This window comes from Drosophila miranda, chromosome 4 (assembly GCF_003369915.1).
Source record: "Drosophila miranda strain MSH22 chromosome 4, D.miranda_PacBio2.1, whole genome shotgun sequence".
Taxonomy (NCBI): domain Eukaryota; kingdom Metazoa; phylum Arthropoda; class Insecta; order Diptera; family Drosophilidae; genus Drosophila; species Drosophila miranda.
This window is the reverse complement of record NC_046677.1, coordinates 32,132,936-32,244,872: the sequence shown is the minus strand read 5'-3', so window position 1 is coordinate 32,244,872 and position 111,937 is coordinate 32,132,936. Positions and strand designations below refer to the sequence as shown.

At 49.4% G+C, this 111,937-nt stretch overlaps 4 protein-coding genes across 16 annotated transcripts; 3 read left to right on the top strand and 1 right to left on the bottom strand.

Moving 5' to 3' along the window:
- Positions 1-12,618: 12,618 nt before the first annotated feature.
- Positions 12,619-14,102, bottom strand: LOC108161455 (protein arginine N-methyltransferase 1). Its single transcript, XM_017295717.2, has 3 exons — positions 13,844-14,102; positions 13,548-13,777; positions 12,619-13,481 (listed from the first exon to the last, which is right to left on the bottom strand). Exons 1-3 carry the CDS (start codon positions 14,063-14,065, stop codon positions 12,833-12,835), a joined length of 1,101 nt encoding a protein of 366 aa, XP_017151206.1. The 5' UTR covers positions 14,066-14,102; the 3' UTR covers positions 12,619-12,832.
- Positions 14,103-17,848: 3,746 nt separating this feature from the next.
- LOC108162722 (protein turtle) lies at positions 17,849-61,054 on the top strand. Of its 11 annotated transcripts, none has more exons than XM_033394195.1 (14): positions 17,849-17,972; positions 19,841-20,380; positions 31,710-32,215; positions 35,743-35,864; positions 40,829-41,111; positions 42,146-42,387; positions 42,654-42,728; positions 44,656-44,926; positions 45,001-45,864; positions 49,540-49,623; positions 52,113-52,526; positions 56,707-56,836; positions 57,028-57,098; positions 57,289-57,419. In XM_033394195.1, the coding sequence occupies exons 3-14, from the start codon at positions 31,780-31,782 to the stop codon at positions 57,315-57,317; spliced, it is 3,021 nt and encodes a 1,006-aa protein (XP_033250086.1). In that variant the 5' UTR covers positions 17,849-17,972; positions 19,841-20,380; positions 31,710-31,779; the 3' UTR covers positions 57,318-57,419. The 11 variants fall into 11 exon arrangements, with proteins under 11 accessions (XP_033250086.1, XP_033250084.1, XP_033250087.1 ...); XM_033394193.1 differs by lacking the exon at positions 49,540-49,623 and adding an exon at positions 46,353-46,436; XM_033394196.1 differs by lacking the exon at positions 49,540-49,623 and adding an exon at positions 46,353-46,436 and having other exon boundaries at positions 57,069-57,098; positions 57,289-57,381.
- A 2,159-nt stretch (positions 61,055-63,213) lies between these two features.
- Positions 63,214-69,963, top strand: LOC108164100 (protein borderless). 2 transcript variants are annotated; one of them, XM_017299690.2, is made up of 6 exons: positions 63,214-63,868; positions 67,297-67,804; positions 67,926-68,335; positions 68,556-68,784; positions 68,844-69,056; positions 69,122-69,963. In XM_017299690.2, the coding sequence occupies exons 1-6, from the start codon at positions 63,647-63,649 to the stop codon at positions 69,694-69,696; spliced, it is 2,157 nt and encodes a 718-aa protein (XP_017155179.1). In that variant the 5' UTR covers positions 63,214-63,646; the 3' UTR covers positions 69,697-69,963. The 2 variants fall into 2 exon arrangements, with proteins under 2 accessions (XP_017155179.1, XP_017155180.1); XM_017299691.2 differs by having other exon boundaries at positions 63,216-63,868; positions 68,850-69,056; positions 69,122-69,962.
- A 1,950-nt stretch (positions 69,964-71,913) lies between these two features.
- On the top strand, positions 71,914-82,870 carry LOC108163669 (ATP-binding cassette sub-family G member 4). Of its 2 annotated transcripts, XM_017299093.2 has the most exons (7): positions 71,914-72,365; positions 74,105-74,743; positions 79,817-80,119; positions 80,190-81,454; positions 81,539-81,639; positions 81,713-82,001; positions 82,066-82,870. In XM_017299093.2, the coding sequence occupies exons 2-7, from the start codon at positions 74,427-74,429 to the stop codon at positions 82,275-82,277; spliced, it is 2,487 nt and encodes an 828-aa protein (XP_017154582.1). In that variant the 5' UTR covers positions 71,914-72,365; positions 74,105-74,426; the 3' UTR covers positions 82,278-82,870. The 2 variants fall into 2 exon arrangements, with proteins under 2 accessions (XP_017154582.1, XP_017154581.2); XM_017299092.2 differs by lacking the exons at positions 71,914-72,365; positions 74,105-74,743 and adding an exon at positions 76,997-79,738.
- The last annotated feature ends 29,067 nt before the right edge of the window (positions 82,871-111,937 follow it).

Here is a 111,937-nt window from a genome sequence, read left to right as displayed (position 1 = left end):
CAAGGAAAGGAGACACCCGACAGCCCGTCGCACTTCGCAGTTCTGCGTGTGTTTGTGAGTGTGCGTCCGGGTCGTGTTGCCGCTTGATTGTGGGGCATTTCGTGAAGCTTAGCTGCCATTTTACTTCTTGGCTTATCGACTTTTATTTGCGCATTATTTCAGAATTAATAATTCAATTTCGAGATGCCGAAAAGTGGAGCAGCAGCACCAGACAGGAGGCCCTGCGCTCGAAAGTTTTCAATTTGGGTTTGGAGCAATCCCCCACTCCATCGCTTCCTCACTCGTAGCGTCTGCTCCATAGACTGTGACCCGCATTTCAGAAGCCAAATTTCAAATTCCGATTGATTCATTTGTGTGTCAACTGCACTACAGAACGACCATTTGCTAGTTCTCATTGTGGACGTTGTAAATCTTTTGTTGCACTTGCGTCGCCCTCGCTCGATTCGCTCTCTTTGCTTGCCTCGTGCCTCGAGTGAGTGCTGGTGCTGGTGCTGCTGTGTGTTCTCTCACTTTGTATTAACAATTCCGGGCAAAGTGCTCCTCCAGCTCTGCCCACTTTCATCTATTTTAATAAAGTTAAAAGCCACCCGAAAGACCCGACAAGAGCTCTGGCCGGGCTGCCGGGCTGCCATGCTGCTTGACACATTGCCAGACGCCACTGTTGCTGGAAGGATTCAAAAATTTAAAACAGTTTTCGTTTGTATGTATTTATCAGTTTAGTATATTAGTGACCCGCTTGGGTCTGCCTTTGCCTCTGCTTTTGCTTGTGCTCGTGCTGCTCATTTCGCTGCCCAAAATCGTTGCTTAAAGCGAGAGAAAGGGAAAGCACACTCACACACACACACCACACACACACACAGACAGACTCAGACATATACACTCATTCATAAACATGCGCGGTCCTGCATCCTTCTGCTTTGTCAGCCAGTTCAGTTTTCAGTTTTTCCAGTTGCACTTTTCCCTGGCTCTAGTTCACACTCCCCCCTCCCCATTGTAAACTGCGACCATCCCCCACTTCGTTGCCAACACATCGGTCTGGCAAGTGGAAAGTGCTTACATTTTTCTGGCAGCGGAAATGCATATTGCTTCCGGCCTTTTATTCATTTCCCCTTTGCATTTTTTGCCTCTGCCGCTGCCTCTGCCTGGCGTTGGCCAACTATTCCTTTTGCAAAGCCTTGCGATCCTGGAGTTCTGTTTCGGGAATCAGATTGGGCTTGGCTTCTGGTCTGGTGTTTTCTGTTCAGGTTGGGAGCTAGCATCAGCCCCCCGCGTCGAGGGGCTCTTTACAAATTTTATGCTGCGGTCATGCCAAAATGCATTGTAAATGGAAGAAATGCGAGCGAGTATGCGAGTGTGTCTGGCTCTCAGTGTAAATAAGTTTTGAGTTTGTCTTTCGCATACGCCACTCTACCCTTTACCCTTTACGCCCTTCATTCCACTATCTTCACTTCTCTGCCCTCTCTCTACTCTAGGGGGCAGTGCAAAGAATCAGCAGCAAAAACTGCAGATTGTTATGGCTGTCAAGGCCCTCCACACTGAGGAAAAAGCAACCAAAAAACCCACTCTTACATCAGACCTTAGGCTCCTCGACTTTCTTTAAGCTTTCAGTCATCAGTATTTTCTGTATTTCAGTGGAAGATTTAAACGGAAAATCAGACTCCAGAAGCCACCCGAAATGATGAATACATTTCGCTTGTGGATTCAGATAGCTTTTTCCAGTGCAAGAGCTGGTTCGGTGCCAAATTTCACACACAGATACTGAACGGTTTCTCTCCTTTTCTTCCTTTTTTTTTTTTCGAATTCTCTTTTTATTTTTCCCTTTCCCCGACTGCTGCTGCTGCTGATGATGTTTTTGTCGTTACGCTTTGTGTGTCCTTGTCGTTGCTACGTTGCTACGATGCTTGTGCTGGTGCTGGTCCTGGAGCTGGTGGCGGTGTTGCTGCTGCTGGATCTGATGTGTTTTTGCAGGATGAGGCGGATGATGGCTGATGGTGGATGGTCGATGGTGGCAAAGGGTCAGCCGAGTCGAGCAGCTGCAAGAGGGTATCGCTGGCTCGTAGCTAGTGCTCGTCCTGTGGCCATCATCGAGAGTGCTACACTAGAATTAATCTTTGTCAAATGGCGTTGCTTTTGAGTTGCTCTTGCCAGAGACAGAACCGACAGAGGGCCACAGCCAGAGCCAGAGCCAGAGCCAGAGCCAGAGCATACAACATACAACATACCAATTGAGATACATTGACTGTGGGGCTGCGTGCGAATCGAACAACCAATACGAGAGGAGTACGTGCACTATCTGCGATCAGGTTGGACAAGCCTAAGCCGGCAGTTTCGTATGGGCCTGCTAAGAGTACGTATACAATGAGTAGGCCAAAGGCTTGTCCATGGCCCATGGCCCTGTGGCCCTGTGGTCCTGTGTGCTCCCCTCATATGCATAACGTTCTCTCTGAAATTCGCCCTTGCAGGCCCGGCAAACAAATTTGCAAGCAAAGTGCTCCGCCTCGTGCCCATTGGCACATTTTTAATACACTGGCGCCCCAGCGGCATGGCATCCTGGTCTGATGTGGTCTGTTCTGGTCTGGCATTTCCTTTCTTTCCTTTCCTTTCCCTGCCCTTCCTTTCCTCTCTTTTCATTTCGCCATCAGAATGTGAGTGTATGGGCGTGAGGCATGCCCTAAACTCTAATCTCGTTCTTCACACAGACTCGCTCGCTCGCTCGCAGTGGCAGTGCCAGTGGCAGTAGCCCTCGCAGTAACACGTGTCTGGTAGTTTTCAAGTGCTTGCAGCTTGATTTGATGTAATTTATTGAAAATTTATACAAATTTGTGCTTGTCTTTGCACAATAGCGTCCCGTCCCGTCCCTATCCTGCGTCTCAGCTTCAGCCCCTACTTCGTTTCTCGGCCCACTGGCCGATGGCCCATGGCTCTGCTCCGACTTCGTCTGCACTCGTTTGTACTCTTTTATTGGCAAAAACTCAGAGTCTTCTACATGTGGGTCACGTAGCCATGTGACTTATACGAAATGCAAATGAAATAGTATATTCACAGAGCAGAAGGAGAGTCAGAGGGTCCCAGAGTCAGAGACTGAGGAGAGGGTGGATCCTGTGTATCACGGATAGAAGTGGCAAACTGCCCATATTCGTTGTGTTTCTGCCCCCTGCCCTCGGTCCACATCCGTGTCCGTGTCCGTGTCCGGGTCCGTGTCGCTGTCCGTGTCCGTGGACACTTTGTGTGCCATGGCCATAGAATTCCAAATCCATGCCAGCAGCTGTAATAGAATTGGTTTTGTTCCCTCCTCTCTCTGGCAAGTATTCTGCTCCTTGCATAAGATAAATGTGCGAATTTGCGCCAAGTGAAAGTGTTTTTGATAAATGTGCAAAAGATTCCAGTCGTAAATCGTGGAATCGAAGGCCATTGGCCATCCACATCCACAGCCCCGACATGCTGTGATCTTCGGTTAATTCCACAACATGGAGCCTTTCAAGGGGAGCAGCCTTTAGGAATAACCTGCCATCAACTGAAGAATATAAAAAAACTATGAGTGTTTCCTGCGATAGCTGCTGCTGATTCCATGAGGCTACAACGGACCAGCGACTTTCCATTGTTCAGTAGTGCGGCGGGCGGCGTTTGATATTTCTGCCACATCCACATTTGTTCATCGGTCGGTCCGTCCGTCCGTCCAGCATCTTCGAACGCCGGACTTTGGACTATGGAGTACTCGCCTGCCTGCCTGGCTGCCTGGCTGCCTGCCTGCTTTATGATTTCATTTGATTGTTTTGTTGTTGGTGTTACTTTGTTGACCGCCCAGCCCTTCTCCGGACTGTCTGCAACTTTGCTGATTTCATTGCTTGATTTCCTTTTCTTTTCCTACCGCGATACCCTTCCAAGGGCCACAGTCGCTACGGCTGCCAGGCATTTCGGAGCAGCATCCAGCACCAAAAATGCACTTGCAAGAGTATTCGAGCAGGGACTCTCCTTCGAGATTTTCGTGGCTTTTTCTTTCTTTATTTTCCATTTCAATTTCGTTAAGTTTTCGCTTCTGGTGTCTGTCTTGGCTTTTTCTTCGCGCTTCGCCCTCTTCTATGGCAGAGATACGTGTGGGTTTACGTTTGGACTCCATAATAGAATTATTTGTATCAAATTGTGGCGCAACCAAAAAATGAAATGAAATGAAAGTGGAGCAGAGGCAAGTGGACTGCCAGCCCCTCTAAGACCAACACCAACGCAATCGCGAACACTAACACAATTGCAAAACTTGCACAAAGGCATTTTTATTTTCATTCGCCTATGCCGCCCAGAAAGCGCTCCAAATTGAATTAAAAGTTGGATATTTTTTGCCGTCTTTTCCCGGTTTCCCCACTTCCTGGCGCTTGCTGGTGCAGTGCCGCCTGTGCTGCTGCTTCTGCTTCCTTGTTGCTCGCTTTCAGAGCCGGAGCTTATCTGGGCCGCAAACATTTCGGCTTTCATTGGTAAAAAGTGTTGAGCTGTGAAAGTTTGTTCTTTGCCAGAGCGAAAGTAATTTCTGCAGACTGCAAACCTTGGGAGGAGTACTGCAGCCATGACAAATGAAATGAACCCGTCTCCTCCTTCATGGCGAGCGCTGGGTCACCGGTCTCACAAATCCATATCTGGAGCATAACGAAGCTCCCATTCGACTATTCGACGATTCGATTTTGGCATGCGAATGCAATCAGAATCTGGCCGCATTTCGTTGTTGCTGCTGCTGTTGATGCTGCTGCCTCCGTTATGACACGAGCTTTTGTGATCAATATGTTTTCGAGAGCACCTGCCTCGCCTTGCAATTTGTTAGCATCATCGATGCCCCCTGCTCCACCTGTCTGTCCTACTGATACTGCTGACAGTTGGGGGAGCCTCTAGTGACTGTGTATATGTGTGTGTGAGTGGAGCTGCTGACAAAGACGAATGAGAGAAGTGCGACGTTCGCGCAATCAGCGGAGGGGCATAATCAAAAATGAAAATAAGCATTGCATACTTTGGTGGAACAGAACCCCCAACCGAAGGGAAACCCAAAGACTGAAGACCGGAGATATTTTTGCCACTTGCCACCCACTCCGACGTCTCCTCCCCACTCCATCCCACGCCTTCCCGATTGATTTATTGAGAGATTAATGCCAACGATTTCTTTTTACTGCTGGCGCTGTTAGTTTTTTACACTGCCATATTGGGGCCATGAAAGCGCTGTCATTTCAATGCGAGGCTCGGAGTCTTTGCCTCTGTGGCCCGGCCCTGCCTGTGCCAGTGCTTGTGCGTCTGGTTTGCGCTGCTCTGGTTTGCCCCCGAGGCGTGCACATGAGTTATTGGCTCCTCGATAGTGCAAACACTTACATATGCGGGTCTCCCGACTACCGACTACCGACTCTTGACTCTGCTTTGTATTGCAGTTTGAAACATTCATAACTTTTAGTCACCGGAGGAGGGACGGAGGGCTGCTTAATCAGCTCTGGGGCTCTTCGGGTTCGCATATAACGAAGTTATGCAAATTTCATCCCACTGTCGGCTTGAATCTCAATTTAGTGTGGCGGAGGAGGAGGTCCTCTGCTGCTCTGCTCCTTTGCTCGTTTGATGTTTGCTCAATTAACATGGGCGAGAGAGCGATGCACTCCCTCCTGGCACCATCTGAGCCTGCAAGTTCCTGTAACACTTAAGCGGATTATGAATGCGCCGTTTCGCCCTCGCACTCGCACCCGTAAGTTGTGATTTTTTAATAACTAAACTTTGGCAGCATCGCGCATCGAGCGCCTAGAGCCAAGATGTATCCCAGATCCTGACTGATTCGTTGGCTGCCAGCAGCTGCTCGACAATGGATCCGGCTCAGACAGTGGCAGGCAATGTCTCTGTCTGTCTCCATGCTGCAGCCTCGCAGCCGTATCTGAACACTCTGCCCGCACCATAAACTTTTGTAGTTCTGTAGTTAGTGCTTTTCAAAAGTTTCCCCAACTGCAGCCACAGACACACACTACACTTCGCGAAAGGAGACTGAGCTGTGGATTACGAATAAATTCAAGTGCCTGAGCCCACCGCACCGCCCCGTACCTTTGCTCACCTCAGCAGAGAAAGAGTCCTTGTCTCACCGAACCGAACCACACACTTGGAAATGCTTAATTTGCTACCAAATATACATATATTCCCGCCTTCCATGCAGAAGCGTCTTTGCCACTAACCAGAAATGAGCTTCGATGAGCCCAAATAGTTTCGTCTTTCACTTGAACTGTCGACAATCGGCTGTCGCTGCTCCTGCTTCGATGGAAGCTCCTGTCGTGCGGCTCCTGGCGCCTGGCGCCTGGCGCCCTTCACTCGCTTGCTCGCTCGCTCGCAAAGTGCACTCTCAAGTGATGCTCCAATATGGTAACGCCACCGCAACGATGCCGCGTAACTTCATTAACGCTCCGCTCTGCTCTGCCTATCTGTCGATGCTACTCGACCTCGGCCTCGACCTCTTCCTCTCCATCCGCTCCTCATTTCGGGTGTTGCATTTCAGGCTCCGGCGCTAAATGCATTTCGGGAGGAGGTTCTAAGGATGCCTACGGGTAATACCCTTCGCCTTCCCTGCGCTACCTAGCTCCCTGCCAGGCAAAGCAAAGTTTAATTAATTTTCCTGTGGCTTTTGGCTTTGGCTTCGGTTCTTAAGTGGTTCCTCTCTAGCTCTGGCCGCAAGTTTTATGTCTTTTGTCAAAATACTTGGGCTCGAATTTTCCAATTTTCCCACTTTCCTGCCCTGCTCATCTATCAGTGTGCCTGTCTGTGAAATGAGCTATGGAATGGACTGTGGTATGCTGTGGTGTCAAAAGTACTTTCAATTTTGTCGAGCTGTCATGGAGTGAAGAATCGGTAGTTCATTAACTGCTTTCCAGCCATGGGAGCGCGTGTTAATTGACCGCGTTGCGTTTATCGGAGCTATTTTCGTGATTGTGCAGGAGTACCTACCACAAAATTACACAAATCAAACGCACAATCCGTACATTAATGCCCGAAAAAGATCAAATGTAGTGACATCATTTGTTTTTAGATTTGTGAACCGCAATGCAATCAATTGCAGTCGTAGCATCACAGCCATGCAGCAGATGACAGAGGGTCAGACGAGAGACAGCAGACCCCCCGACCTCCTCCGGTTGGTAGGTGGTAGATGGCAGATGTGAGGGGATGGGTGACAATGACCACAATAAAGCATGTAAGTGGATTAAACTCAACCACTCATTAAATTACGAGTGAATGTGCTGCTATGAACTGTGGACCACAGACAACAACCGCAAAACATCCTTTGACTGACTGGAGAGACAGAGTACGAGTACGAGTATTGATATATCCTAATAACATAAATTGTCAAACCGTTCAATGGAGAGCGACGTGGCATGGCATGGCATGGCATGGCATGGCATGGCATGGCATGGCAGCGGGAATGAAAGCCTGCCAAAGCGAATGAAGCTTACTGCGACCGAGAGAAAAGTCCCCTGATGCATGCCCCACGAGTGCGGACTGTACTGTTGTGTGAAAAATCAGCAAGTGAGTGGCTCGAACCACGGCAGTTCAGAAGAGCGTTCCAATAGACTGAATGGACATCTCGGCCATTAAGGCGATTGTAGCGTGGCCTGAAAAACTACAGAGTCAAGCATCAAGCAGCTTAAAGAACTAAAGAGCTAAAGAAAACAGAAAACAGAAAAGAGAATAGATTGGGGCCCAAGTATCCGTCGTCGCCTGATGTCAATGGAAAGAGAGATATCAGTTAACGGCGCACCGCAAGAAAGAATCGGCAATAAGAGTGGCTATCAGAAAAACCCACAAGCGCACAGCGGACTGCCATGGGGGGTTGGTGGAGGGGGCTGGAGTCCACATTTAGGACTGCACCGCGGGTGGCATATCGATTTTAGTTTGCTCTGGTGGCCTCCTCGCTCCTGCCCATGTTGTTTACCTTGGCTATTTGCTTTGACCTGTTGTGCTTCGACGCTCGCTCCATGAATACACTGTTCTTCGTTCCCCTCGCTCCAATGAGTAGGAGCGGGCGGAAACTCGTCTCTTAGGGGCAGGGGTACCTCCAGAGCTTGTCGCTTCAATTAAAAGTGGAAATACAAATTCCAGACACTCCGATACTTGGCCAGTGTGCAGGATATCTGCGTTATACAACTGCAAAGGGCAGGACATATGTACATATGTACATAGGTTGTACATAGGAGTGCATGCAAAGAAGCAGCCAAATTAATTATCAGAGCTCCCTAATTGCCCCGTTGTTCGCTGCACCAAAAGCCGCAGCACCAGCAACGTAATAAAAACTATCTACGACCACCAGCTCGTGGCTAAGTAGGAAGCGCGGCGAACCTATTGCAGCTTCCAGGTCAGGTCCTGGGAAAAGGCTGTGTGTGTGGAATACAGGATGGGGGTATACTCAGGTTAAGGCCGTGCGAGCATGGCCCATGCCCGGCGCTGCAGTAGAGCTGACACGGTGACCTGAAGGCGACAACAGCCGCATGCAGAACGAGGAAGAAGAGGCAGAAGAGGCAGAAGAGGCAGGGGCACAGCCCCAACGACGACACAATGAAAACCAACAAACAACACACAGAAATTGTGAGCTTTATGCCATTCGCTGCTGCTTCTGAAAAAGTAGGAGCCCGAGAAGCCGTGCTAATAAACAATGGGCGACCGCAGCGGAGAAACGGGTTCGGCTGGGGGCTGGTCAGGTTATGGAGCGGCACAGGGAATGAAGGGAGCTGAAGTGGCAAGTGGCAGACGCATCTGAGACTGCTGCTGCTGCTGCTGCTACTAGATGTTTTTAGCTGTTTTACGCTTTTAGGGCAATTTGGGGACAACGTGTCGTATGCGTATGCGTATGCGTGAGCGTGTCCGTGTCCGTGCCGGTAGCTGTGTCTGTGTCCGTGTCCACGATGCTTTTGCAGGTGTCAAGTGCCAAGTGTGTAGTTTACCGCAAAGTGCTGCCCTCCATGAGCATGTGTGCGTGTGTATCGTCCATGTTTTTTAGTTTTCATAACCAAAAGCAGTAAAGAAAAAAACGACAAAGAATATTTTCCATTCGAAAGCCACTGCGGCAGCCATAATGGCAGCTAGCTACCATATACAGACGCAAAGAGAGAGAGAGAGAGAAAGAGAGAGGGAGAGTGTACGCGGCCTTAAATTGTTCAATTCTAAGGCTTCGCAGCAGCATTTACGAGCGACAACAAACAACGGAGGAGCTGCCGGCACAAAAGAGGTCGTTAAATGCCGCTCCCTCCATATATTGTTTGCCTTTGCCCGCACCAAAGAAGGCTCTCCCTTCCTCCGAGAAGACCTCCTTCGAACTTCAGAAATGAGAGAAAGGGGCTGACACAGGGGCAGCGGCAGAGCAGAGGCGCATCTTTTAAAGCAGACCTAGAGTCCCCTCTGGCTTTAACTTCGAAATAGTAATCTGCGCTAAATAGACTTCCTTCCTTCCGTCTGACTGTCGGTCTGTGGGAGAAGGCTCTCTTGCTCGTAAGCCAACAAATTAATTAGTTTTCAACACTCGAGTTACTTTAAATGGCAATTCGTGTAATTAATTTCGCACACATTGACAGCCGGCACAAGCCTTGTGCATGCACAAGGACGAACGCAAGTGCAAAGCAAATCTAAATCATCAGAAGAAGCAGCAGAAACAGCAGCAGCAGCCCTCAAGTAATCGGAAGTGTTCGTTTGGTATGTTAAAACCAAAAGACCTGTGCAGGTCAGGGGCCATAGCCATAGACACAGCTACAGCCACATATTCAGGACACAGGATACAGACGGAGATGGAGACGGAGACCCGTCCAAAGGAAGCAATTTTCTTGGTGAATGCGTTTGCACAAAGCGAAGATATTGCAAATACGACAGATACGACGAGTGTATAGTACGAGTGCACAACTTCAAGTGTGGCTGAGGAGAGGGGATGGATATATTGGAGGGACAAAGGAGCATATCCTGTGGCCAGTCAACCAGGACTCTCTCTCTCTCTGTCTCTGTCTCTGTCTCTCGCTCTCCAGATCTTCGCTCGTACAATCACTCCAACTGCAAAGAAATCAACTGCCAAAGTCATAAATTTTCGGTTTGCAAACTGCAAATTATTTCAGCATCAAGCAGCAGCCTCCTCTACGAGTAGCTCCTGCCGCCTGCCTCCTCACGGCACTCGTCTCTCGAGTAAAAGTTAAATAATGCAACGATGGCAAAACATGTGAGGATAGAAACGTTGCCCATGGGCAGGGGCAGGCACCAGGAGCCACGACGAATGGGGCAGACAGCCACTTTGACCGGCGGCGGAGGGAGCAGTGAAAAATTGTGCAGAAATATTTAAACTGCAATTTCAAAGCGATTTGTTTTATGGCCGAAAAGCTAGAGAATTGTTTCGCTGGCACCATGGTGCAGCATTTCCAGATCTCTCTCTTTCTCTCTCTATAGCTCGGGCTCCGCATCCGCTTCCGGCATTCGCTCAGCTGCACCCGACAGCGCGGAAAACTTAACTCGGATTTGATGTGGCCAAGCAGCTGTTAATGCTGCATGATTTATACCGAGAGGAGGAGCAGGAGAAGCACTAGGCTCCTGCCCCGCCAGGCAGCTCATTATATGCCACTAAATCAGGAGTTTGGATTTTCAGATGTGTGCCGAGGAGCACTGCATCTGCATCTGCAACTACATCACTCTGTCATTCAGTATTTTTTGGCAGTGAAACAGTGCACAGTCCGGACTGGACTCCGGAGCAGCGCTGTGGCAGTGAGAGGCAGTGGTCAGTGCACTTCCACTTCCACTTCCACATCCGCTTCCGCCTGGTGGTCGTAAATTCTCCGCTCTGGCCGCTTTGCATGTCGTCCAGTTTATTATTTTATCGGGCCAGCCTCTGCGGTACATTCCCCATGCAACATTCTGCATAGCTGCCAATTGTCATCGCTGTGGCCTCCAAGTCCACCGCGTTCGTCGCATCTGTCCTGTCCTGTCCTGCCTACTGATAGACGCTTGTAATGCGAGGAGACCCTGGCATGAGCATTGCATCCCCCTTCCTTGTTGCACCGCCGCCTGCTGTCGTGCTGGCTGGCTGGCGTGTGGAAAATGATTTGTTTGCCCGCCGACTGCAGTGGGCCTCTGTTTTTCTTTTGCGATAAATCAACACTCAAACATGGCCGCCGCAGACACACCCTCGACCCGCGTGTGATCTATTTCGGGGCTCGGCACCCACTAAGCCTCAACTATCTGCCGATTACTATGTGCCCTCGTGCATTAGTGCGAAATTAGAACTATTATATTTATAGCGCAAATAGTCCGCACATCATTCCGCAGCGGGAGGGAATAGGTAAGAGCCGGTAAGGTAAAAGGCGAATGGTACGAGTAAAAGCCAAAAGGGGAGCCAAAAGGCCTATATCCACAGAGCCATTAGACACGCCTGGCAGTCGCCTCAGCCGTAGCCCTAGCCGTAGTCGTCGCTGTCTCTGTCTCTGGCTTTCAGATGTAATAAAAACATAAAATGTTGCACATTATGCAAACAAAAACACACAAGCACACACTCCCCCATCACACACACAAGCACATGGACTAACCAGAACTAACACACATTTAAATATACACCAAAGGAAAAGGAAGGAAGGACTCGGGAGCCGCCGCAGTGATGGAAGCGATGGAAGATTTCAGCTTTGACGGTGGCGCCGCATGTCTAACGTTCCGTTCGCCGTTTACATACACACACAAGGACACAGACAGGACACACAGATACTCGTATTCGTATTCGTTTTCGTTCCTTCTGTTCGGTGCAAGCTAAACCCACCAAAGTCTGGCACTAGGCGCTCTGCAGCTCTGGCTCTGGCTTTGGCTCTGCCCCTGGCTGTGTGTGTGCGGAGAGAACATTAAATTTATTTGAAATTATTATTATGCGCATTTACCTAACATTTGCATAACCGTCGACGCGTCGGTATGTGAGGCACGGCAGTGTGCGGTGCCACAGTGAGTACACGCCAAGTGAGCCAGCGCTCTGTGGGCCAATTTGTGAGTGAAATGCGGCCAGCGAGAGGAACTGGGCCAACAGCTTATAATTTGATTGAAAACTCCGCGCGAGGAGCTGGATCCAGGGATCCAGAGATGCACCAGCCAGACCCAGAGATGATACGCCCTTGGGGCATCCTTCACCCACTACTGACAACTGGCTGCCAGAGAGCGTTTTTTACAGTTCGAAAAGCATTTATCACGCCGCGGGGCAGTCGAGTGTTGTCGAACGTTCCAAATATTTTGTCAATTTTATGGGCAAACGATATTAAGCATTCGCTTAATGCCTTAGTTTATGGCTTTAGTTGACCAACAAACATAAATAAACTGTGGCGAAAAAATGAGAAATGGAAACAACAGAAACCAGAAACCAAAAAAAAATTTGGAAAATGAAAACATGGCGCATAAATTACGGGTCGTGTATGAAATGCGCACTAGCATTCCCACCACACACAAAGATGCACACACATCGCAAAATTGTTTTAAATAATTAAATGCTGGCTCTGCACTTATTTACACCATTTACCAAAAACAGAGTCCGGGCTCTGTGTGTGTGTGCAGGAAAAACGATAGTTTGACTCATTTACCTAGACTTTCGCACTTTCTAATACCCTACCGACTATTCTTTGTTCCAGAAGTACAGTGTTGGGTGGTCGCTCTGGCCGATACTCTTTGAGCAATGAAGTGTACGTATATTTGCAACACTGTGTGTGGGATATACGAGTATGCCTACACACAGAGTAAAATCATATAAACATTGCTCTCAAAATGTGGTTTTGCTGCTGGTCTGCTGGTCTTTCTTGTTTCATTGTGGCTGCAGGATAGAGCCAGTGTCGGTCCAGCCTAGGCCTCTCTAGGATAGTCCTTGCGGGAGAAAGTAGTCCAGAAAGAAGGATTGCTTGGCTCGTATGGACTTTTCCTTGCCCTTGTGCTCAAAATTAATGTCAAACTCCAATCCGTAAATGTTCTTCAAGCTTGGCTTGATACTGAACATTCCCCTGATGGTCTCCTCCGGGCCGACGGTCAGTGGAGACTTCATATGGAAGACGGTCTGGTTCCAGTGGGTCCAGGGGGCTTGCGGCGACGTGCTGAGGCATACGCGATTTGGCGATTTCCCGAAACCCACATCGAAATAGGCGAAAAAGGCGTGGACCTGTCCGCTGCGCGTGACCTTCAGCTCGTAGTGGCAGCGAGTGAAGCAGGAGTGGCGGGGGGCGGTGTACAGGTCCAGCGACTTCACCAGGACGACCTTGCTCATCATCTGGCGTGCATCGACGTGCGCCACCACGGCAGTGCCCTCGCAGCTGCGACGAATGGCCCCCATGTCGATGTCGTACAAATCGTTCCACTGGTCGAGGTCCTGGCCAACCTCACCCTCTTGACCCGAGATGGCGCCCAGGTACAGCTGTGCGGAATCCGGGAATATTAGTCCCCCAGGTGCCAGCCACTTGTCCCGGGCAAATATCAGCGATTCTATCATGTTTTCGGAGAAAAGGCAGTGACTGCGGATGCCACGGAACGTGAGGTTGGTAAGTGGGAAAAGGAAATACTTTTCGGGAACCACTTACCCCATCCAGTCGCAGAGTATGATGTCGACCTTCTCGATGCCCTCGGGCAGCTCTATCTCCTCCACCTTGCCTCTGATCACCGTGATGACGGCCGCGTATGAATTGTCCAGCACTATGCTGCGAGTATATTCCGCTATGCTTGCCGCTTCCACAGCTATCACCCTGTGTGCCCCTGACTCGGCAGCAAACAGCGAAAGCGTGCCCAGGCCGCATCCCACGTCCAGAACCGTCTTGAGGGGGATTTGGGTCTAATAAGTCGGCTCCAGATCTCATCCGAGTCTCGCACCCGCACTCACCTTGTCTTTGAAGGCCGCTGCATTGCAACGAATGGCCGAGCGGTAGGCCCTGTTCCGTGCGGAGTCCTTTAGCAGCCACTCCTGCACCTCCAGGCGGGCGTACATCTTGAAGTAGAGGGCCTCCTGTAGGCGATAATCGCGCACGCAGTCACCATCTGCCATCTCTTCATTATCTCCCATTTCCTGCGAATCAAATATTTTTCCTGTCGAAGTTGCCCCCATCCTAATTTTTCTACAACTGAACCGAATATATTTTTTCGCAACGTCAAACCTTATTTTGACGTAAAAGGCAGAGGTATCATTTCTGGGGAAGTCTTGACTTTCATAATTAATTCCTTAAATGGCGGGCGTTTCCCCTTCCCCGTTGCAGCCCCTCTCCCACCCGCACGTGCATTAACTAATTAAAAATCTCATTAGCGTGCATAAATCAGCGTTATGCAGAACATAAATTGTATTATGATGAGTACATCCAGATCCAGGCAGACAGAGCGGAGGAGAGAGGCAGACCATCGCCCTGACCTACTGCCACGGACAATGGACAGTGGACAATGGGGACTGCGCCGGGAACGAATGATGATGAGATGGCGAAAGATTGCACGAAACGGGGTCGCGGCAAACAGGGCTTGGCAGGGGCCGGGATATCGTTCACAACATCATCCGCCTGCTATCCCTTCGAAAACAATGTCTTCGTCTAGTCTTTGCTCGCAATTATGGCCGCCGCACTGCTTCCGGACATTCCCCAATTCGATTGTGGGAAAGAAAGTGAAAAGTGAAAGAAGCCACTGCCCTGCCTCCGCCCGCCCCCTCTGACTGGTGACTGCTGGGAGCAATCGCACTCAGAGAATGTTGGTTTCTTGACTTAAGCAGGGCACAGCAAAGCGTGAAAACATCATAAAGATGAAAAATTATTATCTCCTTCTTCTGTTCCGTCCGTCCTGGTCATGGTGTGGCGGTGTGGCGGTGGAGCGGGGTTACTCTCCAGCATTTAGCTGCTCTGTTAGCAGCCCTGAATGAAATATCACATCCTGCAGAGGAATAAAAATCAGCGTCGGTAAAAATACACATAAGAAATAAGCAGGAAGCAGCCAGAGCTCGAACAGGAAAAGATACACACACACACACTAAGAGTGGGTAAGAGAGAGAGAGAGAGAGAGAGGCCGATAAACGCTCGCAGCGTCAAAAGACAATGACGAGGCAGGGTCCGGGGATGGGTCCGGGACAGGGACTGGATCCGAGACTAGGGACAACATCTGGGGGTTGGGGAATATTAAGCCGAGAGCAAATACAAAATACGAAAAAAAATAAAAATAAAAATATATATATATAAAGCTGGCTGGCTGTCGGTTGGGTGGGTGTGTCCTGGTCCTGGTCCGACCAGGCATCAAAAGTGACGAAAAATTGTAAAAATAAAATATAATGGCAACGCAGTCTTTAGGCCAGAGTCTCTTTTGGAGACCGAGGCAGCGTCCTGGACTTGGGCGATAATTTTTTATTTGTATGCCAGCCGTAAGCTAGGGGGAGCCCCAGTCAAAAAGGAGGCTTCAACGGGGTATGGGCAGAGGCAAACACAGATGCAGGAAACCGGGGTACAGGAGACCCACGGCTACACAGAAGCAAACACAAACACTTTGCGGCCATTGCCGTCAAGCTGCGCGTTATCCTTTGTGTAATTTCTGGTTTAATGAGGCGACATTGGAATGGACTTGCCTCCGCCTGCGCCTCTGCCTGTGCTTGTGCTTGTGCCTGTGCCACGGTGCCAGGATGCCATAGGTAACCATTTTTACACTCATACATTTTTACGAGCCGAGCATTAAGTTAAAATTTGTGTTAAATATTTTATTGTTTTTATGGCCACATGAACACCTTGCAGCACCGCCACGAGCCACGAGCAAATTATGAGATTCCCGCAGGAAGAGAAGAAGATCAGAGACAATAGTTCAAGCTCTGCCATGGCTGCCAGGACACTTCTTGGCCAGGCAGAACACGTCCTTGGATTCCCTCCGGACAGGGAATAGTAGCCCGTATCCCACTCTATGTCCCAGTCTCCTTCTTCGTCTCCGTCTCTGTCTCTGTCTGTCCGCGTGCGTGTGGTCATTAATAGTTGTGCAACTGTCTCCCAGATTGGTGGCACAGAACAAGGCAATCTTCTCAGTGCTTTGTTAGAAGCAAAATTGTGATTTTGGCGATTATGAAATTGCCAATTAGTTTCCTTCGCATCGGTCCCAGCTCCCAGCTCCCAGGCCCCAGGTCTCAGGTGTGTCGGCTGTATCGGAGTGACAGCTGCAGAAGCTTGAGTCATCCCTTGACAGGTATAACATATGGCATTACTCCTTTAACCTTTCAGGAGCGAACACTTCACAGCAACGAACATCACATGAACATCAACATCAACTTGTAGACGAATACAACGTTCGGCTGGCGGCTCCTTCGATCCTTTGCCAGCGAGCCTGGGACAAATTAGACGATGCATTAAGGAAGGAACTTTATTCCAGACCTATTACGGGGGGTCCCCAGTGAATTATGATTACGGATGAGGGCGGATGGGTTTATGGCAGTATTTGCAGATTTATTGCAGCTAAAAATCAGCGCTAATATAATGCATAAATCAGGCTGCTTAAGTCAACATATACTGCTGCCTGAATTGGGCATAAATACTGCACCAAGTTCCCGCCTCTACCTCTGCCTCCGCCTCCATCCTTGGGCTCCTTGGGCCCGTGTCTGCGACGACTAGATACGACCTGGGTTCCTGTGTTCGGGCTGGCCTGTGAACCAAGTCAAATTCAACGAAAACGAAATATTTTGGCAACGTCGGAGGTCTTCGTTGATGCGGTAGGTGGGGGTATGCCTTTGGGGCGGCATCACGTCTCCGCCTTGCTGTGGCAGGGAGCGAGAGAGAGAGAGAGAGAGAGAGAGAGCAAGAACCCCAAGAGAGCCGTGTAGCCCAGCGCAGGCGCTTTGGCACTCCGCCTTCCAGTTGCTCCGCTCTGAAATGGAGTCCAGAGTCCGCTCTCCGTCCACGTCTGCAAGGGAAATATTGGAGTCGAAAACAGGGAAACTTCTTCGAAACACTCACAGCAGATGTTCGCTAATTTAAATATTGCATCGTAGGTCAAGTCGTGAGAACTTTATGACTTGCCAAAATATCGTACAAAAGGTCCATCATCATCATCCGCAGCAGCAGCAGCAGCAGTGCATGGCTTGAGGCTGGTGCAACGGAGAGCCCTGAACTGCAGGTAGTGCAGGCAGCACTCGTAGGCTCTACTCTGCCACAGATGCTGGACAGCATTCCCATAGCGGGGCCATAATTAAAAACCCATTTATCAGAGGGAGAGGGGGTGCGAGAGGCCAGCAATCGCTCCTCAAATTATCCAATTATCTGCCTCGACAGGGGACTGTTACGGTTCTACGGCTACTCAAATAGAAATACTCCGAGTGGTGGTGTTTGGCGTTTAACACATTTCCACATGGCTGAAGAGGTGGCCCCTCAGAAGAGGCCGCTACTTTGAGCTGGGCTTTTCAACGGGTTGCGCATGCGCCTGCCGCGTTTTCTGTGCGCCCAAAGCAAAGCGGGAAACGAGTTGGCCAGAACCAAACCAAACAGAACTGAAAACTGAAACTGGTTTTTGGGTCACTGCGAAAGGGCCGGCCGCCCCGAACAGGTAAACTCGAGATAATTATTCAATGGATGGCGAGTCGAGGCCCTCTCGGTTCTCAGGCCCGCATTCAGGCGCTCCAGAAAGGGCATAGCCAAAGGGTTAACGCGAGAGAGAGAGAGAGAGAGACGGAGACAGAGAGAACCGAACCGAACCACGAACCCGACTGTCCAGACAGGTTAGTCGTCCGCGGCGAAAGGTGAGCCCAGCATCAGAGTATAAGAGATGCCGCCTGCCTGCTCTTTGCGCACGTTCTCTCTCTGTCACAGTCTCTCTCCTGTTCTCTCTCTCTCTCTCTCTCTCTCCGGAAGTTATGGTGGCTGCAATGCTGCCGTCGCGACGCGGCCATAGGCGCTTTATTCCTCAATTGTTGTTCTGCGGCGTCGTACGTGAGCGCGGACTGAAGCATCGCCGAATCTCAATTTCAATCCGTATCTGAATCTGAATCGCAGCGTTTAGTGTCTCTGTCGGTTGTTGTAAGTGCTGTTTGTTGTCTCTGTTTATGTGTGCCCCCGTCTCGCTCTCTCTCTCTCTTCACCCGTCCCTGTGTCTGTGTGTGTGTGTGTGACTGTGCTTGAATCGGAAAATTGTACAAAATATGGATACGAAATGGATTAATAAAATCCGCTGAGGAAAGCGGTTACGGAGCGGCAATCAAGCGGAACGTAGTAGCATCCGTAGCAACCCCCCGCCCTGCCCAGGGCCAAAGGGGTGGGAACACCCCTCGGGAGTGAGTGTGCGTGAGTGAGTGTACATATGTGCCCGTGCCACTCGATTGTAACTGTAAAAAAAGCGAAAATTTCATGGATATTTGAGTGTGTTTTTGGCAGTTCTTACGCTCCTCGTCAAGAAACAGAACCAGAATCAGAACCAGAACCAGCGGCAGAGCCAGAGCTAGAGCCAAAGCCAGGACCACACCCGCGCGGGTGCACAGGCTGAAAAAAGGAAAAAACTACAGCCGCTGTAGCAGAAGAGCCAAGAAAAACAGCAAAAACAGCAGAGCAGAGGTCTGTAGAAGAAAAATTCCAGTTTCGTAAGGATCGCAAAACGAGAGAGCGGCAGAGCGGGAGAGAGCAAGAGCACTGTGCCCCAAGAGAGCGAGAGACAGAGAGTTCGAGAGTTGCCTGAAAGTTCTCCCACAGAAAAAGGGGAGGGAGCTGTGGCAAGGATTTTCGCGACAGTTGCGCAAGTGGGAAAATTCCCGTTATTATGGAATTTTCGCTAAACGAAAACCGTTACGCATCAGCTGTTGGCTTTTCCGAAATGGAATGACATTGAAAGAAGTCTGCGTAAATCTGAGAAAATTCTCCATCAAAGGATATCCGAAATTCGTTGTGGCTTGCGAAATGAGCATCTATTTCGTGCAGCCCCAAAAAAAGTGAAAGAATTTGACCAGGGAAGGGAATGCCAAAATAATACCCAATATTTTGCTGGTCTTTGTCCCCCTGGAAAACTGGTACTTGACTGTCTCTGCCTTTGCCCCTCACTCTGTCTGTCTCTGTCTCTGCCTCTGCCTGTGATTCTCGCGCTCACTCTGGCTCTGGCTCTTGCTCTGGCTCTGTGCAGCACTTTTCCAACGCTGAGAGTAAGCAGCACGAGGAGCTGTTTGTGTGCCTCGACAGCCAAACAGTCGCGAGTCTCGACAACGGCAATTGGTGTGGCGGTGCGACGTGTGGTACAGCTGTGAGGAGGAGCTGCTACTGTGATTTTCTGGGGGACCGTGCTTTAGAGTAAAGGGAAAACCCAAGAACAAAGGCAAGCAGCAGGCGTCAGTCCTCTCGAAGGGAGCAGGCTAATAAAGTGTCCTAATGCCATAATTATATAATGTACGTACTCGATGATGTGGCGGCAGAAATTACAAAGATAAAGGCGTGACCCTCGCGCCCCAATGCCGCCGCATGAGTCACGTGCGTACAAGTGTGAGTGTGTGAGTGTGACAGTCTCTGTGTGTGGTTCGGAGTGCCAAAGGACCTTCTTCGAATAGGACATCAAAAGTGCCAGACAATCGAAAACAATCGAGGCGTCGAGAGCCCTTTTGTTGACCAAAAAGCCCAGACCTCAGACCCTAGACGTCGGACCAGACGCGATTACAACATCAAAAGCGAATACTCGTATATTTTCTTATTTTTACGCCATATTGATTTTCTTTTTGTTGTGCATAAAAGCCGCGCCTCTCCACAGCCGCCTCTGCGTCTCTCTGTGCGTGGTGTGTGTTTGTGTGTTTATGCCCCGTGTTATGTCTTATGTTTTCCCTTTGCTCTCCCTTTTCTCCCCATCCTGCCTCCCTCCTGGCCTCCAATCAACCAAAGAATAACATAAAAATGGTCCTTCCTTTGTGCTGCAGCCCACGTAAAAAGTCAACGGCCACGACTACGGCATCGGTTTCAAAGTCCTTCGTCCTTCATCCTTCATCCTTCATCAAACGCATATCCAAGTGAATGCTTGAATGCTTGAAGGGAAAGTGTCATAAAGCGTGCGATTATCCTGTAAACAAAGTGTAAAACGCACACAGAGCAACAACAGACCAACATCCCCCGCATCAAGAACAACATCCACATCCACATCCAGGAGTTCCAGCGCCAGGTCCTGCTCCAAATAAAACCCCATTTACCATTTGGACTGCATGAAAAGCGGGAAAGCGGGAAAGCGGAAAGAACAAAAGCAAACAGCGAACGGAAAACGGAATCATAACAGGGGAACGGGAACTGGAACGGGAACCCCTGTCGGATTCAGGATTTTTACGACCTGAGCAATCAATTCTGCTGAGTTGTGCGTTTCTGCTGGTCAAGGGACCTCCCTTCCGCCTAGTATCCGCCCCCACCCTCGAGAACAGCACTATTGGAATCTGGATCTGAACACATCGTATAATGGTTGCCCAAGTGAGGTGAGTCACACTCGGAACAGCGCATAAACATGCTGTCAATTTTCAATATTCGTCCAGTCCTGCCCGGGGGAAAACGAGACTAAAACGATGCACAAATTTGAGGCCAGAAGAAAAACTATGTTCTACTCCGCAGGGGAAACAAAAGCTAGACACAGGGGTGGAAATTTGGGGGGAAGAACAAAGCATATACTGCCAATACTCGGGCGGACGGACGAGCTGAACAAGGCAATCAAATATTCCCGAGGTCCGGAGGCTAAAATTTAATTAAAATTTATGAAATTTTCAATTACATTGGCAAGTGTAAATAAGTGCAAATGCGAGCATTATGGCACAATTCAATTACAAAATATATTTGAGACCAAAAAAACACACGAACACGCACATTCGCACTCACCGAAAAACTGGGCCAGAAAACAAACGTCAGGGAAAATACCGGACGGCCAGCCCGTACTCTCCGAGTACTCTGTTGGCTGCCCCAGCCAGCCGGGGATTGGTACTCTGTTTGTCCGAATGCAACATGTTTGGCCGCCGGACAGTGAGAGGCAATGGAAAGGAAAGGGAGCTTGATTGGTTTTGTGGCTTTGAGGGGACGTCCTCCTCAGTCTTCAAGCCCGGGGAATGATATTGAGACAGAGACTGAGAGACAGAGAAACTGAAGACTGATGGGACAGATGGTCAGTGCAATTGGAAATACTCGTAACGAAGCAACAAACATGTGTAACCGATGATGGCGACGACGACGACTAGAACGACAAAGGGCCAGAGTTATTAGTAGCATCTGTGGATGTGGATGCGGACTGTGGCCCAGAGATGGGCCCAGGAAATTGAAATTCCCATAAACGGAGCCACAGCACGGAGCAAAGGGGAAACTGAGATACAACTATGTTTTTCGCTTCACTAAACTCTCTGTCTCTGTTCTGTCGGTTCTTTCGATTCTTTCGGTTCTGTGTGTGTGTTTCTGGGATTTCTGCAATCATTTATTCGAATTTCCACTTTCCGTCGGCGGCCCCAGGCCTCATTTCCGAGCACAAGCTGTATGGATTTGTATTTCAAAGCTCGGCGGGTCTTCACATGGCTAATAATGATAAATGAAGGCGTCTCGCTCCGATCGATGATTCGCCTCAAAGAAGGAAAGAAAGGATTATTCCCCAGACATTTCCACTCTCTCACATGAGTGAAAGATTTATTGTATGGGCTGCTGCTGAGTAGCGGAGTCGCATGACAGCGGCAGCAATCATCACCAAATCGATTTCTCATTACATACGGAGTTGTATCCCCACCCCCATGCCCATCCAACTTTACATACGACTTCAGGCTGTAGGAGTGGGCGGCTTGCGTGACTGCCAGCTAAGGTCATATGCAGAGCAGAGCCAGATCCAGAGTCAGAGTCCAATAAAAAACCAAAGCCTAAGCCCCATTCAAACGGGTTATGGCTTATGATGACGTCGCTTGGCTACACAGCCAGCCCTATAATGATAACGATATTTTCTCACGAATGCAGCCAAATCGGTGGAACAAAACATAAACAATGCGAGAAAACTCTAAACAAAACTTCGGATCGTAGCAGCACGGGGGATCGCTGGTCGCTGGTCGCTGGTCACTCGTCAGTCGTCAGTCGTCAGTCAGAGAGTCTGCCTTAGCGCTCAAGTATGTCTACGATTCGTGGTTCATTGGAATTTTGTTCGTAGATGGAGGGAGGATGGAGGCCTGGTCTGGTCTGGAGCATCGTTTGTTATCCAATAACCAGAGCAAACCAGAGCGCGGACGCTCGAGCGATCGTATTATGCGCGGAAGTCTGAGAACCGCAGAGAGCTTTGGGTACGAGTGTACACACACTCTGTTGGATCCAAAGTTGGCGCCCAAAAAACTGGCGCACATAATGAGGAGAGGCCTGAGCCTCAGGTGAGCGGTCGGGGTCGCAGTCGGGGAGAGCTGAAACTTGAGTCCAAAACAAAAGCCAGAGACGTAGAAGGCGTAGATGTGTATGGAGGGAGAAGTTCAAGTCTTGGAGATCGGCTTACACTGGAGTTATGTATCTCTATGTCTTATGTATCGCATCTGTATCAGTGTGTGTGGGCCTATATACAGCATCGTCGAACTTCAGTTTCGTATAAGAGAGCGCGGGCTCAAGTCAACTCTACTTGACTCGAACTTGTTTTTCTTTTTCAATGCGACTCCCGACTCAAGAGTCCGATAGATACACAGAATTTCCTGCAGCAGTCGCTCACTCTTCCTCGATGCGTGTGTATGTGTGTGTGTGTGTGTGTGTGTGTGTGTGTGTGTGTGTGTGTGTGTATCTATGTTGAGCTCTGGATGAAAACAGAAAATGCAATTTGCTGTCGACGATCTTGGTGAAGCAGCAGCGACATCCACACATCAGCAGACAGGTAGCCAGGGAAACCATTTCACAGATGTAGGGCTTCGACTGATGGTGGAAGTTGGAAGGTGCAGGCTGCACCATCCATGGCACACTCTCGAGTCGAGTCGGGTCGAGTAGTGCACCCACAACACATCAGGAAGGTAGTGGCAGGGGCATGGCTTCGCTTTTGTTGTGTTTTTACACTCCATTGGCAGTGAAGCGTTAAAATTGACCCAGTTGTTGATTTATTTTTACAGCTCTGCGAAAAGGGAGCCTTCGGAGGTACGTGGTAAGGGGGAAGAGTGATGGTGTCGTGGCATTTCTTCTTATTTTCGCCTGCAACTGCAACATGAAAAACAATACCGAATTTTCGTTTTCAATTTCCATTTATATGCATGAATTTTGGATTTCTGAATATTTGAGCGAGCGGGCTGCACGATTTGTGACTCGTTTCGCTTTAAGGTCCGCAGCCTGCCACAACACAGCTGCGGCGGCCGTGCACGAATGCATTTTCAATTTGCTGGCGAAATTCCGGCCTGGAATCGAGGGAATGGAATGGAATGGCAGGAGGAGGCAGCAGGGAGCTGGGGCATAGAGCGGGGGCAGGGGGGATGCAGCAACTTTGTAGTTAAAGTTGAAAATTGTTTGCATTTTTTCGCTTGCGATAAAAATAAGTACGAGAGTTGCCCCAAGAGGACGCAGCAAAGTACTGTCAGAGACAACTTTGCCCCTGCTCCCTGCCCCTCTTCCCAGTGTATGTCTCTCTTTTTGTAGCTTGCCTCTCTTTTAATAACTATGCGGGTTCTTCTTTTGTTTTCCTACGGCCCAAACTTCTGGCGTGGCCAAAGAGAGAGGGCGAGCAACAGCGGAATGTGAAAATGTTTAAGTGGAAAGTCAGGGAAATTAAAATATTTCCATACTGCAAAAATGCACGGACTTTAAGGACTTTCGAGACTACGATTTCATACAAAAAAAAGGGCAACAGAAAAGGAGTCACTGGGTCCGGCCATAAGGGTTAACCTCTACCAAAAGCGGCCGCAAATGGGAATCCAGACCCACACTGCACCACGACATCCAGCACCGCCCACCACCACCCCACCCAGTCGGCCGTCTAGAGCGGACTCTGTGTTGTAAAGTGTTCGGTGTTCATTATTTCGTAGTGGCCATTAAAGTAATTTGCCACACTTGTCGCCGGCCATTAGGCCCCATTAAAGCGCAATCAGAAATCTTGTTCCCCGCCCACGTTCTCAAAGGCCTCTCCTTGACCAGAAGGTCCTTCCCCCTGCTACCCCGATACTCGAGTATACTCGAGTATCAATTTGAACAACGAAAAAGTTGCCAAAGTTTCCGATGCACGAACCCTTTTTATTAGTTTTGAGATATCGACAGGACTCCCCAGCCAGCCAGCCCCAGCTAGCCAGCCAGCCAGAGTAAGAGGAGAGGCAGCAAGGGAGCGAGGACCAGCTTTTAATAAGGACATTCAGGCCACAACAGCAAATAGTTCAATGGACTCGTCAAATGCTCTGGCTCCTGCTCCTGCTCCTGCTCCTGGTATTGTTGTTGGTGGGAGAGAGAGAGCTCCGCCCGAGTGTGCCTTTTTTCGCTTGCTTTTGTATGAAATATAAGACGCAGCTTAGTCCCAGACCCAGTCCCAGTTACAGTCCCAGTCGCGCTGAAAAATCAATAACCTGCCAAAGTGCTGCTCTCTCTCTCTCGCTCGCTCGCTCTCTGGTGAAAAAAAGAAGTATCCGTGCCAGTGGCCCGCTACCTACACACACAAACAGAACATCTGCATCTGGCCTAATAAAAGGAACGGAACGCCGCCGATTGGCGAAACTGTTTACAGAACTTGGCCAAGTTTCGCAAGGCATCGCAGGCAGCGTCGTGTCGTCTATGGCCTGCTCTTGGGCATCGTTGTGTTGTTTACTTATTCAATTTGGAGCTGTTTGAACGGCGCTGATATGCCCATTATAAGGTACAGCACATGACATATACGTAATTACGTTTGTCGCTGGCACGCCACTCCACTCCACTCCGCGGCACTTCGTGGCACCCCCCATCCATCCCATCCCGTCCGATTGCCACTTTAAAGCATGGAAATTTATTTATTGCATAATGGGAAAAGTTTTGCACTTCAGTCATGATTTGCCTCTCCTCTCCCTTCTACTCGCTGCGGTCCTCCTGCTCGTCCTTGCTCTTGTTCTTGTGCTCCTCCTCCTCCTCCTTTCCCTCCTTTTCCTTCTTTCATTTCAGCATTTCAGTATTTGATGCAGCGGCCAAAAGACGTGCGTAAACAGGGTGCCGTGGAGCTGCCTCGAACGGAGCAAAGTCGACTCTCGAGTGCTAAACTTTTTTCCCCGAATCCCGTTTGCCTCTTTCCTTCTCTCCTTCCCTCCCTCCTCCACCGCTGCTGCTCGAAATCAACTTTATGCGAGAGGAGAGGCAGGCGCAAAAGAGCCAAGCAACGCAGCAAAGTTTATGGTCATGTCCGCTCTCAAGGAGTCGAGCGGTCGATGGAGTGCGACTTGGGGGTAGCTCTTCTCTCGGTGCTCTGAATGCTGCCTGAACGGATGGATGGTTGAAAGGTTGGATGGTTGGGTGGCGTGGCGTGGCCGTTCATTAGCGTTGCCATTACATTTATTTATTTTTCTTCATTCCGTTCTGTGTTTTGCCCTCTGCAGGATGTCTTCTGATAGCGGGGCCTCCCCCCACAGTGCGTCCGAGAAGTCAGTGGAAGTTAGAGCCGCTGCTGACTAAAGACTAAAGCCCCCTTTAGTTAGTGTGAGAGCTTAAGTTTGAACAAGTTTTAAAAAAGTTAAATGAGACACACCAAACTTCACATAATAGTGAAGAGGCCAAGATGATGCAACTGTTAGAAAGGAGAAATGGTGGGGTGGTGGGGTGGTGTGGTGGCCTGGCAGAGGGGCAGTAATGAGGAGGGGGATGCCAGATTCAAAGGAAAATTCTCTGTTGCACGCATGTCTGCAGTTATTAGACCTCATCTTCAGTTGCTTTCAAATTGTGGTGGAAAACTTTTCTGAAGCACTTTACGGGATTTATGTGAAAGAGACAGAGTCGTCGCCCCTGTCCCAGCCGCCTCTGGCCTTGCCACGCCCCCGCCTGACCAAGACTTTGTAGAAAAGTAAAGAAAATGAAAATGAATACAGCTACAGCGGGAAAAACGAAGACAAACCAAAAGATGGAAAAGTTTGCTTGGACGGAGGACGGAGGCTAAATTTTCACATCCGCCGTCCATGGCGTCCCTTCCGCTTTGCCGTTTCGCTTCCCCATGCCCCCATGCCCCCTGCCACCTACCCCTGTCTTTGATATTTCACTCGTCTTGGGCCTGGCACTCCGGCTGCATAAATAATAACACAAACTTTTATTATTAATTTTGCTTAATCGAAATGCCGCAATTAAGCATGAAGCATAAAACTTTTCCTCGTTTTGCTCTTTGTCCAGCCTTTCCTTTTGCTCCGACGCGCAGCCGAACCCTTGATACAGGACTGCCTCCCTGCGTCTCTGCGTTCCATCGGATCTGCTGTTACTTTAGTTTCTGAAATAATTCTGCACTTTTACTTCTCCGAACGAGCCCAAGTGCGGGAGCGAGGGCGAGTGCGAGTTTACGAGCAAAATATTTTCTTAGAAAAACTTTCCGAAGCTGCAGCGGCCACAAAAAACAGAGAGCAAACTTTTCTGCAGTTTTGTTTCCGAAATATTATTAAGAATTTAATTGCTTCAAAGCTGAAGTTTTCGCCATGCCACGCCCGTCTGCAGCAGCATCAAGCATAATTGCTGGAAATTGTAAAGCGAATAAGTGAGAATCATTTGAAATAAGAAATTGCGGACGGACCGACCTACCGCTTTGTGCCCCGTCACGACTCTGTGGCGCTGTTGCTGTCATTGTACTCTCGGGGGGAGACTCTTCTGGCCTGGCCCCGCCCCGCCTGGCCTGGCCTGGCCAATACACAATGAATGACCAATAAATAAGTCTGCCGCAAAACGCTCACACATGGCCCGTCGTCAAGTGAAACAATCCATTATGGAACCGTTGAGCCCCAACAAAGGCGAGATGCTGTGACTCTGTCCCCGGCTGCACGGCTCCCGGTAATGAATGAATGAGTGAATGAATGAAAATTTGTTGCGTAATGGGGCAAGCCGATAAGAAAGTGAAAACTAAATGAGACAGAAGCACACAAATATATTGTAAAAAGTATAAACGTATCCCCTGGCCCCGGACGGACGAATGGACGGAGGGGCACAAAGCAATGCTCGTCTCATTTCCTGCCCTGTCTCCAGCCCCCAACCACCCAGTCCCCGGCACAGCCACAGCCACAGCCACAGCCACAGCCACAGCCCTCGAGTGAAATTACGATTTCAAAAGCCTAGTCCGAGGGCCTGGCCAGCCCATAGGTTGTGGCCATTATGGCCCTGTTCTCGGGTCTCGTCTGGGCCCCAGACTGGACAGGAACCCGCAAACATCCTGTTGATGTCAGCAAATTTTATTTATTTGTGGTTCGTGTTGTATTACAGCATTTTAGAGCAATTAAAATTGTACAATGGCCGAATGCTCGGGTCCGATCCGATCCGGTCCGGTCTGGTCTGGTCCGCTTTTGGCCGTTTTGCATGGCCCCAACACGAACCCAAATACAGGCCCAGTGCACGGGTCTATTTGGCCGCATTTTTTAGATCATTTAACGCTAAAGTGCCTAATGATATATTGACTTTGCCGGCCAAAGCCTCCTACGCTCCACCGCTCCTCCGCTCCAGTGCCAAATGTTATGTTTCAAACTTTTACGTTTACGTTCCCTCCTAATGGCCCAAAGTTTTCGGCGGGGCAGAGATAGAGAGCGAGCATGGAATGGAATGGAATGGAATGGACTCTACGTTCGCCACGTAATTGCTCGCTGGAACTGTGGAAGTCGGAAGGTGGAAGGTGGAGAACTCATTAGATTAAGTGATAGCATTCCGCTTTATGGCCATATCTTGCCGCCGAACATCATTGGAAATTAGTTGGCCCCAAAAGATGCTCAGGCGAGGAAGAGCAGGAGGCTGCGTTTTAAAATAATTGGCGAGGTCTCAGGACTTAGGCGAGGACCGGGCCATATCTTGTCGAATGGGATAGGCTAGGCGTTGTCAATGCAAAGCTGCCCTGGTCCAGGTCCATTGTTCTGCAGTTGGCCTACATAGGACTTCCCTTCTGCTGTCGCTGCCCTTATGCTCCTCTGTAGGGTCCGGTGGCATTGTTGCTGTTGTTGCTGCTTCGCTAACAAGCTTACTGCCAGATGGCTTACGGGCTCATTCCCCAAATGCTAGCTAGAGAGAAAAGCCAGTGGGGGAGAGAGAGAGAGAGAGAGAGAGAGAGAGAGAGAGAGAGAGAGAAAGAGAATGGAAAGGGGCGTTTCATTTCATTAAAGTTTCAAGGCGTACAGCGCGGCGTATGAGTGATACTAAAATGAAGAAGAAACAGCAATCCCACGGATGCTTGGGAAATGGGACACATTCTGGGCACTCGACGACCCGACGAGTCGACTTCTGCCCCAGGCCACATATGGACTGTAGCAGTAGCAGTAGCCGTTGCCGGGGCACAATGTGCAAAAGTTGTAAAATTTGTTAAAGAAACACATACACAAGCACCCACACACACACACACACACATGTACTACAGAAGGACCTGTCGAAATGTCTTGGGGTGTGGCAGCCGCGACAAGTACGTTGGTCGAGTGGTTCTGAGGCAGGCACTCGCAGTTATTGGAGAGCAATGGGCTGTAGCTCTGTAGTACTGCAGGAGGACTCCTCGGAGCGAGGCCTTGGCAAGATTCGGGCATTCTGGCCCGCAAGTTGTGGCGCACAACATGCTTAATTAGTTTCTGAATCCAGGCGGGAGCCCTGGCCATCCCGCGTGTGGGATGGGAGGGACGGAAGGGAAAATAATTTGTGGCTTTCAGTTTCGGTTGCGGAATGGCGATGAAGTTAGGGTTGGCCCAAACGGAGGATTTTTAATTAAAAGTGCCTGCCTTTTTGCCCTGTCCCCTGCCCCGTGCCTCGTTCCCCTTTCCGTAGTAATGCAAATGAGCGCCAAGTAGCTGCCGCGTGGAAGATCATGCGGTGAATCCTGTGCGCCGTGTGTGAAGTCAACCAAAAAGCCTCCTCCACTGCCACTCAGTCCGTGACACCGTCAGTCTGTTAGTCCGTCAGTCCAACAGAGGCAGCAGCGGAAGCGGATGCCATAAAGTGCTGCCACCGCACCACCGGCAGACAGCAGAGCCGGAAAATAAAATGGACGCTCATGTGGATCTGCATCAGAACGAATGCCGAGTGCTGCTGCTGGATGGATGGATGGATGGATGGATGGATGGATGGATGTGTGATACACACACACAAACACTCACACACATTTTAATGACAACGACGTGGACGACAATTCAGTTATGGGTCTCATGGCACAGCCATTCCCCCCACCCGCCACCTCTTCCATACACAAAAACCCGAGGAACAAACAAAGGGCGGCATTGTGGCAGGAGGCAGGGAGCTCTGGCAAACCAATCAACTGATTTAGTGCACGGCATCCACATCTCGATGGGCATCTCTTTCGTCCTCGCCCTCGTCCTCGTCCTAGTCGCTGTCCTCGCCCTGCTTTGCATTGGGTTGTTGTGGGGTCTACGTGTATCAGCAAATGCAATTCGTTTGCTGATTTGTCATTGTTTGCTGTCCGCCTACCGCCCTATCCCCACCAGCAACCCCTATCGGTGTATCGGTGGATGTGGTGCTGCTGCTGCTGCCGGTGGGACGGGGTAGGGTGGAGAGAGGCACATTATGCGATGGGCGAGTCTCAACTTGAGCTGATTTACAAATGAAATCATACGCCATGGCGGGCATTTCGGTAATGAAAATTCAGCCATAAGGGAAATCATTTTTCCGGCTTTTGTTCTATTTTAGTTAGCTCTGTGCCTGTGCCTGTGCCTCTCCTTTTGCCTGTGTGCCCCCAGCATCCTTCCTGGGTTTGGACAGGACGAGCAGACACCGCCGCACACTTAATGCGATTTTTGCTGCTTGCTTGTTGGATGCCTGACTGGTTGGATGGCTGCCTCTCTGGTGCCCTCTCTGGCTGCTGCCTCGCTGGATGGTGGGCTTTTAGTTTTGATGTGGTTCTGTGTCAGATACCAAAAGGGAGAAGGGAGCAGGCAGCAGGGAGCAGGGAGTCGGGAGTCTATGACTGGGGTACCTCCGCTGAGGGATTCGAGTACGCTCTATAAATAAATTTCGTTTTAATAAACTTGTCATAATGCTGCAGCGCAAAAAAGTTTTAATAACGCTCCACAAAACCTTGACGTTATTAAAATTTTACATGTCATGCCAAAAAGGATTAAATTCACGGGACGCACAAAGCACAAGGCAGAGGCAAGAGGAGGAGGAGAAGGAGGAAGAGCCATGCCACACGCATGCACGCACACCCACATACACACACATTCTGTTGTGGCTGTTGCTGCTTGTCTTCTTTTGTTCTGTGCAGTGTGCTCCCCGATAGCTCTTTCTCTCTCTCTCTCTCTCTCGCACTCTCCCGCTCTCCCTCTCTCTCAAGCAGGATGTATTAAGTTGTGCATTAAAATGGCACTAATGACGTTTATACAGCTCTGTCAGCCACGGAAATGTAACTTTTCACCGCAGAAGCCACCCAAAGGAGGCTCCTGTGCCGCCTGTGCCGCCAGTATCCTTTTTCTCAAGTTACTTAATTGCAGTGACAACACGACAGCGAAAGCTTTTCCCTCTCTCTCCCGCTCTATGAAATGTGTAAAATCGCTACAAAATGCTATGCTTGCCATTAAAAAAACACAGACGCACAGATCCCCGTCTGTCTGTCTATGGGCTCGCCCCTCCTGCCCTGCCCTGCTGCCTTCAGCAAATTCTCATTTTGTACAAATTAAGCGAATTCCGCTTAAAGCATCGCATTCCCGAATAATTTAATTAAAAGCACATTTTTGGCCTTGTTCTCGTCTCGTTTTCTACCTTAATTATTTTCCCCTCCCCCGTCCGCACGAGGGCCACGCGGATACGTACATACTTGTGGCCAAGTCATAAAACACGCTCGCCTCGCAGCGGGCGCCGGTGGATGCCACAATTCAATTAACAATGCAACAGTACAGCAACTCCGATCCGGCAGAACCCCGAACCCCGAATCCCGAAACAGAACCAGACACAGACCCAGATCCAGATCCAGATCCGTAGAAATCTACCAGCTGAAAACTATCTTTTAACAATGGGTCCTTGTCTCTGTCTGTGTCGGCATGCCCCATTCCATATTCCATGCCACATAGACAGGCGACACGAGTTTTACATTAAAACGCAAAGTTTTATTGCCAAACAATGAGCGGAGGAGCAGAGGCAAGGGAAAAGTTTGTTCTATTTGTATAGGAAAGAGCCTTCGCCTCGTATCGTAAGTTTCTGGGCGCCCAATCTCCGCTAAGTGGTGGGTGTGGCACGTGGGGCACTGTCGCCTTATCAGTTGTAGTTATACAACATATTAGCTGCTTAATTTTACGGACGTGTGTGTGTGTGTATCTTCCAGAAAAGGAGGGCTCCAAGGATGGGTGTCGAAATGGAAAACTTTTGTTTATTAATTTGTAAGGACCGATGTTAAAGTTTTCTTCGAGATTTCGGTCCTTTCCCTGTCGTCGTGCCATTAATCGTAGAATATTGCATTTCGTAAGGGGCGCAGGGTGTACGGCAGGTTGTGTGATTTTAAGGGGTGGCAAGATGGCCAATGCGTCTGTTGACACTTCTGACGTCTGACACTGACTGATGATGGATGGATGACGGCTGGGGGCAAGTGACAGCTTCATCAAGTGCAGCCAGGTGCAACTGCAACGCGTTCGCCGTTCATTGATGGAAACATTTACCGCAATTCACTTGCAACAATCCACTCATCCACTCTCTCTTTTCCTTTTTCTCTACCTCTCTTTTTTGCAACAGATGACGCCACTGCCACAAGTGAGAAGGAGGATACGTTAGTGGCGGCGGCATTGACTATGGGAACAGAGGCATGGGCGTGTGTGCGGACCTTGGGTCTCATCGATGGTGTCGGGCATTGAGCCACATCCAGCCACAGCCACCAAAGCAGCAACAACAATCCCCATACCAGCTCCCAATAAGCGAGGGCTCTCCAGCAGCAGCAGCGCCAGAACCAGCAGCAGCAGACTCAGCCACGATTCCATCTACCACGACGCTGACGGCATCGCCAGCGAAAACGGCTGCATTCACAGTGAAAACAACGAGGAGAAGAGGACGAAGACGGCTAGACGGCGGAGGGGAAGAGGAAGTAGATGCCGCCATCGCCAGCTCAAACTCCAACCCCAGCGCCAGATCGAGCCCAATCTCGAGCTCAGGACCTGCCACCAGATCGATACAACTTTTCAAATTTGTGCTGATTTCGTTGCTTTCCCTTCTAGCGGAAAATTCACAAGCGCACAACATTCCAGGTAAGTGGGAAAGCTGAAGCCATCCCGGGGATGCCGTCCCGATCCTGCTCCTGATTGCGATTCCGATTCCAAGTCGTAGCCCAATTAAATTTCTGGGAAAATCGGATCAAAGCCTCAACTATTCGCGGCAAAAATTACAGCAAAGGATTTGATAAACGGGTTTTGATTTTTCTTTTGGCCTGAAAATCCGCTAAAAATGTCCACTGATTGGAGTGGGAGAACAGCTTTGAAGGAAATATTTTAACCTACGCTAGAGACAGAGAGAGCGCGAAAGAGTCCACTTCAATCTAGTGACGTAGTCCGGTACTTCGCGGCATGTGTGTGTGTGTGTGGCACAAGTCCGGTGGAGATTTTTATTCCGTGTTCAGGAAAATTTAATGGTGCACAATAAGCGGCTTACGTGCGGGCAAAGCAGATTACATTTGGCAATTAGTTGACAGCCGGCTGACGGAAAGACGGATATTAAAATAGAGAGAAAGAGACAGAGAGAGAGAGAGAGAGAGAGAGAGAGAGAGGGTAGCTCTCAATGGGCCGCATTTTGATTTGGTTTTGGATTTAGATTCATGCAGAGTCATCGTAGTACCTGGAGGTACCACTTCTAGTGCTACGGTGCCCCTAAGTGGCATATGATGGCTTATGGTGCGCGGCCGACAGTTCCGTCCCTCGTTTTCCCATCAAAAACGTCGAGAATGTCACGGGTTATCTGTCCCACGAAAAGACAGTCCTGGGGAGGCGTTCTGCTGAATTCAATAAACCAGGCCCCTCCCCCATCCGCAGGACATTAAAAGTTGCTACTTCCTTCGCCGCCGCTCAATGTACCGTGACTTTCCACGTTCCACGTTCTTCGAGTGAATTAATTCAATTTAATTTAGCCGAAAATTGGAAAAACCGCTTGAGATTCCTTCGCCTTCGGCAGCAATGGCAGCAATGGCCGCGATGGCCACGATGGCCAATTTGCTGCACGGTCGAAAGGTCAACGCTAGTGGACTCCTTACCATCGCAGTCTACCGGAGAGGGTGGCTCTGAGGCGTGGCCAGAGGCGGGGGCTGGGGCTTGGGCGTAGATAGAAAATTCCGAAATGAGTTCCTGGAAAACGACTCAACTTAACTTTAATCAATGAAAACAAAGTGCGGGGCTCTGTTGAATGGCTCAGTCGCTGAGAGCCGAGCGCTGAACTCGGGGCTCGAGTGCTCGAATGAGAGGTGGAAGAGTGGAAATGTCTGTCTGTGCCGTTGCCTTTGGCTGAAGGACATTCTAAATGGAATAATGAAACCACTTTTGCATGTTAACGCCATCAAAAGGCGCGAGACAGAGACGTCACACACGCGGGCACAGACTCTGACTTCCTGGCTTCCTGGCATCCTGCTGCTACCCTCTAGACGAGTGCCGCCCTGGCGACATGTCTGCAACATTATCAAAGGGCAATAGACGAACAAGTGCGACGACTATACGACTACACGCTCCTCATTTCCATCATCATCATCATCATCATCATCATCATCATCATCATCATCATCATCGTTCTCGTCCTCGTTCGCCTTCTCCTCCTGTTGTTAATATTAACGTTGATGCTAATGTCGTTGATGTTGTGTTTTCATTCCTTATTTTTTGGGAGGAAAACCAGGACAGGGCAGGCCGGAACGCAGCATAGTGGAGGCTGTGGAGTGGCGATGTAAATAGTCTGCCAAAGCTGCTGGCCAAGTTAACATAAATTTATGCAAATGCCAAAGTCAACAAGCGTGCAGTGCATAAAACGAGGCAATAGCAAGGCGCAGGGGCAGGGGCAGGGGCAGATGAGATGGCGCACGAGATGAATGAAGGGGGGAGTCGGCCAGCTGAGTGCGTGAGTGAGTGAGTGACTGGTTAAGTGTCTTGTCAAAAGTGGCTAACAAAGACGTCGAGGCTCGTACCCCAGTCTTGACAGGCTCTGCTCTCTGCCCTGCCTCTGCCTCTTCCTCTGCCGCTTCCTCTTTCGATTTTCCCATTTTCACACTGAAAGAAAATGATGCAAAATGCATTAAGATGATTTTTGCTGTTTCCATTCAGTTCTATCCCACCCAATCAGTTTTCAGCTGCAGCTTCCTCTGGCATATCCTCTTCCACATTTGATTCCGATTCAGATTCAGATGCATATGCAGATGTAAACTCGGATACGTCTGCCCCACAGATGCCAATGCCCCTGCCCCTGCGCCTGCTACTGGTGCAAACAGCCAGGCCACAATACAGGCAACAGGCAGGGACTGAAGAGAGAGGGGGGCCGGACTTCCATCCACTCGATTGCAACGGCAATGGGAATGGCAACGGCAGCAGCATCACATGTGCAGGTCAAAGGTTGTTTGTTAACAAGTTTAGTGTCATGCCAGGAGCCAGGACCCGGAGCAAAAGCCAGAGGAGCATCTGCAGTCTCCGTCCGGCAGTCTGCAGTCTTCCATCTTCGAGTGGAGCCCGTGTCCGTAACAGGATATGCTCCCGTTATTGCATTGCTTCTTAGTTGTTGTCCTGCTGTTTCCGACAATTCATTTGCATTTCCGTTCTGCCATTCTGCTGCCGTTTGATCTCCTTCCCCAATTGCAAGCGAAATTTTCAACTTCATTTTCGACCATGCCACACGCACTCGTACTTCTGTGCGGAGGGTGGGATGCGGTAGAATGTGGGTCAGTAGGGGGAGGCGGGAGCATGCATAAATAATACCCCCACACATTCGCACCTCGCCAGCACAACAAGCAGCCTAATCAGCGACTGTCAAGTGTCCGACGGACACTCCACCGAACACCGACGGGTCGGTCGGATGGTTGGATGGTTGGATGGATGGACGGACAAGTGACAAACGCTAATGAAATGTCACTGTTCGTTGAGAGTGGAGAGTCGGGAGTGTGTCAGAGGCAGAGAGGCAGTCGGAAAAACAGACAGACAGACAGTTGAAAAGGTGGGAAGCTAGTTTTCGTCAATCAGAGTCGAGCGCCCACGAGAGTTCCGTATCCGTATGTCCAATAACTTTTGTGGTCGAGTGGTCGACGTTGCATTCCTCTGCATATTACGGGGCCGGGCACATTCACTGGAATTCAATGGGGTAACTGATTCCATGGCTGTAGCCTTGCAACAAGGCTCTCCCTCCTGGGTTGGGGCCACACATCAGTCATTGACCAGCTCTTGACATGTGACCGACGTAGCCATCAACAAATCCATTTAAAAGTAACCCCCGGGTCATGTTAGTGTTCGTCCTTATTCTTCCTGTCATCACATCACATCACACGGAATGTCAGCACTGGCGAATGGGAATGGGAACGGGAATGGGAAATCGTGCTGAATGTCACGTCTAAATAGAAAGCAATAACGACTCGCAGTAGTCGGGGCGGAGGCCATCGACTGCGGCTTTATCGAATTGGCCGTATTATGGGCGCATCACGTCGAGGCTCGGCCGGAGTGCCCCTCGAGAATGGAATGGAATGCAATGGAAGGGAATTCCTGTAGCAAATACTCGCAACAAGTAATGCAATATCCGTATCTATTTTTTTGTCCAATTGCAGAAGATGCTGTGCATATCACGGCCATACTCGGCGAAGGCGTCATCTTCAACTGCCATGTGGAGTTTCCCAACGACCATCCGGTGCCATATGTCCTCCAGTGGGACAAGAAGGTGAGCGAAACGGTACGATATCACAGATAACATTTCTTCTCTAAACTCTCTTTTTTACATTACGTTGTTCTGATACGCAAAAAGCAAGAAAAAGTAAGAAACAGTCAGAAAAGACAGACCACCCGTACCCGTACCACGCACGTAAGAGGCGACACAGTAAACGAATTAAATGAATACTACTCTCCTACTACTACTCCTAATGAATACTCTACTCTTCAGTGTGTGTTTCTTTAATACCAATACGTACAAAAAACATACCATTATACTACTCGTACCCGTACTCGTACCCGTACTGGTACCCGTACTTGTACTCGTATGAGAGCATCCCTTCTCGAATCAGCATTTGTCTTCATTCTTTAGTTCTCGTTTTGTGTTTCTCTTCTGTTCTTTTCTGGCATCCTTTCTGTTCCCTTTGCTAGCCATAAAGCTTTCCTCCGGCTAACGGCTTTCGGCTAACGGCTTTCGGTTAACAGTGCTGCAGACCAATAACAGAAATTTGTGATCCGATGTATTCGAATGCATACGCCAGTCCATAGTCCCATGCTTGAGATTACTATCGTGTATTGATCATATATGATATAAGTGTTTATGTGTTGCCCGATTGGTACTCGTATTTTGCATATCGTATTTTGGTTTCCGTTCCGCTTTCCGTTATCCGTTTTCTGTTCCGATTTCAGTTCAGTTTATATCTTCCATCTGCCTCTCTGGCTTGACCTTTCACCCACAGACACACCTACACGCCATATGGTGATCCTATTAAGCAGCAGGCTTTCTTTCAGCTTCGCAAGCGAACATTCTGCTTGGGATCGGACTCTCATTCTTAAAGTTTACCCACACAACAGACACACACACACACTTTGAACACACACACATACATACACACTCTGAAATGATTATTTTTGCGGCATTCGAATGAAATTTTAATGAAATTATTTGTCAATTGAAGGGCATTGAACGGGCTTCACAGCACCCGGACCCCAAAGAGAGCGAAAGAGAAGAAACTCGATCAAAATATATCAAGAAAATTCACAAACCACCAAAAAACCGAAAATATCAAATTCCATTTGCAAACCAAAACCAAAATCAAAATCAAAAATCGTATCGAAATTCGTTCGCAAATCGTTCGACTCGAAACATATGTACACACAGAAATTTAGCCTTAGCTTAGCGGCTCACTGCAACGAAAACACACAACCAAACAATTTTCCAGCATTTTCCGCATTTTCCGCTCTTGTTATTCTCCTCTCTCATCTATGCAAAAATCCAAAAATCCAAAACAATTAGCCACAACTATTCATAACTGAGCAAAATACTCGTCCACGTATTCGTATTCGTATTCGTATTCGCATTCGCATTCGTACTCGCATTGAAAGCGAATTAGTCACAAATTTTCAAGATTTTCTCCACTCGGAAACCATCACCTATTGCACTCTTAACCCGCACAGACCACCCTCACAGGCGGGCGGCACTGTCGCAGTCGCAGTCGCAGTCGCAGTCGGAGAAATGCTTGACGGAGTTTTGCAGGAATATGCTAATGTTTGGGAAAGTTGAGCCGTAGATAAACAGACGGAAGATTTATTCCGAATTCCATGAGGATGAATGCGAAAACTTTCCAACTCTCCCGCTCTGCCGCTCTGCTACTCTGCCACTGGCCATCAGGACAATCAGTTAGTGACGGATTGGTGGCAGGACTTTCCCAGCATCTCTAGCATATTACTAACTCTGACTCTGCCTTTGCCCTTGCCTTTGCCACTGCCAGACTTTGCCACCAATGCAAATTCCTGTAGGATAAGCAAATTGTATTCCAATCAAATCAGCAAACGAGGCAATCCAATTCTCGTATTAGTCCTCGAAATAGCCAGCACCAAAACACAACCCACCACCCACAGCAATACACTTTGTCATGCCTCATACTTTTCATACTCTGATGAATTTTCATTTTCATTTGGAATTTTTGTAATATATTGTGTAATTATTTGCATGCCTCTAGTGAGTGGAAAACCAAGTATTTTATTTCTCGTTTATCTCTGCTCTTTCTCGGGAGTCATTGCAGCTGCAGCTGTAGCTGCAGTCTGCAGTCTGCAGTGTAAACTTTGATGAAGCCAACTAACGTGGGCAACCCCAAGCTCAAGCTCAACTTCAACTTTAACCTAAACCTCAACCTCAAACAGCTTACTTTCCATAATTTCAAGCACGCCTAAGCCTAGGAAACTAACTTTCTTAGGGGATGGGACTGGGACTGGGACAGGGGCTTCTGCTGCTCTAGTTCTAGGGCGATTGTTGCTGCCGCTTGATAGCGGAGCTCAAGCCAAGCAAAAACTAAGAAAAACCGCAAGGATAATAAAGTGGAAATGCCGACGCTGTGGCCAGGATAAGAATGCGATGGGGATGGGCGTCAAAGTCACGCGAAGAATGCAGTGCAAAAAGTTCTGTCTATGTGTGTGTGGCAGATAACGTCTACTGCCCTGATCCTGCTCCTGCTATTGCTTCTGCCTTTTTTGCCCAAGTTAAAAGTTTTACAAGCAATTTTAATGCCAAACAAAGTTATAAGTACTGCAAAAAGTATGTTTATGTTTTGTCGCGATAAAAATGCACACACGCGCACACATTCGCCATCGAATGGGGGGGGGGAAAAGGGAAAACGAGGGAAAGGAAAACAGTAAATGGCCGAATTAAAGGGATTAACATGGCTTTAGCTTTTAATTTATGCGCTCGTATATCTCCCACTCTCTCTCTCGCACTCGCACTCGCTCTGTACCTTTTTTTCCCCCACATATAATTACATGCATTGCTGGACCATAAAAGTGGAAAAATAGAAGAATTTCCACCCGCTTCCGACAGTCGCTCTCCATCTGCTTCGTGTGTCAATTCATTAAATGTTGCCTACTTTTGTGCGCTCTCTCTCTTTAAAGAAAGAAAATGGCACTAGAGGGAGAAAGAGGGACAGAGGGAGAGAGTAGTAGAAAGAGACGGCACAGAGAAGAGGTGTCAGAGTCTGGCGTTGCCTTAGTTGCAATCTAAATTAATTGCTACTGAATAAATTAAGCGGAAAAATGTTTGCCGAGCCAACTTATGACGCTTCTGCGAGTGCGAATATTAATTTTGGGCCCACGACCAGGGACCAGGGACCAGGGACCAGGGAGCAGGACCTCGTTTGTTGTCTGTCTGTCTTTCTGTCTGTGTGTATGTCCCAGTCCCTGAATGTAACATGACAGAGTCCCTCTGCTCTGCTATGCTCGTGTGCCTCGGATGCCAAAGAAAATTATTTCATACGTCAGCCTAGAAAATTATTAAAACGTCTATAAGTTTTAATAAGCGAGAGACGGAGAGCCGGAGAGCCGGAAACCCGCCTCCTATCGTTCCTTGCCAGATGGCAGGCAGGAGCAGGCCTCCGTCTAATTACGGAAATAAATCGATTAAGCTCGGCCTGGTGATAACATGGCGTATGAGCAATTTACTTACCAATTATTTATGTATACGCAATTATCTCTCTGTCTCCGTCACTCTCTCGTGCCAATGGCACCTCCTCATATTTGAGTAACAGAGAGAGCGAGAGAGAGAGACAGAGGGAAAGAGACAGTAAAGAATCCTTTTTTCTACCAAGTGTTAATGCTTGGCCGGGTTTTGGCCAACTTCTGGTCATGCGAAAGAATTCGAATCGAAAATGCATTCGGTTCAATGCATTCGTTTTTCCCCAACGTAACCCCCACCCCTGCCCCTGTAGCATGTGGAGCCAACGAATAAAATAAACAAAGGACATGCTGGAAGCCAGGGGGGACTAGGGCTGAGGGCTGAGGGCTGAGGGCTGAGGGCTGAAGGCTGCCTTTTCGAGGATTGGGGGCGAGTGCAGGTTAACCCCAATTTTTGCTCCTCGCCTCAAAATATTTTACATGCACATTTTTTTTATCTGCACAAGCTAGAATTTCAAATGTATCTCTCTTTTGGCCCCGTCGTTGTTTTAGTTGCCGCCACACACACACCAACACACACACACAGACAGATGATTTATTGTTGCCACCGTGTCCCTGGCACACTGTGTGTGCCCCTGCCTTTGGGGGGCTGTTGATGAGCATGCAAACTGCTGGCGACGAGGCAAGGAAGCAAGGGACAGGCAAGGAAGCGCTGCGCTGAGCGCAGAGACTGGGGAGTGTTCGTGTTGACAGTGAAAACGTGTGGCCATGTCTGTGTACGAGCGAGTATCTGTGTGTGTTCGGTGCGTGTGTTTGTGTGTGTAGTGGAATGTTTACCATGCGGCAGCGCAATTTTTCCACGTTAACGTGATGAGTTTTTGTTTTGACTGTTTGTAGATTTTACTTTCACAACCGTTCCTCCACAGGCACAGACACAGACAGAGTACGGGGACCCAGCTATGTCATTGTATCTGTATATGTAACTGTTCGTATCTGTGTGTTTATGTGTCGCAACTCAATTTATTTCTGACAGTTGCTTAGTTGTTTACGTTGAGAGAAACTTGAATTTCCGATTAGCGTACGCAGGGTTTTCTTTTCCTTTCTCGTGTATTATACTATGAGCTTTCCCACCTGCATGCCACTAACAGAGAACATATATAGAATATAGATACAAATACCATATATAATGCATGCTCCAGTTCGCATCTGTTTGTAGATAGCCGCTTTATAGCTTCAGCCTCAATCTCATCCCAAATCCATAACCTTAGGTTAAACAGAAACTGTCTGCAATCCCCATTCCCCTTGTATCCCGTGAATCCCGTGTATCCCTTCTATCCTCTGTATCCCGTGAATCCCGTTTATCCCGTAACATGTCCCAGTGTACGAGTGTATGTAAAAACTGTTCTTCAGACTCCGTTTGTATCGTATGTACAGATGCCATATAGCACCATTCAATGCATATGCATTCGTCGTTACAGTCGAAGATCGAATCAAACCAAACCCCGCGCATCGAATCGAATCTGATGAAGGCTAATGGTTCTCTCATTCTCACAATCCAAAACACAGGGCTCCGATCTGCCCATATACATCTGGTATGAGAGCTATCCGGAGCACATCGAGGAGGGCTACAAGGGACGGGTGTCGCGCGTCTCGCAGGACTCGCCCTTCGGCAGCGCCTCGCTCAACCTCACCAACATCCGGGAGTCCGATCAGGGCTGGTACGAGTGCAAGGTCGTCTTCCTGAACCGCGATCCCAAGCAGCACAAGAACGGTACATGGTTCCACTTAGACGTACATGCACCGCCGCGCTTTAGTGTTACGCCCGAGGATATTATATACGTTAATTTAGGTGAGTAAATGCCTGCCCCCCCTGTCCCCCTGCCCACCTGCCACCCAGCCACCTCTATACAGTAAATCATTCCTCTCGAAAAGCAGCCGAACATCAAATTCTCATATTTGGCCGCTCTCCTATTTTCCCCGCTGTCAACGTGGCACAGATTAAGTGGAGTGTGGAGTGAGCCCACCCTCCTCCCAGTCTGTACTTTTGACTGTGTCAAATGGCCGGCAATTTGTTGCAGGGCCCGAATGAGTTTGTCACCTTGGAAATGCCATTCCATTCCCAAGAATGAACTACGAGTCCCAGTCCCGGACCCAGTCCCCATGCGGCGTAAAAAGTGTGCCCCCAAGGAGTTATGTGCCGCCATTTGTCATCTTCTGAATGGGCAAGGTCCGCTGCTTGCTGCTTGCTGCTCGCTGCTTGCCGGTCACCGCTCGCCCGAAGAGCATGAAAATCGATAAGCTCTTTATGTTCGCAATCGCATCAAATCAAATTTCCGTCGCTTAATCAAAGTTAAAATGTTTACAAGTCCAAGTGGCAGTCCAAGTCCCCGATGGTACCCCCGCACCAGCGAAAGCGAAACAAAAGACGTTGCCGGAAATGCGTCGAGAGAAAATGGCGCTGCAGCGCATAAATCAGACACAAGCACACAACGGAGAGGCAGGAATAACAACGAGCCCAGTGAGGCGGCACAAAGTACGAGGATGAGGACGAGGACGAACTGCAACAAAGAGCCTCGACCGGGTAGCCCATTGTCTGCTGCAAATGGCGGCAGCGGCAGCAGCTCTCACCGTTAGCCGAGGCACAGAGACAAAGCCGTGTGCCACAGTTAACCGGAAGGAGGCAGGGGGCCATGCACATGCACTGCTCCTTTACCCCTTACCCCGTACCCCGTACCCCGTACCCCACATTTAGCCACATTTCGCATCAAATGAAACCAAAAAGCGTAACAATTGCCACCACTTACCTTATTAATTTCTCGTTCTCTTTCTCATTCTGCCTCTCTCAATGGATGGCATGGTCCTGATCTTGGCGTTTCCTTGCAGGTGATTCAATTATACTCAATTGCCAGGCTGATGGCACACCGACCCCGGAAATACTCTGGTACAAGGATGCCAATCCCGTCGACCCCTCGCCCACGGTGGGCATCTTCAACGACGGCACCGAGCTCCGGATCTCGACCATACGGCACGAGGACATCGGAGAGTACACTTGCATTGCACGCAATGGTGAGGGGCAAGTCTCCCATACGGCCCGTGTTATAATCGCGGGCGGCGCTGTAATCATGGTAAAAACCTAAATACAAATGAATTACTTTTGAGATACATAATTGAATTGAATTGAAAGTCGTACACTCTTGAGTACAACAAAATTCGTATGCAAAAGAAGAGCAGGGTAGAGGGAGCCCGTGCACTGGGGAATCATTGGCCATGAGTCTCGCTTTGGGGTTTGCTAATAGTCTCTATGTATATTCTCTCCACCCACCAATTCCCGCCTCCCCACCACATTCCCGCCACCCCAATTCTTGATTCCCCCGATATTCCGCGATAAAAGGATAAGGCCGCGCCCGACAAGCACGCACGCACCAAGTCCCAGGCGAATGCCATCAATGAGAGATTTGCTATAAGAGTAAGTGTTGAACTCTATTCTACTCTCATCTTCTGTTTGCATTCCGCATATACTGCATATACGGCATATACTGCATATAATCTGTTCAACGCTTTTCCATTAACCGTAGCCGAAGACTCTCCTCTGCGTCCTCGCAGTCCATCCCTGTCCCATCCTCAACGAAATTCAAATTCAAAGCAAACTAATCACTCCAAAGGCTTTGCGGCTGCAACCAGCAGCAGGGCTAGGGCTTCAAAAATCACCAGACCAAACCCTGTCCAGGACGTGAAGAGCCCCCCAGCACTCCCCCACTCCAGTCCGATTCTGAGCTCTGATTCCTAGAACCCAGAAAACGCGGCAACCGAAAACGCGGCTAAGAGCGTGTGCCCCAGAAACGGGCAGAAAAAAATTGTAACGAGCGTGAAACTTTTTTTTTGCCTTCATGGCCCTAAAACGCAGTGGATGGATGCTTCGTGCCCCGTATGCAACATCTCCATTCCGTCGTCTCTCCATTTACAAGCGAAAAAAGAGAGTCCGTGCAAAACTGTGACCCCAACGGAACGGCATAGTTGAAAGCAGCAGGAGAGTAGCAACTCCTCGAACAGAGAACTCCGTGTGCGCCAGGCATACTCTTAACATGGTCATTCGCCTGGTCTGGTCTCGCATCCCATCCCAGCCCATCTCTCATTGCCGGATACCCTTCCGCAGATCCCCCTATTTACAACGGAGCACACAACATGCCCTCCTCTACCTTTGCACACTCTTCTTTCTCCCCTTCTCGCGTGTGTGGGTACTAGTCGGCAGTGGTACGTACGACCATAGCATACTTTTGTGCGCTCCCCGCTAATGCATTTGCATTTCGGGTTATTTACTGTTGGCCATACGCTACTCCGAGGCCACTGCCACTACTTCCACTACTTGCACTACTCCCACTCATATTTCCTGCTGCCTTTGTTCGCGTTGGGCTTGAACTTTGACCTTTTGTGACCTATTGGGGGGGCACTTGGAGCTTAGAGGCAGACGAAGACCAAGACGAGGGCATACCTCGAAAGCAAACTTCAATTACTGCAATTGCCGCATTTTGTGAGGCAATCTTCGCATAAATATTGCAATAACATTTATCTGTATCTGTGGCCACAGGCCGGGTGGACATTTATAGATGGCCAACACACACACACACACACACACTTATATAGGGGGTTTCAATTCAATTTACGAGCCTATTCCGGTCCGCAGTCAACCCACATCAGCCCCACATCACAGCAGTTCTGCCATAACTAAAACTAATTCAAATGAAACATTCTGCAAGCAAATTGCCCAAAAGCAAAATCAAAATCCAAAGCAAACGCAAATGTGCCCATTAAATAACCGAAAGGACGAACAACAGGCAGAGAATGCACTCATGCAATTACCCAGAGCCAGAGCAATAGCCAGACCCAGAGTAGGGCTGGGAGCCAGGACATCACGGATCGAATAGTTGGGGAATAGCGGGAATAGAGGGGAGAGAGGAAAAAGAGGGTTCCTAATGTTCGCTTCTGACATTTGACTGACAAGTTGTCAATGGCAGTCAGCAGTGGAGGAGCAGTGGGGCAGTGGAGCCGTGGAGAAAAGGGGAGCATTTCATAGTTGTGACAGCAGAAATGTTATTTCTCATGAGTCGAAGCGAATCGTGGAGTGGAGTGAAAAAGCGACTGCACACACAAAGGATATCGATGACGGCGACAGCCAAAAATTAGCTGTCAAGCTCCATGACAAGTTCCAGAACTCATTCTGTTCCATCGAAGAGGGGATTTAGGGTTAAAGTTGCGGCGCTCATGATTTGAATTAGTCAAACAGTCCACAAAAAACAGTCAACAGTCAACCGTCATAAGTTTGCAGGTCATCCCACGGTTCAGATTTGTCTAAAGGGATTCTTTTTTGTCTCTCTTTCCTTTCAATCGACCGACAGGTGCCGCCCACCAACCAAACGAAGCTCGAGGGCGAAAAAGTGATATTCTCATGCGAGGCTAAGGCGATGCCCGGCAACGTGACCGTCCGCTGGTTCCGCGAGGGATCGCCGGTGCGCGAGGTCGCGTCGCTGGAGACCCGTGTCACCATTCGCAAGGACGGATCCCTCATCATCAACCCCATCAAGCCGGACGACTCGGGCCAGTACCTGTGCGAGGTGACCAACGGCATCGGCGATCCGCAGAGTGCCTCCGCCTACCTCAGCGTCGAATGTGAGTGCAGCCATCGCATTGCTCCTCGATTCCGGCTATTATCAATTTTCCTTCACACACTCCACCCTCCACAGATCCTGCCAAGGTCACGTTCACGCCAACGGTGCAATATCTGCCCTTCCGGCTGGCAGGAGTCGTCCAGTGCTACATCAAGTCGAGTCCCCAGCTGCAGTACGTGACCTGGACGAAGGACAAGCGCCTGCTGGAGCCCTACCAGATGAAGGACATCGTGGTGATGGCCAACGGGTCGCTGCTCTTCACGCGCGTCAACGAGGAGCACCAAGGCCAGTACTCCTGCACGCCCTACAATGCCCAGGGCACGCACGGCGCCTCCGGCTTCATGGACGTGCTGGTCCGCAAGCCGCCGGCCTTCACTGTGGAGCCTGATACGCTCTACCAGCGCAAGGTCGGCGACAGCGTCGAGATGCACTGCGACGCCGTCGAGGCGGAGGGCACCGAGCGGCCCACCATCAAGTGGCAGCGCCAGGAGGGCGAGCAGCTGGCCGACTCGCAGCGCAACCGCATCAAGATCTCCGGCGGCAACATGACCATCGAGAACCTGCGGCGCGAGGACTTTGGCTACTACCAGTGCGTCGTGTCCAACGAGGTGGCCACCTTGATGGCCGTCACGCAGCTGGTGATCGAGGGCACCCAGCCGCATGCCCCCTACAACATCACCGGCAAGGCCACCGAGTCCTCCATCACGCTTCAGTGGCTGCCCGGCTACAGCGGTGGCTCCGAGTACAAGCAGGACTACACGATCTGGTTCCGCGAAGCGGGCGTCAACGACTGGCAGACCATCTCGGTGACGCCCTCGGGCAGTACCCAGGTGACCATCAACGGCCTGGCCTCCGGCACCACCTACGAGTTCCAGGTGGTGGGTCGCAACGTCCTCGGCGACGGGATGATGAGCAAAGTGATGACCGTGCGGACGCTGGGTGAGTTTTGCTTGTTCCTCAGATCCTCCTTTGCATTTAGTACTTTTTGCTTTGGCTATTTTCCTTTTGCTCCTTTTGCTCGTTTTGGGTTCCTTTTGCTGCAATCGTCCCAGCATCGTATGCACATTGTTCTATCATGAAAAACTTATGCACTAGAGGAGACTCGATCCACAAGCCCGCCAGCCCACAAGTCCACAGTTGGGGCTTCGGGGTCGAGGCCCTCTCTACTTTGGATTGGCTCTAACATAACGCTCTTGTTTTTCTCTCGTTTTCTTCTCTTTTTCTCACGATCTCCATCGATCTCCAACCAAAACCAAACCGCTACTCGATCTCTAACTTTCTCATACTAATCATGCGCCGCAATCAAATGCAATACCAAAAAATGCAATGCCAAAACTCAACATCGACTCTCACTCGCGCATTGAATCTCGAATTTTTCTTGCTGACGTTGGATGCCACCATTGAAAAATTCGAATTCAATCCAATAGAAGACGCTCCGGCAGCGCCACGTAATGTCAAGGCTGCAACACAACCGCCCGACTCATTCTTTCAGCTAATGCCAGACGAAGCTGGTAAGAGAATCAACCAACAAAAACCAAAGCAAAACCAAAAACAAAAAACCGAAAACCAAAAACCAAAATCCTTAGTCCAGTAAATGCGAATGCGTATGCGTAAGCATTGTAGATGTAAATAAGAAACAAAACACGAGGACCCCAACCACAATTACAAGGATTAAAACTATGAATGAACTTAATGACGAATGCTTTTGATAACAGAATGCTTTTGCTGATAACAAGAGGCAGACAATGCGATGAAAGAGCCCTCGGGGAGAGCGCAAAAGTGGCATTCATGTGTGGTGCAGTGTATCTGCCTTCCTTCCTTCCTTCCTTCCTTGCCTGACTGAACTGATGAGTGGAGTGTAGTGTCTAAATATACGCGTTTATTTTTAAATTATCGGGAACTAAGTACAAAAGGGATAAGGCTAGACCACAGACCCCCTCCCCCCTCCCCACAGAGACCCAAAAAATATTCAATATTCATTTCGGGAACAATTAAATATTCAAACCAATTATACAACGCAGGAAAGTAGGAAATGGGGATAGTGGATAGGGGATTGGGGATTGGAGGATTAGGGGATGATCTGCCCTCAATCTGCTCAGTGGAGCCCTGTTCCATGGTTTTATTGGCTGCGAAAGCACGCCCCAAATTTGCGCCATTTCCCACGGGGCATAATTTCTGCCACATGTGCGATGCAGAGGACAGGGGCACGGCTTGTTCTGTGCTGTGGAAGATGCGATGTCCGGACTCTGCTCTGGCTGTGAATATTACATTTCACGCACGCACACACAAACACACACACACACACAACGTGTGTCTATGTGTGGATGCGTTCGAGCGAACCGTTCGCAGCGTAATTAAAACAGTTTGTCCCACATTTAATTATTTAAATTAATTGAACTGTTTTTACAACTGTGCCCCGACCGAGGCGTGGAGCCGCCTTCGTTGTCGTGTTTCGTGTCTTGCAGGTCGTGCGGTCGATATGACAACGCCCACGCCCCATGCCCCCCATGCCCCCCATGCCCCACGCCTCATGCCCCACGCCCCATGCCCCATGCCCCATGAGGGTGGTATAATTTAAACAACCATATTACCAAATGCCGAGGAACATTTAACAAGGATACCTCCGACCTGCTGCTCTCCCACTTCTCTGATCCTTGCCGCCCATTGCGGGCGCAGTAGGTGCGGCAATTTGAATGCCTTTGTCGACGTTGCCGCGTGTTTTTCCAACCGCTTTGCGATAATAGTTAATTTTATACTCCCCCTCCCCCCCATACCTGCCCCCCTCCCCCACCCGCTCAGTAGCAGTCTCTCGCTCTCCCTCACTCTCTTGGTCTGTAGTTTATCCCCTACATACACCCCCTAGTTGTACCCTCCCCGCCTGCTGTATATAAGAACAGACACACACACACACAAATAAATGTTTTCCCCCCATTTAGCGTATTTAATTTACTTGCATTAGTATCAGTGTGTATCTGTGTGTGTGTTTATGGGTATATATGTGTGTGTTCGTAGCATATGTGTGTGTATCAGTGCGTGTACGTGTTTTGGCGCACGCGTATGTTCAAAAAATAAGGGAAACAGCAGCAGAAGCAGAGCCAGAAGCAGCAGCAGCAGCAGCAACAAAATAACAACAACAGAAAAACGCCAGAAACAACAAAATAACAAGAAAAAAAACTACAAAAACAACAACGAACGAACAGTAGAAACTCTGGCGGTGGCAACTCTGGCGGCAAATGTGCGCTGTGTTGTGTAATGCAACCCTGGATTTCGTGTACGTGTGTACCTTTTTTTGGCGCTTGTAACGAAACACCTTCAGAAACAACCATCATCCGCAAACGCAATGCCCGCCCATTCAGATTCAGCCACCCACTACTCTACAGACACAACACCAACACCACGCGCCCCACTCCCACCCCACCCCCGCCTCATCCTCATTCTCAGCCGCCCTCACACACACACAAACAAATACAACTAGCAGCAGCAGCAGAAATTGTATTTTTTTTTGGCTTTTATTTTCGTTTTTTTGTGCTTTATTTTTCTTATAATATTTTTCCTCTTTTTTTTTTTTTAAATCGTGCATAAAACATCAACGGTAAACCATTTGCCACCGCCCTCCGCCACACCCACACCCACTCCCATACCCTCCTTTCAAACGGAAGGACGTGCGTGCACGTGAATGTCAGTGTGTGTGTCCGTGCCGCATTTGTTTATGTCAAGCAATTTTCATACGCCATGTAGACCCTGACGCTGGCACGCTGGCACGATGGCACGCTGCCACGGTGGCATGTGGAACAGTTCGGTGTTCAGTGTTCGGTGCGTGCTGCTGCTGCTGGCAGGGCTTGTTGTTTTATCCTTGCGCCGCAGCGCTTAAAAATTAATAACAACAATGCGAGGCAGCAGCAGAAGCAACAGCAGAAGCAGCAGCACGCTACTTGAACAGTTGCAAATTTCCGCCACTGACATTCGACAAAATAAACCAAGTGGAGCAGCTATCGCCTGCTCGACTAGACGATACCCAGCAGCAGTGTGCAGAACTCTCTTTTGATTGCGGACTAGGCATACCCTTCCTAAAGCAGCGGCAAAAGTTGGAGCTTGAAGCATGCAGCAAATGCATGTCAAGGCTGATTACACACAACCACACACACACACGCACACACACACTCTCTGACTGAAACACACATATGTACAGATGTACATATGTACGTACGTTGAGCATTTATGAATATTCAATGCATTTCACTGTCATAATTGCAGCTGGGGCTCGGTAGCTCCTTCTTGGAGGTCGACCTCTGGTGTCGGTCTCTGATTTGCATTCCGTCAAGGTAAACCAATTGACTGCTGGATCTTGAGTGATTGCCTATCACCCGCAAGCCGGTGTTGCCCGACCTTTTGGAACTCCTGACCCCCCAATACACACCCACTGTACACCCCACAACAGAGGGCTTTAGTAGTTTAGTATTTCGGTTCTTGGATTGCACTTTTCTATTATTGCACTTTTCCTCATTTCGGGCTGCACTCTCTGTAATTAATCTTTAAAACATCTTACTGGATTTTTGGATTTGATTTGTGATCATTTTCGTTCTGTTTTCTGTTCTGTTTCCGTTTTATTTGCAGACCTTTTAGCATATTTTGACATTTTCTTTCACACCGATTCGCGGGGCAAGCTAGTTTATTCGCCACCCAGATTGAGAGTGAAAGGTACTCGTATTAAAACATATCACATATCACATATCCCATATCCCATATCCCATATCCCATATCGCGCACTATACCCCGCATATATACCCGTCAATAATTTTACAGCATTTCCCCCTCCCCTGGCCAACATGTTGCAGGTCGCTCTTAAGTAATGTCTCTGTCTTGCGGCACAGCCTGTAATTCTACAATTCCTGCAGCTGCAGATTTACTGCCTCTGCGGGTGACACACCTACCATCCACAGCACACAGTGTGTGCCACAGTGCCACAGTGCCACTGCCACTGCTGCAGTCATAAATAACATTTAACCGTGCGGCGCCTCACAGGGTCGCGATGCCCAGTCCCGTACCCTTTGTGTACCCTGTCGTGTCTACCCTTGACATTTTTACAGTGTCTCTGTCCGTCAGTCCGTTTGTACGTCCGGCCGTCTGCTGTGTCTACCCATCTCATTTAGGCCTTTCCTTGGTCCGTGCGCCTTTCCCTGCCGTACGCCATCCCCATTTTATGTCTTTTTATGTTTGTCACTTGTCTCGTTTATGTTATGTCAAATCTGCGCACATTTTTTATACGGGCCATGGGCCAAAGGGTTGTCGTTGCGCCCCACCTCTCCCACTCCAAGGATCCACCTCCAGCTACTGCTCTTTCTGCCGCCATTCGCATAATCAACTTTTGATATATGCAAGACAGAGTGTAGAGTGTATATGCGCTTTCAAATCTCCCGAGAGAGCTCTTTAAAAGCATTTTTAATTAGAATACATACATATATAATGAGCGTGGCATTTTTCGTTAGCGTTTCATAATAAATGGCATGCACTTATTGCCACACGTTCACAAATCCCCCGTTTTCCCGTTTTGCCATTCCCCCGTTCCCCCCTTCCACCTCATCTGTTATCCTGCAGCTTTTTGGGGGAGCCCCCATCTCGTTCCTGCTGTTGTTCCGCTTGTGCTGCTGCGCTTTACCCCAAAAAATTCAAACGAAATTCCCTCGCATTTGCACCGTCAGCGTCAGGGTTCATCTAAGCAGCCATGCACACACAAACACACGCACACAATGACAGACTGTTACGAGCTAGCACACACCGATACAAGCAAACGCACACAGATACATGGCACACATCGGTTTATGCTGTTGAAAATTTCATAAGCGCCGTTGGGAGCCTCCGTCGGAAGGGGGACGCTGAAGAGGAGGAGCAGCTGTAACCTGGGGGACATTTTACATGACATATCGTATTGTGTCTCTTATTTCTCCAAGCTGTTTTAATTTGCATTTGCATGTGCGACATCCCCCACCCGATCCGATACCCTGGAGATCGACCGACCGGCCGGCAGTTAATTGCATCGAGCACGAGTTCTCACAAATCACCAGCGAGAGGAGGTCCTGCCACCCGAGAGACAGAGAGTGAGAGAGAGAACTCACTGAGAATTCAGGTTATCCATGGCCTGTCCGTCTAGGCCCGTAATTTGTATCTGTATCTGGCCATGGCCTAGGCTCTAGCCAGACAGACAGACAGACACCAGAGTGTTGGTCTCCATGTCCGTGTAGTCCTCGTCCGTTGTTGTTGTTATTCCTGTTGTTGCTGTTGCTGTTGCAGTTGCTGTTGCATGGACATGTACTCGTATATTTTTATCATTTTTCCGTTGTGATGCCGAACGGATGTTTGGGGACAAGTATTCAAATACGAAAATGGAAAGTTTTATGTGTGTATGCTAATTAAAATGTGTTTTTGTCAATCCCTTTTCGCCCAGTAAATCCCATTCCCATGCCTCCTTCTCCTCCTCCTCCTCCTCCTCATTCTTGTTCTTGCTGTCGCTTTCCTCGTCATGAATAAATGCATGGTGCAAAAAGAAAGTAAAAAGACGCAAAAAAAAGTAAAAGGGTTGTCTGTGCGCTGGAAAGAGTTGCAAAAAGCCAAATGGAAATTTCATAAAGCTTTTAAGCGAAACGAAAGAGGAAAAAAATAAATGAAATGAAATAAAATAAATAAAAGAATCTAAAACAAAGCAAGACCCGGGGATGAGCCGGTGCAGGACACACCCTTCGGAATTAGTTGGACGATAATATTTTTAGAAGGGAATTAAATAGCTATTAGATCTATCGCCCGAAGAAGGATACGAGTGTTAGTGCGGGACTCAAGCTTTCGATCCGAATGAATGTACTTTCTGTGAGGGAAAACTCAGCCAAGCGGCGAAGGCAATGCGGAAAGGTAATAAAAGGGCAACGCGGACTCCGCGGAAACTCGGAAAATCCCTCGCGTAAATAAACAAAGCATAAAATGAAATGCAAATAAATCAAAAATAATGCAAACGATTTAGCCACCCCACCTCGGAGTGTGTTGGATTTTGAAATTGAAAATGGGGTGTGGTCTGGTATACACGGGATGGGAAATCCCTTCAACACTTTCAATTCCTGTAACATACTAATTCTCTCTTTTTCTCTCTCCCGTCCTCCTCCCTCCCCTGTGTCTCTCCCGAACCCAAAATGTCGTTGCAGGTCCAAAGCCCGGGCCGCCACGGAACGTGTCCGTCACGGAGGTGTCGAACGGATTCCTCATCACGTGGCAGTCGCCGCTGGAGCGGGCGCACATCGTCAAGTTCTACACGATTAAGTACCGCACGGACGCCCAGTGGAAGACGTTGAACCGCGGACAGATACGGCCGGAGGAGACGCAGTATCTGGTGAAGAACCTGGTGGGCGGACGGACCTACTACTTCCGGGTGCTGGCCAACTCGGAGAAATCGTACGAGTCCAGCGACGAGGTGAAGTTCCCCGTGCCGGCACGTGTCAAGCATAAAGCTATAACCGCCGGCGTCGTTGGGGGCATCCTGTTTTTTATTGTTGCGATCATTTTATCGGTTTGTGCCGTAAAAATTTGCAATAAACGTAAACGACGAAAACAGGAAAAAGGTAACACTGAGGCCCAGAGCTAACACACACACTTGAAATGGTTTTTGATGACATTCTCCGATAACTTTTGATAACTGATAACTGATTAATGATAATGATATGATACTGCCTACTGCTAATGATACTACTAAGATGATACTTACTGATGATCTGATCCCTACGATATACTCTCTTATACCAGTAATAACCAGAATAGCGATTGATGATGTGTTCTTGTTGTTGTCTAAATAACCTACTAAATACAGCCACTAACATGGCCAACAGCCCTACAGTGCAGTGCACTGCCTTTTATGAGTTCTGCCTTTTGAGTTTTCCACCGACGCCGACAGTATTGGAGTATGGAAGCGCCCCTTCCATTAATCGGCATTCGGGTTACTCGGTTTATTCGACAACAAAAACACATTTGAGACTTGCATTTGAGACCATTCCATTCTGTTCTGTTCTGTTTTGCTGAAGAGTAATCGTAAAAGTAAAAGTAAATTATTTGTGGCAAAACAATCGGAAATTCTCCATAAATTATGCCTGTGTCTGAGCGAATATTTTCGTACATATTTTCGTTGTAGTTTGTTGCAAGTAAAATTCAGTTGCAATTTGGCAAAATTTGGCAAAAAAAAAAGAAGAACGTTACTGCAAAATTTCTGTATATAATATTTACATACTAATTGGATTTTGGTTTTATGTTTGCTTTTCCTGTTTGGTTTCCTTTGGTTGTTATCTTGAGTTCTGTCTGGGTCCTTCCCCTGTCCTCCCCTACAATCCAAGACGAACCCAAGACGAAACACTGGTCCGCTGGTCCAGGACTCCCGCCCGTACAGAGTGTAGACAAAAAAGATGCATTCCCCCAGCTCTTAGTTCGAAATTGGCCATCGCATCAATCCTCAAGTTATCCATTTACGTTTGCATTCCATTAAATTATGTTTTAGTTTCGCATCATTGGCGGATCTTCTGTTCGGGATTACCTGAGTATCTTTTCTTCTGTTCTGACTTCATAGTGCATTTTATTTCTGAAATTCAACGCATGTACATATAAATAGTTGTTGCAACTTTAGTTAAGCATTAAGGAGGATTCAGCCGCCAGCAGAAAGACGATAAATCGATTAAGCTCCACCCACGGCCCACGGCCAAGGCCCCAACAGACCCCCGGGCTACTCTCTCTCCCGTGTCCCCTTTGAAGCGGAAATTGAATATGCCAGGGCCTTCATTATGTTCGATATTCGCTGGATATACGCGTTTAATGTAATCGAATCGAAACGAATCGAGCCTCGTGCCGTACGTGTGTGCATATGGAATATGGAACCGACCAAGCCCTCCTCGTTTGTCTCTCTGCCTTTGTCATTGGTTTTTGCTTTAATCTGTATTTTAAGTGGATTAATTAATGTTGCGTTGTTTAAATCAATTATTTATGTATTCTTTTCGGAGCCACCGCACACTTACACACAAAAAAAAGACGGAAAAGACAGAAAAACAGGACAATTTCGCAGCCCCATTAGCTGTGAAATATTATGTATGTGCGATACATACGAATATACTCGTATTCCACTATAGAAAACACATTGTTTTTTGATTTATTCTTTTGTTCTTTTAACGCTGTGGCAACCCACACACCCACACACACACACACACACACACACACACTAGCCACAGACAGAGTGAGAGTGAGAGAAAGAGATACATACGTACATATATACAGAATTAACGTTGAATCTGATAAAAAAAATAATACCACAAAATACCTTTATCCGCGAATTATATTGACAAAAGCATGTTCTTGGCCAAATCGTCGTTGTTTCTGCCCAGGGCTGAGTTCATGCTGGATAAAGGTATTTCAGAGATGTAAAAAATACAATCTACATCTATGTATGTACATGGCGCACAGGCGCTCATTTATATAGGGCACAATACTGGGCAGACGTTTTTTGTAAACAATTCACGCACAAAGATGGTAAAAAAAGGCCCGCAATCCCACGTAGAAATTGAACATGGCCAAAAGCCGGAAGACCGAAAGGTCGAAAGCTCAAAAGGCCTCTTCCAAGCATAAAATGATCGCTCCGACAAAAGTCACTGATGATCGGTCCACCCTGTGCAGATTGCCTTGTGTCCTGCCACATGCCTGCCCAAGATCCTCCCCCTCGTTGTGCAGGTATGTGGCAGGGCCATATCTCCATACAACATGTGGACGCAATGCACTCAGAAAAGACCCCACCCGAACCCAAAAACCCTCGCAAAAAGCAAAAAAAAAAAAAAACAAAAAAAAAAATAAAAACAACGACACAGCGCGCAAGGGTAAGTTTTTGTTATCATATTAAAAATCGATGTCGTGTGCAACCACCGATCCTGAAGTTACTGACAACAAAACTAAAAGGTTATTTTCAGACGCGTCCAGTCCCCTCGCCAACTTAACCAATCTAACAACCAATCAATCAATCAATCAATCAAACAATCAAACAGTCAATCAATCAATCAACCACTAGATCACACTGACACAACTGTACTGAATCCACCATGCATACCTACATACATACATACATACATACATACACAGTGTCATCGATTAACAATCCATACATATGCATACAATCTATCCATCTATCTAGCCATCTGTTATGTCGGTTATGCATAAGCAGATCAAGCGCCCGCCGCAGCTCCACACTCTCTCTGAAAAGTATCTCAAGCACCCGAGCACTGACTCACTCAATCAGCCGCTGCGACGCAAGCTCATTTCACACACAGATTTCATAATTACTCAAAGGCCACATTTCACACATCCACACACCACAAAACAAATACCACTTCTCGTTTCTTGTTTCTCGTTTCTCCGTTTTTTTGTATCTGAATCTTGACTCACTTGTTCGTTTTTTACGTTTTCTCGCTCCCGCCCTCGATGGAGAGAGTGTTCTCCGGGCGGACTAACTTTTGTGTCGCTCAACTTTTTGTTTCCGCTTCCGTTGTCGTCCCATAATCAGCAATATTTGGTTTTCGATTTTCATTAAACTTTTCCTCCTCTCTGCTCACTCTGTTCTCTGTTTCTCTCTTCTGTTCTGTTTTGTTTCATGAATGCGCTCCTCCTCATCCTACTCCTCATCCACTTGTCTGTCTCTCTTCTGTTTTCTGTTGTGGCACAATTCAATTCGTATCTTGACCATTCTCTCAAAAGCCATTTCACGTGTCATTGTTTTTTTTTCCAACCATTCGAAGCCATATCCCAAATAAAATACTGCGAAGAGAGAGCACATGGCTGTACATATATATGTGTATATACTTGTGTATATACTTTTTGCATTTACATATAGGCGTATATGTGTGTGTATATTGTAATTGTATGAGGGTCCTCCATGAGTCCATGTGTCTCTCCACGAGTGTGTGTGCGTGCCAGGATATGCCCCGGGTCCGCGTCTCGAATTAGTTTGTCATTGACATCGAACGTCAATGGCCTTCCGCCTTCCACCTTCCAGCCCCCCACCCCCTCTCGGAAATCCCATCCTCGGGGGCCTCGGGGAGAATTAAGTTTCGATTTAGTTGGGCATTAGATATGCCATTTATTCCAAGTATTCCATGTAGTGGCTCTCGTTCCAATAACCGTTTACTCTGACTGCAAAATTATCCCCCTGCCCCCTGCCCCCTGCCTCCTGCCACTGCCTACTGCCTCCACTAATTGGCGCCTCCTTGTGTTCTGCTACATGTAATTGCCACACACTATAATCAACATCAGCCCGAACAACTAACAACAACTTAGTTTAGTCATAGCGATAGTCATAGCACTAACTGGTAGCTGGTAACTGGTAGCTGGTAACTGCTCTAACTACTAAATGGTGGCCAGCATATAGCTGGTGGTAAACGCTTTCTGTTCTGCCTCTGTTACCCCTAGTTAATAATCTAGTAGCTGGCTAAAAATTTAAACAATCTCAACTTATTAGCATCGACAGCAGACGGCAGACAGCAGACGGCAGGGGAGTGCATGCAAATGAGTCCATTTCCTCGCTACGAGTATAAGCGGATGAACCTGCCATATACATATGTGTATACGTCTATATGTAGAGTGCACTGTAGTATAGATACATCTATATCTGTGTATGTGTCCTGTGCCATGTGTCCTGTGTGTCGTGTACTGTATTTTATTTGCCCGGGATAGGACGGCTCACGCTGCACGCCAAAATTAATTGTAGAAATTATACGTTTACAGAGTTCAACATGGTAGCTTGCAGGATAACGGACGCTCGTAACATTGCAGCCAATGCAGCCAATAATCATCATCATTTGCATCACAATCGCAGTACGGGCTCAATTTCCTCTGGTCAAGTGCCTTTAAAAAAGTGAGTATCCCCCGCATCCATCGACCGAAGAGAGGAGTATTGCCTTCCATCTGAATCTCAATCTCAATATAAATCTAAATTGTTCCCTCCTGCAACTGTGTGAGTGTATCTGAATCTATTTGTATCTACACTCTCTCTGATTGGAATGCACCATTCCCAACGCTCCATCGCTCCATCGCTCTCTCTTATAGCAATACTGAACATTACCGTGATTATGAAAGCGTTTTTATAGTTCCAGGTCCATCCTGTCATAATCAAAATCGTAAGCAAACATTTCTCTAACTAAAAGTTCTCTCTTTTTGGTTCCATCTTCCGTTCAATTCAATGTTGACTTCCCATTTTAGTTCAGAGTTTACCTTCAGTTGTGTATCTGCCTTTTGCATATTTTGTTTGTCTTTTACGAGTATCTGCTTCTAACAATCTGACAATCTCTCTATCAATCCATGCCTTAGGTACAAACAAACCCGAATATCAAGTCTAACCGCCATACTGATTGCCATTCTCCACTGGATCTGGCCACCCGATCGCTGCACCAACTGCCACTCCATCTACAGCTCCCCCACGACCCTCGACGACTGCGACACAGGAACTGCCACTGGGAGGCGCTCTGTGAGCCGCATTCAGCGCAGCCTCGATGGCCGCTTTGTCTTGGATGTGGATGGATCCAAGATACAGGGCTACACGCTGGACAACAACAACATCGATGTAGTCGATGGGGCGCTCTTTGAGCGCCGCAACAGCAACGTCTCCCAGAAGTCCTCCAGCGACGATGGCGGCTTCCTCTCGAGGCGCAACTTCATCACAGCACGGGCCTCCTGGCGTCGTCCCCTTGTGGCATCCTCCAGCCAGCTGAGCCTGCAGTCGGCGGCGGACTCGGCGCGCGGCTTCCTCCAGGGCTTGGGCGGTCTGCTCAAGATCGGGGGCAAGCCACAGCACCAGCCAGCGCACTTTGAGGATGCCATCAGCGGTGCCCGCTACCAGAACGTGCTGCGGCCTACATACAACAGCAATGGCAGCCACAATCTGTACGGGAATGCGGACAGGAGCCGACCGCTGCACATCAACACCATCAGTGGGGCCTTGGGCCTAGGCCAGCAGCAACACCTCCTCTCGCCGCACCACTACACCCCCTCTAGGATCTCGCGCATCTTCTCCAGCTCCCCGGCGATGAGCCACCTGCACCACCAGCAGCAGTTGCTGCTGAGCGGGGGCAGCAGCGGCTACCCGACGCAATTCAGCGACCTCAGCACCGTCTATCCGCCGAACTCCGCGGAGCGATCCCACAACAGCGGAGTGGGAGGAAATCTCAGCAGTCGCTATCGCTACTACTCGCAGGAGCTGCCTTCGTTGAGAACCATTCAGGAGGAGACCCGCCGCCAGCAGCAGCAGCAACAGCAACAACAGCAACACCAGCAGCAGCAGCCACAGCATCCGCTGGAGGAGCACTTCGTGCCGCTGCAGCTCCCGTCGCCGCCGTCATGGAGGAGCTACTACCACGGACAGCTGCCGTATCACAGCTACAGGCCGCGCACGCGCTGGTATCCGCGTCACTACTCCCGCCTCTTCAGCCGCCAGCAGCACGAGCTGCTTTCGCCCCTCCCCGATCTGAATCTCTCCCTGCGCAACAGCGTGGGCGTGGGGGGGAATGCAGGACTGGAGGCCTCGCCCGAGTCCCGCAGCAGCTCGAGTGGCTTTGGATCGAAGAACACCTCCAATCACCCGGGCAGTACCAGCGAGTGGCGGCTGCTGCCACCGTACCGTGCCCCACCCTCGCCGCCCAAGCACTTGGGGTACTTTGGGGCGGGAGGATTGGAGGGCAGCCAGCAGGCCCAGGGCCAGACGCCGCATTCCGCCTACTCGTCCTATCCGCGGACCAACACCCCGCCGTACACAATGGCCCACTGGCTGGAAATGATCTCAAGACTGAACGCGGCCACGGACAGCAACCTGCCTGCCCCCAAGGCCCCGTGCCCCGTGGACGTCGGCAGCGTCGATGGCCACTACGAATTCGACCCAGCCACACCCACGCCTAGCGCCTCGACGCCCACAGGCATGGGAATGCTGCGCGAAGATCTCAACCATCTGCACATCGATACGCAATCGCATCCGCACTCGTTCCATCACCATATGCATCATCACCACACCTTGGGGCCTCTGAGTGGCAGCCTGCTGCACGCCCACGCCCCCTCTGGATATAGCGGGGGATACGGGAATCGCAAGCTGCGTACCCTCCCCCTGCAACACCAGCTACCGGCGCGCTACGACAACGTGGAGGTGCGCCTGCAGGCGATGCGAGAAGAGTTCTACGCGTACCGCAAGCGACAGGCCATGCAGCAGGCGGGAGTGCCGCCCGAAATGGAGAGCGTTTGCTGAGTGACGGCCCCAGACTCCAGTCTCCAGACTCCAGTCCAGTCAAGCATTTAATTAAGTCCCACATGGCATCAACACATCCCCACATGCACACACCCATGAAATGCGCCTCAATGATAATGCAACGGCAAGCACCGAAACTACGATGCATCCATCCCATCAGAGACAGACCCATCATATGCCAGTCGCAGGGGATACGGGAGACGGATGAGCAGCCGCAAGCAGCATGCCATTGCAATCAACATTCAACCGCATACGTAGATGATACATGATACATGATACATAGATGAACATCGGATCAGGCCACACATCTGTGCACGCGTACAGCCATGCCCTTGCCACACATGCCCCCCCACCCACATCATAGAGATCCCTCAGATATGAACTTTAAAAGTTACCTACCCCCAAAGAGAACCCAAGCAATGAAACAATTAGTAGATTTTACGGGAAGACAGAGAGAGAGAGAGAGAGAGAGAGAGGGAGAGAGAGAGAAGCCAAGTGAATTCCACGCGAGATTTGTAAATACTTTGAGAAGGAGGAGGAGCAGGAAATGGAGATAGAGATAGGGATAGAGAGGGGGATGCAGATGCAGAGAGGAGCCGAAAGTTTAAGTATAATATTTAAAACCTATAGCAATTATAATCGATAAAAGATACAAGATAAAGAATTGATATTAAAAGAAAAATAACAAAGTAAAGAAGAACAAATTACAATTAAATATTATTATTTACAAGTGTATTAGATATTTGAATATTTAACGACACACACACACACACACACACACTGATTGATATGTTAAACATTCAGAGAGAGAGAGAGTAAGAGGGAGAGCATTAAACATTAAACACTACCACAATTCCAACAAACCCCACAAGCGTAAGCCTAAATTATGTTACAATTAAAAAACAAAACACTAAAAGTACGAGTAAAACCAATACGGAATACGGAATATGCTAGCTGTTAAGCATTTAGTTGTTAAAATTATCGACTATCGATAGCTGAGCGACGATGAGAGACGATGATACGAAGTTAAAAATAAAAACAAAACAAAAACAAATGCTACAACGTATTTAAAAACCACATATAGAGAAATTGTTTCATAATTAAATTATTTAACGACAAAGAGAACCTACAGAAAAACCCAAACAAAACAAAATGAATCGAAACGAAAGAAAAAACAGTTTAACGAACGAATTAAATGAAATATAACAGCTGCATATATGTTTACTGTTACTCACACACACACACACACACACACACACGATAATTATCTCGAACAAGAATATTTATTAAACGCAAAACACAAAACGAAAACTAAGTAACAAAAACAAAAACCAATCGATTCTTTCCGGTACAATATAGTATATTCACAGTTTGACACACACTACACCCGACACACGACACACACACACACACACACACACAGCCCAAGATTTGGTCAATTGCGACGCCACTCGACAGTTGAATAAGTTGGTAAGGTGAAAGATACAGATACAATATCTATATGTACAAGATACAAGATACAAGATAGAGAGGAGAGAAATGGGGCCTAGGGTCACAGTTGTGCATAGATCCCGAAGATACAGCTGCGTTTCTGTTTTTTTTAGGTACTTGTTAATGATAAACGATAAACGATAAATGATAAAAGATCAAATTGTACGGAATGATGGTTTGACACAACTTGACGCCAAAACACTGCCAGAGCGAGAGAAGCGTATAGAAGATGTGTGTGTGTATAACGTATGTAAATTACAAAGAAAAATAACGAAAAATACTATAATAATAATAATAATACTATCCATAAAGGTAATACGAATAACGATAACGATAAAGATTTGAAGGGGGAGGGTTCGATAGAGAGAGAGAAAGCAAAGCAAATCAACTACGAATCAGCCAAGAAGAACTACTCGAATGATCTCAAGAATTTCTATATATATTGTATGTACGAGTATATATTCCCCGTTTTGTTTCCGGACTTCACTTCCCCGACCTTCTGACCTTTCCCCAGATACCCCAGAGTAAGAGTATTGTATTTGCATTAAAATTTAGGATTACAAAAATCAAAGGCTGGGATGATTGAAGCGATAGCGTGAGCGATAGCCAGGGACGGGATGGGATGGGACGGAATCAAGAATGTTGCATAGTCGATGCCTACTTATGTACTTTGTAAATGTTGAGGATATTCAAGTAATTAAGTTGGTTTTTTGTATTGCATATAGACAGACACCCACACCCACACACAAGCTAAGAAAACACACACAGAAACACACACACTTAAGGGTTTAACTAGAAATGAAAATAAATAATTTAATTAATTGACGCATTAACGAAACGAAAGCACAAGCGGAATGAAATGGAATGGAAAGCAAGGAAAAGCCAAGAGCGAATCGAGAGTAATTACAGAGAATGACAGAATAAATTGAATTTTAATTGATGGAAGGAGAAGGAGAAGATGATAGAGGGAATAGAAGGACCGATGAAGGACTTTAAGGCATATACACATGATATATGATGTATGATTATGTACATGCTCTCTCTATATATTTATTGGTATAGATACTGGATTACTGGATAACTGGATTATGGGATTACCGGATTTAACGGCATGTACATTAAGTAAAGGGAATACCGATTAAAACAAAACTAAGTTAAGTAAATCTAACGCTTTAGTCGTCTGCCACTTTGATTTTTGGACAAGGTGCGACAGACCGTCAGTCTTTAACGTTCACTTTTCGAATCGACTTTCGATGGAAATGAAAGAAGAACACAAATAGGAACACAACTAGGAACTATCAAAACGAAAACAAACGAGATACTTTTGCACTTCCTACTTCTACTTCTACTTCTACTTCTGTTTCGACTTCGAGACAGCAACATTTCCCTCCCCCTCCCGCCCACACACGAGACCATCTTTCACGTTCGCTTCACGTTTCCTCCGAACACCTTTCACTTTCCCCTTTTTCTCTATTTCCGCATTGCATTTCCCCCACACTGATTGCAATTTCCAATTCAGCATATATATAAATCGTACAAGGATAAATCAGTTTAGAACGAAATATATTGTAATTAACACGACACACGACACATACACACACACACACACACACACACACACGACACACCCGATACACACGACACACACACAATTATAATGAGAAATTAGCAAAATGAACAAAATTTTTAAACAAATAAAACTTACAAAAACGAAAGCAAAAGCAAAAAAAACAAACAAAAACCAAAAATAAACAAAAAACGAATAAAAATAAAAAACTTGAAATTGATCAAATAAAACGAAGAAAATGGGATTCTTTCTTTCATTCATTTAGCTCTGAATCGGAATCGGGATCCGAATCCACAAGGGAAGCCACGGGAAGCCATTAATTGAAAAATGGATATTTTCTCACATCCACAAAAATATCACTCATACGCCTGCGCGGCCACTGTGAAAGCGATGGCCGCCTGATCTCGGGGCAATTAAACTAATGAAATTTACAAGAAAATGCTATAAAAATAGCTTAATTTTCAGCACGAGAATGCAATCGAATAGGAGACACCCTGCAATGAGCAGGCTAGAAATTATGGAAGTTTGTTGAAGTGATTCCAATGGAGAATCGACTCGATCATTGACAGAGGGTATCCCCTTTCATGGACTCCAAATAAATGATTTCTGCAACACTTTGGCGATCGCCTAATTATTTAAGTGGATAAACGTCTGCGAAAACGAATTGTGGGGGAGACAGAGGAGACCCCATGCTCGTATTCGTAAGCATCGTACAGATGGATGGATGGATGGATGGATGAATGGATGGACGGCGGCGTGGGCGTGTGTCAAATGTCAAATTTTCAGAAGAAGGGGAGGGTCTTGCTTTGACAAGCCAGATAGAGAAAGAGAGAGAGAGAGAGAGATCAGAAGCATAGAAATCATCATCATTCCGTCAGAGACAGCAGAGCCAGATACAAAGCTCTGACTGAGCCCCAGTTCGCGTTCTCGTTCTGCAGTCTGATCGCATTTCATTTTTCAGTAGCGCTTCTCCAGTCGTTCTGTGCAGTACGCGACCCTCAAAAACAGTCCGCAGATAGAAGAGACAATCGCGCTCGATTCGGTGGAGGGAATTGCGCACAATACAATAGATATTCTCTGGTGCGGATAGAGATACGAGATACGAGATATGCTATAGAGGTCCGTGCAAAGAAAAGAAGAGCAGACGCGACGACAATTGACCTGATTTCGGGGCATAGATTTTAATTTGATTTTTATTCTTTGTTTTTGCTGCCACTGCCACAACGCGGAAATATTATGCAATGAATATTACGAGTGAATGAGTGTTCGTGCGTTCGTGTGTGCGTGTGCGTGCGTGTGTGTGTGAGTGAGTGTTCGTGCAACTGCCCCAAGTGCAATCCCCAGACACGAGGCACGACAGACACCAGACAGACGGAGAAATGCCATCGTCAGGCACAAGAAGAACTTTGGAAGCCGCGTGCGGTTCGCTGATCGTCGCTTGGCTGGCATTCTTAATGAGTGTATCCTGTACGGGGGGCGCCCGCGATCACCGCCGACAGACGAACCTGGAGGCCAAAGTGGGCTCCCACGTGGTTTTCAGCTGCTACATCGATTTCCCATTCGACTCCCCCATTCCGTATGTTGTGCACTGGAGCAAGGATGTAAGTCACTTGCCCTTCCAGCACTCATCCATTCGCTCATTCGCTCATTCGTTCACTCACTCACTCACTCACTTATTCATGGCTCACGCCAACGCGCACGCAATTCTTAAATGAAATTGTCCAAATTATTAATTTATCAGACACGTAGGTGGCCTGGACTGACTGGCCTCTACTGGCCCGAACGACTGACATTCCAGCAGACTGACTGACGAATGACCAGCTCGTGTGGGTGGCTGGGTGGTTGGCAGGGGGCAGCATACATATGTAAGCTTGGTTAGCCTTAATTGCGTCTGCTGCTGCTGGGTGCTGGGATGCTGGGATGCTGCATGCAGCCGCCGACTCTGGTCCGGGGCACAGCGTGAAACGAGACTCTCACATTCATTAAAAGGGCTACGCGACCCCGGACTTTATGGCCGTCGCACTGGGAGAAACGCGGAAGCGCCAGCCAGAAGAAAGAGAAGAAAATATTTGGGTGGGTCAGGGGGCTTTCTGCCAGTGCAGCAGCAGCAGCAGCAGCGGCAGCAGCAGCAGCGATTGCATCACGTTAAATGCACACACAGAAGGGCGGCGAGGGAGGGTGGCAGGGTGACCCGACCCCTGGCTACTAATTAAAGCGCAACCACATGCAGTCGATCGAGGCTGCATCCTGGCGTCCTGGCATCCTGGCTCCTGTCCTATGTCCTTCCTTCCTTCCTTCCTGCCATCCGCTGCGCGGCATTTAAATTTAATTTGAAGCGAAAAACTGATTTCAGTATCACAAACACTTTAAATTACCAACATCATGGGAGAAAACAAAGCTGAAAATAAAAGAAGAAAAGCAGGGAGAGTGTCAGAGTGGCAGAGTGTCAGAGTGAAGTGTGACATCAAAGACACACGGGCCACAGAGGGGGGGCAGACACGGAGTGGGGGGACGCAGATCCAGCGCCAGAGTTGAAATCAATTTCAATTGGATTCAATCGAATTGAATGGCTGGCATTTTGTTGACAAATGTGAGTAATGCAATTTAATTCAATTGCAAATTCATTGCAGCAAACGCAAGGCTCGCAGCCAGCCGACCAGCCAGACAGTCCGTCATTCAGTCAGTCAATCAGTCAATCAGCCAATCCGTCAGTTAAATATTCGCGCGTTTGTATTTAAATCAAAGTGAATTACAATTCATCGCCCACGCTTGTCATCGCACCCCCAATACCCAATGCCCAATACCCAGGTTCCATCCACCCTTAAGCGAGGGGCACAGGCGTGGGCGCGGTCGTGGGGCTGCCAGCTTATGTTTTTAACTATTTAGCCGCTTGCTTAATTTTCCATTCTCTCTCTCTCCCTCCCTCTCTCTCTCTCTCTCTCTGTCTCTCTCTCTCTGTGTGTGTCTCTGTGTTTTTGCTGGGGCCCTCGCATTGTATTATTGCAGAAAATTCCACTCGGTCAGCGGGTCATGATGTCATTTTGATAGATTCACTTTAATTGCGCTTCAAATTCTGTGTATCTACTCGTATAGTTTCTGTATCTCAGCGGAAGGAAAATAAGCTCGTATTTCGGCGGCTAAGTAATTAAAAAAAAATCGTAGACAAGGTCAAAGTCCATCCAGTAATAATATGCATAATCCATGAGGATTGTCTACGAGAGAGCTCTTTCCCGCTGTACCGCTGTACCGCTGCACCGCTGTCCCGTCGAGAGAAAGAGATAGCGAGAGAGCGAGACTTTCACGGCCGTCGCGAGGCCGTTTTGCACAATTTTCGCGCACGTTGTCCACAAAAAAATTACCGGATAAATCAAGTTACGTTTGTAATTTGTTGGATAATGCTGATAAATGTGGTGTGTCTGTGGCAGACACACCACACAGTTGGGTGTACATAATCGGATGGTATTAGGCATGGGATGGGATTGCATGCGCTGTGGAATGGTGGGGGTGGGGTGGGCTCTCTTGAGTGCATCGCATAATGCATCGCAAGGCAAGGCGGCATCGCACGTTCTCACAGTCTGGATGTATAGATTGTGATTGGTCGGTGTGTGACATTGACGCCCACTTCGGTCACAGCAACAGAACCAGCCACCAGCCACCAGCAAGCAGCCAGCAGCCACCAGCGACTGGGCTCTGATGTTTGCGTCTTGATGACTATTTCCCGATCTCAATTAAGGCACAAAGCGAATGTCAATAGATCAACTAACACCACTGGCAGTCATAAGTCTCAAGCGGTGGGGCACACAATTAAACGTATTCCATTGCATCGGCAGCAGCTGCAGCAGCAGCAGGAGAAGCAGCAGCTTGGCACTGCCACTTTTGCGGTCACCGGCTATCAATAACCGAGCGAACTAAATCCGTAGCATGCGGTTTTTCCTAGTGCCTCACTGTTCAATGGTGTGCGTTGGTGTGTGCCACCCACTAAACCCACCAGTCCACCGACGGATAAAAAGTCAAGTGCACAAACAAAAACAAAACGAGCATAAAAATGCCTGCGTTTGTTTAATGCCAAAGCAATTAGAGAGGATGCAACCGCAGCCGCGATGCCGATGCCGATGGCGCTGCTGATGCCGCTGCCGATTCAATTGCATTTAAATAATTTAAGTTTAACGCGTGTTGCCGCAGCTTTTTGCTGTGCCTCCATGGCTCCGTGCACATGATGCAACACAAACAAAACAGACGACACTGTTTACTCTCCGGCGATTATTAATATGGTTTTTTGTTTCTTTCTGTTGGTTTTTTGCCTATGCAGCAGATATAATTTGCCAGGCCATATATTTAATAAATATTGACAAATATGTTCAGCATTAATTAAAACAGAAATAATTTAATGTATGCTTCAGCCGCCACCGAGCTGAATTATTGCAACAATCTATTGCCTGCCTCAGATGGTGCTGCACCTCCTCTGGGCCTCAGATGCTGCTGCAGCCATCCCCGTTTTGGGGCACGGTCTACAGCGTACTGTTCCCCGTCGGCGCGCATCCTTCAACGGGCGGTGGCTGGTGGCATTGGTGGCACTTCAAGTGCGCCGCGTGCGCCACGTGAGTCCATTTAAATTTGTCAACAAAGTAGCGGCAGGGCAGCCCCTGCTCCTCCCCCAATGCTCCTCTTTGGTTATTGTTACTCATGGGGCATGAGTAAGCGGGGGCCTTGGCCACCGCTGTGCCACGTCACATCAGGGCCACACAGCTGCAGCGTCAGTGGCACTGGCAGGGGCAGGGGCAGGCTCAGCGGGAGTATGCGAAAATTATAATGGAGCGTACAGAGAGAAAGACACACCGACACTCGCACAGCCAAGGCTCTGGCAAAGGCTGTGTATCTGCGTGTCTGACAAATGGATTTACTGCATTTGCCTTCTGGATAGAAGATAGAAGATAGGTGACCCTCGCAATCATAATCATAAACACAGATATAGATATAGATACAGATACAGATTCACCTCTATTAATTCTATTCGAATGCATTTTTCCAGAACAAGAAAATCTTCACGTGGTTCGAGAAAGAGACCTCCACGAACGAGCTCTTCAATGGGCGCCTGCATCTCGTCGAAGAGCATCCGGAGTATGGCAGGGCCTCCGTGAACCTCACGGCCATACGGGAGTCGGACCAGGGCTGGTACCACTGCCAGGTGATCTTCCCTAATCGATCGCCCAGCATCCGCAACAATGGCACCCGCTACCACTTGGCGGTGCAGGGCGGCTCTCTCATCCGCATTCCACCCGTGAATCAGACCATCCAGGAGGGGCAGACCGCCTTCTTCCACTGCGTCATGAAGTACCCGGACAACTCGCAGGCGGCTTGGTACAAGGATGGGGTGCTGCTCCAGGAGGTGCAGGATCTGGTGAGGCGCTCCTTCATTGGCCCCGACGGCAGCCTCAGCATCGATCCCACGATGATGAGCGATCTGGGGGAGTACGAGTGCAAGGTGCGCAACAACGAGGGCGAACTGCAGACGGCCAAGGCCTTTCTCAATATTCAATGTGAGTAGATGCCGAGGAAGAGGCTCGACATCAAAACACTCGGGGGCGACCACCTGGGACCGTACAAAAATCATGCAATCCCTGTAATTGGCAAATTCTTCCCCTTTGGTATCCGAAACAGATAAGGCCAAGGTGATTTATGCCCCGCCCGAGGTCTATCTGCCGTACGGCCAGCCGGCCGTACTCGACTGCCACTTCAGGGCTAATCCGCCGCTGAAGAACCTGCGCTGGGAGAAGGATGGGCTCCTGTTCGACTCGTACAATGTGCCCGGCGTGTTCTACAAGATGAATGGCAGCCTCTTCTTCGCCAAGGTGGACGAGAACCATGCGGGCAGCTACACGTGCACACCCTATAACGACCTCGGCACGGACGGGCCCTCGCCCATCATTAGTGTAATTGTGCTGCGGCCGCCCATTTTCAGCGTCACCCCCAAGGCCATTTACATACAGAAGCTGGGCGAGGCGGCCGACCTGCCCTGCGAAGCCATCGACCGGGACGGAAACAATCGGCCCTCCATTGTCTGGAGTCGGGTGAGTGGAGAGGGAGAGCTCCGGCAGTGTCCACTGTTTCCATTTCCATTTCCACGACCAGAAATGGCATAGAACGGAACACTGGAACACTGTACAGTGGAGTCTGGCTGCAGTTTTGGTTGATTGCATTTTTAATTATGCATGGATCTACCTCTACCTCTACCTCTACCTGTACCTGTACATGACTCTCTCTCTCTCTTCGTGGGTTTTTGCCATGCAGAAAGACGGGCAGCCGTTGCCGCCGGATCGCCACAGCCTAAGCGGCGGGAATCTCACAATCACGAGTTTAATCGAATCGGACCGTGGCATGTACGAGTGCGCGGCGACCAATGAAGCGGCAACCATAACGACGGAGGCCGAATTAATGATTGAGAACATTGCCCCCCGGCCGCCGTACAACCTCACGGCCAACAGCACGGAGACCTGCATCACCATACGCTGGCAGCCAGGTGAGAGATTACAGCACTCGATACTGGTAATGTGGCAGAAGGGGGTCTAATGGATGCAGTTGCAGGCTACCTGCGGCCCAACCTCGAGTACACGGTGTGGTATCGTCTGACGGAGGCTCCCGAGTGGCGGACGATGCGCGTGCTGGACAAGAACGTGATGGAGGCGACCATCCAGCACCTGGTGCCGGGCAAGGAGTACGAGTTCATGGTCCTCAGCCAGGACAAATACGGCGACGGGATGTTCAGCAAGCAGTTCCGCTTCCAGACCCAGCGTGAGTCCGTCCCGGCTTCCTCCCGAGGGATAGCGATGCCATAATGCCGTTGCCTTCTCTTGCAGCGTCTCCTATTCGAGCGGAGGATTTTGATGACCAGCAGCTGGAGAACGAGCTGGGACAGCTGCCGACCTTTAGCGGGGGATTGGGGGCACCGACGAACCTCAGCGCCATCAGCAACCAGCAGGGCTGGCTGCTCCACTGGGAGCACCCGACTCAGGGACTCGAGGGCCTGCGGCTGTACACGGTGCGGTGGTGGAAGGAGCCGGAGCACTATCTCATCGGCCAGGCGGAGACCTTCGACAACTTCTACCAGCTGCGGCACCTGAAGGAGGACACCACCTTCAAGGTGCAGGTGGTGGCCGTGGGCGCCAGCAGCCAGCAGCAGGTCCCTAGCCCCGAGCTGCTCATCGATGTGCCATCGCAGCGGAAGGTGCGGGCCCTGATCATCGGATCGTCCGTCGGCATTCTCTTTCTACTCTGCGCCCTGTGCGCTTTTTTATACGTGAAAAGGAGCTGCCTGCGGCACCTGTTTGCCCGGGACAGCGACGGAGCAGCCGCCTGCGATGAGGACACTGCCGAGAGCGGGGACTGCGACAGCGACGAGCAGGACAGCGTCAAGATCCGCCAGGCCTCCTGAATGCTACAGATCCGCTGGCGCTTCGATGCGATTGCCAGCGAGGGTTCCTCCCAGTGATGTTCCGTGAGCGCCGTGCGCCGTTTCGTATTCCGATTGCCAGTTGCCAGTTGACGTTGACGTTGCCGTTGCCCCAATAATGCATTACCCCATAAAATACTGACTTTTTAATTTATGTCTAGCTGCTATCTGTACTATAAATTCTACTAATTGTAAATGCGGTTCGAATGCGAGCCGAAATTCGAAATAAAATAAATAAATCAACAAAAAGAATCAAAATTTCAAATTGCCCGCCCGATGGGTAGCACTTTCAAGCGCTATCTATCCCTCTCTGGCGCGTGCAAGCAGGACAACAGTATGCACGCATGAAAGCTCATTCCGGTTGAAAGAGCTTTCGCCGTTCAAATGTTGGCGGGAAAACATGTTGCTCTCGAGCTGGGACGAGCTTTCAGCGTTAAAAGGTTTGAACGTTACGTTACGGTTGGCTGCTTTCAAAATTTAAACGACCCTACGAAGTCCGCCGAGGACAGCTGTCCTCCCACTCCATCGCTCCATCACTCCATCGCTCATCGCTCATCGAACACGCAATCGGCAGTGCTTGTGCGTCACATCGTTTAATGGGCAATTGACAAGCTCGTATCCGATACGGCCGTACGTATCCGATATGGCTGCATCCGAAATGGCGTTCGTCGAGTGCATCCGTCGGTGCAGCCAGAACGAAGCCAGAACGACTGTCGTTCCGACAATTCATTCATTCGTTTGACCGATTAGGAATCGAGGGGAAAACACCTGGAATGCACCCAAAAGTACTTGCATCGTACTTGGATCCCATTAAGACGTTCCTATGGTTCAATTGATATAACCCGCGTAAAGCCGCCACCGCCGCCGCCAACTACTTTGCACTCGCACCGCTTTGATGCCATTCAGCAGTGCCTGCCCCATGAGACGACCCAATTTTCAGGAGGTCGTGTGGCACGAATTAGAATTTGCACCTGAAACGAAACGAGACGAAAGCGAAACGAGTCAACAAACTCGATGAGACACATCGGCCTAATGAGGCGTCAGAAACGATATCGGGGGTTCGGCATCGCCTATCGTCCGTTGACGTCGAATAATGTGGAATCGAATTTGCGCCGATTTAAAGCCAAAACAAGCGCAAGAACAAAAACAATAATAAGGAAGGCGAAACCCATGAAAATAAAACAATATACAGCCACTGCTGCTGCCACTGGTTCTGCTTCTGGTGCTGATATGAGTGTAAACTATTTAGTGGCTTATATTATATTAAGGTCATTGCGATTAGACGATTAGTCCCCTGCACTGCGCATTTCCACGGGCGAGAGGGAGGAGTGGAGGGGGAGGTGGAGGTGGAGGTGGAGGAAAACACAGCACAAGCTCACGTTCCGACTTGAGCTTTGTTCTCTGATTGCAAAAGTTGAATGGCGAAAGGCCCCCCGCCCGCCTTTTTCGGGGGAGGGGATGTGTCTCTCAGGGGTGGGGCATATTGCTCACTCGCAGATATTACTCCTCCTCGGGCTACTCAGAAATCTGAATTGTTCTGCTTTGTTCTGTGTGATCGTGTCGGTTCAAAGGTCACAATTATTCCAGACGGGAAGGAAAACAAGCAGAAATGCTACTGATCCTCCTCCCCGTATACACCGTCCCTGCCCATCCCCCTCCGTTTGATAATTCCAAGCAAAACTGCAAGCAGCAGCAGCAGGGGGGAGTGGGAATGTGGCGACTGCGAAGTGCATCTGCACTCAGTCACTCAGTCGTTGGTGCTGCTGCATTGGCCACGGGGCTGACTGCTTTGTCTGTTTACAGTCAGCTGTTTGTCACACCAACGCACATGCCTCACATGCGCAGCTACCACTCACACAGATAAACACACATGCACACGCACACTCACACACACACTCACACTCCCAGAGAGCTCAGAGCAAGTAAATTGTATGGCAACATTACAATTGAACGCTAGACAAAGACGAAGAGAGAGAGAGAACATGCGACGACGACTTCCCCATTGACGAAACCCAAGTAGTATCGTATCCGCTCTATGCCGTACTCACACACACACACACACACACACACAGACATAAGAGAGAGAGACAGAGAGAGATATCGAAAGAGAGGCAACTGTTTCTCAGCTGCTGCTGCTGCTGCCGCTGGTGCTGCTGGTGCTGCTGTTGGGGTCGTTTTCGTCTCGCAGCCAAACAGCAGCTCCCGCATTTCCCAGTTCTTCGTCGTTCGCGCTGGTTGTTGCCTCAGATTGGGGCGGATCGGACCCACTCGCGCTGCTGAAGAAGAAAAAAAAACACGTTTCATACCACCTTGGACCCCGAGTCTCAGCTGTATTTCAGAACCTCCTCCTTCCCCCTCCTGAGAATAAAAGACAACAAACATAACCGTATCCGTGAGATCCGTGAATATCGGGCTTTGTTTGTTTGAGAGCCAGACGCGTAATATATAAAATACATATAAATCGCGCGATCGAGTGTTCCTCAAACCCAAAAGAGAGGCGGCAACGAAATAAATATCTCTGGCAGTGGCCAAAAAAAAACATATAGGTAGTATAATGCTAATAAAACCGAAAACAAGTTTTGTGCTGTGCCCGTGCCCGTGCCCCTGCTGCCGCTGATGTTCTCGGAAAAAACATTCGCCATCATCCAAAGGTGAAGCCACATCAAGAATTACATTTAAATTCGAATAGAAATTGAAGTACTACTGCGCGTTTATGGTGCGGAAATTGCGTCGCTGGTGATTGAATATACATACTCATACGAGCACGAATGGTACTCATTGTGGTTTAGGTCTCTAGCTTCCGTTCTTCCGAGCCGAACCCTCAAAACTCTGACTGCAGTCGCACTTTCCCGCAGTCGTCGAAGCCACCCCGAAACTCTGTAGGCTCCGGAGGCGGTAAATAATAGCACGCCGTTAGCTGTTGTACCGCTTCCCCTTCCACACGCCCGCACCGCCGTACCACCGCACCACAGAAGTCCGCTCTACGGGGAAAAGTCATATGTATCTTTTAATGTTTTCCTGCCGCCTCTATCTTTATCTGGCGAGAGCGCGTGCGCTCTCTCTTGCTCCCGCAGCACTCCCCTCGCGCCCCCGACAGACCTCGTGCTGCGAATCGCAATCTGCTCTTTGGCGATGAATGTTTTTAAATGTTTCCATCGCCCGCGATTCGTTAACACACGAATAAAACGAGCTGCCGTGGAGCAAAAGCGGGTCGAATGTGTCTTTCGCAGTGGAGCAAAGTGGAGCATTCGAAAGATAGGTCACAGCAGCAGCATCGGCAGCTAGCAGATTCTTCGGCTGCCAGACATGACCTACATCGATTGGCGTTAGGGTAGGACCTCTTCGCGTAGGTCATCCAACCACCGCCGCCGCCACACCACACTACACGCCATCCGCACTTCTCTAGAAGTCTTCTGCGAGTTCTTGGACCCCGCGAAATTCCCCAACCCGTCAGTCCATCATTCCATCGGTCCTCCTTCCGCTGATTCCGTCGATTGCCCGATTAGACAACTTTTGCAGCTGTGCGGCGTGGCCTAAGCAAAATGCCGGCGCCTTTCGCCGATAAGCCGCCGCCTTCATCCGTCGACAGATGGTAAAGCATATATAGCAATAATTGGCAGATTAGGGGTCCGGTCCGGTCCCTTACATCGGCGATTAACGCGTAAGGGAGCCAAAGAAAGCCTATCTTATCGCAGCCCATCGAGCTCCAAACAAATCTGTAATAAAAACTCGTACTACACGCTCGTACAAAGTGCTCCCAGAATACGCTGCTCCCAGCACGCTGAATACTCATCGTTAGCCGCATGAAATCTTATCGGACTACCGGCCACCTGCACAATCCTCCTCGGCTCCTGCTTCTGTCTTGGGTGCAGGTAAACCGAGCTCACGCTTTACGGGTGGTGTGGTGTGGAATGGTCTGATGGCCTTCAGTTCCAGTTTGCAGTGCATTTCCACTTGCAACGCCCCACAGTCAAAGCTACAGCTACAGCTGTTTTAGCAGCTGATATGCCCTAGGGGCCAGCGGCAGGGGCAGGGGCAGGCAGAAGAGTGTACTCAAAGCTTGACATTGAATTTATCGCCTATCGTTTACATGTGGCCTCCTCTTATTCGTGTGCCTGTGCCCCATTGTGTGGCAATTAGAGATAGACCCATGCTGAATAGCTGCTATTGAGAAACGTATTGTAAGAGACCTCCATTCCTCCAGTGCCCAAAGAATGTCAGCTCCCAGTCCGTCCCCCAATTGTGATGTAATAATCGCCCACTCGAGTCTGAAGATTGAATGGACCTCCGCTCTGTCTGGGCTTGAGTGTATGCTCAATCAATCAACACAAATTATGTGCCACAGAGATCAGCGCCAGAGGTGACTACAGTAATTTCCCTTTCTTTACAGCCGCCGCAGAGCCAGAGCCACAGAAGCCCACAGCGAACCCGAGAATAGATACCTATTCGTAGTAATTCCCAGCAGATGCCAATTCCGAGCAACGAATGTGATGCGTGAATAGCAGGCAGGAGAATTCCAAGAGAATCCCAGAGAGTCACAAACCAAAAAAGCAGAAAATAAAACCAAATCCGGAATCACAAATCAATATTCACATAGAAACACGAAAGAAAGAAAGCCAAATGCTGACGCAACCGAATGCCAATTGCAGTTCCACGAACTGAACGGATACTCAATTCTGAAACACACAGACACACACACACACACACACACAATGGACGACCTGCAGGCCTCCATTGGGCCCCTGGTGGACAAATGCTCCTCCACGAAGGCAGTCATACCGCCAGCAACAGCAGCGACAGTCACAGACACAGACATCACCGCAACAGCAACAGCAACAGCAGCATCACAGCCAAATGCCGTGCTCTATAAGAGCAGCAACAACAGTGCCACGCTGTCAACGCTCTCCCTGAGTCCCACAACTAATCCTAATCCCAATACCACTCCGAGGGCAGAGCCCGTGCCCCTCCTGACGCCGCTGCAGAAGATGACCAACGACCTGAAGCAGTGCAATACCAATGCGAACCACGGGTGAGTCCTGAGTTATCCTCTTTTCGTTCTATTCCCTCTAATGGCATTATCTGGGATTATGCTTGAGTCGGGGGTTGTGCTCCACAAGGATTACGAGGGGGAATTCCTTCTCTTTATGCAACACAAACAGTGTACGAGATACATGGGGGGGGGGGGGGGGGGGGGACCATGGCATTGTCCAACTTAGTCACATAGCCACAGGTCATTTATAACGCCTCCCCACTGACCCCACCGCTGTCCACCCAAATCACAAATCAGAGGGCAGGAAGCAATGATCCTTACGGGGAGAGAGAGCTCTATTTATGGGACACGACTCAAAATTGGCTCTGACTGGATCTGGGACTGGGGACATTCCGTAATATCCCTATTTGCCACGCACCCACGCGACAGGCAACAGACACGCCATTCAAGGTGCGCCGCGAGGAGGGAAGGAAGCGCCTCAAAAATCGATGGCTCCTCCTCGACATCCGACATCCGGGGCTCCACAAATCGCGTGTCAGCAAGGTAATAGTGGCAACCACGCCCCCACCCCACCCAAGTGGAGCATTGCCACAGAATTATGCACAAATGTGGAAATTCATTTAAAAATTTATTCCTTAGACATTTCCTTAAACTGTGGCTCAAGTGGGGATTGGGGGAGCGGAGTGCATCCTTCAAAAGTCATTCGAGCAGGTGGCAAGCAGGCTTTGAGCAGGAGGGAGCTGCACGAGCTGCACGAGCAGCAGCCTTGAGCTGTCGTCGCACAGAAGCAGAAGCGTAATTAAAATGCTAATAGGAGATCTAGTGCAAAATGCACCCACAGCCACAGCTCCAGGCACGACCCACTAGCCACCTTCCACGTGGAAATCAATGCCCTGCACAATGTAATTAAAATGGAAGGTCAACCTGTCCCCAGTCCTGTCTCCAGGACACGCCAGCAGCCTCCATATGTGTGGCACAATCGGAGCAATCAAGCGACTAGGGAAAACCATAGAGAGAAAGGGCTTTAAATGCGAGGCATCCAGTGCCCGCCCCTTCCTAGTTGCCCCATAAATAATAAGCCACAAACAAACGCACAAATGTGTCCACACGGGAAGGGAGGGAGAGGCCCTGCAGGGGGAAGGGCTGTGAATGGGCTGCGAAGGGGCAAGTGGCAGCAGCAGCAACAGCAGCGCCAACAGCAGTGAATGAAATGCCGCTAAAGAGCAAAATCCATACACAAAGGGGTCCCGTTCTTCTGGGTGTGCTCTGGAATACCGAACAAAGGACACTCTCTACGAATGATATTCTCGAAAGAAATGTTCCTTATTCCTGCTTTTCTCTGATGGTGTTTCCCTCAAACAATCCCCTCTTTCCGCTCCCAAAACTCCCAAACTTCTTCCCCCTAGAAAAGTACTCATTCCGGATGTTAGGGCAGAAAACAGAAACAGAACATCGGTCCTCGCGGCGCCGCGTGCCTTTGGGTCTGGTGGAAAAATCGAACAAGCCCCCACGCCACACCACGCCACGCCACGCCGCGCCACGACAGCCTTCTGTCCAGAGTTGTGCCGTAGTCTGCAGTCGGACGCCGTGCGGCATTTAGTTCTGTGGCAACATTGCCTCTGTGTGGGGCGCCGGCTGTCTCCGATTTTCGCTTTAAATATTGATAGGAATATTAGACAAAACAAAAAAAAAAAATGCGCCCCCAATAGGAGGAGCAGGAGCAGAAGAACTGGGAGGAGTGGAGTCGCGTTTCCGCAGTCGCTTTTTACGTGTGTGCCACTTTTTGTTTTGTTTTTGGCAAGTGAACCTGTGCCCTGCCGCCAGTTATGTAACGCGAAGTTGCGGCCAAAACTGAAATGGAGAGAGCGGAGGGAACGGTGCGGCAAGTGCGGCAAGTGTGCCTGGTGGAACTGTGTGCCAGTCAGACAGACTGTGGGACGCCCTACAACCTGTGAATCTACTCAAGGAATACATTGACTGACCTTCTCCTAAGCTTCGAGGGCAACGGAAAGCAGTCCTGCCGCCCACATCCGCTTGCATATTAGATTGGCCTTCTCCTCGAGAGTGTCCTTTATAGGAATATCCTTAATAGTTGTCGATGGGACCCATTGCTGCCCCGCAAGTGGTCTCATCTTTCAGTAGACATCAGCTTTCAGCTCTCATTCCCCGATTCACCGATTCCCCGGGGGATTAATGCTTTTATTAGCCGAAATGAATGCGTTGACTCTCGTTGATTAGCCGCTTTCACAGGCTGTGTTTCGCAGTGTAGCCTCTGCCTCTGCCTCTGTCTTTCCTGTGTGTGGCATTTATGAGCTGTTTAATTGTCGTTAAGCGATGGATGATCTAATCCCTCAGTCAAGTGCTGATATTTCCGGTTAGCAGCTTTAATCAGTGCGCGGACAAAACAATGCAACTTCTCCCCATTCCCATTCTCCCATACTCGCGTTCTTCCATGGTACCAAGGTTCATGCGAGACTCGTGCGGAAAACCATGTGAACTGTGGCAGGCAACAGTAGCTGCCGCAGCAGTAGTGCTTTTATGGACTCTACGAACAGCAATCAATCAATTAAAGTAGGGGGCCAACAATCGATCTTACAATTACCTCGCATTAAGATTGATAATACGTGTAGTTCCCAAGCTGCCGGCCGGAGGATTGCGTGACTTTCTTGAATTTCGAATCCAATTGAGCGACTTAATTTCCTGGGAGGACTCTGAACTGTGACCTGTGGCTGCACTGGTGCGCTGGCATATTGCTGGTGCATGCACCTCTGCCACTGTCTCTGTCTCTGCCTGGAAGTTGCCATGTTCCATGCACCCTCATGATGCACCCCCAGGGGCTGCCATTCTCTTTCTTTATTTCTTTATTTCTTTATTCTTCGAATGCGATTGCAAGTGCAAGTATCGCGTGCATTTCGCAAGCCAAAGACCAAGCAAAGGCGTTCCCACCACCTCCCTGCGCCCCCGTTCACCCAGGCACAGAAACTGCTTCGTTCTTCGTTCAGTTTTCAGCTGCTCGCTCGCTCGTTTCGTTGGGTTCGTTCACTCGAATCGTCGCCTCACGAGTGAGTGCAAGCGAGTGCATGCGCACCTAAAATGTACCCAACTTTGGGTGCACGAGCACCGAGATATTCGCGGGAAACCATTCGCATGGATACACAACCGCAGACACAGCTACAGCTACAGCTACAGATACAAATACAGCTGAAGTTGCTTCGGCTTCGGAAATGGGCGGATGGGAAATGCGGAATAGGAGAGGGCGGCAAGCAGGGGGAGGGTCTTCATATTTATCGTACTTCGAAAGAGGCCAAACAACCAAGAAAAGATAGATTCAAAGGCGAGCTGTAGATACTCTTGCCACATGACAGCTTTATCCAATTTCCAATGTTTTCTTCGGACAAGATCGGCAAAAACAAGAAAAGGTGTTCTTCAGGGGATCTAAGCTGGCAGATACACACACATACATATGTATATGGTAATCCGATCGTATCTATTGAGAATCAAATATTCAGTAGTCTTTTGGGATCCATAGAACAACAGGAAATAGCCCTTAGAAGCGGTGCTTGAGTCGAGATGTAAATTGTGCCTGGTTTGTGGGTTTCGTCATACATTTTCTGCGTCATGCACACGCAATGTATATGGTTTATTGGTATAGGATAGGTCTCGAGTTTCAAGCAGTCTACTGTGTGCTCAGGCGCCAATCGCTGCGAGTTTTGTTACTGGAGTCTGGCAAACGATCACCAACTGCTTCCACGGGCTTTTCCATTGAAGCATTCGTTGTGCTGCTTCATATGGAAACAATGGGAGCAATGAAAGCAATATACCCCTGAGCTGGCAAGTGTATTGACCATTCGCCAAAGCACGGAGTATAGAGCCCCATCGTAACGTTGATGACGATGAAATTGTTTATTATTTATTGGTAGTGGTAGCTGTCCCCGTGTATCCGTATCTGTGGCTGTGTTCGCTCGCTCGGCTGTGTCTGTATCTTTACTCAGTTAGCAGAGAGAGCGGCCTCGCATGGCTCACAGCCAAACAGCTGATTGGGAAACCCCTCCCGCCCGTGCCGATCCACCAATTTCCATTTAAATTTTAATGCCTGAACCGACTCGAATCCGCTTACGGCAACGAAATTAGAGACAAATTGCTGGGATGCCATTCCCCGAACTATGTGCCCCGCGCAACCCGATGGATTGCCGCGGACGTCGCCGTGCGTGCGTATCTGTGAGATACGTCTATTGTTCTTTGTACTCGTTCCGCAGCTGCTGAGGTGATAAGCAGCTATTTCCAGATACAGATACAAATATTTTGTGCACCTTTCGCACTCGTCTCTGGGAGAATGTATCTCTCTGTTGTTGGCGGGATCCTACTCCAACCGAATCCAATCAATCAATCCATCAATCAGCCCCCCGTTTGGCTAAACGAATTTGCACCCGAAAGATATGTAATGTTAATTGGCATTGGCCCCCGCGCTGCACTCGGATCGAATGGCCATCGGCCGTCGGCCCATCAGCCCCACACTAATGAAAACGCACTCGGCTCGGAGACCACTGCCCTCTCCCCTGCCCTCGTCCGAGCTGTGGGGATGGTTTCATGAATGAAACCCACGCGAGAGGCGAACTCTGGCCTTTGCAGCGTCGGTTGTGGGGGCTTTCCATTTCCCCTTGTGGCTTGCCGCCAAATGCTGCTGATTGATCGATTGACTGCCCCCATTCAGGTCGTTAGGGAAGGTGCCACATCATGTGCCACTAAACGAGGCACATATCTAAGGGTCTACGGGCAGAGAAAGGGAACAAAAGAGAGAGACATGAACATGGAAATGACACTGACGCGCTGCAGCAGCGCGGATAGCGGCGGTGGCATACAGAACTCCAGCTTTGAGGCGAAGCCGGAGGAACGTCGAAGGTCCGCCCACTTGGGGGCGTTCGAGGAGATGCAGCGGCAGCGTTCCATGTCCTTTGTGCAGACGAAACTCACGAAAAACGGCAGCTGCGTAAGCGCCCTGCAGCGGGTCGAGGACGGAGCTCCCTGCTGGCTTAAGTAACCCACCCCAAAGGACCTCTGAATGGAACCCCCCACTAATCCTGGTCCATCCTTTTTGCTTGAACTGTTTTCTAGGTCGCAGAACAACCTGTGCAATGGCGTGGGCGTGGCACTGGCCCCCAAGGTAATGAACAACGGCAGCAGCAGCTCCAACGACCAGAAGAAGGGCACCATCTCGCTCTCCCACCTGCCCCAGCGGCCTCCCGTGGACATTGAGTTCTGTGATATATCCTACTCGGTGGCCGTCGGCCATAGGCGCGGCTGCAAGACCATCCTGAAGAGCGTCTCGGGAAAGTTCCGCAATGGAGAGATCACGGCGATCATGGGTCCCTCGGGGGCAGGGAAAAGCACGCTGATGAATATCCTGGCGGGCTACAAGTAAGACTGAGATACATCTCCCCTCGAAGATCCATTTATTAATTCCTACCGTGTTTCCTCCTCCTTCAAGGACTGCCCAACTCTCCGGATCGGTGCTGATCAACAGCAAGGAGAGGAACCTCCGCAGATTCCGCAAGCTCTCCTGCTACATCATGCAGGACGATGTCCTGATCGCCAATCTGACGGTGGGCGAGGCCATGATGGTGGCCGCAAATCTCAAGCTCGGGAAGCACATGATATCCTACGCCAAGCGGGTGGTCGTGGAGGAGATCCTCGAGACCATCGGCCTCAAGGAGTCGGTGCATACGCTCACCTGCAACCTGTCGGGGGGGCAGAGGAAGCGGCTTTCCATCGCTCTGGAGCTCGTCAACAATCCCCCGGTGATGTTCTTCGACGAACCCACCTCCGGGCTGGACAGCTCCACCTGCTTCCAGCTGATCTCGCTGCTCCGATCGCTGGCCCGCGGCGGGCGCACTATCGTCTGCACCATCCACCAGCCGTCGGCGCGTCTCTTTGAGAAGTTCGACCATCTGTACCTGCTGGCCCAGGGGCAGTGCGTCTACGAGGGCCGTGTGCGGGGCCTGGTGCCGTATCTGTCCTCCCTCGGGTTCGAGTGCCCCTCGTACCACAATCCCGCGGACTACGTCCTGGAGGTGGCCTCCGGGGAGTACGGGGATGCGGTGCCGAAGCTCGTGCAGGCCGTCAAGGGCGGGGCATGCAAGAAGTACGCCCACAAGGACTACTGCCTCACGCTCCTGCCCACCAAGGCCGCGGAGAGTGCCACCCTCCACCTGGAGGATGAGAAGCCCCCCCTCCTCTCAGGAGATTCTAATCCTTTGGATGCGGAAGCCGAGGCCGAAGAAGATGCGGATCTGAAACCACCGAAGCTGGAGGCGCAACAGTCGCAGAACTCGGACTGCAGCGCCGTCATTCTTATGCCCCAATCCAACGACGACAGCTGCAGCTTCAGCTCCTCCAAGGGCGGCGGCGCCCACAATGCAGTCGGTGGGCCGCCCAGTGGCGGCGTCGTCGGATGCATGACCTCGCTCCTGGACTCGCACGAAAGCGTGGTGACTCTCCCGAACAAGACGGGGTTCCCCACCAGCGGCTGGACGCAGTTCTGGATCCTCCTGAAGCGCTCCTTCCGCACCATCCTACGAGACAGAATGCTGACGCACATGCGCCTCTTCTCGCACGTGATTGTGGGGGCCATAATCGGGATGATCTACTACGATGTGGGGAACGAGGCCTCCAAGATCATGAGCAATGCTGGCTGCATCTTCTTCGTGTCTCTGTTTACCACCTTCACGGCCATGATGCCCACCATTTTGACATGTAAGTGTCCATATCCTCGAGGCTCCTGCAATGCACCGCAATGACCGCAATGCTGACGTATTATTTATGTTCTCTGATCCCCAGTTCCCACTGAAATGTCCGTGTTCGTGCGGGAGCATCTCAACTATTGGTACTCTCTCAAGGCGTTCTACTTTGCCAAGACGATAGCGGACATGCCCTTCCAGGTGAGTCTTCAATCTACAGTCCTCTTCGGTTCGCAGTTTTCCAAAAGATCCATCTCTCCCGTTCCATTGCCAGATAGTCTTTTCAAGCGTCTATGTCCTGGTGGTGTACTACCTGACATCCCAGCCGATGGAGTGGAACCGCGTCTCCATGTTCGTCCTCATCCAGGTGCTCAATTCCCTCGTGGCCCAGTCGCTGGGGCTGCTCATCGGCGCCGGGATGAACATCGAGACGGGGGTGTTCCTCGGGCCCGTCACCACCATCCCCACGATACTGTTCTCCGGGTTCTTCGTCAACTTCGACACCATCCCGGGCTACCTGCAGTGGGTCACATACGTCAGTTATGTGCGCTACGGATTTGAGGGTAAGCAGTGACCCCACTCCCTCCTGTCGAGAGTCGCCTATAATAGAGGAAAATCTCTTTTCAGGCGCCATGGTGGCCATCTATGGCATGGATCGCGCCAAGCTGCAGTGCAACCAAATGTACTGCCATTACCGAGTGCCCAAGAAGTTCCTCGAGGAGATGTCCATGGACAATGCCCACTTCTGGGTGGATGCCGTGGCCCTGACGGGGATATTCTTTGCCCTCCGCATCATCGCATACTTCGTGCTGCGGTGGAAGCTGCACATGATCCGCTAAGCGGATCTGTACCTGAGGCCCGTATCTCTAGTTCATCTGTTAGATACCAACTATTGCCGAGCCCAGGAGTGTATGTAAAAAGGCGTAAAGTGATCAGGGATCATTGTAGATATTCAATTTCTCTCCTCCCTTCAGGCTTTGTACGTTTATACACCACACACATACACAACCACACACTCACACAGACAGATACATAGATAGATACATTTACCGCCAGAGGGTATTATACAAATACAACTACAACTACAACACGGTTCTAATTATATATCTATAGATGAGACACCCGATAGATACATAGATAGTGTAGCTGTAGCTCTGTTCTGCATACCAAAACATTCAGAACTACACAGAAAGGAAAACAAAACGGAATTTAAATTTACATAGAGACATAGGCGTAGATATAGATACTATATTCTACATACCGATCTATATATAGGCTTGCCCACGTAGTGGTTCCCCCGTACACGTACTCGTACAAGTACACGTGCACGGACACCCTCTCCTCCTGCATTGAAAGCAGAATATTCTTGTGACCAAAAGCTGAAAAGAGTCTGAACATAAGTGTAGATTGAAAAACACACCTCTTGTAGAAACCCGATAGATAGATACAGATACATTCAGAGCAGAAACCGAACCTACTCCCAACGTTCTTCACTCCGTCCTTCCCTACGTTGTATCCCTCCTCTCCTCCTTCCGGGAACCCCCTTTGGCTACTTTTAGAAACTAAGTTCTTCGACAGAAGGTGTCCCCTCAAACGAATACAAGAAACAAACGGATACATTATCATTCCCTTGTGATACAAAAGAGTGCATTGCAGTGCAGTAAAGTCTATGGGTGTGGGCATGGGTTGGGGGGGGGGGGGGGGGGGGGGGGGGGGGGGGGGGGGGGGGGGGGGGGGGAGGGATTTCTGGGGGCATATAGAGCAATATTATGGGGCACCAGATCGGGGGGATCGGAACAGATCAGAATTTGTTGTACAGTTTACGGAGTATTTGTGATTATTACATTTTAATTTAGTAATTGTTTAGTTTAATTTTATACCGACTACATTTATCAATGCCAAAATAAATGCAATTATCATTTCACCCGCTCTCCGCACTCTCTCCTTACTCTTTCCTTGCTCTCTCCTTGCTCTCTCTTAGTCGCAGTTCTGCTTTCTTATGTTTTCTTTCGATCCAGAGATTTGTGGGGTGCGGCTACTGGTGTGATATTTGAAGAAAAGCAAAGGCAAAAACCAAACTGAAACTTGTATAAACGGAAATCTGTGGCAACATATTCAGCCTCCTCTCTGAGGAGCGCATCTATATCGTAAGCAATTCGTTAAATAAGCCCTGTATATACAGATATACAGGTATATGTACATACATATGAGTTTTCGCTGTTCGTAGCGATATTATCAATTAATGTGCAACAACAGACACTACCACTACTGTACCACATACAACAGTGCATTCAAGACCGTCGATCCTGTAGATTTTTATAAATAAAGAATCCAAAAATATCATCATACACCCATCGGAGGCGGTAATTTAATTCACTTTTCCATTAGAACGGACCAGGAGGGCCCGAACCACTGGAGCCGTGGCCGTGGGTAACCTAGGTGCTCCTCCCGCAGTGGCGCCCTTCGTAACCAATACCATTATAAATTAGAAAGAGGGAAGATGTGTGACCACACCTCCACAAGTGGGACCTCTTCTGCTAACCGGGATGTGCGCGCTGCAGGTAATAGAGCAGGAACTCTACCACAATTAGAACTTCGCGCCCAATTTCTAGTTGAATAGCAGCGAGCTTTTGTCAGAGTACCTTTAGGTAACTGGGATGCGCTTAGCAGCACTAAATGCTACAACATAATATAATTTAACATTTTGTTAGAGAGAGACAACTAGAGTATCTTTTTCATCAGTTGAAAAACTGAATATTACGCTAGATGTCGCATCTGCCACAGGTGGCGCTGTTGCAAAATTCCACGCTAGATGACGTGGCAAATTAATAACTGGCGCCAGACCATCACATTTCGGCTTGTTTGAGAACTATAGTACCGATGTGGCGGCGCAGTGGCGCTCCATTATGTGATAGGCTGAATTTTACAGATTTATACACTTTAGCTTTAGTTCGCAGTTGAGCCGATACGTTCCATTTATTCTAAAAAGGATCGTGTTTTGTTATGATTCATGTTTCGGTAATTAGTTATAAGATGCATCTGATAGTCCCGATATACCGACTAAGCTCAACCTAATCAGAGAAAAAACTTGTAAACAGATAGATATCGTAGATAGTATGTAAAATAATGAGATTTCTTGGTACACCAACTGAATCGCTTTTCCAGTTTAGGTTTTTGTTTGAATTGAATTTTACTCTGGGTCTCTGAGAAAAATTGCGACTAAAGCTCATATTTCATGATGTTGGGATCGATTGCAATCCATCTCTATACGCCCATATCCTTCAACCGTTTATTGCAGTGCACTCCCTCTCCATCTTCAGCTCCATCCTGCGCCTCCCCTCCATTAGAACGATAGAATTTACCCACGAAACACACTCGCATGTCGCTCCATATATTCTAACATCAATATTGCAATGCCATTTGACATTTGCAACGCCAAACGGGCGCAAAAATGATGTTGGAGGCAGCAAAAAACTACCCGCGTGCGGCATATACATTTGTGGGAGGAGTGAGGATAACGAATGGGGGCACGAGGGAATGCGGGCTACTATTGCGAATCGGCGAGTGGCTGGGGCAATGCTGCAATGTTGCAATGTCACCGGTCAAACGGAGTGATTTTTATTGGCTTGTTGCTTTTTCGATTCACTGATAAATTGTTAATGTTCCCCACACACACACACACACACCCCCATAGAGGAGGCAGGCATAGATACACACACATATAGAATACACTGATAGAATGATGGGGGAAAATGTAACGTTGCAAATATATTATTTATATGCCGCTAAGCTTTGTGCGCATAGATGTAGTGTGGCAGAGGGCAGAAGGGGGAGGCAGATCACCCCACTGCGGGGGGAGCACTGCAGATGCGCCACAACGCCGGGCGCTGGGCAGAGGAACGGGGCAGAGCTCGGTTGTGCCCCAAAGGCAAATGATAATATTTTTGGGTAAAAATATCAGACCAGCCGCCATGGAAAATTGCATTTTCCATGCAAATACAAAAATGTGCATGCACCATGCAGCACGGGGCACACGGGAGAGCACAACAGTATCTATAAATCAAACAAATCATTTGGATCTGTGGCAGGTGGACTGTGGGGGGACGCGACTGCAGAAGGACGAAGGATATAGAATGCTAAATATGTTTACTGCTCGGGTGCCCGGTACCCGTACCCTGTGCCCCGGCAATTAATGCCCGCTGCCAAAATCGAGAGCCAACGAGCGCCAACGAGCAGTTCGCACTTTAATTAATTAGACATTCATTTGCAGCATGCCCCCGAGGCCTGTCTCTGTCGCAGTCTCTGCTTAACACTCCATCGCTATCCCTCTCTCTGTTTGTCCTGTGTGTCTCTGTGTCTCTCCGTCTCTGTGTGTTTGTCGATTTGTAATGTGGCATGCAACGGCGGCACTCTGTACCCTCGGCGCTGGACAGCAGCAGCAGCAGCAGCACCAGCACCGGATGGCATCGGTGGCAGGCAGCAGGCGGCAGGCGGCAGGCGGCAGGCATTATGCTTCGCAGGCGTAATAAATTAGCACAAACATGCCACTAAAATGTGCAATGGCACGCCCACCGTCCCCTAAAGGCTTCCTTCCACTCAGAGCTCAGAGCCATCCCGCCTCCGCCTCGGCCTCCGCCGCCCACTCTAAAATGCTGTCAATGCAGTTCAGATGCCAATGCAATTCCATTCACATGCCCCATGCCCCGGCCCCCATACCCATACCATCCCCCCTTCCCCGATCCTCTACAGCAGCCACTCGCATCCATTCCGTTGCTGCCCAACAGGCAACAGCACGTCTGGGATTTGGCTTGGGATTTGCGCACAATGTGTTTAGTGGCAGCAACACCAGTAACTGCAGCTCCAACGGCAGTTGCAGCCGAGGCCCCTCCACCTGCTCTGGCGCAGGCTCCCCTCCTCCATCCCTCGGCCGCTGAGACGGTGACGAGGACAAGTAAATCAAATGAAATGCATGCAATGCATAGCCAAGTATCTGGGCCAGCACAAGCTCCTCCTGTTGCTCGGGGACTCCACTCCTCGGGTATTAATTGCAATTGCAACTTAAAGTTTAAGCAGCTGCAGTGTCTGTGTGGCATAGGTAGAGGCAGCTACGGCACACTCTTCATTCAGGATGTATCCTTAGGAGCTAGGGGATCGATAGTAAGCTACAGATCTCTCTGGACTTGGCCACTGAGCGGATCGGCTTATCCGTGTAGCGTGTCATGCAGCTGTGCCCCTCGGTCAGTTGGACTGCGTTCCTGTCTGCACGCCGATCGCAGAAAGCATCGACTTGGTGTCGCTTGGGCCACCTGATGGCACAGTGAAGGATCTGTTGTCAAAATAAAGTATCTGAATCTGCAGATATTTAATTACGTGTATCTCATGCTTAGTTAAAGCATCTGCTCTTTAAAGATACTCCCCTAGATCCACGAGTAATGGCTGCAGATGTGGGGCTGTCTCCCTTAAAAGTATCTGCCTTAATGGGGGATTACTATATGCCCCGCAGTATCTCTGATTTGTGGCACATCCACATGTCCCAGCGAGATACGAATAGGGCCTTCCCTTCGCTAGCTTCTGTTCCCCCTTTCCCTCAGTGTTCAGGCTGCAGCTCCAGCTTCGGCTTCGGTTCCAAGGGCTACAGTTTGCGCTCAAGTTTTTGTCGCTCTTGCCCGACTTCTCGCTGCATACGAAATTTATGGGTTTTATTGTGTGATTTATGCATCGCTCGCTGAATGACCAACGAATGGCCAACGCCGCACGCAACTTGCAACGCGAGACGCGCCGCGCCGAGGAGACGGAGGTGGAGGCGGACGGAAAAGAGCAGCGGAACGACTTTTCGTTGCGGCGAGTGGAGATTTTTACGCCGGAAATGTGTCCATCGACTGCGTGTTAAGTCTCACACACACACACACACACACACACACCACACACACGTATACAGGGACATTCAATGCGTTGGTATGGGTGTGGGGCAAGTTTTTTTATTGCCTTCGGTTTTTATTGCCGGAGAGTGCAACCGCCACATCCCCGACGACGGACGACCAACGACCAACGACGAACGACCGTGTTTTACTTATTTAATTCCTCCGCACAACTTCTCGCGGAGGAACCATGTCCATGTCCGTGTCCGTGTCCGTGTCCGAGTCCATGTCGGGTGTCCGGGGTCTCCGTGGTGTCGGTGTCGGGTGTCGGGTGTCTGGTGTCTGGCGGCACGGGCTTGTCCCGGTAATTGACAGCGGAAGGCGCACGTGTGTGAAGTCATTGATATGGAGCGGCGAGACGGCGAGGCGGCGGGGTGCCCGCTAATGTGCCCCTGCATCTTGCATGCATCTGCATTATGTGGCAGCAACAATCGACTCGGGAACGTGCCATAAATCGCAATCAGAGGGCCGCTCCGGCCACTGCCTCCGCAATTACAGCGACTGTCAATCAGCATGCAACCGACGATTACGCATACGCCCTGCCCTGGCCTGCCACGCCCTGTGTTTGAGGCAGATCAGAGGCAGATCGTGGCGGTGTGGAAAGATCCCCCTACCTCTGATGCTCTGGAAGCTCTCCTGCTTGGCTCTTAGGCCTCGTTTTTACTGCCTGTACTTCCATTTTGAGTTTAAACCGAGAAATAAAAGAAATTTATTGCACTTTTGAAATTATTGCAAACCAAAGCCATAACCGGACCCCATCCCAGAGCCCGCCTTTGGGGCACGGCACGGCACGGCACGGAACGGAACGGCACCCATGTGCTTGACATTGCCTCGGGGCGAATGTTTCACGCCTCGCTAGCTTGTTGGCCCCACTCTGCCACACACACACACACACACACACAAATTCACAGAGTGACAGATGGAAAGCAGAGAAAGCAGAGCAGGAGAGCAGCCGCCTCGAGGCTCCACTGAAATTCCATTTTTATTGTTGCTCCACACTTAACTTTATTAATTTTCCAACCAATGACGAGTGCGTACACCCCCCATACATCCCTCCCCCTCCTCCTCCTCCGCCTCCTCCGCCGTTGGTAATCCATTACCGCAGGTGCCGTAAAAATGCTTAGTTTACGATTTGCGATTAACGCGAAACAAGTGCCCCATAAAACTCACAGAGTCTCGTCTCGGGATCCGTTCCCTTTTGTTTTTGTCCGAGGGAGCCCTCCGTCCGCGCCTCCGTGTGGCATTTGGCCCATTATTCGATTAATTTCAATAAAACGAATCGAAAATTTCAAGTGCTCCGCCCCAAAGGAAAGGAGAGGGGAGGGGAGGCGGGGCTCCCTGGCACACACATAAAAAGTCCTTGTCGCAGCAACAAACTGCTTTGTGCCCCGAATGTGACACTAAATCTCTCCCTCGTCCGTGGGCCTTTAATTAAAAGTTGCCACTCGATGGGGCAGGCAGTCAGACACAAGTTTTACGACAGGTATTCTGTGCCTCCGCGAGGCGTCTCTGGGGGAGATCCTTCTGCGCTTCTGCTGCGACTCCACCCTCGAGCGACTCCCAGCCCGAAATTAGGCTCCCCGACAAATTATGCAAAAAGCATAAGTGCAAAAAGCGGCCCACTTAATCACTCAACTTCTTGTTTCCGCTGCTCCACCGGCGACTCCACCGGCGGCTCCATCGGAGCCATGGAGCCATCGGCGGCTCTATTGGGGAACGGAAGAGGCCTCGTCGCAGCCAAAAGAAATTAAAGTGAAGTATGCCCCCCAGGAAAAACTTTTGGCTGCCTTTCAAATGGTGTCTCCATCGCTCCATCGCTCCACCGGATGGCGCTCCGTCGAGCACTAGACGACAGCGCTCCCGCTCCCGCTCTCGCTCCTGCTCTTGCTCCTGCTCTTGCTCATGGGCCTGCTCCTTCGAAAGCACATAAATTTTAATAATTTATCCCATATTATTCCACTTAAGTCGTTTAGATTTTCATAATAAATTAATAACGACAAGCGGCAGGCGCAGCTCGACCTTGCGGCCGATTTCTGGGTCCATTTCTACGAGTAGTCATAGCCCCAGCCCACACCACACCACCCCACCCCGCCCGGAATGGGAATGGCAATGGGAATGGGAATGGCGGCCTCGCCGTGGCATCAATTGCCAAAGTTCCAAAGGATCCAAGGATGCTCGAAGGATGCCATGGCAACAGAGCCGACATGATGCTGATGATGAGCGACGGTGCCATGTCGTAGGAAATCCGTTGGATTGGGGGCGACCACTGGGCGACCGGATGTGCGTCTTGGGGCAGGGCTCTATGTGGCCTTATTTATACGCTTAATTTGCGCCACAATTTTATTTGCAAACAAATTGTTGGGAGATCCCGAGAAACCAAAGGCCGTGCGGTGGGTCGTTGAGATTTGCGGCGGGCCCATTTCGTTTCGTTTATGAGACAATGGCGGAAATTTATTGTGTTGCAAGCAACGTAATGGGGTAGATTTATTGTCAACCGCCCCAAGAAGCGACCCAAGTGGCAGGGCAGGGCAGGGCGCTGCAACGCCTCGCTGATTAGCCGCGTGATTTCTGGGGCAGCAGCCAGAGAGGAGTAGAGTGGAGTGGAGTGGAGAGGAGGGGGAGGTGGGGCCAGTGCAAGGCGCTGTTTAACAGCTCATCAAAACACAATATTCCCATCATTCAGGAGACCACTTATCCACACTACTCCTGCCTGTGCCCCCCCTCATATCCCACAATGCCTGACCATCTCTCAAGCTGCTGTCGAATCGAAGGAAAACTAGGAAAGCACACGGCAATCATGGAACGTTTTATTATAAAAGATGTGTTGTGGATGCCACTCCTCCTCCGCCTCCTCCTCCTCCTCCCCAGAGGCCACTTGCATATTTACAACATTTATCAGAAGCTGTACACGGGACGAGTCCCAGTCCCGTGCCCCTCATCCACAGAGTTCAGACTCCACCGGTCAACCGGCTGCTTGACATGCAACCTCCTGCTACTCCTGCTGCTCCTGCTGCTCCGGCTGCCCTACTCTCCTCCTGCTCCTGGTCCTGGTCCACACGAGGAGAGTGGAATTTTTCTACCGTGTTGTTTCCCACTGAACGAACAGCAGGACGAACCGAACGATAAAGCCATCGAGAAGCTGTCATTATGGATTTGCTATGATGGAAGGCCGACGAACAAAAGTTGTTGATGCGTCTGTCTGGTGGGACTGTGTCTGTGGTATTCCCAGGGGTTTGTATCTGTATCTCTGTGTGTGTGTGTGTGTGTGTGTGTGTGTGTGTGTGTATCTGTGTGTATTCTGTCATGTACTAAATATTGTGGCTTGCATGTGTCTTCCACTTTTCATTACGAGCTCTCGTCTCTCTCTTAAATTTCAATGGCTCAAGGTTTCATCATAGTATCTGTATCTACATGCGCATCTCTGTGTCTCTGTATCTATGTGTGTGTGTGCGAATATCTGTGTGTGCTTCAAGTACCATTGAATTGATTGATGTTTGATGCACTCAACCACAACGATATGCTGCAAACCGCAACGCTACTTCTGCTGCTGCTGCTGTGGCTGCCTCCTCATCCATCCTTCTCGGTCTTTCCCTTCCCTTCCCTTCCCTTTCCATTCCCTTTCCCCCTCACGCGTTTCCATGTCCTGTCGCTGCGCATTTGTGTAGCATACTTTTTGGAGTGCCGCTGGCTGAAAAGCAGCAGTCGAAGCCGAAGCACAACCAAAGGCAAATGAATTTTCAAGTTGTTTTCGTAGTTTTCCAGAGATGAGACCATCTCCGAGCCGAGCCGAGCCGAGCAGAGCCGCGCATCCCAAACCCTGCTCCGAATGCAGTAATCTGACCGCACATAAATTCTCACCCGATATTTCCTATATGTGCGTACATATTCGCACTTAATACTTTATGTTTATTCCACAGAAGGGGATCCTCTCCTCTCCCATCCGCTCCACTCCACCCTGCTCTGTTTCGTTTCGCGTGGAATAATAAATGCGCAAAAACGTTTTGATTTACACCGCGACTACGCGTTATTAATCATATTTAAATAAATTAAACATTTATTATAGAAATGCAGCCATAAATAAATTGAGTAAATACATGAAACCCAAGAGCCGCCGCCTGGAGCCGAGAACAGCCCCTCCCTGCGCTCTTTGGGGGCATGACACAAGTTCCTCGTTATGGAAATGCAATTACCCATCGGCGGGCGCTTAGCCGCACATTCCATGAAAATCCAATTTAAAACAAATAAAGTTCCGATTCATCCACAAGCGGAATGCTCTACGGAACGAACTAATCGATCGGGAGAGATCTAGATGGATCGATCCATCCAGATCTTTCGTGGAACCATTCAAAATGTACCTTCGAATCAAAAGGTACTCCAGCTATCGGGAAACCCCACGCGTCGTGTGACAGGTCCCCTCGGTCGGTATTTTTCACCCAACGATACTCCCAAAATCTATCCTAGAACTATCCAAAAATCGAAAAAATAAAGAAATAAAATCCCATGGCACTTTTTCGTGTCGAGGCACACGTGGCTCGACATTGAGATACCTGATACCCTAATTCGATGCAAAATAGATCCATATTTCATCCCAAGTTTTTTCTTAACAAATAGTAAGGGTATTCCATTTAATTCAAAAATTTTTAAAATTATTATTTTTTTCTGTTTGCAAATATTTAGTTTTTTTCCAGTGACATTTTTGTGGGGGGTGGGGGCATTAAATTGATTTTCATGAATTGTTTACTCAAGGCTTAGCCCACGAAAGCCCCTGCTGCAGCGCCCATCATTTGCATAATTGCCACCCGAATAGCTGTTGAAATTAACCGCATTTATCAAATGGGAATCGAGCGGAGGGGGGAGAGAGGAGGGCGGAGAGCGGAGAAGCAGCAAAAAGCTGGCACCACCATCTTACTGCAACTTTTTGCCGCCTTTTGTCGGGGCGTGGCAGGGGCGGGGGCAAGGCGGGGCGGTGCACAAAACTATTTTCGTATTTTGCACTTCCGCTATAAATTGTGGAGTTTATGGTGCGTATCACTTAGCCGAATGTTTTACATGCGACTCCGTGGCCTGGCCCATACATCCAGCCGTACAACCAGATCAACGTGCAACAACACCCTGCCACATCCTACCTCCCGCCAGGCGGGGCGGTGCGTGTGCCCCGCCGGATGGGACAGCGCAAGAGTTATGCGTCTCCTGAACTGAAGCCGAAAAACTTTCCCGAGACTCCTCGGAGTTTAGCAGAAAGCAGAAAGAAAGCAAGTGGCAGAAAGCAGGGGCATGCAGCAGGGGATCAAGCGACGTCTGTTCCGTATTGGCGCGTATTCAGAGGGGTGGGGGAGGGGCCTGAAATATGAAAACCTCTCGAGGAGCAAAAGAAACTCCGGCTCCGGCTCCAGCGCCGGCTCGGGCTCCGGCTCCGGCTCCAGCCAGTGGCTTCGTGTTGGCTTCCTTTAATGAGCTTTACGCAGCTGCTGCTTGCCACCAAATCCTAGTTCTAGACCCAGCCACTGCCCCAGCGCGGATGGGGCACATCCCCAAGCGTAGTTTTGGACAAGTTTAAGCCGCAGATGGCTTGGCGACGCGTCGCGGCGCTGCAGTTGACTGCTTCTCAATTCTCGCTGCCGCACTGCGATTTGCGCCAATTCACGTGTTTCCGGTTGCTCAAGTTTGGAGGTTGCACGCCGCATGCCGCATGCCGCTTGTTAGAAGCCCGTCCTTGCCCCAAAACCCAGTGGCTGGTCAACGCTGCAGATGCTGCGGCATTTGCTGCTGTAATTGTTGCAGCGGTCGCGGCTTAGCGACCACTCGCCGCCCCTCCCTGCTCCTCCTCCCCCTCCCCCTCTCTTCTGGTGGAAGAAGGCAGGTGGAAAAGTTTTGTGTTTGTGGCACGGTTGTGATTTCCCCGGCGTTGCAGCATTGCATCTGCGCTGAATCGCGGCAGAGTGGATTGCAGATTGCAGATTGCAAATGGAGCTGCATCCACAGTTAATTGTTCCCAGCATTTCAAACAAAATTACGGGGAAACTTTTTGGATTTGCCGCGGCTTTCTCTGCTCTCTATCTCTCTCTCTCTCCATCTCTGGTCCTGCGGAAAGGACATTTAACGAGCTGTCTCTGGATTTTGAGTAGCGTATCAATGGCTGTCCAAGGCTCCGAAACTTTCTTCAACTTTTCTCCCTTCGAACATTCCATTCATCGCTATATTCCACATCATTTCCATCTGCAACTGCAGGTCCCATCCACAGCTCCCATCCGTCCCTCCCCCCTTCCAGCTGAGCTGCCGCATGCCCCACATCATTAGTTATCCGAAGGTGCTTACAATTTTTCCAAATATGCCAGCCAGCAGACAGCCAGACAGCCAGCCAGGGGACCAGCAGCCGCACACTCAAAGTGTTATTAGTTGTTGGCCATGCCACAGGCAGCATCTCCTCCTGACAGCCAGAATGCATCGATTGGGGCAGCCATCGAGTGGAGTGCGGCATTTGCATTCACAAACATTCGAATTATATAAAAAATGAATTGCCAAGAGCCAGGCAGGAGCCGTGGAGCATGCAGCCGGAGCACCATTCACCATTCACCATTCTCTATTTGATATATTGAAATTCCACTGGGGCCTCGCGTGGAGGCGCCCCACTGCTGCGGTTGCATCCGACAAACGAATGCGTGTTGCATGAAAAGCAGTAAAAAAAGGCGAAAAAAACCCAAAAAGAAAACTAAACAAAATTAACGGCGTTTGCCGCTCCATCCGTTTCCTTGCATCTTCTCCTGCTCTTTGCCCGAGTTGCAGGGCCGTTTTTGGTCATTAGAAGTGACAGGGCCGCAAAGCCACGCACAGGACACAGGACGCAAGACGCAGGGAAGGACCCCCTTCATCCACCGGACACAGCCGCCAGGATACAGGCCCAGGACGCAGGACACTGCGCGCACACAGTGAATGGTCAGCGGCCCCTTGTTCCCCCCCACTCCCCCCACAGTCCTCTCTTGCCCCCCGTCGGTCATTTGTCGTTCTTCAGTTTTTGGCCGAAGTTCAATTTTCTGGTCATGCACATGGCAGCCGCTGTTGCCGCTGTTGCAGCAGCCTCCCCGTCGAATTTTGTTCATTAGGCACGCACACACACACACGAGGCTGCATGCTCCCCACCCCACAAATGCATGCCCCATCCTGCTGCAGGGGCAGGAGGCAGGAGGCAGGAGGCTGCTGCAGATCCACAATGTAATCAACGAAATCGCTCGAATCGCCAGAAATCGGCATTTGGGTCCTAGGGAGCGCAGCAACAATAGAAACAACAACAACAACAACAATGGATAAACAACGAACGGAGACTGCAACGGGGCAACGGGGCGACGGGGCAACGGGGCGTCCCCGGCACGAAAAAACAATCATGGATGCCTCCGCTGGCGCTGCTGCAACTGCAACTGCGGCCATTAACGGTAATTCCGGCAGCGCTTTTAATTGCGCATCCAAACAGAGGCAATAGCATGGAAAATGAGTTGTGGCCTAGGATTTTGGAGTGCAGAGCACCTAGCCCCACCCCACCCCACCCCACAGATCGAAACTGTCCCCGAAATCTAAACAGAATTATGACTGTTCCAGGGGGGGGGGGGGGGGGCCAAGGATAGCAGGCGCTGCCACGGGAGGAGGCGGCACCCATTCGTAAGTCGTATCTTCTGCCCGTCGCATGCCTCAGGTATGCCAATAGTCGTTCCGTTGAAGCTGTGGGCATCGGCATTCAAAAATAAATACAAATTGTTTATTAATTTGTGTAGTATATGGGTCGTTCAGAATATACACATACTGGACATAAGAGATATTCTCTGAACAGCATTAAGCATTCGAAGCCTGAGGTTTTCTTGGGGACTCGAAATGAATTCTCGCCATAGGTTGCCCCCATTCGCAGCAGGAAAACAATCGTATCTTGTCCCCATTCGCAGCATAAAGTTCATCAAATCGGACACTTTCCATAAACTGCACGACTAATTCGTGCAATTACGAATTGGTGGCCTGCCAAGGGAATAGAACCCCGAAAACTGAAACAAAAGTCGCATAAAAGTAATGCGGAATAAGGGATGGACTGGGAATGGGGATGGGGATGGGGATGGGGCATGGAAGGGTGCATGCCACGAATGTAATGAAAAACTCATAACCTGTGGCTTTTTGTCATGCGGTCACACGCACCAGACAGCCTCGGAGACAGACGGGACGGGACACACGGAAAGGACACGCAACCCCCAGGAATCGTCGAAAGTTGAAGCTTTGCCAAACGGAGAGGAGACTCTGCTGCCACACGGAGAAGTTTTCCTTTTCCCTCTGCCCTTGCCTTTGGCTTTGCCTTTGCCTTCGCAAAGCCTTGCCTTTGGTTTCGGTTACAGTGTCTTTTCTCTGTCGCTCTGTCGCTCTGTTGTTCTGTCTTTGGGTCGCTCTGCTTCTCTGCTTCACATTTCATTGCCAACTTTGAGGTTTAGGCCACGAGTTCAGGCCAAATTGAAACCCAAAGCCCCTCCACTCCATCTCCATCTACACCTCCACCTCCACCACCCCCCTTTGCTCCCCTTTCTCGCTTCCAATTTCCAACATACTGAAAAGGAAGCAAAAACTTCTGCTGCTGCTTCTGTGCTGTGCTGTGCTGTGCCGCGTTGACAACTAAATTCGATATCGATTTGATTTAGTTAAACGTTGAAATGTCTCTTCGATGGTCCGTCGATGGCTGTGGCTGTGTGGCTGTGTGGCAGTGTGACAGTGTGGCAGTGGCATGCCCTTTGGGGCAATGAAATTCGCATGATTGTCGCCTTATGCTGTGAAAACAAACAAACAAACGAAGGCCCACGGGGCACAGCAAATACCCGTAGAAGGACCCGTTCCGTCCGTCAGATAAGCGACTGCGATTGGAATTGGAGCAGGGATTCGACAGGACATTCGAGTGGCGGTGGGAGTGGGAGTGGGGGTGGCAGTGGGAGGGGCAGCAGCGGGAGTTGGGCGCGCGAAAATGACTCTAGGGGTGGCCGTACATAGAGCTCCTTTGATGGCCTGCCAGGATAACCGCAACTGTGGATAGCAGGGGGCGTGGCCGCAGAAGGAGTCTCCGTCTACGTCTCCGTCTCTGTCCCCCCCGGCCTATCCAGGCATATGCAAATTAGTGCAGCTCCTTCATGTGGCATCCACAGGCATTACGGTACGTAGGAGCCTCAAATGTGAATTTCAAATGTGGGCCATGTTTCGGTTGGGTTCCTTTTTTCGACGGCGCTTCGAGGCAGCCGAAAGGATTAGGTTGCAGCCGGAGGAAGCAGAGTTGCAGTTGCAAGTGGACTACACTTCTAAGCAGATGCCTCAATCTGGAATTTTTATCTACCATTCTTTTGCATCATAAACAACAGCAAAAGAGAGAGAATGCAGAGGGAGGGCGAGGAGAGGAGAGTGGGGAGAGGCAAAGAGAAAGAGAACATGAGAATAGAAGCAAAAATTAACATAGACTAAAGACTCGTCGGTGTGTGGCACGCCTACGAGCATTTGCAACACGGTTTGGTACGGTACGGAACACACATGCCCCCAGAGGGGTCCCAGAGTCCCGGAGGACGAGGGCCGTACCATGTTGCTGCCACAAATGTTTCGGAATAACCAGACCCAGAGCCAGAGTGGGGCAGAGGGACGAAGAGGCGGAGGGGCAGACAGAAAGCCAACAGACGCCATCAAGCGAATTAAAACCAAATCACTTACAAGCGGCCAAAAGTGTTAACGTGTAAATTTCCATTTACCAAGATCGAAGCGCTCTGATAGCAGCAGCAGCAGCAGCAGCAGCGGCAACGGCAGCGGCAGCGGCAGCGGCAGACACTATAAACATGCAGTGGGCGTGGGGCAGGGCGGGAGGAGTGGGTGGGTGGCAGGGCAGGGTCAGTAGGGTGTGTGGGAAAGGGACAAAGAGAGTGAGAGAAAGAGAGTTTTGCACTAAATAAAACTAGTGGAGAGGAAAGGCTCAAAGGCATTTTGGGCTAAAGAATATTTAGAGGTGGAAATAAACGTGTTGTGTGCACGCGGGTGGTGCGAGACAGGGGGATTCACCCTCCCACACACACACACACACACACGCACATTTACATGCATAAATAAGCGATAGGAGGCAGTAGGAGACGATACCCAGAGACCCAGAGACCCAGCGACCAAGAACTTCTTAACTCAATGAATTCTCCTGCAATTTCGTAAATTAACACTTCGGCCGTTGGAGGCGCCACAGAAGGAACTGAGCTGTGAAACTCACTAAGAGAGAAAGAGAGAGAGAGAGAGTGGGAGTGGGAGTGGTAGTGTGTGGGAGGAAGAGATGCGATGCATAGACATTCTCGTACTTACTTCCGAGTCATTGGAGCTGCCTCTTTCTCTTTCCCCCTCTATCTCTCTCTCTCTCTCTCTCTCTCTCTCTTTCTCCTTCTCTAGTATGTGTCTGAATGCCAAAAAATCTACAGCAGCGGAAACAATCTGCTGGGTACGCGTCGAGGCAGCAGCCATAAACAGGACTCCCCCTCCACTCCCCTCCCCAACCCATCTCTCTACCAGCATTTCTATCCGCTCTCTCTCTGTCTCTCAGAATTTGCATTTTCGGTGAAATTGATATTTTTATATGGGTATCCATGTGGCATGTGGCAGCCAGGAGGAGTGCGCGTCGCGGGGTGAGTATCTTTGTATCTGGTGTATCCCAAAGGGCGAATTTTCCGAAAAGCGAGTAAATTATGGGCGGCTAGAGTTTTTCGTAGAGCTGCAGCACCGTAGGGGGGGAGGGGACGGAGGGTCGAACCGAGCAGAGCAGCGGATCTACCCGATCGATTGCATACGATTGAATTTTGTATACGAAAACCGAAAAATATAATCTGTTGATATTCCTTGTGTTATAATAATTGTATCTCCCAACCATCGAACCATTTATATTTCTTACTCAATAGCGATCGAAAATTTTCAAACAATATTCTGCTGTAATCGAAGAAATGATCTAGCCCCACCCACACCCCACACACACACACACACACACACTCAATACGAGTACTACTTTATGCAAAAAGACCCCCGCATCATATTGGCACTCCATTCAACATCCCCATCCCCATCCCCATTCCCTTCCCCCCGCATCCGCATCCACAATCCTGCATTCACATCGCATCGAATCGCATCACTGTCGCGATACCCTTCCCTTCCCCTTCTTTCAACCCACCCTCACCGCCTTCTCCTTGTCGCTTGTCGCTGATATCGAAATCTGTTTTATCAGCGTTGCGTTATTGCTTTTGTTGCTCTGTTCCGGCGGGTGCATGCACAGGGTTACAGAGGGGTTAAAGGATAGCGGTCGGAAAGCGGAGTCGGAGTCCCCCCCCCCCCCTCCCCTGCACTCTTTCGTCGTACATAAATTTATACGCGATTTTGTAATTCCCTTTTTGGTTATAAATTTCGCTACTGTTTCGGTTTCGGTTGAATGCGCGTTGCCCTGCATCCCGCACCCCCCCTCACCCATCCCTCTCTTCATGTCACACCACGATGCGGTTGCAATCAGTTTATCAGTTTATTTGCGGACTGGTGTGGGTGAACAGGGGGGTGAGTGGGAGAGAGGCGCACACACACACACACATGTGTTGTGTATGCGTGCGTGTGTGTTTATTTGTTATATGCAAATAGTAGAAGAGTTCCGTGCCGGTGAGAACGGTGCGAACGGTGAGCCGGTGGAGGGATGGACCGGCGCCACTGAAATGTTTGCCTCCCCCTCCCAATCCACGCCATTGTGTGCGGTAAAAATTACGGCACCCGCAAGTCAGAAATTCTGTTGCAGTCACCGATGCCACGATTCAATGTCAGAATGTGTAATGGAAATATCATCGAAATAATGGTCAGAAACTGAGCATACGACCCTCGTAGCGGCACCAATGGGACTGTATAGATACTCTAACCCCTCAACGGGAAGATGTAGATGAAATATTCCCAATGCAATATTATTAGCCTCTTATTCGCAAAAGGATCGAAACGCTTCGTTAAATGAAAAACAAAATGCATACATGTACATCCAGTCGAAAACTGTATTTCCGAGCAGCATCGGATCAGTTTGACCCAAAATATTGACGAAAGATTAGTATTACAAATATTTTTCCATCCAAGTTTTTTCAAACCATTCCTTAAAGATATAGTTATATATAGTAGGTAAATATGTACATATGTATAGATATAAGGATATAGACGATCTATCTGTAAATATCTCGACTAAGCATTTGGTTCGTTTCAAAATTCACCCAAGACCGGACCAATTCTCCCCTCCTCGTTAGGGGGATGGATGCCTGAAGATTCCTTTCGACCATAGTCCCCCGATACACCCTCGCTATAAAGTTATTATCGAAGGAGGGGCGCTTATCCGCCTGTAAGCTGAAAAATGCTCCACAAATGCGATAAACAATGCAATTTAAGCTGATTTCGGTTCTGCCCCAGACCCCCGCCATAGGGCTCCAGGCTTGAGGCCAATTTACAGCGACAATTTATTAAAATCCAGTCCCTGCCCCACATGTGTGCCCCACTCTGCCTGCCACACACTCAAACCCCCCTCGGAGCAGCAGGCTCTAAGATATTGTGTTAATTTGCCGCAGTCATGAGCCTCGAGAGTCGCAAGAGTCGAGTCGCGGGAGTCTCGAGAGTCGAGAGTCGCCAGGCACAGTTGACGGACGGACAGACGGACGAACGGACGGACGGGACCTGTGCCACTTGAAGCGCGTTGCCGCGGAGTATGCAACAAATTTGTTGCCGTTTTAATTTTTCTGTCAGCTTGCGCTCGAGCGCCTCCTCGTGCAGCAACCCCCCCTGCACCCCTCCTCACACCATCCCTTGATGTTTTGCATGCAACATGCGAGAATTTCTAATTGTTGCTGGCCTCGAGGGGCGAGGGGTAGCAGCGGCGACAGGCTGCAACATAACAAGAACGAGGAGCCAGTCCGGTGGCGGGGTCCGGTGTCGGGGCAAGTGAATAAATTAGAAATCGGCGACCTGCACGGGCGTTTCTGAGGGGTCGCCTCCTCTCCTCGGCCACTCCTTGCCTCACGCGCTCGCATGTGTTGTTGCGTTTTGCCACTCGACGGGTTTTGTGTACACACAAATTACTGCTGCAGCAACGCGGTGGGCTGGGCGGCGGCCTTGTTGCATGTCCTGCACTGTGTGGCACTGAGGAGCTCACCGAAGAGTAAGCATTGCTAACAGGCCGAAAAACTTAATTGGCGTTTCTCTCTTTCCCGCTCTCTTTTCTTTGTCCCCTTTCCGCTCGCCCCATTGCTGATTTCGTTATTTTGTTTAATTAATAAACACATTTTGATTAGAGCGTGTCGTCACCCGCCCCCTTGCGACCGCCCATTCTTCCAGCCATCCATCCATCCTTCCATTCTTCCAGCCCGACTTCCACTCGACACGACTCGACATGACCTGACTTGTCCTGATCCCGGATCAGGGGGGGGCGGCGATGGCCTGACTTACTAACCCGATTCCCCCGTTATTTTGTTTCATTTTATTTCCCATCATCATTAGTCTCTCCCTTTCGCTCGCATTCGCTAGCACTCTATCCCTCCCCCTTCCCTTTCCCTTTCCATTCTCTCTTCATATAAAAATCACAGTTATTTGTTTTGCTGTCAGATTAGCTGCTACTTGTTGATGTGCCCTCTCTCTCTCCCTCCCCCTCTCCGCTCTTATTTATAAGAAGCTGTCTGTTTATCTCTTTTCTGTTTATGTTTCTGTGTTTTTTTCTTTCCACTCACCTTCTTTGCTTGTCTGCCACGAGGTGTGCGTTGGTGCGTGGGTGCGTGGGAGGTGCCGCCAGCAGGTGCCGTCGGTCATTTGTCGGCGGCGACTTTGCGGCCGGCTTCTTGATTGAGGCCTTGATTGGGCATAGCATTTCCATTCACATCAATCACAATCACTTAACACTTTTCCTTTTACTTTCACTTTATTTTAACCAACAGGCAATCCTTTTCATTTACCAAAAAAAAATTTTTCGCGCGCGTATTTTTTGCGAGTTGTTTGCAGGTATTTACTTGTATCGTCTCGTTCGAAACTGCCATGAATATTAGACACTACAACCGGACACATGAACTGACAACAAACTATATAATTTTACGCGTTTTATTCCACTTTTGTTCACTTTTCTTTTTGCGTTCATTTGATAGAAATGCTCAGCTGACGAGATCGGTAATGCCGATACCTTATACAGATACATCGATACGAAAGGCCGAAAGGCCGTATATCGATAGTGCGGGTGCAGCGATATTGAATATTGGCAATAACATCAAAGGTGTAAACACGCGCGAACAAGTACTTGAAAAAATCTAATTGGTGGAAACTAAAATATTTAACAATGCTATACTCGTACGCGTTGATCGGAAAAAAGTTGAGCGATTAAGCCTGCGATATTAGCGAAAGAGAGTGTGAGAGTGAAAGAGAGAAAGCCGATTTCTGCGTTTTTGCAAGTGCAAAAGTGCCCAAGCGCGTTCTGTTGAGGATTGCATACACATATAATTATTTATATGTATTCATAGCTTTTTGTTTTGTTTTTGGTGGTTCCGAAGAGTGCGGTGCTGGTGCAATGATATGAAATATTGGAATAACAGCAAAATAGTAAACGCGCGTAAACAAATCATGGAAAAAAATATACTTGTGCGAATTAAGCGGGAAAAAAGTTAAGAGAAGCCTGCGATGCAAGGGAAAGAGAGCGTGAGAGTGGAAGAGAGAAAGCCTTATTCTGTGTTGTTGCAAGTGCAAATGTGCCCAAGCGCGTTCTGTTGAGGATTGCATATTGTGTTTTGTTTTGATTTTGGTGGTTCAGAAGAGTGTGGTGCTGGTGCAGTGATATGGAATATTGGAATAACAACAACATAGTAAACGCGCGTAAACAAATCTTGGAAAAAAATACTATGCTCGTACGAGCGAGCGGGAAAAAAGTTAAGAGAAGCCTGCGACGTAAGGGAAAGAGAGCGTGAGAGTGGAAGAGAGTAAGCCGAATTCTGCCTTTTCGCAAGTGCACAAGGAATATTTAAATAAGGTGATGATAATTGGGTACGTAATAGTTATATTAATTTATATATATTTGGTTTTTTTTTTTTTGCTGGAGAGTTTGGTCAGAGAGTGTGCGAGATACATGTGTGTATGGGAAATAAAATCACAAAGTCAAGAGAGGAGGAACGCCTCAGCTTATTTTAATACACCTTGCAATTGAAATTAGGCATAAAGGAAAATAAGAATATTGGGTTCGCTGGGAAGAATTCCGAATTAGCGGCGAATGTTTCGGTCCATAAACAATACGGTTTGTGCCCTCCGCCGAATGGGATTCCGTAATCCACGATCCGTTGCCAAATGTGCATCAGAACTATTGTAATTGAAATTCCTGCAACATTTTTGCCTTGTAATTTGATTTTAATGTGGGTCAAATTGTTGCCCCGCCCCGCCCAGCCCGTCTCGCCCGTCGCGTACTCCCATCTGTGGATGTAAAAAAAACACAGAAAAACACAGAAAAACACGGACACACATGGACCCGTTACCCGGGACCCGGGGAGCCGTAACATGTGCCGAAACTAGTAGCTAATGGCCCTAAAAGCCGCTTCCTCGTTGATTGCAGCACCCGGGATACGAGGAATGGCGGAGTGGAGCCGAGGAGCGCGGATAGTGGAACACTTTGTGCAATTTAGCTTTTGGCCAAAGTCATTAAGTTTGATGTTAAAGGCAGTTCCTACTGCTACTCTCCTGATTCTCCTCCTGCTCCCGCACCTACTCCTTTTTCTGCTCCTGCTTTTGCTCCTGGACTCTGATTCCGGCTCCGGTTGGTATGTCAACTGGCGCTGCTCCAGGCAGATTTACAGTCAGTCGGTATTCCGTCCGTCCGTCAGATATTCCATCCGCTAGTCCGTCCGTCAGTCAGTCCGTCAGTCAGTCAGTCAGTCAGTCAGGGGAGGGGCTGGTTGCCAAAAGCGGATGCATTACAAAGGACATCAAGTCGGGGATATTGAGTTTTGTGTGCAACAAAGAAAAGCGCATACAAAGCCGGGCGCAAAATAAATGCTTCTTTGTTGGATTGCCGTTCGTTGGGCAACGAGGGGGCGGAGTCAGAGGGGCAGAATGAGGCGGAGGCAGCGAGAAAAAATTGAATTACATGCGAGAGCCAGCAGCAGCTTCTATGCCCCTTCTCGCATCTCCATCTCCGTATCCGTATCCGACTCTGGAGCCCCAGTCCGGCGGCCACCGCAGGCGCAAAACTACTGTGATTGCGTGTCCTAGGCGATGAGGGATGGGTGTGGATGGGGGATGGAGGCGTGCCCACGGATATGATGAAGCAGCGGCATAAAAATAAGTACAAAAGCAACACAACGCGAAAGCAGGCAAAAGTAAAATGCGCTTTCTCTGCAGCTCCGACTCCTGCTCCCGCTCCTCCGTCCTGGATCCAAGTCGTTGCGCTGCTGCTTTTTTGTAGCTTCATAAAAAATTTCCCAAGCGGAAATGCAATTTAATTAAAAATGTCCTGCTGCTGGCGGAGGAGTCCCAACCAGCGCCATCCTTGGTCCTGCAGCTGAAGGCGCACCGTCTCTCTCTCTCTCTTTCACAGCGTTCTTTTTCGCCCGTTTGTGTTTGTCTACTGCCGCACCCCTTGGCATCCCATGGCCCCCTTGCTTCCTTGGACGCAGAGTTGTAGGCAAACATGATGAATCTGTTCCACAGATTTCCCGCTGGACACAGACCACTCCCCATCCTGCTCTCGCCTTTCTCTCTCCGCTCCCCCATCACGGGATCCAAAAACAAAATCGTTTAAGATTAACAGCAGGCGATAAACAGGCAGCGGCCCCTGAAAATGCAGCAAAATTAAGGCCGAGAAACCCGTCGCACCGCACCCTTCCCACTCCGCGGGCGGCTCGGGGATCCACAGTTAAGTGAATTACCATACTCAATTAACGTTATGCTTATTACGGGACCCATGGACCTAACTCTAATCCAATTCTCAGACTCTGAATGCAGCGCCGGCAATGGGAATGGGAATGGTAATGGGAACGGAGCTGTGGAGCTGTGTTTCCATGTTCCAGTGGTGGATGAAAGACGCCATTCACTCAGCCATTCGAGGGTAGGGGGAAGAGGGAGAGCGTTGCCCAAAGCATTTCCCATTTTCCGAATGCAAACCAAATTAGCCTGCCGTTTCGGTGGGGACGATGGGCGAACAATGGCATGAATGGCGCTTTATAATCAAGCCTCGTCTGTACCTTTGGGCCTCAATCTGAACTTCTGTTCAAATGCGGTCCAAAAAGGGGACTGGGCCTCAAAGTAAGGCCTTCAACTGGAAAAGAGGACTTGAAATCGGAAAAAAATACTCCCCGTAATGGTCATGAGAAAAATCTAAACGATAAAGATCTTCCGAGAATCGGTCTAATGTCGAATTTCAAAGCCTATAAGAAAGAATCCCCCTTTAACATTGCCATATTTCCCAGATAACCTGTTGACCCTGGCCCTGGATCCCTGTTGCTGGCTCTGTGTGCATGTGTGTGGGTGTCGTGTAAATTTGCATGTTTACATGGAAGTTTTACACGCGAAACTGGCAACAAATTTGGAATCTTTTTTAGTTGGCCGCAACAACAGCAGCAGCCACAAAGTGTCGAAAGATGTTGCCCCACTGCTGTGGCGACCACTGGCCCCTCTGGCCAATGCCACGCCCACGCTCACGGCAGCTGCTTGCGGCTTGAGCCCTGAACGGCTGCTCCTCGGGAGAATACATATAGCGCCAAACCAACCCGCAACTGCGGCTGTATCCCTGTGTATCCCTTGTCGGTGTGTGTGTGTGTGTGTGTTTGTGGGAGTATCTGTGTGTCAATTTAATTATGCGATTACTTGATGCCCCACCTCCACTACCACTTGAAGTTTATTTGTTTGCAGAGTTTTCGTTGATTGTTAATCGAATTAGGACGAAAGGGACACAGGACACACGGCACACGAAGGACGAAGGACGCGCTTGCTCCTGACTTTAATTAAATTTAGGCATTCATCGTCCAGGCGTCCAGGCGTCCATCGGCTCCAACCTCCATTATATGCATCTGTGTTGTGTCTCTGTGCGGCATGTGTGTCCGTGTCCGTGTCCGCGTGGCGATAAAAACCGCCTGGGCCGCGACGGCATATGCCGCTCATTATGCATCTGCGGATCGTGTAAATGAGCCAGCAGCCGGGAGGCGACTCCTGCTGCTTCCTGCCTCCCGTGGTGCTCCTCTGTCTCCCTGTGAATCCTTGCTCTGTGCCACCTCTCGCAGCCGCAAGCGCACTTTCGTTAATTACGCAACAACAACAACAAAAACAACAGCAGCAACAACATCAGAGAAGGCTTACAAATGCTCTCCTCCGTTCGTTCGGCGGATGGGTTGCATCACTTTATTGAACTTAATTGCATGCAATAAACCCATAGTGTGGAGCGCTCGTTCGAGGCGGCATCCTCCTGGATACCGGATGATGAGAGGAGCTAGCGATGGCAGCGATGGGAGCGTGACACGGTTGTTTCAACATCCCGAAGAGAATAGATGGAAGAGCAGTCCCGTTCAAAGTCGGGCTTGCATTCCCCAGATATCCGCAGTGGCAGGAATCCAGAACTGGAAGCGTGACAAGATCTATGCAGACCTCCTTCTGGACTTGCAAGCATTGAACGATGGAAAACGGATCTCTAACATTCAGGATTGCCCTCCAGTTATTAGCCTTTTCCCAATGTGGATCTTGATGACACGGTGACGCCACTATGTGGGGCACAGAGATGCAGATGTGGAGCTGCATATTCAATTACTCGGATGCTACTTTGGATGCATTTCATTTGCATTCAAAGGCCTTTTTACGTGACTTTCGTTGCCAGCAGCAGCAGCAGCGGCAGCCCCTCCACTCCGACCTCCCCCCTCTACGATTGTATCTGCATCTGCATCGTGGGGCAAATTGAATTACCACCATTGCATCCATGCCACTTCCCCATCCTCCTTTTGCGTTGATAGATATATATATGTATATGTATCTGTGGAATCATTGGGAAAATTAAGTTGGCGGAGGGTAGTGGGTGCTGGGTGCTGGGTGGCAGTGAGCTATCATTCATCACAGAGAGATGATGATTGGCGGAGAGAGCGGGAGAGTGGAGCTCATTTGTTGCGCTGCTTTGCGCCTTTTGTGTGCTGGCAATGCGACGTTTCCGTTTCCGGCCTTTGTCCGCTGCATTGTTCTCTCCGCCGGACACTGGACACTGGACACCGGAGGACCATCGATGCCACGGAGTGCGGCACGTGCTTCTCCATCTGGGTTTTTGTCGTCGCGTCGCATATTTCATTATCCCATTTATGCCATATTTATATTATCGCATTAAATGCACTTTGATTTGCGCTCCACGACGCCACAACGGGATGCATTATTCAAACTTTTGTGTAAAATGTAATCAACTTGGGAGTTGCATGTCCCCTCCCCCCTGCTTCTGCCCCAGCCCCTAGCCCCTCTCGCCATGCAGCTGCTACTAACTAAATTATGGATCTATTTCTGTTGCATTATTAAATGCAATTTTCGACTATAAATGCAATTTGCAATTTTTCCCCGTTTTTGCGCAATTTTTTCCGTTGCTATCGTTTGGTTTTTGTTTTTGTTTTAATTGCATTAAAAATGCGCTTTCATTGCGGCCAAAAATCAACAGAAACAGCAACAATAGCAGCACTAACGATAACGCAGCGAAAAAGAGCGAGAAATCAAATCAATTCGCACCAAGGGGGCTGCCATAAGAGGGACGCACTGCTCCAGGATGTACTCGATCCTCCTGGTCGAATGTTGTGACAGAATTAATTGCCAGTCGATATGCTTAAACAATCGAGTGGAAGACAGGACAGGAGGGGTCCAAGGCCCAATCGAATGCAATTTATATGAAAATTGTGTCAGCGCACAGTTCAAAAGTCAGGCAGCCAAATTTCAAAGGGAAATGGGGTTGGATGCGAGGCCTTTATGGATATCGCAAGCTTCAATGCAATTTCCGTAATATGCGACGCGACGCCAGAGCAATGGAGGAGGACGAGGAGGAGGAGGAGGAGGAGGAGGAGGATGGGATGGGTGGATGGGAGGATGTTGCAGATGCACATGGAGATGAGATTGAATGAGATGCAAGCGGCAGCGCATGAATTTAATTACCAAACGCAAGGAGCGAGGCAGTCGCTGTCTCTCTGCATCTGCCTCTCTCTCTCTCCCTCTCTCTCTCTCTGTGGCACTGCCTGGGCGTCGTGTTCGTGTTGTTGTCACTCTTGGCTGCAATGTTAATCAACTTCATTACCACAAATTGCTATTAGCATATGTTAGTGTGTGCCTCCTGCCTCCTCCGCTGCTGTTGCTGTTGCTGTTGCTGTCGCTGTCGCTTCTGTTGCCACGAAGTCAGAGTCGGTATCAGAGTCAAACAGACGGAGGACCAGGAAGTGGCATGGCGCACAAATGCACTTGTCTTGGGCTGTCGAGGAGGCAGCGGCAACAGCAGCAAACAACATCAAATGATGCAATTATTACGACGGCAGAGAGGCGGAAGAGGAGGAGAAGGAGGAGAAGGAGGCGAAGGCGCCACTCCCGCCGCCCTATTCCCTTCGAATTTGGCGCAAACCTCGGACGGGACGCACAAAATCGAAATCGACCGCCGCTAATATAATTAAAAAGCCATTAAGCGCACAAACAGTCAACCTTGAGACGGCGTGGCGGGGGGGGACACGGAGGGAGCTGTCGCTGTACCCTTCCCCGGGAATCAATCACTGAAGCTTTAAGTCGGGGCTTCATTCCAATTCCATCTCCCCCGAGAAACAGATCAATAGAACGGGGAAGAGTGTCTGCGAAAGGCCTTGGAATCTGCGTTCCTTTTTTTAATATAATTCCTAAGGCTTCCAGCCAATGGCTCTGCCATCGCCATAAATTATAAGTCATTGGCTTTCCCCTGGACCTCGTCTGTTGCTGGGGATACGCTGGACTAAGGACCAAGGACAAGGATGTGGAGGCGCATTAATATCCCCAACATGACTATGACTTTGAGTGAATGCTTCAAATTAAAAAGAAATTTACCATTTACCGCATCCGCATGTTGACTGGGGACGAGAGAGATGCGGGGATTAAATCGAGGCAGTGACAGGCGCAGGCGGCAGTCAGCAGTCAGCAGACGATGGACGTGGCGTATACGTAATGTATCAAAAGTTAGAGCGCGTGTGTTGAACGGAGGAGCGTCCTGGGAGCCGCAACAACAGCAGCAGCAGCAACAGAAAAAGCAACAGCAACAAGAAAATGATTACAGCCAACTAATGACGCTGTCTAAAATGATTTATCTCGTTATGGCGGACACTCGGAGGCAGGGGCATGAGGCTGGCGGCAAAAGTCAGAGGCACGAACGTATAAAAAAAGAGCAAGAGCTTATTCTTGGGACAGTGGCCATAATTCAAACGTGTTTATGATGTATACAGGCGATTTGGTGCGTATCCTAGTGGCTGTGCCTGCGTCTCCTCCACCTCTACCCATCTGGAATCTGCGACAGAAATCCGGAAAAGAACATCCTACGACGAGTGAAGGTGGGAACGGAACAGAACAGAACAGAACTTTGGATGGAGTTCGGAGTTCGGGGCTAGGAGCTGGGAGCTCGGATCTCGGAGAGGGAGGTAAACTATGAATGAACTACTCAACGGTTTAATGCCAGTCCGACCGTCGGGGAGCACTGTTTAATGCGATGCCCACACATGAGGCGTTCCCCTCCTGACTGGGAGTACACTTCCATGTTGTGGACTCTCGTTCTCTCTTCCTCTCTGGCGAGGCAAAAGCGTATTAACATGCTGACCAAATAGCACACAAATGCTTGCCTGTATACAAATGTGTGTACCCTCGATGGCCAGCGGGTATGCTCGGATGTGTATCGAGGTTGGCGGGAGAACATTTGCAACGACAGAGAAATCCATGAAAAGGCGCAGGAACAGCAATCGGAGTGAGGTATGGGGTATCCTCCAGGCGGGACTCCTATGCTCAATCTTCTTCTGTTTTCCATATATGCATGGGGATATGGTCGTATGTACATGTGTGTATATATTGTGCGGTGCCATCGTGTGCATAGATGCCATTTGAATGTGGGATCCAGAGATGGAGATGGAGGCGAATCCTGAGACTGTTGGCTGCCGCCTCTGCCTCCTGGTAGTGGCAGTAGTAGCATCTGTTACTAATGGATAGTAGCAGAAAACAAATGGACAAGCGCACAGATTCGCACACAAACACTCACCCACACTCACACACACACACAATCGTATCCTTGGGATGGACGTCAACAGCTCGTGCAAACATCTTTGTAGATTTTATTTCTAAATCTCATTACCAAATGGTGTCCCTTCGGTGTGCGACAGGGACGGGGGGGTGGCGAGGTACGTGCGTGTGCATGTGTGTGTGTGACGCACACACACACACACTGCTGCTACTGCTGCTGCTGCTGGAGTATAAATGCAATAAACTGTAAGTGTGTTACTTCTACTTCTCTCCGGACTCTGGACTTCCGAGGAGGATTGTTCTTGGTTCTTGGACTTGGGGCGACTTTTCCAGAACAAAACTAAATTTCGCTGAGAGAATGTATGGGTGTCCTGTGTGTGTGTGTGTGTGTGAGGGTGTATATAAGGCACTCCCTCCTGCTCGTGTCCCCTCATCAATTTCCACAGATATCAGCTGTTGCAAATGTTTTTATAATCGCAACAAAAGCGAACCATATAAATTGTCTCGCAAAAAAGTTTCCGGACTTGAAGAACTTTGCATGAAACTCTGGAAAATGGAACTGAAAATGGAATTACCTTAAAGAACTCTTAGAGTTCTCTCTCTCTTGGCTTTTTCGAAACAAAGCGCTTGTCCCCATGCACAGCCATCGTTTGCAATCAATTAAAATATTTGCACTCTGGTTGCACCATTCGATTTCATGTCCTGTTCCAAATGCTTGACCAAGGACCAACCAGAAATAGTCTACAATAAAAAGAAACAGCGAGGCACCCGACGGAAGGAACCATCTTTAGAGAATCGACTGTGAAAGTACCCTTTGAAGATTCATTGCTGCCATGACTGATTCGATCTCCACAGAAAGATACAGTGGGGCGAAACAGATTGCGTATCTTCCTTTTTCAGTATCTTTGCAAAACATCAATCTGGTCGTAGTACTCGTAATACCCCTCTCTGCAAAGAGGGTATCCCCGAGAATAGCTTCAAAAACACACGACAAAAACTTAATCGCTCGTGTAATGACTACATTCGACTTTTGTAATTAGCAGCCGGTCGGTTCGTCGTAGGGCAGCCACGTCCCTGGGTCTCCGGGTCTCCGGGTCCCTGAGTCCCCGAGAGAATAAATATTAATTTGCCATGGCCCCCCACAAACCCAATCCCTGCCACTCGCCCAGCCCCTTCCAGCGCTCGTCTGCCAATGCAGCACGAAATTTATGTGCAACGTACAACAAATTTTCACTTATTTCCAGGAGTAGGAGCGCAGGAGGAGGAGCAGCGGATCGGAACGGAACGCCACCAAATCGAATGGAATGGAATGGAATGTGTCGTGCCCTGGATCCGGGCGTGTGTTAGGGGTACTCTGTATTCTGCAGTTTGTTGTTTGCTAGTGCCAGTGCTAGTGCTGCTGCTTCGTGACAAGAACCCGCGTGAATGCAATAAATTTTGTATTTAATTTTCAATTCGTTTTACTTTTATTCGGGCACCGAAGGAGCGAGAGAGCAGCAAGGTCTTGGCCGGACGCCAGAGCTCTCCAGAGCGTGGCTGTAACATCCGTTGGAGGACTCGAAGTCGGACCCCGTCTGGAGGACTCCTTCTGCTCCTCCTCCTTCGTGCTATCGTTTTTAATGGTGCACGTCCAATTTGATTACAACTGTCATCTGTTGGGGCGAGTGCTTCGCGAGGCAAGTGGCAGCCAAAAACAAAACCAAAAAATAGGGAAAGGAAAACACAAACTAAGACTCGGGCAACCGCCTAATGAAGTAATTTCAATTAGAGAGCGCAAGGCCTTGGGGCACTGTGGAAGATACCATCTACGCCTTCTGCTGTGTGCCTCTTGGCGACCTTTGCGGCATGTTGGGGCACCGAAGTTCCGCCATTAACTTAATTGACGTACGTTGACCCAAATCAAATGGAGCTGCCTCTTCTTCGTGGCAGCGGCAGATTCAGGTGGCATTGCCACTCGTCTAATTATGCTAATTTTGCTTGCCTCAAGTGGTGCCTCGTTTTTGCCACGTGAGTCGGATGCTGTGTTGATGGGAAGGTGTTGCCAAGCAATCAGTCGAGAGTTCTGCCTCCTCCCTGCCCCGGCAAAGAGCACATGCCCCACGCTCCATCCCCAACGATTGGGGAAAACATTTAAACACTCCTCCAATGCATTTATCAGCATTTATCTTTCTGACTTTAGTTCCAGAAGTAGAAGCAGCAAAGAGAAAAGCAGCAAGAGGAAAAGCCAGGCATCGAAAGCCAAAAGTGAAAATTTGCTTTTATCACGCAAACAGCAGCCATGGCCCGCCCCCCATCCTCTTGGGGCAGCAACAGTTTTTGGGGAGTTTGTTTGGGAAATATTTGCCAGTTTGAAA

Bases quoted from the DNA above. Each gene is read 5' to 3' on its own strand.
- LOC108163669 (XM_017299092.2), top strand. From the start codon at position 79,296: ATGAAACCCACGCGAGAGGCGAACTCTGGCCTTTGCAGCGTCGGTTGT. The intron at 81,640-81,712 runs GTGAGTCTTCAA...TTCCATTGCCAG, and splicing joins TAGCGGACATGCCCTTCCAG to ATAGTCTTTTCAAGCGTCTA. The intron at 82,002-82,065 runs GTAAGCAGTGAC...ATCTCTTTTCAG, and splicing joins TGTGCGCTACGGATTTGAGG to GCGCCATGGTGGCCATCTAT.
- LOC108164100 (XM_017299690.2), top strand. From the start codon at position 63,647: ATGCCATCGTCAGGCACAAGAAGAACTTTGGAAGCCGCGTGCGGTTCG. The intron at 67,805-67,925 runs GTGAGTAGATGC...TATCCGAAACAG, and splicing joins GGCCTTTCTCAATATTCAAT to ATAAGGCCAAGGTGATTTAT. The intron at 68,336-68,555 runs GTGAGTGGAGAG...TTTGCCATGCAG, and splicing joins CCTCCATTGTCTGGAGTCGG to AAAGACGGGCAGCCGTTGCC.
- LOC108161455 (XM_017295717.2), bottom strand. From the start codon at position 14,065: ATGGGGGCAACTTCGACAGGAAAAATATTTGATTCGCAGGAAATGGGA. The intron at 13,778-13,843 runs GTGAGTGCGGGT...ATCCCCCTCAAG, and splicing joins CAGCGGCCTTCAAAGACAAG to ACGGTTCTGGACGTGGGATG. The intron at 13,482-13,547 runs GTAAGTGGTTCC...TGGCATCCGCAG, and splicing joins ATACTCTGCGACTGGATGGG to TCACTGCCTTTTCTCCGAAA.
- LOC108162722 (XM_033394189.1), top strand. From the start codon at position 31,780: ATGGGCGTGTGTGCGGACCTTGGGTCTCATCGATGGTGTCGGGCATTG. The intron at 32,216-35,742 runs GTAAGTGGGAAA...GTCCAATTGCAG, and splicing joins ACAAGCGCACAACATTCCAG to AAGATGCTGTGCATATCACG. The intron at 42,729-44,655 runs GTAAGTGTTGAA...ATCGACCGACAG, and splicing joins ATGAGAGATTTGCTATAAGA to GTGCCGCCCACCAACCAAAC.